The following is a 144,179-nucleotide window of genomic DNA, read 5'->3' on the forward strand; positions in this document are numbered from 1 at the left end:
AAAGGCCAAGAATATGCTGTAGATTATTTTTTTTACTAAGTCTCCGGTAAAAATGGCCTTGCTTGAATGACCCTTCATTAAAAATTAAATATTGAAATACATTTTGTGCCGTTCGGAAGCTCTGCTGTTCGTAGAAAACGATGGTTTTCTTTGAATGGATATTTGATGATGTCTTCTGTTTATATTATTAGTTTTTAATTTTAGCCAGTATTGTTCTCCAAAAAATTTTTTTTGAAAGCTCAAGTAATTTTGGCAGCAAGCAGAAAGCTTGCTTTCAGTGATGCATGGGCTTCTCGATGCTTTCATCAATTTCAATGGACGATCCAGCTCTCTTGAGATGACTTTGCAAGGTCATTGCATACAGATGACTCATCATTCTGCTGCTGGAAAATAACTTCGGGAATAAGCCATACGGAGATTTGAAAGAGCCTGGTTTCTCTTTATGACAGTTATGAAATCAGAAAAAAAATAATGTCTTGAATCCAAAGAAATGAGCCAGGCCATTAGAAAACCAACCTGCTTATCTTGATTAACTGTACAATCTTACCTCGACAGTATTTGGTACCTAAAAATAATAGACTTTTCCAAATTAATGTGAGAATGCCTGAAGGCACCGATGTCTCAGCTATTTGAATATTAGAAACCCTAATGAGGCAGATAGCAAGTTTAAATACAAACTTTTATAGCTATTGACTTTGGAAGCATGTGTTTAGTGTTCAAGACTAAAATTCCACTTCAGACATGGATGTTCATGGGTAACAGTTCATTTTTACTCATTACATGACTGAATAACTTGCTTTGTTATTTTGTTGGGGATATCTGTGTTAGAATCCATGCACATTAGATGTTCTTTTTTCCGTGAGCATCCCTGGGGCATTGAAAGGAATGGGATGCTTTACTATGACAACAAAGGAGGAGAGCCGCTGCTTCCCTTTTCCTCACATGATGCGCTTTTAAAACTGTTGCTTTTCTGGAACACTTTTCATCAAGAATTCAAATGGAACTTCAAATGCTTTCCCTTTGATCTTGGATGCACAGGTGGTAGGCTCAAACGCTGTTGTTAGGACAGTTTCTCCGTTTCCACTGAGCATTCCACAGCAGCATCGTGACTCACGTCCGTGGAAATTTCAGTCTTCACCTGTGTTACTCTATTTACACAAACTGAATAAGCCCAGTTAGTGCCAGTTCCATTCTAGATTTTGTTCTGAGCCACTGAACTGTGTGGCCTTCCTAAGCACCAGATTCATCTCTGAATTCTCAAGTTCTTATTAGACCACCAGGGAAGATCTTAAGTTATAACAGGCTACCTTCGGCTTCTAGGGAAAAAATGTTATTGTCACACTGTTTGAGTAGAAGACTTTCCCGAAGACATTTACAATGGTCTGGGAAACACATGATCATTGTAGAAGCTGCACCCATTACCATGGTGTGTCCTTGCCGTGTATATATTGAGTAATCCACTGTTTATTCATAATGCCTTAGTATAATTCCTCCAGATTAAACCTCTACAATAGCACTTACAAGGTTATTGGTATTAAAAGGCTTGCAATTCTTAGTCTTAGGGGTAAGAGAACTCAATCAGCTCTGGTTGGCTCACCAACCCCTGACATTTTACTTGGGATCTCACTTTAAATTACAAATGTTTCCGTGTTTGTTTATGTATGAAGAGCTTTAGTTCTAACCCTGTGGTGATCATACACCATCTGTTGTTTCTTGTAGAAAAATAATAGAGGCCTGACTATTAGAAGATTTCACTGAGGTGTGCAATCCAAGGAAAGATAAACTATGAAAAGTGTTCTTACCATGTGGTATGTCCAACAACCAAATGATTACCACTGACCATGATAACATTAGAGTACCAAGTTCTGTTGTTAAAAATCAGGGTTCTGGGCCAGGGAGACGGTTCAGTTGACAAAGGGGCTTGCTGCCAAGTTCAATGGCATGGGTTCAATCCCTGGCACCCACAGGGTAGAAGGAGAGAACTCCTCCCAGTTGCCCTTTGGCTTACTCACACTTAAATAATTGTAAATATGTTTTGTTTCATTAAAATCTTTTCTCTTTTTGGAGAACATCATACATGAGTAGTATATTTACATTATTTCTACCTGTCTCTGTTCCAGCTCCGACTCCTCACATGTCCCTATTCCCTATCAAATTCATGACATCTTCTTATTTAGTCATTATTGTTATATTGATTATATGTATTAAAATTTCATACATATGAAACTATATATATATATATATATATTTATACACTAAATATATGACTATATTCTACAGAGTCTATTTGGGGAGCTTCCTAACATGTTATCAAAATCCCAAGTGGTCAACCTTAGAACATGTACATACAAATAACACTAAATATAAAATTTTTTGATCATGGTTCTGATAATAAATAATCATTCATTCATATTTATTACTGACCAATTATATGCCAGGTACAAATTTCAGTTGAGATCTCATTAGTTTAAAGAAAATGAAAGTAAAATCAAACACAGTTGAGTCTCATTATTGAAAGTATTTATATTCTCTAGAGTTTCTGTGACTTCAGCATAACAAATAATAAATCATTGCTCTCTGGAGAAAGACATGGTAACATTCCTATAACCCTGTAGGCACAACATTTTCACCAAACTCCCTTTACATAGCCAAGTTTTATGAGTTTCTATTTTAACATGCTGCAGTTAACAAATACTATGTGCCATTAAAATTGAACTCGTGGCCAACAGTACATAATTTATACCAGAAGGAAATGCATATAACACAAGTATTTTCATCATAAGACTCACCATAGGCTTTTTGTTTCTAAAAACAAAAAGAGACACTGTATAGCACTTTTACACAATGCTGCATACATACTCAACAACAAAGCCATAGGCCCAAAGGATAGAATGTGAAGAGGTTGCACCAAATAAGTTGCAGAAGGTGCTTAGTAGAAGACAAAGACAAGATGGCAAAGTATCGCCTTGTTCAGTCTCAGTCAGAAACCTCAGCCAGGATTGTGTCCACCAGGTGATTCACTTTCCCCTGCTCTAAACCTGTGTGTTTCCAGAAATGTCCACTAACACAGCCTTATCACTGATCTTGAGATTGTAGTGATGTTTAGTCCATAGATGAATTCACAAATGAGGAATCCACAAATAATAAGGTTCAGCCATCATTAGAGTCAAGTTGAAAAAATAGATTTAAAGTACAAATTCAAACACAATTAGAAATGAAAGCAAAGCAAAATCTGATCTTGTTTTAAGGATCTTGTACTCTAGCCCTCAATGTAGGCAAGGAACATATGTACAGATACAAGATGCAAACAAAGGGTCTGGGAAACAAAATATGCAATTATTTGGAGCTTCAGCTCCTAAACAGGAGTAGAGAAGTCATCAACAATATAATGGCAAACCAGAAGGAACTCTGAAAATTCCTATCCTGTCCATGCTTCTCTTCCTTTGATACCTGGAGGAAGGATAGAAACGCCCCTTAGCTCATTTAGAAAGAAGGGACAATTGTACAGAAAACCCCAGTGAGCTAGCCTCTGCTCCCCCTGCCACTGTCTTCTGAAGCATTACTCTGCAGTTATATACATTCCCAGGGGCCCTTAACTCCACAGTTCCTTGTAAGAGCAGGGAGGCAGTGGAAGACTGTGCCATCCTGTTTGTATCCTGCCAATTGAGAGGTATGGAAATTCACGTGTAATATTGAGCATCTAAAAAATGTGTGAGACCCTGATCACAGAAGCTGGGTTGATGCATTTTAGACTTCGAAACATTTTTTTTCCTGGTAAAAACAGAGCACATTTGCTCAAGGTTATAGAAATAATTACTTGCAGGATCTAGATAAAAGGGACCTGCTTTAGATGACAAATTTGTTTGGAAGAGTATACACATTTAGATACTCCAAATTCAATAAAATTTTAATTTTGCTAAAGGTTGAATTGTTAAGGTATCTGTGTAGTATATTTAAATGTCAATTTACTAGATCCTGAAAATGAAACACATTTGTTAAAAGTCATCCATGGTTAATTTAAGGATGAGAAAGTCTAAATTTAAGCAAAGATCAATTTATTTATCTAATTTAAGTGCTATAGGCCAGAGAAGCTAGTCCTATGTCAAACTTTTGCAAAATCAGCCCTAAGCATGAATCAATACATACAGTTAGATAGTGAGCCATCTAGAAGTCTGTCTATAAAATACTCTATATTAGCTTTTATCTTTAACAGAAGATGTATTATCCATAAACTGACTATATATCAAAATTATTTCATCCAACAAATAAAGAGCTCAAAACCACATTTAAAGGTGGCAATAAATAAGTAACCTGCTGTAAGCATATAAGAGAACAAATTAGGAAAAGATGTCAGTTACCTAAAATGATTAACTGCTCTAATATAAAAGGAGTTTGTAAATAGAAAGAATAAAGCATCTAACTTCAGGGAAAAGTGGGTTAAGACTATGAAGAGAGAATTCATCAAGACAAAAGAAGGACAGAAGGCTACTAACTGTGTGGAAATGTGGACAGCCTTCCTAAAATACTCCACTGAGAAATCATGTTCAACCCCATGCACTGGGAGATCTTTCTATGCTGTCGTCATCTGAGCTGGTGTTCTCTGCCTCATGCCTGCATCACTCTGGTCTCCATTTCTGCTGCTCACGATCTTCTTCCCCTCTGTTTTTTTCTTCCATTATCACCAGCAATACTGGTGTAGGGACTGCCTCGTGTAGGAGCATGACCTCATTTTATATCTGCAAAGTATATCTGCAAAGATCCTGTTTCCAAACGGGGACCAAGGGTGGAATGGATCCTTTATGTGTGTGGATACAATTTGATAAGTTACAATTTATCAATACAATGAAAATCTACATAGTCACATAGGAATGATTAACAAATCTATACACTTACGTAAAAGAATCCCCATAGTATATTAATATAAAAAGCAACACAATGAAAAAACATATATAGGATGTCACCATTTAACTTGTCCCATATACATTTTATATTGAGTCCCAAAATATTTATAATAAAGAGAGTTACTTAATTATTGAAGGAATAATACAGAGATGACAAAATAGAAGCAAGCTTTCTATGAATATTAGGTGAGTTGTTCATTTGACTTGGGAATTATTTAAATGTTTATAATCAGAAAACCAAAAGGTAATTTAAAAAGTAAACTCTAAACATGAAAAGCAAAAATGTTAAGAATATGAATCCATGTATAGTTAGTGTAATAGTAAAGACCATTCCAATGTACTTATATGTAAATATGTATTTTTAACTATATCCACAAAATACCATAAGAAGGTTGACCCAATATCAATGAATCTTTCATTTTGATCCCTAAGTGTCATTCACACCAAAAAGAGTCAAGGATGTATTGGAAGATAGATAATATTAGTTCTGGTTTAAGAGTGTTGTAAAACAAATGATTAGAAATAAAGCTATCACTGACTAATATAATTACTTCCAAAAGATGTAAGAGCCAACTTTGGTGGGTCTTAACTGTTCCAAGCAGAGACAGTATTATAAACTACAAAGATAATCTTGAATCAAGCCACATCAAATACACTTCAATCTATAAATTCACAATTGTATTTGAAAGGAAAAGGAAATAAAAACATTGACTTCCACCAATTTCATTTTTTTAAATGGTGAGACAAATGAAATAAATATTTACATACAATTTATATCCAGAGGGGCTGAAATTGAATTGGGGAAATTTTTATTAATAATTCAAGATGAAATATAATTACTTTGTATCCCTTATTGAATTAAGGGACTTCAAAAATAATTGTCAGTGTCTGTTACTATTAAAATGGAAATACAAATAGCGTTATACAGCTGCTCATAGAAGTAACCATCACCATTCTAAACAACATTGTTTAAACAACATTAACGTGTAACTTGAATCAACTCAGCAATAACTCTTTCACAAGAGAAGGACATGCCAGATGCCATTAAGTGTCCACGATAATAAATCCATTCTGTCATGACTCCCTTCCTCCAGACCTTTACATTTTATTACTGTTTTCCAGAAGTGCTAACACCGAGGAACATTTTTTCTAAAAATTCGGAGATGATACATTGCTGACAGTACCATCCCCAAGAGTATTTCTTTTCCTGGACTAAGATCCTGGGGGTTGAATGGCAGAACCAGCAGGTCAGCTATTGGTGTAACTAATTTCCTCATGTGATTTAAATGTTAAGTAATTGTTTTTCACTTACACAAGCTTTGAACAGACTACTTTATAAAAGATTTACTTTTCTTTCTTTTTCAGTAGTGTGTGTGTATGTGCATGCACGCATGTGCATGTATGTGTGTGCACACACCACATGCATCTAAGTCATCCAGGAAGACAGAAAAAATGTGTCTAATCACAGGACTTGGCGTTACAGGGACTTCTGATCCACTTTGTAGGCTTGCCAGAAACAGAATTCAGGTCCTCTTGAAGAGCAGGAAAGCATTCATAACTGTTGAACCACCTCTTCAACACAAAATTAAGTTCGTTATGGTTAAAAATTTTTACATAATAGATTAACTAATTGATACTTTTTAGAAACTTGTCCCTTGTCAAATTATGTGAAACAAGTTTGCTCAAGAACTCATTGGAGAGTCCTGAAAGACTGCTCAGTAGTCAAAAGAGTTTGAATCGCCACAGTCCATGAACTGATGGTTGTAGTGAGTTCTGTGTAATTTCAACCTCAGATAGTAGATACATGATAAGTCCAGAGTAAACTGGCAATATTGACAAGCTGTATCAATGAGCTTTAGGCTTGATTGAGAGATCTTGCCTCAAAGAATAATGTGGAAGAGTGGTAGAAAAATGTTCTGTATGTACATGAATATGTGCATGTGTACCTACCCAAATCCATGCAAATACATTTATATACATGTATGCATACACATGGGATTAAAAAGAGATCATCAAAAGTAGATACACCCATATAAAGTAAAATGGTGATTAGAAGTGGCTGGTAAGGTATGTTCCCCCTAATAGCAACTTCTAGTAGAAACATCAGCTGCCTCTTCCTTTCAAAACTGCCTCCAGTCTCACATTATCTGTTTTATTTTATTGCTAAACATAGTAAGTGTGTTTCCACCCCCCTTTTTTATTCTCAAAATCCATTTACTGAATGTTTTGGGGTCTAACCTCCCATTTACTCAGAGCTCCCTTTAGTTGGTTCTCAGAGCAAGGACAATCCAAAGGTTATATGATCATAGCTTCATGTTGGGCAGGTCCATGACAACAGTCAACACCTGTCTTTGAGTTCCCAGTATTATCTGTTGTCAGGTATACCGGCATTTATTGAAAGTAAAGTGAGATAGTGATACCATATAGGCTCCTGCATCAGTGTGACTAATTATCTACTGGTGAGTAAAAGCAGGCAATATAATTTGTGGATTTTTCTCTGGGCAAATGGAGTCCCCATGGCTTAAGGAAGACTCAGCTTTAAATAAGAAAAGGGTGACTCACTCTGAAATGATCACAGCCACAAATCTAAGGATTGTCATGAGTGTCAGAAACACAAAGCAACTTTAACTAGACTCCTCGACATCTGAGAAGGGAAACAGAGATAGGCAGAAAGTATGAGTTTGCTAAAATGGGTATGTCCTCATCTACAAAACTCCAAACATGCTGAAGTTGTCCTGATTCCCAAATGGGTCCAGTACAACCACTCAGAATTGGTGAGTCTTTCTAAAATATATTCAAAGGAAAATACGGTAGAGAAACAAAGATAAGAATGCCACGGGAGGAACGCTCCCCTCCTCTGTTCTCACATCCAGGAATAGAACAGTAAATCCAAGATTGATGAACTGATGCTCTTTTGGGCATCAATATTCCAGGAAGAGAGAAGGAGGGAAGGGACCTAATGCAGGAAAACATGAGAGTTCAACCCCAAGAACCTGGAAAAGGCAAGAGAACAGATTCTGTTTGGAGATGCCAGAAAGAAACACAGCTCTCTGGATTCTTGATTTCAGTCCTCTGAGACCCGTGCCAGCCTTCCAGCAAGCAGGGCTTTTGGATGATAAATTAGTAGCTTCAGGTACTAAGTCTATTGCAGGTTATTATAGTGACCATAAGAAACCAGCACACACTGAAGAGAGTGCCCTTGGAGCTCTCTGCCTAATATTGGTCTCCTTTGACGTCCCCCTACATTTTGTACTCATTGGTCCTCAACTGCAGACAGGGTCAATTGGCTCTGTCGCTTCCCTGCTTCACATCCTCCAGAGCTTCAGAGCACATCCAGGAAAGAGAATGTTTATGAAAAATGTTTTATAGGAATAACAAAGCAAAAACGGTACATATTAATTGTGTAGCATGCTGTTCTAAAACGTGTTCATCTCGAGTCATGGTAAGCATCTCTGTCACTTTGAACACTCAGTACTTCTTAAAGGTTAAAATCCATTCAAGATCCTTTTTCTATTTTCTCTTTGAGACATGGAGTACACAGTCTCTCACTCTAATCAGCCCACTGACAGCACTCTGGCCCTCGTTCCTGTCTCACCATAACATAAAGTCAATTGCCTAGACTTCTTTCCCCATCCCTTCTCTCTCAACATCCTCCCTAACCTCTGGAGCATCATTCTTCTCCTCACTGCTGTGAGATCAACTTTTCTAGATTGAGTGTACGAGTGAGACCATGTAGTATTTGTATTTCTGTGTCTGACTTATTTTTCTCAACATAATAATCTCCAATTATCACAAATGACAAAAATCTAATTTTTCTTTCATTTTTTTTTAAAACAGGTTTTCATCATGTAGTTTTTGCTAGCCTTGAACTTCTACCAACATTCCTTCTTCTGCCTTCCAGGTATTGGGGTTCCAGACATGCACTACAAGGAAGGTTCATTCCTTTTCTAGCTCTGTACATGTACTGCATTTTCTTTATCCATTCAGCTATTGATGCATTGATGGACAGCAGATTTGTCTTATTTCTTGGCTATTGTAAAGCAAGATCATGGCTGAAGCACAGTGATCTCCCTTCCTTTGGATAAATAGTGGGATTGCTAGATCTTGTGGTAGTTCTGTTTTTACTTTTGGGGATAAATGTCTAATTGCTCTCCACAAGGGCTGTACTAACAAACAGTACAGCAGACAGTGGCCTTGGTTCCATTTTCTCCATATGTTCTTGAGTACTTTTTGATTTTTTTGATAAACAGCTGTTTATAATGGAATAATCTTATGCTTCCCTCATTATCAGAGTTAATTCGCTTTTTATGCACCTGTCAGACATTTCTTTATCTTCTTTTAAGAAATATTTATTTAGCGCTATTGGCCATTTTAAATCAAGTTAATCTTACTTCACTGATTTTTAAAAAAAATTCCTTTTGTAACTTAGCTCTCAGACCTCTTTCAAAAATACAGTCTGAAAATATTTTCTACTTTTCTGAGTTTATATCTTATCATTCCTATGCCAAATAAGCATTTTGGTTTAATGTAAATTCATTTGTCCTGTTTTGCTTTAGTCTTCCCTACTGAGGGGGTCTTGTCTCTCAAATAATTGCTGAGCCTAATGATCTGAAGAGCTTTCTCCTGGTATTTTCAGTGTTCAGGGTCATTACATTGAAGTCTTCACTCCGTTCTGAGGGAACTTTTTTATAAAGAAAGTCACATCTGGGGTCTGCTTGTTACTGCTTCGGTCGTCCTGCAATCTCACTTCAGGCTACCCATGTCCTTTCCTTGCTCCAAGTCAGAGAGGCCCAAACTTTCTTGATTAATACATTCCAAAGTACCTTAATGAATTTTTCATGGCATCCCTAGGCACAAGTAACTGCTTAATAGTCCCCTTTATTGCATTCATTTTTACAATTTGCTGGTTCTAAATATCTTAATGAATATTTATGTTCTTACTTAATAGCCAGTTGAGACATAACTCCTATAAACTGAAAGAAAAAATATTTAATTGTTTTCTTAAGTAGACACAATTTTAATGGAATATGTTTAGCTTTAGGATGCCCAACATACTTCTCAGGCTTTGAAATCAAATCAAACTCCCTCCCCTTCATTTTCTGTCCCAGTCTGACTGTCTAGTACACTTATATGTATCACATTAATACCTAAAAACCAGCCTACACGAGAATATAAGAGGAATGTGTGTACTGTATGCTTTATCTACTTTGAGGTGGTATCTGTGTGGCCCTAGAGGAGGGAGAACATGGTAGTCCTTCCTGCTGTGTCCCAAGGTACCCTGGGGCACTGTAGTGAGCCTACAGGGCAGTGCACAATATTCAAAGTTTTATGTGGAGAAAGATGCGATACTCTGGTGTGTCGCTTTGCTTAGTGATTTTCTTTGCCATGTTTGCTATTGCCCACCCTTACCTTGCCGACTTTCAGACATTTTTATACACTGATTCTATCACCTACGGTATCATTTTGACCAATTCCCAGGCTCAACCCCACTTTAAACCAATGCCTAGCCTTTCTTTAAATTAAATTAAATTAAATTAAAAGCCGTACCTTTTCGTCTGGGAAATTTCTCTTGACTTTCCCATTATCATGAGAATGTCTTCCTCTCAGAGAACTTAACACACGCTGTCATCCACTCTTTAACTTGCCTTCCTTCTTCATGAGCTGATCCTGGTAGCACAGACCTTGCAAACCCAGATATGTAGGGGATGGAGGCAGGAGGCTCACAAGTTCAGCACAGTGAATCACATCTCAAAATGAAAAGTAGAAAGAGGACTGCAGAGAGGGCTTGGGGGTTGAGGTCTTGCTTGGTCTGTGAGAGGCCCTAGATCAAATCCCCAATACTGCAAAACCATTCCAAAACAAAGCACTCATCTTAGTCACCTTGTGACCCCAGCATCTAAACGGTATATTTTGCTCACTGACATCGGCAAAGGTCTGGCATTTAAGGAAAACTGCTGCAGATTGTCCACGGGTTATAATAGGAGAAGGACTTGGGAACTCTTTGTTATACTGGTCTCTGATTGGGTTTCCCTAGAAGTGAAGTCTGTGACAAGGTTTGGGTGTGTGTAGTGCGTTGGTGTGGTGTGGAGAGGTGAGACAGAGAAGACAAGGGTGCTGATATAGGTCCTTTCTTCTCCAGGTTACTATTAAGGGCAAATGAGGGGAGCTTTGGAAGACTGAAAAAAGTAAGACTCAAGGTATAAGAGTGACCCAACTGTACTATTTGTCGGTCAGTTCCTAGGAGTCGCTAGTGGATTCTCTCATGGTGTAGTAACTCTCATGACTTTTCTACTACTCCTGAGATAAAGAGGGCTCTGGGGGAGACAGAGGCCTTTAGAAGCATTCCAGTCTTGCTTTTGAAAATCCTTGGGTAGGAGGGATGGGGGTGGGGAGTCCAGAGGCGCTCTAATGTGGGAGTCATCTGCTACAGGGGACAGTTTTGAGTGGAATGTATGAGAGTGGGGTTTATTAAATGACAAATGTACGTCAATGTTCTGTTCCTCCTGTCAAACATCTTTGCACAAATTTTCCTATCATTTAACAAACCTATTTTTATATACATCACCATTCTTGTTGTAAATGATCAGAATATGACAGTTTATGAGAAGGAAAATGATAGCTTGACTGGGCTTTATGTCCAAATATCTGTCATTCCACTCTACGTGGAAACTGCCAACCCATCCATGCAGAAGAAAAAACAAAAACAAAAACAAAAACCACAGAATACATAATAAAATTACAAAGGAATAGCAAAGACAGCGGTTTCCATTCATAAATACAGTGACTGAAACCACACGGTATTGTTAGACATGGCTTCAAACGCATGGAATGTTAAAGCCAAAGTCAGAGACATCTGGCAAACTAAGGCATTTCTAAAGGCTCTAAAAGAACCTCTGCTTTCATTTCTAGGTTGGCATCCGTCTGTGGTCAAGAGACATTCACAGTTCCATCTGTGCTAGCATCATTTTATTTTGTTTAGGTGATTAATCTGATAATCTGCGTGGTTTTATTTAAATTTGTTGTGTTAATATTGGAGACAATAATTTAGTTACACATATCAGTTTACTGATATATACCAAGTTTAAATCCTTGGTCTGTATGCCCTTGTTATTGGCAGCATTCTGCCCTGAGTTGCGGTTTACCTGTGGAAACAGGGAAAACATCGTACCAGCACCACAGGCATGTGAAAGGCTTAACTAGGGTAACACCTGTGGCACACTTGATGCCATCTGGTTAAAAGATAAGCAAGGTGTTTTAAATATTACACTCAGATGTTTTCAGTTGGCACTATCAGAAAGAATCTCATTCTTTCATTTTTAACTGTGATCAGAAAACTAGTATTTTCGATGAAAAGTCAGAGGAAAGGAATAAAATATGCATGGAGCTGACATCACTGGACAGGTAAACATATGAAATAACGTGTAAGGTATGTGGATCTCTGCTGGAACGAAGGAAGGACCCAGGTCAAATACCTCACAGTGTTATATGTAGCAAAGGAAAAACTCATGTAAAGCTGGAGACTTTGCCTATGTATGAAGTTGGGCACTCAGCTCAATGCTATACATCTTGTTTAGAGTTTCCCCTCCCTCGATTCCTTCCAGTTCCTCTCTATCTTCCCTCCTGTCGGAGACCAGCTTCAACAAATATACCACTTACCAGGATATGTGCATGAGGACTAGAAAAATAAATAAAGAGAATAAAGACACAAGTGAAAACAATAAAACAGAGAACACAGGAGAATACCAGGAGGAAGTTCCAGTGAATACTGAAATTCACAGGCATTTAATTTTCCCTACAGTTTTATACCCCAATACAAAAGGAGAGGAAGGCAACAAAAGCCTGCTTTAACATAATACAAAGGATAACTAGAAAAGTTACTTGTTTCAATACTTTGAGATATCAAGTCATTAGCATTCTGTTGTTTAGGCAGTGAACCCACCCTAGACCAAGTAACCTGAGGGCAGCCACTCCCTAGATCCAACCTCTTAATTCAAATGAAGGAACAGAAGTATGCTTGAATATCTTCAAGATATTCAACAGAACAGAAGTATGGGCCATCTTACTGTTAAAAAGATCAAGTAACTACACCCTAGGTCAGAATGTGAAGCCCACTTGTCAATAACTTTAAATAATCTAAAACTCTCTGACCTTCAGACAAGGTGAAAATAGGCTCACATTTTTGGACCTCCATGCACCCTCTCCCCTGGATTCACTCTCTTTCTGTCTAGTCATTAGAAAAGAACAGGCGTCTAAGAGATAATAGCTAAACAAGATGAAATAAATATAATAAGATAAAACAATAACAGTCACCCAACAAGAGGAAAAGAGTCCTAAGAGCAGACACAAGAGTCAGAGATCCACTTGTTCTCATAGTCAGGAGTCCCACAAAAATACTGCTAGTAATTATAATATATATATATATATATATGTGTGTGTGTGTGTGTGTGTGTGTGTGTGTGTGTGTGCGTGTACATATATGTAGATGTGGTGTAGACCCATGTAGACCGTTTGCTTAGTGTTTCAGGCTCTGTGAGCTTATACACACCTTGTTTAGTTCTCCTGGTGTCCTCCATCCCCTCTGGGTCTTACAATCTTTATGCATCCTCGTCCATGGGATTCCCCGAGTCCTGAAGTTGTGTACTTGATGTAGTACAAACACTTAATTATAACACCACAGATACAAACTTAGAAATTTTGGGTATAGGTTAAAAAGCCGTCTATGCTATTTTGGAGTGAACAGTTTCCTGACCAAAAAAAAAAAAAAACCAGCTTATGATGTTTTATCGGGCTGTCTGTGAATGAAAAGATGGTCATAGAAAGACATTTTATAGATATAATGGAGATGAAAATTTAGAAGTACCTTTAAAGATGATTCTTTTTGAAATATTTGCTTCTTAAAGTCACCTTGCACTTCAATATTCTATGACTATTAGCTGGGAAGAGTTTATTTAACAAACAAATCCCATGTCCTTTATCCTTGATCCCTACTTGTGACCCCTTCTGTGACTGCGTACAGTCCCTGTTACTTGAGCTGGAGCTATTGGTGTCATTTTGGTGTGTTTCTGTCACCCACACACCTTCTTGAGCTCTAAGCAGTATTGACCCTACTTCCACAATATCATTAAAATCAGCCATGCCTTTCAACTTTGCAGTCAAAGTCCTAGTTAAGCACGGTGTCACCTAGCCTTCTGAAGTGGCCTGGATATTGATGTTTATGGAGCCTTCTGTTCAGTGTTACTTGGTTAATACTTCATATACAAGCAGCACACACTGCATCCAGAGGACCTTGTTTTCAAGCAGTACACTGGCTCAGTTCTGAATGCTAGTTCTGTTGGTTTCAGTCTCTTTAGCAAGACTTGTTGGAGCACTAAAAACCTTTCCCAAACCTCTGCTCATTTTGGTCAAGGCTTTTTTCCTCCACCAAAGCAAGCAACACTCATCAACTGGAGTATATATTTTGTTTAAAGCATTTGATGTTGAAACTTGTTCTTAATATATGTCTAAATCACAACACCGATTAATTTGATCTGGCATTCATAATAAAACTATTTGACTTTGATTGTTTAATAGCTTAGCAGAGTTTGGATTACATAAATTAATGATAGATAGGTAGATAGATAGATAGATAGATAGATAGATAGATAGATAGGTAGATAGATAGATGGATAGATAGATAATGGATGATAGATAGAAAAATAATAATTAAAGAAGAAAAGACCAATAGCTTGAGAGTAGGAGGAGGACATGGGAGGAGTTAGAAAGATGGTAGCTCAAAGGACCGGAGGGAAGAAAGGAAGAGGAAAAAGTGATGCAATTCTATTAAATACATATTTTAAAAAGAAATATGTGTAGCCCAGGCTGGACTCAAACTTATGATCCTACTGCCTCTGCCTCCTTTAGCAAATCCTAGCAGCATGCGCCACCACAATCAGCATTCAGCCTAGATATAGGGGAAAGGGCCTTGTTCCTGCCTCAAGTGATGTGACAGACTTTGTTGACTCCCCATGCTCTCTGAGGAGTGGGTGGGGGTGGGATGGGGAGAAGGTGGAGGAGTGAGAGATGGAAGGGAAAGGGAACTGGGGTTGGTATGCAAAATAAGATTGTTTTAAAAATAAAGAAACATGAAGAAAAAAATACATGGTAGATATGGGATAGATTTTGTTGAATTTGGAGAAATGAAGAAATTAAGACTTGAAAGGTGACAATCATTTCTCCAACAGGTGAGAAGTGAATTTTGTTAAATTCATTAAAGGATTTCATTAAAATCCTTTACAGGAATTTTTCATTGTTGCCTTTTTCATGATTTGAAGTCCAAGTAACTACATAATGCCCCGGTGGAGTTAAGAACCAAATCTATAGATTCTTTTTAGTTCCTCCCCATACCCTACTCCAAGAAGAATCTTCCTTTTTATTCATAAGGGACATGACCCTAATTAGGCATAATTATATATGCATAATATATATTATATATAAAAACATTTTTACCTTGTTGTTTTTTCTATCTCATTAGCTGGCTTCCTAGCTGTACAGTTGCTGGGGAACCTCCTTCAGCCAATGGCCTTTGAGATGCTAGACCATCTTGGCATGGCCTTGAGTACCAAAAATGTGTGTGCTCACATACTCACTCTCTCTTTCTGCCCTCTTGCTTGACTGCTGGATTGGACTCCTGTTGACCGCTCCTGCAGAGGACTGTGATCTGTGAGTCCCCCCTTTAATAAAGAACCCTTCATTAGACCCAATTCTGAACTAGTATTAGACAGTTTCATTTCTGTTCTCGCACACGCAGACTTAAAATACCAATGTTGTTGGACTCTAACATTTGTTGCTGTGTCTTAGCAAATGTGAAGTAACTCAAGGGACAGAATTTCTTCCATGCAGAATTTCTTTCTTGAAAGCAATGGAACTGATAAGACCCCATTTCAGCCCAAGGTTGCTTAAGACTCTCAGTCCCCATTAAGCTGTTAATACTAACACCACTCATTTTTTCATTTCAGTACTCTCTAAGTGGTCGTAGAGGAAAGCAACAGAGACTTAAATTGACTGAGCATTAGAGGTTACTTGGTAATTTTCACTTAATATATTTCCTACTTTTAGCACAGTAACAATATATATTCTCATTGTCATTAAAAATACCATAAGCTCATTTGATTCCCAGAAAGGTATTGATGACACATTTGCTATTAATTGGTATAACTATCTTGTTTTCTTTCAGGTAATGGTGTGTTTGTTATTTAATCAAATAGGTCCCAAAATGTCTTTATCACAAATTTTCTAAAATGTGGTTGAGCGCTAGGCAGCAAGTGTTTCAAGCATATATTTGTAGATATCTTAATTATCAAGCGATTTTATAACCACTAATGAGTGGGAGATGTCTTCCCAGTTCTTTATCACACATTTCCAGTGTTTCTGAACTTCTTTTCTGAAGCTGTTTGCCTGTGGCTCTATGGTGACTCACCTCGGAGAAGAAATTTCTATTCTGTTTAGGTGAAAACATTTAGGATCCTTGATTTCCATTACAGAGAAAACAGCATCTTGCATCACCGTTGAAAACAGCTTGCCTCTTTATAATTAATGCTAAAACTCAAAATAGATGCCCTTCAGTCATTCTCCAGAGAACTTCAGTCAAAAACAGATTTCAGATTAATGGTATTCAGAAGGCATCATTAATTCAGCGTCTATGTCAGGTTCTCTTCTTGCAAGTCTAAGCAAGGAACACACTTGGACTGCTTTGCTTAATTGTCTTCCAGCCTGCTTCCAGAACTGATGTACTCACTCTCTCTGCCAAATGTTACTCTTGCTGTGTTGGGTACCACCACCATATTAGACAAGGAGAAATTCTTATCTCCTTCTGGGTGGTACCAACTTTTCCTGGTGCTACCCACTCTGTTGGTTACCACTGCAGATGGTACCATTGTAAAACATGATCTTCTGGAAGCATAAGACCACAAGGACATCCTGTTCTGTAGCATCTACTGGGTGCCAGATATCATCATAAAAAGAGTATCCTGATGGGTGTCTCTCACCCACGTGCTAGGCACACTCAGACGTTTTTCAGATCCAGCTAACTACTCCACATGGGCTCAGGCATGCCATGCCATTTAAACTGTAAACTGCATTAGCTTCTTCCCACTTAGAAAAAAGACAGCAATGTCACTGTATATACAAGGAGAAGGCCATAGTTCCATTAATAGGCATGTATGGCTACAGACAGTGAGCTCCGTGGGCATCAAAGTATATTCTACAGAAAGTAAAAGGAAAGGCAAATTAATATAAAATTATAATGCTAATGTCTAATTGAGTCATGAGGACATTAGTGACAAGGCAAACTTGTTCCAAAAGCATAAGAAACTGGAAGCTTACATGCATGAAATAAAACAAAAGAAAAAGAAGAATGGAGAAGAGAAAAATGGTACAAAAAGGAGGAAGTATTAAAATATTATGCCTCTGTTAAATGTTAACCTATTTAAGTATCCTACAGAGTAATTACATGCTAAACTTTTAGAATATCTCTTTTCCCTCCCCTTAACAACCTCTTCCATAATTAAACCTTTAGCTCCCAGTAATCCCTACCACGAATTTTTCATATTGCATCTGTTCTACTATCCCCTATAATTATATTTTACTTAAATTGCAAGATTATAGATTTCATTGTAACTTCTTCATGCCCACTTCATTTTGATTAATCCTCCCCTCAACCCTCATTTCCCCACTCTTATCACTCTCCTTCCTGCCATATCTATTTTCCTGACTTTCAAGTGTACTCCAGGTTTATACACGAAACAAAAGATTTGAAGCTAGGACCCACACACATGTGATAACATGACTTGTTTGTCTTCTAGTGCCCAGGTGATCTCATTCAGTACCACCCATTACCTTCAGATTTCATGATTTCAGCTCTCTTTCAAGTTGAGTAATATTCCATTTTGCATATGTAACTTATTTAGTTAGTTATCTATTCATCAATTGATGGATTTCTAGGTGGGTTTAATTCCCTAGTTTTTCTGAATAGACTAATACAGTTTTTTTTTATCTTACTTGAGTTATAAAGAAAGCATCTCTAAATTGATGATTAAGAACAATTAAAGGTAAATCAGAATATAGACAGTTAAAGTAATGTCAATAATATCTAAAGAAATACTCACAGTGAGTTTCCCTTCATTATTCAGTTGGTTTTGTATAGTTCCTGCACTGCTGGACTGTGGATCAAAGATCTGTTTGCACAGATTCATTTCCTTTGACAAAAATGATATAGTTTGTTAATGTGGTCAAAACACTGTCTACATGATTCTCAAGCTCTGATTCTTGTACCCACACAATATTACGGATGTATCAATAGGAATGACAGGCTGGGCACTTTCTATAAGACTTTGAAATTATCCTGCTTTGGTGAAGAAATAAAATCTAGCCAGATACACAGAGTAGAGCTTTAAGACAAGAAACAGTGAATGAGAAACCACCTGCCTCTGAAGCAGGAGAGCTGTAGTCAATTTATTAAGTAACTAATAAAAATGGAGGGGAGGAAGTATCCTAGGCTGCAGGCACAGCTGCCCACTAAGGCCTGACTGCTGTTTGCTCTAAGAACAAGAACAGGGTAAATGTCATTAAGAGAATTCAAAGCCCCTAGTGCATTTGGCAAGGTATACAACCTTTGAGACATTTATATTCATATTTTATTTCTTCACAGTCAACAGTGGAGGCTATGAATATAAAGTTATCATCTTGTTGAAATAGTTGGAAGACACTAAATCTTCCAAACTAATTTAGTATGTGCCATCTCTCTACTTGGAAGTGAAAGAAAGAAACCTTGATTCCTCCAGGAGCTACTGAGAAATCTAAAGACAATTTTAGTTTCAAAGAATATTTAAAATTTTTTGTTTTCCTGAATGTGGAGACAATCTTAGGAAGGTAAAATCAAAAGGAGTTGTGTGAGGGCATCTGATCACATGGTTACAATAGAAGGTTTATGGCTGATGACAACACAGGACTGCAGCTTAGCTACTCATTAAAATGACACTATATTTTTAAAAACAATTATTATCTATGTTATCGGTAAAGACTATGAAGCCAGCTATATTCAAGGTGGTCATGATGATAGATGTTTACAGGGACCACTGAGAGGAATTTTGCCCTTGGGAAAAAAATACTAGACTCTCTCTTAGATGTGTTGTGGTATATCCTAATTAACTTTGTTTGGGGATGAATGTCCTTTCTGTCCCCTTTGTAAGCAAAAATAAGCCACGTTAATTTGCATATACCCTTGAATATCTGTTTTAATATTCTTTAAAAAGTCCCATACATACCAAATGTAATATTGTCCACATCTATGTATATGTATACACCACTTCTTGTTTCATGATTTTATATGTGTTATTCAACATTTTAAGTTAAATATGAATTCTAATTATTGAGTCTAACTCACTGGTTGCATAATTAGAATGGAAATAATGACATTGTTATGAAAACATTAGTGTTGATACAAAACCACAAAAATAGAGAGAACACAAAATAAGCTTCCAAAATAGAAAATAATATAGAAAATGTATTTAGAATTATGCATTCTTTGGTCAGCCTCTGTAAAAATATGTTGCCCCAGCCAACCTTCTTTGTTGTAATTTCAAGTATTAGATAGTTTTAAGAAAAGTATTGCACTTTTAAGGGTAGGCTCTCCTTACCCCATTCTCAAGTGAGCTGATGTCTTGTGAGTTTTCCTGAGTGACCTTGTTAATAGATAATGAGTAAACAGAAGACACAAATCCCTGAGTCATAGGTAGAGAGAAGGTAATGGGAGGACACTGCACTTGACACAGTCCTGAGTTACTAGCAGCAAGCAACAGTGCCCACTCCCATTAGTACAAGCAACCCTTACACCCAAGACTCAGAGAACATCTTAGACGAGGAGACAGAAAGACTGTAAGAGTGAGAGGACCAGGATATCTGCTGCTAGATCCTATCTTCTAAGGAGAGAGCTAGGGCAGAAAACAGAGACAACTAAGGAGGAGGGGATAGGTCTAGGAGGAATTGTGGGAGGACTGAGCTGTGAATATGATCAAATACAATTATGAAACTCTCAAAGAGTTAACAAAAATACCTTATTAAAATAAAAGATGTTGAGTATTGATATTTCCTCTTGATAGATTTTTCCTGTGACTAATATGAAATGCCCTTCTTTGTCTCTTTTGATTGATTTTAGTTTGAAGTCTAGTTTATTATATATTAGGAGAGCTATACCAGCTTGTTTCTTAGGTCCATTTGACTTATGCTGGAGAGGATGTGGAGTACGGAGAACATGCCTCCATTGCTGGAAATCAGTATGGCGATCTCTCAGAAAATGAGAAAACAACCTACCTCAAGATCCAGCAATACCACTTTTTGGTATATACCCAAAAGATACTTAATTGTACCACAAGGAATTGTGTTCAAATATGTTCATAGCAGCATTGTTTGTCATAGCCAGAACCTGGAAACAATCTAAATGCCCCTCAACTGAAGAGTCGATGAAGAAGATATGGTACATTCATACAATGGAGTACTACACAGCAGGAAAAAATGGCATCTTGAAATTTGTGGGCAATTGAATGGATCCAGAAAACATCATATTGAGTGAGGTAACTCAGACCCAGAAAGACAAATATCACATGTACTCACTCATAAGTGACCTTTAGACATAAAGCAATGAAAAACCAGCCTACCATTTCACAATCCCAGAGAACCTAGAAAACAAAGAGAGACATACATTGATCTAATCTACATGGGGAGCAGAAAAAGGCAAGATCTCCTGAGTAAATTGGAAGCATGGGGATCATGGGAAGGATGGTAGAAGGAGAAGGGAAAGGAAGAGAGGGGAACAGGAAAAAATATATAGCTTAACAACAACTATTGAAAACAAAAAGAAAGTGAAAAAAATAAAAGAGTTCCTATGGTAGGTACTAGATAATTGGAAGCTGTTATCATTAACTGGAATGTTCTTAAAATTATGATGGTTTAGAGGACAATATCATAAGGCATACAAAAAGAAACAGATATATTTATAGAAAAGAATACACCAAAACCTCACAAACAACCCTCTTTGATCCGCAGATGGATGTAAAGAGAGCCCACTGGGCTGGCTTCTTCAAATGGTAATGCCGAGTGACATTTTCAGGCTAGTGGCCTCTCAAGTTCCCTGTGTAGCACTGGCAGTAATTGGGCTTTGACTTTAAAGAGAATCATAAAGAAGGAAGCAAACAACATCATTTATTATCTATTAGTGAGGAAGTAGACAGTACATTCAAGGAAGTGAGGGAGCTGCTCCTGGGGAAACAGAGAGCCATTCGTTTAGCACAGCTGTGGATAAAAGGAATCTCAGCAGCATCCGCCATCCCCTGTCAAAGACTGACTTTGACCACCACATACCCCCCCCAGCTTGCCAGGTCCACCTGGGAAGGTTTTTTATGCGAAGATACTCCAGATAAGACTATTTGTTTTTGTAAGGTGGTGGCCCCAAGAATCCCCATTGCCTCCAGAGAGCTGGTTACATCATGATTTATATTTTGATAAAACAAATGGTGATAGATGATGCTTGCTTAGCATGCAACACCTGACAAGCGTGATGTTCTAAAATTCTACTTGTTTTTGATTTTCATATCATCGGCTGCTGAATGTGTTTTATAGAGGACTTGGAAGTGCAGTTTTTTAATTAGCTAACACAACACCAGAGTGAGAACGCAGCCCCAGGCAGGTTTCACTCTGATTCATGCTCTTTGAGAGACAGTCTCTGTGCTTTTGTTAAACACACGGATACTAGCTCAGTCTTAACATCCTGCATTTTCAGACATTTTCATCAAGAAAAAGTAAGGTATAGGAGACAATGGTGAAGATAGTGGTGAGGGTGTAGGTGTATGTGGGGTGTGTATGTGTGTGTGTGTGTGTGTGTGTGTGTGTGTTCACAAAACACCATGATGCTAAGGTGAAGTGCTCTTACATGGGATAATGAGGATGCTGAATGTAATAATATATTCTTGAAAAATCAAGTAATGAAATGGAAAGAAAATCTAGTCTTTAGAGACACACAAAAGCTATGGTCTAAGTGCCAGTGTCTTCATAAATTCATGTTGAAATCTAATCTTCAGTGCGAGATAGCATTGAGATGGGGCTTTTAAAGAAACAATTAGGTCATGAGGGTGGAGCCCTCATGAAGAGATTGGAGTCCTGTGAAATTGATCTGAGGGTCTTGTTTACCCCTTTCCACCATGTAAGGATGTATGCAGCAATCCCTAAAGCAGAATATAATCCTCCATCGCATACGGAGTCTACCTTATCTTGAACTTTCCAGAATCCAGAGTGGTGAGTGATTCTCACCACTGCCATTTATAAATCATTCACCCTAGGGAGTTTTCTTACAGTAGCCAAAATAGATTGACACACAAGCTAAAGAAAAGTTCAAAGAAAATAGTACCTTGTCAAAGCAGGAAATTCATCTTGAGAATATATCACTATTTTGCAGGATCTGAACTCAGGGTATTTGTAATTATGACCTTTAGCAGATTGCAATGCCTTATGGGTATATTATATGAAAGGTTAATGCTATCAACAGCATAGCAAAAAACAAAACAAACAAGAACAAAAAGAAAAAGCAAAACAAACAAACAAAAAGAGCCCAGACAAACTGTATGTTTCCATGGACATATGTGTACCTCTTTCACACTTTGTAAAGAATGAGCTTAGAAGGGGACTAAATGGGACCATCTTATGTCTTGGCTTCAGTGGATTGTATGAGTTCGAAAGTCTATTAGTTCAAGAAGGTGAAGCTGTGATTTTGATCAGTGCAGAATATAGCAGCTATCATCTGGACACTTAGATTTTCTTTAATACTTAAATCTTTTTTTTCATGTGCAAGGTATAGCAGTTCATTGTTTAGCACATAGCTGTTCTTACCACATTATATGTGTTTTATTCCTGTTCTCATAGATACCTTGAATTATGTAAATTTCTTTAAGAAAATATTTACCAAAGGACCTGTCATGATTTTTTTTCCTTAATAATCTAATTGTCATAATTTGTGATTTACCAGGGACATCAGTGCCCTTGCTCTAAACTATGTGATATAATTTCTGAAAGCAATTTTCTTGCTCCTCCACCTTGGCCCTCTTTGTGCTGTCTTTTTTATCTCCTCTGTTGCTAGGGAAATGATTGGAGCCCTGGAACTGCTACGGATCTCACATAGCTGCTGCAAGACAAAAATGGGTGCATTGTTTGTCATACCTTAAAATGACAACAACCGCCAGCTCTGATTTCCAAATTTTATTACTTAAAATAAGTCAGAATCTTACTTTAACTTTCTTTTTCGTCAGAATGAAGGAGAGGGTGACGGAGGCATACTCAGCTGACAGCCTCCTTGGCAATATACTTCTCAATGACACATAGAAACTGCTGCTTCCAATGGCACAGCCCACACAAACCCACTGCATCTGAGTGTAATTTCTGTACTTTGCTATAAAACCACACTTTTCAAAGGTTAGAAACTTCTTGATGATGAAGGTTGTCATTTTAGAATCAAAAGCAGCCTTTCCACTATAAAATTTGGAAAATCTGTAAATAGAAAATAATTTCTATCTTTGGTACTGAATTGATGCCTTTTCTAGAGATGGGATAGGGCATGTGTAACCATTTAAGTTCTTCTGGGGAGAAAGCAATCTTATTTGTAACATGTGTTGATTTCCAGGGAGTCAACGTTGGCACCAAGGCTAATTTCCAACTGGCAGCACTGTGTCTCAGGCGAAGGACCTGGTAAGAGATGTGCAACTGAACTTGGCCTTCCACTAGGCAGGCAATGTAAAGAAAAAAAATCTCAAGACACGGGCAATAAAGTGGCATAGAGTAAAATAATCAGAGGAGGATCACGCGTTAGGCTTTACTGCCTTTGTTGTAACATAACTTATTTAATTATAGCTTTATATAATTCTAGCTTTGTAATTAAAGTGTTTAGACACTAAGTCACAGCATTTTTGAAAAGATTGCAATTGGGTCTCAGAAGTTGGTACAAGCCAGTTTCAGCATTTAGAGACCTTTCTGTCTCTTGCAGTGCTTGCTCCTTCCTACTCAACACTGGCTGAGGATAAAATAAGTAATTAAATGTACTGGTCGTGAGTAGCACATCTGAAACATTGTGCTTGCTAACTTTTATACTTCATAAAATATGTATCCGTTTCATACTATGGGTAGTGCAAAGGATTATGTTAAATATTAGATAATTTATACATAGTACCTCATCTCATGTTAATTTAAAAATGAGCATTAATATGCATTTTACTAAGAAACCTGTGGTTCATGCAGGGAGCAAAACCTACTCCCCCAAACCTTTATCTTATTGTATTAGTAAGGAAGTATCTTAGTTTGCTTTCTATTGCTCTGAGAAAGACAATGATCGAAAGCAACCTGAGGAACGCAAGGCAGGAACCTGGAGACAGGAACTGAAGCAGAAACCATAGAGGAGCGCTGCTTACTGGCTTGCTCCCCAGACTTTCCATGTTTGCTTTCTTACATATCCCAGGCCTGCCTGCTCAGGAGTGGCACCACACACAATGCCCTGAGGCCTCCCATAGTAATAATCAATAAAGAAAAGGCATCACAGGCTTGCAAATACGTCAGTCGTATAGAGTTATTTTCTCAATTGCAATGTCCTCTTTCCAGATGACTCTAGCTTTATGTCAAATTAACAAAAGCCACCCAATTAACTCCTTACCAACTTGACAAATATAGCCTTTCTATTTCTGTTTATCCCTCATATTTTATACTAATATCAATATCACAATATAAAACATACCAACTTTTAAAAGTCCCACAGATTTCAAAAATTCAAACGCTTTAAAATTTCGGTCTCTTTAAAATATCCATAGTCTATCTAAAATTCGAAGTCTTTGAAGGCTTCCACAATATTAAAAGAAAAGCAGAAACTGGCATGGCTATAATCAAATCAAAGTAAAATCAAACCCCAATAGTATAAATTAAATCCTAGAGTTCAATGTCCCACATCCGGCATTCACTCATAATCTTCTGGGCTCCAAAGGGCTTGGGCAGCTCCACAGTTCAGGTTCTGTCATTCACACGTATTTCATGTCCTACTTTCAGACAGGCTCCACGCCAAAGCTGCTGCTGTCCTGGTATCTTTACTCTGCTCCATAGGCTCTGTCTTCATCCAGGCACCCTTGTCTCTCTTCGGGGACTCAGGCATGGTGTGACATGGTGCCAAGCCTCAGACTCTCTCCATGGTGTCTTCAATTGTGGGGATTCCACTCAAAGTTAGGTTACACTGTTACCACTGATAAAAACAAACAAACAAACACAAGAAGTATTTCGGGAAGGGTTAACAGTTAAGTGTATTACACATTGATCTTTGACTATTTATCCTTAATCTAGATTTGTTGAGTTGCTTTTACAACTAGTTTTTGTAAATGATGAGCGCTAGAATCAAGGAATATAGAGAAATCTCTTTAAAGGAATATAGATTATAAATGTGAAAAACTGTCCATGTTTGAATTCTGCCTTCTGTCTACCACAATATACTCTCTGCCTCAACCTCAGCATGCTCCTTTTATTGAGGATAAAATAATTTGGTTTACTGAATGTCTTAGTCAGGGTTCTATTGCTGTGAAGAGACACCATGACTATGTCAACTCTTAGAAAGGAAAATATGTAACTGGCTTACAGCTCAGAGGTTTAATCCATTCTCATCATGGTAGAAAGCACCGCAGCATGCAAGCTGACATGTTGCTGGAGAGGTTGCTGAAAATGCTACATCTGGATCTACAGACAGCAAGAAGAGAGAGACACTGGACCTGGCTTAAGTTTTTGAAATATCAAAGGCCACTCCCAGTGATACATTTCCCCCAACAAGGCCACACCCACTCCAACAAGGCACCATCTCCTAATAGTCAATGAGCCTATGGTGGCCATTTTCATCCAAACCACCACACATCCAAGGTTTAAAACTATTTCTTTATTAAAATGAGTAAAAATGGAAAGGAATTGCTCCAGGTCTAAACAATAGTATCCCTAACCTTCAAATATCAGTGAACTGGTCTGAGCTGAGAGAGATCATGATTTTAGTGGTGTGAGTCTCCTAATACTGTATTCATAAAACTCCTTTTTCCACTTGCTAAAGTGGGTGCTGTATTTGAAAATATTAGCCTGTCTGAGCAGAAGAGAGGGTTGAGCCGAAATCTCCTTGGCTTCATCCATTCTTACTAAGGCAGGCCTCCTCCATATGCTAGGAAAAGAGCTCACCATAGCCCTATAGGTCACATAAGTATTTCAAAGGGCAAGAATATTCTTTAATATTCTTGGACAGATATTCTGTCCTGAAGTTATGGACAGTTGTGAGCTGACGTATGGGTGCTGGGAATTGAACTTGGGTCCTCTGGGAGAGCAGTCAGTGCTCTTAACCCCTGGGCCAAGAGCCTCACGTTTTATAAGCTCCCTGTGGATAAAGATGACTGAAGTAGGTAACTCACACTCAGTTCAAAGAACCTAAAATAATACATTTTTTCTGTATATGCTAGAAAGATAAGCAGAAATACAAGAAAAATATTTTAGAGATGGAGTGTATTAGTTACGTTACCACCTGCTCAGTGGTCATCTTTACCTTTCATGTTGTTTACAGGCAGCAGACAACTGCTGTTGGTTGTGTATCTAGCACCTTCACAGGAGACTAGAGCTTCCAGACAGAGAAACCTCCACCCTCGCACCTAATGAAGTCAGGATCTCCTGTTTTTGATTTGGCCAAACAGATGGATATGAAATAGCTTAGACTATTCCAGAATTCTGAGATTAAGATGATGAGAGAGAGAGTCCGGTGAGAGCCGATTTTCATGACCCTACATTGTCATTCTCCTGACAAGAGATACATCTAATACTTTCTCTGGGAGGGCACTAATCTAAACCTGTGTTGTCACTATTGCTTAATAACATCTCAAAAACTAATTTCCTAATTCCATCAACACCTTGTGGTGAGGACTTCACCATGAATTTGATGGTAGAGACACAAGCTTTTAGACCACAGTAGGTTACATATATGGATTGAGGTTACAGTTTTTAGGGTGTTGATTTCCAGTAAACACATCAAACTGTCATCTATTTTTCTTTCCTCTGAAAAGGGGCTTAACCCACAAAGGAACTAAGAAACACTCTGATACAAGTAGTACCAGATAAGGAACTATCAAATAAAAGAATGGAACAGGATGTATTGAAAAACATCACATTTCAAAGAGAACAATGAGATCCAGGGTGACCAGATCACTGCATCAGTTACGACAGGGCAAGCATGGAACTCAGGGGCACAATAGTGATCAGAACAACTTACTTACAGGTCTTCGCAGTGTAGTAGTTTAGCCGATGTTTCTAGACTAGAAGGGGTAAGGAGTCCACCATAGTCTACTTAATCTATATAAATCCAAATAATTAAATAAACATCTTAGATAAATTTAGATTTAAAAAATTTAGTAAAGCATGATATGAATAAGCAAGATGGGAAATCATGATGCTCCAGCCATTACTCATGTCTAAATCAGGGTACAGTCCAACGAGCAAGAGGTAGAATACACTAGAAAATGCTGCAATGATTCTCTAACTATGAACAAGTCATTTTTTTTTCTGGAATGAACTATAGGCATATGGAAAGGAGAAATACACATTGGATAAAAGGATCACAAAGTTATACACGTTGGATAAAAGGATCACAGAGTTTTGGGGTTATTAACATTGATTGGCTCTGAGTTAGCTCTTAGTTAAAAGATTAGTATGTTCTCTCTCTCTCTCTCTCTCTTTCTCTCTCTCTCTCTCTCTCCTCTCATCTCCCTACTCTCTCTCCCCCTCACCCTCCCTCTCTCTTAGTTTTCCAAGTCAGGGTTTCTCTGTGTAGCTTTGAAGTCTGTCCTGGCACTCACTTTGTAAACCAGATTGGCCTCGAACTCACAGAGATCCACCTGTCTCTGACTCCCAAGTGCTGGAATTAAAGGCATGTGCCACCACCGCCTGGCTATTAGTATGTTCTTTGTGTCCATTTAAATGGGAATGTGCAGAGAGTAAGTTGGAAATGGAACCTATGTTGTAATAAGTTCTGTAGACACCTGACCTAAACACACAGGGAAAGAAAGCAAAGGGACTGAGAATACGGCATGGCATCAATGTCTACAGTAGATACTGCCCAACTGTCAAAATACTTGCTCTTCTCACTTGGACCTTGGGCTAAGATATCATTCAGTAGACAAAAACACACAGCAGTACATTGAAATTGAGTGAAATGTTTCAATAAAGATTGGATGATTTCAAGCTGCTTAAGTGACTTAAACAATGGGCACAAAGAGTCACTTATCCTGCTGGTTGGAATTAACTGTTCCGACTATTACTGGAAAGCACAGCTGATTCTATACAAACTTCATTGGCTCCACAGAAGCATCCCTAGCTATTGTAATGCCCTGTGGTAAAAGGTGATGGAAGGCTGCAGCAATACGGGAGACCAACTTCACTGGTAAACCTGTTCAAATACTTGACTATGATTCTGCTAGGTGCACGGCAAGGATGTGAAAATCCTGCACAGATTAAGGAAATAGGATATATCTAAGCAGCAAGGAAACTTAAAAAAGCCTTGCAGAAATGAGTACAATAGTAATTAGCAATTATTTCCATGTGTGTGTATAGGTATGTCAATACAAATGTTTCTTCTTTCCCTTTATCCTTCTATGTCACATACATTGTGTGTTTAAAGTGAATAACTTTATAGTTTACACACGCATTATGGGATTTCAAAAGAAAATTATGATTGAAATTTGGAAGGGATGAATACTTGCTAGCAGTGACTGAAGAGGGTTAAGTTTGCCATGCCCCTTTTAATTGTGGCCTTCTTTTCCATGTAGTTGGCTGAGCACAGTAGATACAATAACACACTGGTGATCTTGATCGTTTAGAAATGTCAGTGTACAGATGGATAGCTCCTGTGAACTGGTACTAAGCAGACAATGAGTCCATCTTTTCAAGCATGCTCCTTTAATCCAGAGTGTGAAATGAAAACGTGTTTCTCAGCCTCTTGCAGCTCAGGCTAGAGTGTGACGTGGGTTTAGCTAGGCATTTGCACTCTCGGAATATTTAGAAATTTTACGCAGAGTGAGACAACACTTCTGAAGTTTCTACTGTGAGGCTGTGACATTTTTCTGTTCCAGAAAACGGTACTAGAATCCCCATCCCCAGGAAACTGGTGCTGTGAGCATCAGCGATGGAGGGGAGCACTCTTTGGCTCCCAGTGTGATTTTGAAGTTGCCTTGTGCCTCTCGAGTCAAGAGCTGATGACAGCCAACATGCTATTTCTTAGCTCAAGAACTGTGTGGCTGGCTTCCTACTCTCCCTCACTTTCATCCTTTGGAGATACTCAGGTTTCAGAAACCCCAGTATAGAGTTCATATCAATGCTTGTGGAAGCAACCAATTTCATATGTGGATTCTATTCCTTCCCTAAAATATGCCTCTAAATTTTAAATGGATTTGCAACTCATCCTTACATTGCTGAATTGATTTATGGACAGGCTTTGTTTTCAAGTTTTGGTTTTCTTTTCTTTTAATTATTTTCCTTTCTTTTTTTAAAATTTCATATATGAATACTATATTTATTTCAATCCCTTCACTCATTCTTCAAGCTTCCCCAAGCCATCCAACTCCATCTCACGTTCATGACATATATATATATATATATATATATATATATATACACGTATATATATGTATATATATATATAGAGAGAGAGAGATTCACTATACATCTGTGTAAGTATGTATGTATATATGTATATAAGTGTGTAATATATGTGTGTACATATGTATATATTGTATGTGTGTGTACATACGTATATGGTTGTGTGTGCCCACCAGTGTGTGTGTGTATGAACTGAACCCAAGTCCATTTAGTGCTCTTCATATGTACAAGCGCTTAGGTGTGACCACTTAGAATTAGACACCTGACAGGGGCTTAGCTCCAGGGAAAATTGACTCTCCACCTCTCAGCAATCATCTGCTGCCTGTAGCTTTTCATCCAGGGATGGGACCTTGTAAAATTTCGCCTATCCAAGCTGATCCCATTGACTGATGTGGTCGCTACATAAAAGTCTTGCTTATTTAGTAATATTGCTGTGGTTTTAGGAGTACAGCATCTCCGTCAGGTCTAGACCACACTATCTCATGCCTGGTCCCCTGCTTTTACAATCTTTCTGCCCCTATTTCATGATTTTCTCTGAGACTTGCATGTACAAGTTGTACTGTAGATAATCCAGTTGAAACTGGTCTCCCAAGGTGCCTTATTCTCCACCTTCTGAGCAGCTATGGACTTCCACAATTACCTCCCACCTACTGCAAACAATGCACTTCTTTGATGAAGGGTGAGAGCTATATGTTTATCCTTTTTAATGTGAACAATTGTCTATAGTTGATATAAACATCCTTGCCCAGAGGGAAGGGAGAAAGTCAACTCTTATTCTTATAACAGACACTCAATACAAGTTCTTTGCTTGAAAATTTCCTCCAATAGTGGTTAAATATATGACCCAGAAAGTAAAGCCATATAGTCCTTTCCACAAAAGAAATTTCTGTGGATCTAAAATGGAACAGCATCACAAATATTGAGAAATACATATCTTTCGGTGTGGTTTTCATCTTCACCAGCTGAAATTCAATCTGAGCCTGAGTCCACCATCCCTCTGAGAAAGATGTGCATCCACCCATGTGGGATGGAGGATAGTCTTGTGCTCTGATGTGTGGGCTGGCTGAGTCTCCCATTCCTTCTATGATCCTCGGGGTTTTCAGAGAGAACTCAGACTTCCTTGACTAACAGTGAGACTTGCAAAGAAGCTACCGTTTGGGTGCCAACTTTTAATACTGTCTTTCCATATGGTAAAATTTCACATGCTTAATGGCTTCCAAAGACTTCTCTCTCTCTCTCTCTCTCTCTCTCTCTCTCTCTCTCTCTCTCTCTCTATTCTTGAGTAGTTTCTCTCAGGGTAAGACAAATGGAAAAAAAATAAAGAAAATTTAATCTAAAATTACAACAATGAGCAGATGAGTGCAATTCAGTGTTAACTGTTTTTTTTTTTTTTTTTCTGGTGGCCCTGAGAGTATTTTCTGTGGAGGAAAGAACAGTCAGAGCTTTGATTTTGTTGAAAACACACTTACTCAACATATTGATAGCTTAGGTTTAGAAAATGTAGTTATCCCATAATCTATTCGCTTCAGCTTCCAAAGGCTGCCACTTTCCACGTAGCAAATGTCTAGGAAAGAGCTTTGTTGAAAAGGTTCCTATTGTAACCTTTAGTTCAAAAACATAAAGCTGCACTGTATGCTTCATTTTACTTTCAAGTCTGTCTCTTCTGAAACACAATATCCTATTATATTAAATTATACTTCAAAGTCTAATAATTCTGTGAGCATTGTAGAACACACAGTATTATGTGTTTCAAAACAATCCATAAAATAAACATTTCCAGTTATGATCACAAACCTTAATTAAGTATTGTGATTATGTATTTTAATTTGAATTTACAGGGTGCTTATTCTAATGAGCACCAATTCATTTAAAACTTTTGAAAAGTTGTGACACGCAAAACTTCAAATATTTTTCCATTTCTTTTCAGCATGGAAGCTTTTCCAGTGTGGTTCTCTGGAGCAATTTTCTGCTCACTCTCAAATCTTTGTGAAGTTGCAAGTTTATGCCATAGGAAATAATAACCATTTAGGTTGGTGGGGATGTCCTTACATCAACATTGTTTGTTTGTTTGTTTGAGGGTCTGGATAGAAGCAGGGAACAGTCACTGATCACAGAGGAAAGCCACGTTTTGTTAAGAGTTGTGCTTTTTATGCATAGAAAGCTGTTAAGAACCAGAATGCATCTCTGGTACTTGCTGAACAATTTGAGAGTGAGTCTCTGTAGTTTCTGTAACTTTAGGTGCTGTGGCTGGATTATCACACAGCCTTTGTCCTTTTGGTCAATTGAATTCACCATTCAAGAGTACTGCAGATGAAAATTCCCAATCTAGGCTTGCTACACAGATTTCTTCTCCTATGTTAAAACAACAGCATAAATAAATAAATAAACAAATACATCAAGATAACAGAGTCCTAATTCTGGCAAAATCAGTTTCCCAAGGGTGCTCTTCATGTGGGCAGCATTTGACAGTAAAATACAGACAGTCTGGTGTATTTCTGGCCTTCTAGTCCTTTGGACAAATCATTTTGGCCCTTACTGTTGTATGTGTGTTTATGAAAAGGAGGCATTATTTTTTGCCAATATTAGAACTAATGAAGAATGCCCAGAAAAAAAAATATCCCTATCAAAAGGATTCATCTAAGAAAAAGATTTCGTGAGTTATGTGAACAGGCCTCCAGAGCGGCTCAAGTGGGAGGGGCAGTGGAAAAGGGCCGAGTGACTGTCTCGATGCTTATCAATGAATGGACTTGAAAAGGTCCTTAACCATTCTTGGCTCTTCTTTTTTACTGTTCCTGCTCTGTGAGCAATTTAGGAGACTCCGAAGACAGAATTCACAGAAGTGGACCTGAGCCATGAGAAGTGTCAAAGGTACTCTCTCTCGACTCAAGCAAGGTGCCAAGGTCTGCTTTCTCATCTACGTACAGCTCCTAAGTTCCTACAGCGATGCCATCATGCCCGGAATGGCTCCAGAAAAAGGTTCTTAGGACTCTGTATGGTGTTGTCAAAGGTCCATCCCAGGGTAGCATATTTTATGTTCCAAAAGGCTGAGAGGAGGAAGCTTTAGTAAGTTATGCTTGTGTATGCCTTGGAATGGAAGAGAGAAGTGACTTCTCAGGTCTGCCCTACAGCTTGTCACCAAGAATTTCAGCTAACAGCTACCCCCAGTGTCTTTATTTCTGTTGGGTCTCTAGTCTGAATGCTTGCTCAAATCAAGGTTTCAGAGTTTTTCAAAAAAGAATTAAATGGGAAATGATACTATTAATTAAATGCTAATGCAAATCCATTAAGAAGCTTCACTCTAGGAGAATTTTAAGAAGAATGTTTAGGGCTAGCAGCCTGACTTGGTCCCCCAAACCTACAGGGTGAAAGGAGAAAACTAACTCCCCATATTGTCCTCTGGTCTTCACACACAAGCCAGGATATATGTGAGCATCACATACATAATCCTACATTAATTAAGAAATAAATTAATTAGTTAATTAAATAACACTGTCAATTCCAACATAAGAACATCCAAATATTAAAAGACAATGAACAAGAGAAATTAAAAAAATAAATAAATATGGGGAATTTTTAAAAACTTTGATAGGTGCACAAATCCACTTGTGTGACATGAAAAAAATCTACTAGGCCAGTGCTCAAAGAAAGATGACAGTACAGTGGTTTATGCAGAGCAAACCAATTCTTACTCCATATCACTGTGATGTCACAGTTCGGGCTGGGCTGAGTTTTGGTCATGGCATCGCTTGGATATTCACATTTCCTGAAGTGAAATGGCAGCGGTGAGAAACCCTATGGCCCAGCCCTAGCGTACGATAAAGAAATTTAGACTTTGGCTTTCTCTCCAATGCATGCACGGAGCAAGCCCCACACTCTGAGCAAGCCCCACACTCTGAATTGAAGCACCTTCAAAGCCAAAGGAGGACAGCCACAACATTTTTCTCATGGATATGAATGGCATTTTCATTTAAATTATAAGAAAAAAATGCCAAATCTTGAGTTAAAACTTTTCAGCGCTCAAATTAACAAGCTAACTCACTAGGCAACTCACGATTTTAAGATAAGAAAATTGCAAGCATCTGACAAAGCTTACAAGGCTCACATGGATGGTTTTGCAGGCGGGTGGCAGAGTCCCAAGGATCACAGTAAGCCATACACGTATAAAGAAGCTTCCAACAAGGTCTAAGGTAACGGAACGGAGAAGCTATCTGTTCATTTCAACATGATTTAGGATTTAAGGTACTTTTCTTTTCTACTTTAGGTCTTACCATTAACAAGGTACACATAGGAAATGAGGGGGTAGAAACAATAGAGGGACAAGACTGGAGCCCTTCTGAGTAAACACTGAGACACTACAGTTACTTAACTTAGACACAAAGCGACTGTCTTCATGTATTGGAGTGAAGATGGGTGACTAATGGGCTCCCGTTCTTCCGGGCCTGAGGAAGAGGAACCAGGGAAGAAAGAAGATTAGCTCTGAGAAAGAAATAGTCAGTCCATGAATGCTGTGATGTAGCAGGAAGATGTGGGCTGTCAGTACCAAGGAAGTGCACTTCAGGAAGGAAGCCTGCCTTCCTTCTGCAGGTTTATCATAGGAAGCCAGAGGTTTGTCTCGAGCTTGTTTCCCAGCTGCATCCATCCTTGGGAGACACTGTTCTCTCTCTCATGGGCAATGTTCCTTTCCAGATCCCCCTCCCCCCACTTCTTAAGACCTCCTTACAAAGCTACTTAGTGTCTCTGTAATTTGTGTAGCAGAGAATGATTAAAATTTCATTAGTCAATATCTGGTCTTAATCATCTCCGCTCTCTGAAATAGATGGCCAAATAAAAATAAGGACCAGGGATAAGTCAGAATCAAATTGCTCCCCTTGGAATGATAGTCAATAAAAGCAGCCATTCATCTGGAATACATAGAGTGAGCTTTTGATTTCCACTTTGAGAATTCAGTTGTTACTGGGAAACTATCTCATCTCCCGAACAAATCTTACGTGGGTAGATGATTTCAAAGGACATGGGATTCAAGGCAGGAAAAAATCAAAACAAAAACTAGTAGCAGCATAATTCTAACTGTCATCGTCAGGACAACACATTGGATTCTGGAACACAACATCATGTGACTGTGCCCCCTCTCACTCCTGTCACGGCAGCCTCCATGTTGACACTGGACAGATGGCCTTTGGAAGGTTGTTTTATCAGAAAACTTCCCCTTATGCCTCCAAAGAACATCAAGCCTTAAAGAAACAGAAAGAGTCACCAAGTTCTTGTACGCCAAGCCATTTATGCTGTGTTCAAAAGCTTGGCACCTACACCATTTTATTAACTAACCTAGAGCTGACTGTTGGTTAGCAACAGGTTTTGCTTGCTGTATTTGGTTTGGTTTAGTGTGGTTGGTAGTTGTGGTGGGGTTGTGATTAACTATGCAGAATATCAATCACTCTAAACATGCCACTGAGTCCTTGGATGGAAAATTATCTGGCTGACCAGAGAAAAACAATCTTAGAATCATTGTATCATTTTCTGCCTCCCCTCCTCCCTCCCTGAACTGATAATACAACTTTGGATCCAGATTTAGGAGGTGCCTGTTCTGAGCTAAAAAATAAAAGTTTCATGAAAAATAAAATAAAATAAAAGAGAAAGGCAGCTGCCCTTCTAAGGGCAAGGTGAGGCCTGACTCCATGCGGACAGCCACAAACATCGTGAGTCTGGAAATAGAGTTTGGCCTGACTTGGGACTTTGTTGTGCAGAATCTGAGGTCCTTAAGTATAATAGGAGCAGTGACATGGAGACAGGACAAAACTCAGAGCGGTGGAGATGACAGCCTTGACAGTAAGCCCTTGGCGTTTTGGAGTTCATGATGCACACTCTCAAGATCTTACGTTCAGAAAGACAGACAATTAATGTCTAAAAATTTCAAATCTATTCAAGATTTGAGAAAATTATATAATGAATGCCTTTGGACAAGTGATGAAGCTTCAAAGGCTCCCCATTCATTACCAGGCTTGCAGACATGATTTTAGTTTACAGACTCTCTCTGGCTTCTGAAGCAAACCAAACGAGTTCATAAAGCAGTATTTCAGCGTAGAGCTCCAAAACTAAGATTTTTAAACTAAAATAATATCAATAAGAAAGACAGCTTAGCAGTTAAGAGTGCTGACTGCTCTTGCCGAAGATCTAGGTTGGGTCCCTAGAACCCACATGACATCGCTCAAGGACCTATAATTCCAGTCCTAGGGGATTTAACCCCCTCTTCTGACCTCCCTGGACACCAGGCACACATGTGGTATGCATACATGTACATGCAGGTAAAACACTTAAATACACGAAAGAAGAATAAATAAATCTTTGAAAAATATGAACACCTAAAATCACATTTTAAAACATTGATTAAAGGAGAAATATTTGAGGTAAGAGAATTCGAGACTGCAGAAAATTCTCCAAAAAGACTGACCAAACTGACCATCGGTGTGACTTTTTGACCCTGTGGATGGAGTCTGGGAGTGAGCACCAGCGAGAAGACACAGATGTTTCTTTTAGGTACCTTGTTCTGAGGGTGTGTTAACAATAAGAGAAGGAGTTTATATTTACTCAATAAGATAACAGTTCTTGGCCTTTTATTTCAATACAAAGGAAAAGCGATTTCAGTTTTTGAGTTAGTAAGGCTCTTTTCGTATTGCTCTCATTAAGAGTATTTTGTTGTGTCCTTTGTAACGATAAAGGCTTCAGTGGGTCATCATGCTTCTTCGCATCAAACCAATCTTCTCTAATAAGGAAAGTGTAAGATTCTTAGAAGCATGGCCCCACAAGACCACTTGGCTATGCACATGTTACCGATTCTGTCCGTTTGGTAAGCCCACAGTTCTATCAGGGAGGATTAAATAAACATCAAACCCAAAAGAAACCACCCAGGTCTATTCATTTTTAGTTATGTGCTCAAGCAACATTAACGTACTTCCTTTCTAATCTGGGACTGAGCATTCATAATGAAAGTGCCTGTTAGTGAGTTAGAGAGAGAAGTCGGCAGAGTGTGGAGCCTCCGCTGCTCACAAGCTCCATGTGTCCTCCACTGTGAGACCTTTACAACCCTTTCAACCACCCAGGACGTGGATAGGAAAATGGGATTTATCTCATGAGTGAGAAAACTAAGGCTGCATCTATTTGTTAGTTGCCTCCAAACTCTACCAACAATGCCACATGAAATTGTCCCATCCCCAAGCTTTCCTTAAAGCTTGGAAGAGCTGTGGGAACAGGGAGAACCCAGGCTGAGGCAGTGGGACAATCTTAGACAAGATGGCCATAGCTCTGGCTCTGTTTTTGGAATCAGATGGAGCAAAGCTCAACAGATCGCTGTCTATAAAATCGCTGGTATGGGCCACCATCTACATCACACATTGCTTCTGACCCTGTTTGTCCTGCTCCTCAGTCATTTTTATGAGGTGTTCCTCCCCACACACACACATTTTGCACAACAGGCCTATGTTTTTTTTTTCTTGTAGACAGACTGATTTGTTGTTGTTGTTTTTTAAAAAAAGCTAGAAATTCTGTGTGATCCAACAAAAGGATTAACCTAAGTCAAACTATTCTGAACAATTGATTTTCTCATGCAATCCCATGTCTAATTCATAATGGAAGCAAACCAACTTCAAACCGGCATACTCATGGTTAACTTTCTTCCTTACCAGTTTTATTCCTCAAACAATTTAAAAAGTCGTATTGCACTTACTCACAGGGTAGTGGTTCTCACTCACCTGTGGCTTTGCTGACGTCCTATAGCATAATTCCAGCCAGAAATGACACATGGAATAACCCAGCAATACAGTATGTGTTTTAAACAACACACTAATCTGAGTACAGTAAAGCCTTATACCATCCCACTTGATCTTATTTACACTATAGATCTCCCCCTTATGCAGGGATCCAGTCGGTATATACTACCTCTCCATCACCCCTTTAATAGCCATCTCCGTTATGGCTGCTTTCATACTTCGGTCCATGTCTTTACTACACTTCCATGGTAACCGATTCCATCACCATCCCTGTGTCGTCCACTCCACTTCAACTCATCAGCTAAGTTCATACTGCTTTACCTCATCATCTGAGGTAGAGAGTCTGAGTACCATTGGATATTCTGATAGACAGTGGTCATATTAATGTAGCTTTAATGATACTCCATTGTTTCTATTGCTCCATCCTATTACTAGCTACTGTTAACCTCTTATTGAGTTTAATTTATAAATTCAACTGTATCTCTGATAAGCATGTGCAAAGAAAAGTATAAATGAACCTTGGCATTATGAATTTTAGGCACTAAATTCTCTAGACGTGAGTGTGACTGCTATATGCAAGAGAATATTGCCCATTTAACACCTTGTTACTAGATTTTACATTTGTTTCATTTTAAACTGAGTCAAGAACTCAGGTACTTCGTCAATTAATCTAACTCTTATGAAATGAAACAAAGACTTTTTCCAGAGTTCAACATTGACTGGTCTACGTTATGTGTCTGCTCCGTTCCCATGAAGATACTGTGGTGTAACAATAATAATTGAATTTTTAATATTGTGATTCCACTTTAATTCTTATAATTCCAGATGGGGTTAGGTTGGTATTGATTTACACAGCTCTTCAAACCTCTTTGTACTCTTCACTGTGGGGAAATAATGAAGAATTAGAAAACACCATTCTCAGGGAAAAGGGTTTTTGCTTCGTTTGTTTTAGGGATGCTACAGATCCTTAGATCTGTAGGGATAGAATGTACTTATATTTGAGTTGACGGATTTAACTAGAAGATTCTTTCCCTCAGTAAAATACTTGCCACTGAGGCCACAAGTCAAATACATCCATTCTGGGACAGCCTATAGAACTGGGCAGAGACCTATACCTAAGCTTAATTAATTTGCTGCTGGTGTTTCTTAAAGTATTGAAAAAATATTTCTGATATCATCAAACCCTAAACAATAAATTAGACAAGACCAACACGAATCCCATCCAACCTGCTTGCCTCAGGCAGTTCTCTTTATCACTAGAGCCTAAAAGAAGGGGGCCATCGGAAAGCTAAAAGACAGATAATGAAATAGCCGAAAAAAAATTTTAGGCCTGAGTCAAATAATAAATACAATCTTTAGTCACATGGACAAACAGACATTCAAAATGCTGAGAGAGGATAGTGAATCACTTGGTAAACATGTCTCTCCTCCTGAAAAGCCCTCTTGCTACGCCACAGCAGGACGTTTTGACTTAATAACGGAGCTCCGAGCATGCACAAGCTCGTCTTTTCCATGGTGAGCACTGTTGGGATAAAGCAGAAACAGTTCCTCGGGAGAGCTAAGATGTAATCAGAAAAGCATTTTCTATGGCTCATACTTCATGATCCTACTTAATGCGAAAAGACCAAAGCAAAGAATTTGCTAGAAAAACAGATTCCTCCTTAATCACTCCCGCCAATGATAGTCTCCATACCTGTGGCTGCGTCATTGTGTATACCATGTAACGTTTCTATTGGTGACATCTGAAAGCTGGAAGTTAGGTTAGTCTCATGACCATGCTCAGGAACACACTTAGTATTTTAACCAACATTTGGAGTGAAATTGTGTTTAAAGAAGACGCCATGAGCTGGACCAAATCATAACTTTCCATGCCTGAGTTTCATGTTTGTAGTTTTCATGGATGAAAGTTGTGCTTCATCTTAAGGTTTTCAGCCTCGATTGTGGCATCACTACATTAGGTCTAAGGAAGCATCCTAGCCCAGTGCAATAACCACCACAGGCTTCTTATATTTATCCTCCTTCTTTGAGACAGTTCTGTCCTTTGCACCAAGGAACCAGAAGCTGCACCATGTCATATTCTTAGCTTAATGATATTGTCAGAAGCCCAAGGGGAAGTGAGAAAACTGGGGCTAACACTGCAACTCTTCCTAATGGGAGGGGGGGAAACATTGATTACTCTCTAAATTTACATTTTAAAACTCCATTTGTGAAATAAAAACTTACTTATATTTCGTGTTGCAAAAGCCAAATGCAGACAGTCTACAGGCTCCTGCCATGAGCATGGCCCATTAAAGTTGCCCCATGTCAACCTTAGTGTCCCTGCCTCTTTTAGTCACCAGATGTAGGCTACCATTTGAGGTCTGTTTCTGAGGCAAGACAGGACTCTGCTGCTGAGCCGATTCAGGGAGCTCACAATAGCTTTCCATGGTCCTTTCCTTGATAAGGAGCAGGATAGAGCCACTCTGAGTCAGTCACAGCTCAGCCCAGCCCACCACAGATTCCTTTCACATACATTCAGGCAGCAGCCACTCCAGAATCCCAGGGACCTCCCTTCCTACAGCAGAAAAGAGGGGAGGGGTGAATTATAGCCGCTGCAGCTGCTCTTAGACTATAGCTGTTACTCATTGTTTCCTTTCCCACGACTGCATTTCAATAGCATGTCCTACATTCTCACCGCTGCTGTCTTTACTTCTGACTGTCCTGTGTGGTCTGTCCATTATGCTAGAAATGGACAAGAAAATGTTAAGAGAATACAAGTAGCTTACATGAGTACCGAGTATTTTCCTTGAGCCCGTGTGTGTGTGTGTGTGTGGGTATGTGTGTGTGTGTGTATGTAAGAGAGAGAATGTATGTGAGTGCTGTATATATATGTATTCATGTGTGTATGTTTATATATATGTAGGGCATGCACACATGTGTGCAGGTGCATACACAGGCATGTGTGAAGTCTAGAAGAGGACATTGAACATCCTTCTCTCCAGAAAAGCAAGCTCTTAAAACACACCTCTTTCTATGAAAACCAAACAAGCTATCTAAAGTAGAAGGAGCCTGAGACATTCCCACAAATCCAGACTCTCCTTTGTGAGAAATGGTTGAGTTCTGCATTTTCATCTCATAAATGATGCTGTTATTTACTGGTGGCGCCAGCTAGTCATCCTGTTTTCATGGCACTACGTGAGTCTCATGCCAGGCCTGCATCTCCACCTTGTCTACCACAGTTGTTTATGTTCCCATTGGACTAGCACAAATGCTTGCTTGACGCAAGCTGACTAGGATATAGTGTTTGCGTGGATATTGAACACCTATTCCTTAACCCTTCCAGTCAGTGGATTTTAAGATTTCCACACTTTGTGCCCACTCCCATATGTTCAAGATGATAGCTCTACTCTATATATTCCCTGTACTTTAAATAACTTTATAAACACACATATATGTATGTATACAGATGTATATTATATACATTATATATGTATATGTGTATATATACATTATATATATGGATCGATATGTATATACACACCACACACACACACACACACACACACACACACATATATATATATATATATATATATATATATATATATATATATATATATATTCATTCCAGGCCTTCTTCAGCTGGCCAGGCCATCTGCCATAGTCTATGAATTCACAAGAATACTAATTTCAGGCCATATCTCCTTCCCACAAAGCATACAATCTGTCCTTGGGGAAGAATATTTTCTCTTTCTTTCTTTCTTTCTTTCTTTCTTTCTTTCTTTCTTTCTTTCTTTCATTTTCTGCTACTGACTTTTGTGACTATCTCTCAGTGAAGCTGCAATCAATCCAGAGCTCACCCATCTATCTCTACACTGACTCACATCTGTCTTTCTTCATCAGTTTGGCCACTGAAATGGAACTATTTCCGGCTCACTGTTGTGGCACTGTCGATTGTTCCTGGGTCTGTTCCACCTTACCACTTGGTGGCCTGACAGAACCCCACTCATGATGAGCACTTCTTTACTATGGTCACTCAGAGTTCACGCTCAGTAGAGTTCTGACGCCTGTACAACCGGGCTACGTCAGAACCTATTTTCTAGAGGGGAACTCTACGAGCTGCCCTTGGATGGATGAAGAGACAGGCAATAAAGTGTTTGTAAAATAAAATAGTAGCACTGTATATAATCCGTGGCTCACCATGAGACACATGTTTTAGGCTGAGCCCTCCTGAGCAATGAGAAAGCCAGCTTGTTTGTATGGCATTAATTCCAGCTTGCCTTGAAGGCAACCAAGGGATATGGAGAAGGTTCCTATGCAGAGAAAGAGATTAGAGCCAGGTGAGTGCACACTGAATGAGCATGGTACCGATGCCATCTAGAATAGTTCCTCCTATACAACACCTTTGAGAGAGCTGGTGGGCTCTTCTTTCAAGAGGTAGTTGTTCTATTTCTTTGCGTTGTGACTCCTGTTATCATCCTTTACCTCACAGAGTGGCTGCCTTTCTTACTCTGAAGTTTATGTTTAGTTAAGAGATACTTTAAAGTGGGGTTTTTTTTTCATATTGGTTGCTGGGGACTCCTGGATATGAATCTCACACAGAATTTTCCTAACCCTACACAACACCCGCAAAATCCCAAGAAGAAATCTGCCCCTCCCCGCCAAGGAAAGCAATGCTACAGGTTTAGTAAAGAAAGTTCACTGCACATACAAGCAGGGCTAGAGAGAGACACAGCGTGATAAAAGTGTGAGCAGTCTGTCAGAGTGTTAACCTCACTGCTGAGGACGGAACGTGTGAATTCAGAACTCTCACAGTCCTATTGCGGGACACCAGAAGCCATAATGAGTTTTGACTAAGACAGCTCTGTTGCTCATAGTCACCATTCTAAGCAAATAGGTTCTTTCACCAGTAGAAAGAACTGCTTTATTAATTAAATGAGCCGACACTGATGGCTTAAAATATAAACCCATGACTCATTTCCAAAGAAAAGAACACTGACTCTTAGTGCAGGGTCATTAGCAAAAGACACTAGCAACTGTTCTTCTACTTTGCTTTCGAGCAGAATGGTGGCATTGGAGCCTCTGTAGGTTAAGCATGGTAGACGGTGGTGTTGGAGCCTCTGTAGGTTAAGCATAGTACACTAACTGTATGTTGTGTTATTCTGGCTTTTATGTTCAATCATCAGAAGTAGAGATGTTGGTTAACGTCTTTAAATTTCACATTTTTGATGCAGCGTCTTACTCCTGTTTGGTAACCTGAAACTTGATTTATACCCTGATGGAGGAGGGTTAACTGTCTGTGTTACTTTCATTGGTTAATAAAGAAACTGCCTTGGCTTTTTTGATAGGCCAGCCCTCAGGTGGGTGGAGTAGACAGAACAGAATTGTGGGAGAAAGAAAGCAGAGGCAAGCAGACGCCATGACTCTCCTCTCCGAGACAGTCGCAGGTTAGAATCCTCCTGGTAAGCCACCACCTTGTGGTGCTACACAGATTATTAGAAATGGGTTAGATCAATATGTAAGAGTTAGCAATAAGAGGCTACAGATAATGGGCCAAGCAGTGTTTAAAAGAATACAGTTTCTATATAATTATTTCGGGTAAAGCTAGCCGGGTGGTGGGAAGCAGCCCGCCGTTCCTTCCTTCTACAATACTCCAGGCAGCTTTTGAACTTGTGATCCTCTGCCTTTACAGCATACAAAACTCAGCACATAGAAGCTTATGACCAGTAAGGCAAAAATCATCCAATGCCAAGAATAATTCAGGCTTATCAAATGCTTCGAAAATCTCACTATCTTTGGAGCAAAGCTTAGCCAGCTCTTGTCTGAAAGTCTCCTTTCCGGGATGGGCAGGCCTGACTTCTAGCAGGAAGTCATGCAATGACAGACTGCATCTGCCTGTCCACAGGACAGGATCCATTCTGTATGAACTCTCACTGATGCGGGAGAATTCTCTGTATTCTGTCAATCATGTTTTAAATAAATGCTGATTGGCCAGGTAGGTGGTGTAGGTGGGAAAACCAGACAGGAAGTGGAAATGATGCAAGGAGAGCAGGAGAATTCTGGGGAAGAGGAAGTTGATTCCTCGCACTCCTGCCCAGATCACCGAAGCAGCAGGATGTGAGCTGCCCCACTGAAAAAGGTACTGAGCCACATGGCTAACATAGATCAAAAAAATGGGTTAATCAAGATGAGAGAGTTAGCTAATAAGTAGCCTGACCTAATGAGCCAATCAGTTTTATAACTTACAGAAATCTCTGTATGGTTGATTTTCTCTGGGGCCTGCCAGCTTGGGGGTGGGGCAGGACAGAAAACCCCAACAAACAAGCATTCATGTTACATCTCACAAATTCAGTGCTTTCAAATTAAGAAGTATTTATTTCATTATGCATGCCAGGCATGGCAGTATTGTCAGAAACCACTCCTCAGATGATTCCCAGGGTATTCTTTTATATTTAACAAGTTCTTAAAGTAAACAGGGAAAATATACTAGAGCAACAAAAGGAAGAAGTAATGTAATTATTAGACGAAAGTATGTGTGTGTGTGTATGTATGTATGTATGTGTGTGTGTATGTACATGTGTATGCTTGACATTGAATGCACATGCTATGCAAGTGTTCTCCCACTGAAATACACCCTTAGCCTAGTGACAAATTTAGACACAATGCATATTTTCCATTTTCCCCATCAATAAAAGAAATGTCAATTATTATAGAAGATAATATATAAAGTTGTATATACTTAAAGGTATCCTTGTGTACAAAAATGTTTCACACAAAAAATTGACAAACTAAAATCATTTATTCTGCCACGTAGTATATTAGTATGCTCTGCAATCATATCAAATCACTACAATGTCATGGTAGAAAACAGTATGAATTACAATTTTAAAGGTCAGAGATGGATTTCACTGTGCGAAAACTAAGATTTTAGTAGAAATATTTTTTTTCCTTTCTTTTTTTTATTTTCTGGAGATTATAGGGCAAGTTCCTTTGCCTTGTCTTTTCCAGCTCCCAGTTGTGACTATGATTCTTAGTTGTTGATCCTTTCTCCCTTCTTCAAAGACAACAGCATAGCATCTTTTGTTTTTTCTGTCTAGCCTCCCTTCTTCAAAGACAACAGCATAGCATCTTCTATTCTTCCTGTCTAGCCTCCCCAACTCCCATTTTATAATGACTCCTATGGTTAGTGTGGATGCCCACATAAAATTCCTGATAAGTGTCTTATTTCAAAATAATTAATTTAGCTATACCTGAAAAGTCCTGGTTGCATTAAATAGAACTCATCCAAGAGCTAGAGTGTGGCCAATTCTCGGGATTATTCTGTATGCCACACAGATGTTATAAAGAAAGGGGAAATAATTTACTATGCTTTTACTTACATTTATTTAGTTATTGTGTGTATGTGTATGTGTGTTCAAGGACCAGCAAGCACATGGAAGTCAAAATGACTCTCTCAACCTAGCTCTTCAGACTTGGTAGAAAGTGTTTTTACCCACTGACCCAGCTCACAGGCCTCAAGTCAATATTTATTTACTTTTTAAAGATTTATTTCACTTTAATTACATGTGCAGATGAGTGCAGGTGCCTGCCGAGGTCAGAGGTGTTGGGTCCCCTGGAGCTGAAGTCACCGGCACTTGTCAGCTGCCTGATACGGCCACTGGGAAGAGAACTTGGATCCTCTGCAAAAGCATATCAGACAACAATTAGTCCTACCTTTGTGTGGCCCCCCATAATCTCACAGGCAGTGGCACTATTAGGGGGTGCGGTTTGGTTAGAGTGGGTGTGGCCTTGTGAGAAGACCTGTGTCACAGAGGGAGTGAGTTTTTAGGATTCCCATGCTCAGAACAGCACCCAGCGTCTCAGTCGACTTCCTGTTCCTGCAATGTGTAGGACTCTCAGCTGCAGCTAGAGAACCCGTGTCTGACTGCCTGCTGCCATGCTCCCTACATGATGATGATGTGCTGAACCTCTGAACTGTAAACAAGCCACTCCAATACAGTGTTTTCCTTATCAGAGTTGCTGTTGTCATGGTATCTCTTCAGAGCAATAGAAACCGTAACTAAGACACCTTGTGAATGAAGGAAGCAAAATATTGGTAACGATGATAATTAGATCAGAGTGTCTAATAGATCACAAGTATTTTTGGTCTTTTTTTAATCCTTATAAAACCCACATGAAGTCATCATCTCCTCTCACAGGTGAGACTTAATCTCAGAGGCATTAGCAAAATGAAAGATTTAGAAATTTTTTTGTCTAGAACAGTAGACTAAACTGGAACAGGAATTTAATGCTTCTCTTTTCAAGCCCAATCCTAGCTTCTTTCTATCACTTACTACGTATTTGTATGCAGTCTGCTAAACCAACAACAGCAAAGAAACAAATATAACTTGACTTTCTTGGAAGAGAAAGGTTCCTCAGAGATTATCACCAGCATTTACTGGGGAAACCATGCCTGGGCTATTCTCTGAGGCAAGGTACCATTATCATTATCAAATTCTCCCTAGTAATCTCCCAGGTGTGTGGAGAGAGAGAGTAGAAGAGAAGCTATGTTAGACACAGAGGAGATAATGGGCTGCTCTTTGTGGCTCTGAAATGTAGACCATGTCTACAATATGAAATGGGCTACCCGGTAGTTACAGAAGAGAGGTATTTCCATGTATTCTTTGAGACAGATTTAACTTTTGGATCTCAGAGCTTGAATTATTCTCGACTTACCATGCAATTAATGTTTGACCCTTTACACATTCTAGTTATTGAAGTAAAGCACTATAGTGATAGTTAAGTCACCACTTTTTTGAAGACATAATTCTGAACAAGCCGCCTCTCTATTTAAATTATTTTGATGGGTTTTTGATATTTTAGTTATGCTGGGAATAAAGTTAACCGATAATTTTCTGTGTCGCCTAGAAGGTGCACAAGTAAATAAGAATTCCCCATCGATCTCTTCTCACACTCCATCGACCCTTATTCTGTTTCTCTACTCACTCTTGCTCCCACCCACCCCAGGTACAACATATAAGCTGCTTCTGCAACTCTCTATGATCTTCTTCTAGTGTGTACCCTGCTAATATATTCAGAGCCATCACATTTCAGCCCAAACATCACTTCATTTCTGGTTGTCAGTGCCTGGGATACCATGCCTTCCCCCTTTTGTTTATTATCAATTACATTTAAACATTCCACTCAAAAACCATGTCTAGGAAGAAGTCTCCCTTGACCACCACCCGTAAGGTTGGTTACACCTCCATGTCCTGTCCCTTCTAGCACATCTTGCTTGACCATAATAGTACATATTGCAATTCCCCCGAATTAAAGACTTTCCGGTTTTCCTTTGAACATCTCATTCCCTTCGAATGATCACTCAGAAAATGGAGCTCTGTTCAGGTGTTTGACCCCCACCGTCATTTGATGATTGTTGAGGAGGCGCTTGTAAAGCACTTACTATAATTCCTACCACAGTAAGTAACCAACCATTAGGTGGATCATCCTATAAAAGAAGCAAAATCAGTGGAAGTCATCACATAGTGATCTCTCAATTATTCATTCTGAACAATAATCTTCAAGCATCTACTCTGAACAAAGCCTCATGTTAAGAATGGCATTAGTTGAATCAAAAAAAAGAAAGAAAGTAAGAAAAAAAGTATCTCCACCTCTGAAGAGCTATCAGGAATGAGAAGATGGGTGTTGCAGAGATGGCTTAGTGCCTAAGAACACTTGATGCTCTTGCGGAGGAGCTGGGTTCAGTTTCCAGGACCCACAAGTTGACTAACAGCCAGCTGTAACTCCAGTTCCAGTGAAAGTAATGCCCTCTTCTGTACATACAGACACACACACACACACACGCACACACATGCATGCACACAAGCACACACAAAAGGCAAAACACTCATATGTATAAAATAAAAATAAATAAATCTTTAAAAAATAATAGAATAATGAGGGGGAAAATGAAAGCTTTAATTTTAGGTAAAGTTGGTAAGGAATAATCTCTTGCCCATTACAGAGAAGTTATATTTATATAAGTATAAAGACTGAGATGGAGAAAGGGCTTAAGAGTGTGTGTGTGTGTGTGTGTGTGTGTGTGTGTAAAGAAATAAATCATGCATATGGAAAGGGCATTTTGGGAAAAGAATATGCCAAGTGCAGTGAAATATACATCTTATACTGCAAGTTAAACTATATTGACCTATTAGATTATATTTCCAAATAAAATATGCAAAATGTTTTGCTTAGAATGGGTTTGCCAAGCAGACAAAGCTTAAATATGTAAAAATGCTTATATTCTAAGCATCTGCATGCATTATTTTGAGATGGATATGTGTCTTAGTTGGGGTTTTCTATTGCTGTGAAGAGGCACCATGTCCACGAGAACTGTTATAAATAAGACATTTAACTGGGGTGACTTGCTTACAGTTTCAGAGGTTCAATCCACTGTCATTGTGACAGGAAGCAGGGTGACATACAGACAGGTGGTACTGAGCAGCTCAGAGTCCTACACCTTACAGGCAACAGGAAGCTGACCTACTGCCACACTGAATGAATCCTATGAATAGAGACCTCAAAGCCCACCCTCACAGTGGCACAAGTCCTCCAACAAGGCCACACCTCCTAATAGTTCCACTTCCTTTGGGGGCCGCTTTCTTTCAAACCACCACAATGGATGTATAACATTTCATCATTAACTAATAGAACCTTGAATACTTCTTGCAGTTAGAAAACAAAAAGCCACGGAACATATCCCCTGTCACCTTAAATAGTTTTGGGTTTTGTGGTAGCTATTCCACTTTCCTCTTGGGGTTCCGGATGACTGTGTTCCTGCCCCTTGCGTATTAATGGGCTGTTACTATCTCTGATGGGAAAATGTGGAGGAAGAAAAGTAACCTCAGTTCCCCTGGTTCCAGGTCTTGGGGTACCACCAGCCTCCCCTTGTGCTCACTGTAATATGTGCTCTGGATGAACATTGGATACCATGTGAGATGTCAAGCTACTGAGCCTCTCAAGTTGTATGATGCTAAAATATGGTACTTTGAAAGACCATCTGGAGAAGAAAAGGCCACCAACAGGATACTCCAGTCATTATACAATGAGCTCCAGAATAAAACACAGACATGCAGAAAATACAGATTTTCAGAAACACAGACAGAAGCCTTCTCCTACTTACAGAGCCAGCCAGCAGAGGCACAGCTACCTGGACAGGGTGAGGTGCCTCTGTGGTGGCAAGTTATGTCTTCTGGAGCTGGAAATTATGAACATAATTCAGAGAGTGTTGCTTCACATTACTAAATTTGGGGGTGATTTGTAGGTAGTTGCAGGTAACCAGCAAAGTCATTTTTCCAAGAGTTAAGTGTGAGACTGTTTTTAAAAGACGTTTTCAATTTTACCGCAATACTGAAAACACTACAATTACTTCTCAGAGAATCCATATCCAAAGCTGTCATTTTGGAAGACAACTTACTGGCTCCCAAAATTTTCCATCTTACAAACACTTTTGACACTCCCTTCTCAAAACTATTTTGTGAGCCTAGAAACAGAAAGAGGAAGAAGAGAGGTAGGAGGGAGGGAGGAGAGAGGATGGGAGGAAAGCAAAAAGGAAAAAGGAAAAGTTATGCTTGGTATTCCATAATCGTGTCTGCACTCAAATTTGATTAATGCAATTATTTCCATAATGTCTAGACTGAGCTGTACATAGCTTTTTCCCCAAAACAAATCATAACAAAGGTGCGTCGTGAAAATATTAAAGGGGAAGGTGGCAGGCGCTCTGTAGGAAATTCGTCAGGAAGAGGTGGGGAAACCTTTGACTCATTTTCTTGATGCTCGGTTTTCCCCAAGGTGTCTGCTCTAAAGGACACAGAACTGATATGGAATCAGTTGATCCTGGGAGTGTAAAAAAAGCAATCCTATCATAAAGGGCAACGCCAGAAGACAGAGCATAACCACCACACAAATTGTCTGCTGCGCTTGTTCGGTCTGCAATGTCACCAAGGACGAACTTCGCCGTGTAGTTAACCCACCTGCATATTCGTCTTCAATCTGTTTGCTATTTGTGCAGATTAGTTCCTAAGAGTGACGCTTCTTAGAAACACCCTGCCCTTTATTAGCTCAACAGGAACTTACTAATATCTCCGAAACTTGAGGTTAGGATTTTTGTTTTATTTGTAGAAAATTGTAAATATAATGCTCACTGGACAAAGGCAGTTTGTACACAGTGGGTTCTGAATCACATACAATTTCTCAGCCCTAATAGCAGACATTGAAGTATGTTCACTTTGTGCATTTGTTTTGCTTCTATTCGTAAAAAAGAGTTACAAATACTTCCTAAATAGCTCTCTCTCCTAGGAAGACAGATACAAGATGAAATCCCATGTAAGCTTCAAGATTCTGATTCAAACTTTACAAAGTGTTTCAGATAAAGAGCAAGAAATCCAATTCTCATGTATGTTTGCTGCCTCCCCCAAAGTTAAAGGAAACTCCATTTATTAATATTTGCTGCCTTCACAGCGGAAACAAGCAGAGGCCTGACATGAACACAGTGCTGTTGCTGTGATGAATTAAGCAATAATGTTCAGACAACAAGGGAATGGAGTTAAGATAAAGGAGAGCCATGGCTTGGCATTATGGAAATGGGCTTTGGGTAATTTTCTTTACATACTGAATTACCAATCATACCCCAAGCAAAACTAAATAAAGCACTGTGTGATATTTCTGATGCCACCTTTTGTTAGGTGATAAACCAGCCTTCCCTACCGTTATCTAGTTCCATTGTGCCCACTTGAAACTGAAACTTGGATGCTAGTTCCTCTGAAATTTTCAGGGTCAAGTAAGTGATTTAGATGTTTATACACCCAACAATAGCCACAAAAAAATCTTGCATGTTCTCTTATATCATAGAATCCCCTAAAGAGTCATAGAAAAAAACCTAAGATTAAAAAAATAATAATTAGCTGAGTGTGTTGGTGAATTTTCTTTAAGCCTAGTGCTCTGTGAGTTAGTTCAAAGCAAGCCTGATCTAGGTAGTAAGTTCCAGGACAGCCAGGGTCATGTCAAGAGATCCTTTCTCAAAAAATGAAAAACTAAAACCAAAAATTAAAAATAATAATTAAAAATATTAGCACAAGGTGATTGCGACCCACAGAGCTTGGGAAGAGTCTCCGTGTCTAGTCAACGGCTTCTGGATCTTCTGTTATAATGCCAGAACTTGATGCCTCTCTAACAGAAGCTTTTCACACTGGGGTACCAGCTATAATTGATCACGAGGGAACTGTCCAAATGACAGACCATCCTGAGTCACTAATGTCATACCTCTTTTCTGAAAAAAAAAAAAAATCTGAGAACAGTGACTTCTTCCAGAACACAGATTTTTGACAATAACCTTTGTTATTTTGCTCATAGCTCCGAGTGTTTCTCCTTGTACATAGGTAGAGTAACTAGCAATGCAAATGGGCCCTTTATTGTGCCTCCTTGTGTGCTTGATAAGATGCAGACACCCTGTGCATGCTGCTTCTTAAAAACATCTGCTGAGGTTCTAACAGACACTTAGTAGCAGCTGTAATGAGACAGCATACTTCCTATCAAATGGGGGAGTGGCCTTCAGTCATTATCATTGTAAACATCATATCAGCAAACCTAATTAAAGAAGAAAAAAAGAATAAACATGAATTTGTGCTGGGTTCTTACAGGGAATTCTTAGAGAGAGGGAGTGAAAGACCATCACAGATTCTCATGTTATAATCCTTGACTGCTTCTTGCTCTTGAACTGTCTCACTATCTTTGTGATGAACATTTTTACTTTTGATTCAATCACATACTTTTGCCTCCAGATTTGAATGTCGCGGCTTACACAGTAGAAGGTTTAGTTCTGAAAACCAGGCTTCGGCAATCCTGAGCATCCTTCCCACGTGGCATCTATTAGCTGTGTAAAGTACTAGCCGCAGACTGTGAGGCATGCCTGCCCTGCAGTCAGGGCCAGATGTTCACCTCAACTGTGCCCCGATGTTCTCCCTATGGAGCTCCTGGAACTATCTGGACCAATGTCTCTCGTGTTTTCAAATCCTTTTGAAGTAGAAAACAATTAACTTCCTTGTTCTTGTATCCTCATGATTTCTTACATAACTGCAAAAGATCACAAACGTAGACAATTTATAAACTTAACAAAAAATTAAAAATAGTTAGAACTAATCAAGGCAGAAAGAAAACAAAATAAAATAAAGGCACTTATGATTGCATTAAAAAACAAACCAACATCCTGATTTTTACCTTTGTTAGCACGGAAGGCAGTGAAATTTAAAATATTCCCTTGGAAAGCAATTTGGTATGAGAAGAAAACGTGCTCATTTATTTACTCATCCAAAGATTTTAAGACTGCTGCTATTGAACAATTACAACGTGGGAAATACTGTTCTAACCATGGAAGTGTTGGACTGGGAGAGCGAGATAAATTACACATAGCAGGCAGTCTGTATCAACATTTGATGTGGTGGGAATTGAAAATGGATGTTCAGAAGAGCTGAGGGTTAAGCCAGGTCCTCTGCTCTTCCTGCCTTCATCTTTTAGGCACCCTTTCCTTCATTAAGCTTTTATCAAACATTTTCTGTGTGTCAGTAACTGCTATAGGGATGGGAGATGTGGCAGTTAATGCAGTGGCAAAGGTCTCTGCTCTGACGGGAGTTACATTCTGATCTGAGACAGACAAGAAACAAGATAAATAGTCAGTGCAGGAAGTTGCTGGTATTAAATAGCATTTCTCTGCTAGCTAAGGATGTTGAACATTTCCTTAAGTGTCTTTCCCTCATTTTAGATTCCTCAGTTGAGAGTTCTCTGTTGGGGTATGTACTCCATTTTTTATTGGATTATTTGTTCTTTTGATGACCAATTTCTTACGTTTTTTGTATATTTTTGAGATCAGTCCTCTGTCTGATGTGGGATTGGTGAAGACCTTTTCTCTTTCTGTAGGCTGCCGTTTTATCTTGTTGACCATGTCCTTTGCTTTATAGAAGCTTCTCTGTTTCAGGGGGTCCCATTTATTAATTTTTTCTCTCAGTGTATGTGCTACTGGGCTTATATTTAGGAAGTGGTCTCCTGTGCCAATGTGTTCAAGTGTACTTCCCACTTTCTCTTCTACGAGGTTCAGTTGGTTGACATTATGTTGCAGTCTTTGATCCATTTGGACTTGAGTTTTGTGCATGATGATAGATAAAGATTTATTTTCATTCTTCTACATGTTGATATCCAGTTATATCAGCACCATTTTTTGAATATGCTTTCTTTTTGCCATTTGATATTTTTTTTTTGCTTCTTTGTAAAAAAAAAATCAGGTGTTTGTAGATGTGTGGATTGATATCTGGGTCTTCAATTTGATTCCATTGGTCCTCCCGGCTGTTCTTACGCCAATACCAGGCTGTTTTCAGTACTGTTGCTCTGTTGTAGAGTTTGAAGACAGGGATTGTGATGCCTCCAGAAGTTCCTTTATTGTACAGGATTGTTTTGACTCTCCTGTGTTTTCTGTTTTTCCATATGAGGTTGAATACTGTTTTGTCAAGGTCTGTGAAGAATTTTGCTGGGATTTTTTTGGGCTTTGCATTGATAGAAATTCAAACTCTTGACACCCGCCAAGGACCAGGAATATGGGCAGCCATTCCACAAACAGCACACTCAGACTTGCTGCAGCAGCTGTTTTCGGGGCAGATGATTCCATGGGGATGAAACAAAGAGTTGCTCAGAAAGAGAGGAATAGATGTTTGCCTGTCTAGGCATTGAAAAAGCACGCATGAGAAGACAGCCAGAAGAGCAGAAATTGGTGTCATCTCCTCCTTTACACATATGTGGGCAGCAAAACACACATGGGATCACATGTTGATTCCAACAGGCTTGCTCCCTTGTGTTGTCTAGTTTGTTCTGGATTTAACAAGAGAGTTGAATACCAGGGAGGCAGGTGTCAACTTTTGTTGCCTTGCTAACCAGGAGTTGCCCAGATGAGGTAGACAACATCATATGAAAAGACCATGAGGTAGCATGACCCTTCTACACCATTCAAGAAAGCCAGTATGTGAAAAGTACATCACACATTACATGACTATATTGGTGGTGAATAGAGGGAGGATTTGTAGCGAGTTGTTTACTTCCTGTTGTTCCCATTCTCTCAGCTGTTGATTAACTTTCTACTCATCACAAAGACTGGCCTCACTTCACTTACTCATTCTATGTGTATGCACTGAGCACTTACTAATGCCAATGATGCACTACACAGCAGGATTAAAGTTCCCATTTTCCTTCTCATTAATTTACCTTTTCTCTTTCTCTCAAATGTGGTTCACTGTAGGTTGCCCTCCCAGATCTTCAATCTCTCCTAACTTATACTTCAACCTAAAGTCAAGTCATATTTCTTAAACACTGGTTCTAAGATTATTTCTAATCCTCAAAAATATTAATATTTTCCTGTTTCAGATCAGATACTAGCACTGAAAGCCCATAGCACACACAAAAGCCTGTGCACACACACGTACATGCACACACACACACACACACACACACACACACACACACACTTCCATAATGAGCGTGATAATTCCTATCATCTTGTCTGGTCTCATCTGGTTGTATTTTTTTGGTGAGACACTCATTTCCTATTTTGTTGTCTTTGAATGACCTTCTCTTTTCAGCTATCTAAAATCTGCAGGATACAGGTCCTCTTATCTAAGGGTAGAAACCTTTTAACAATATATATATATATATATATATATATATATATATATATTTGCATCATTTCCTTCCCTTTCCTCCATCTCATCCTTCCATGTACTTCCTTCTTTTCTTCCTCTCAAATTCATGACCTCTTTTTCCTATATTGTTATTATTACATAGATGTATACATATACATGTATAGATGTTACATATATGTGCATGTATGTATATATATATATCTGTATATATTACAAATAGCAAAGTCAATATATAGAGACTGTCCTCATAGAATGGAAGGATACACTTTTTCTCAATTTACCCAGGACCAAATCTTTGAGCTTTATAAAAGATATGAACTCAAAATACATGTATCCATAGACACCTGCTGATTTCTCTTAGTCATGCCTATATGTAAATGATTTCAGGGTTGACCACCTGGGACTGAATAACCAACCAGGAGACTCAACCCTGGAAATGACTAATTCTCCCTCCCTCAGCAGTTCTTCAATGTTTGTAGTTCTGTGACTAATGATTGGGCCCCATGAGATTTCTCCCTTACACAGACATTTCTCCTTTCTGTTTTCCTTTGCTTTATCTCATATTTCTACCAATTTATCTCGACTTTTACTTTCCATCTCTCATATCTACAGAGCAGTCTTTACTACACACAGGCAGAGCAAGTACTATAAGTGGAGGGAGTGATGGGGTCTTACCTGTCTATTTTTACATCTTTTCTCTACTTTTTATTTTAAACTTAAGATCGTGTTTATCCCATTCTGGCCTAGAGCTACATCTTCCAGGATGACCTTATGACTCTAAATTCCTGATCCTCCCTCCTTTGCCTGCCAATTACAAGGATTATAGGCTTGTGTCTTTACTCTTGTTTCTATATTGATGAAAACTGAATCCAGAATTATTTTTATGATAGGTAAGCCTTCTACAATCTACACGCCCAACCCATGGAGTCATGTCAATGGTCTTTAAGATCACCCACATCAAAACATTCTTTCCACCTGCTTACTGAACCCTAACATTTTGCAATTAACAAACTCCTCTGCCTGCTCAACATGTGATTTGTCTTCAGTTAAATATGCTGGCATTTTTGGTAAAAAAGAATGCGTTGCAATCTTAACAGCTGTGTACTCATTAGCATGAAGTTTTCTGCATGTCTTCTGAAAACAAACTTCCAGGAGCATCAAGCACAAGAAGACACTGGAGAGCCATTTTACAAATAGCAATGTCAAGGTAGCGAGAGAGGGTCCTCACAGACAGGAAGAATACACTGCCTCTCAATTTATCCAGGACCAACTCTTTCATCTTTACGAAGGGTGAGAAATCCAATGCCTCTATTCTCATGCTTGCACCAACCAAGCTTACAAGTAGGATCCAGATTCTTTGTACATCATCTGCCAAAGGCCATCAGGACGAGGCAATGAGGACAATCTCTTAGAATGAGACAGGAGACAGAAGCGACTGATGAACCTAAGTTGCAATGACAGCAATGCCCTGGAACTATAGCTCTTGTGGAGTGGCTGGCTCACTCCTTCTTGAGTCAAAGCTTGTGCAGTTTAATAACGACTCTGGTCTGCAAGCCCTCAGACTAGTTATTTATTCATAACCTTGTAAAGGTCTCGGATTCCTGATTTGAAAGTACAAAAAGCGAGCAGCAATTTGCACATGGCAGGTGTCTGGACTGATGCTCCCCTTTATCTGCATAAACCAGATGCTCACTGGCTTTAACCAAGCTGAACAGAATGCATATTATTCTTTCTCGAGCTGGCAGCACACTCCTACGGCAACCCTCATTTGTGTAGAAGGCTCTGTAGTTTTTATCGGTTATAGGGAAATTATTATATATAAAACACTTTTCTTAATAGCATGTTTCTGTCTACAAACGCTTGCCTGCTAAAAAGGCCTCCGACTTTTCTTTTCATGACTAATATACGCCCCAAGAGGGCAGATTTGGAATACAGACACTAAAGCCAGATTCCAGATTGATCCACCATATCTAAGCAGCATCTTTTGGGGCTATTGGAACTGATTGCTTGGGGAAAAGAACCGTCATGCATACTCTAGACCAGGCAGGGTGCTAAAGGCTTGGACCTCATCCTTTTATTTGGGCAACTTGATTGGGTCATGAAAATACCTAACTGATTTGATCTTGAAATTCAATTTTTTTTCTAATTAAACCAAATAGACTCTGTTTTGACCTTGATTTAAATACCAGAACAGGCTGCTTTTACAATGCAAACAGAAACCACATTTAGCTTCTCATGGCTGGCTGACTGTGATGGGAGTGCTCTCGCATTCTCATGAGCAGGATCAGTTCCTACAGTGCAGGGATCTCTGTGTAGAACAAGGGATTAATTCTGCAGTGACTAATTCTGACTGTCAACTTGATTGGATTGATAATTCTGGAAGTATATTTTTGACTCTGTCTGTGAGGGTGTTTTTAGAGAGGACTGAGGAGGGGTCAGAAGGGCTAGTGTGGATGACACCATCCCATGAGCTGGAGTTCCAGTCTGAAAAAATAAGGGAAAAGGAGAAAACCAGCCAAGGTTTGACATTTTACTTTTTCTGCTTCCTAATCCCTCTGCCACTGTGGACAGACGCTGGTCCTACCCCCATGCCTTACCCACTAGAATGCACTGAATCACCTGTACCGTGAATCTCAGTAAGTTTGTGATTTGTAGGTACTGGAGATGCTGATAGATTATGGACCAGCAGTAGCAAGCAGGGCTGGAAAAACAGGTTTGGAAGCTGAAATGAGGCAAGGGTGTGAGCATCCTTGCAGTTGTACAGCTACTCCAAATGTCTTGAAAAAGTCCTCTATCTGGATAGCTAGAAGATGGACTAGCCAGGGTCTGGACAGGGTACTCAGACTGTTAAAATACGACAGGATGGCCCAAGAACAACTTACAAGACTATTCAGAACAGAAGCCAACATGTAGAGGTGTGAGTCAGGCAGGAGGAGGAACTGTGGATACCTGGGAGTCAGGAAGCCCTCAGCCTGAAGGGAAAGGCCAGAGTGGAAACAAAAGAGAAGACACAGGAACTCCGAAACAGTGATACCTACACCAGGCTGTAATTTGTGAGTGTTGCAAATGAACTTGCATGCCTGTTTAGAGATCAATAAATCAGGCTGTGGGATGGATGGATGGCATAAGCTCCTCACTGCTTACAGATCTTGGGATGGATCTTGAACATGATGTCCTAGGCTCTCTGAATAATGTGAAGGACATTTTCAAGCAGGGTGTTTCTTCATATTAAATACCATTTGCTGTCACTGGGTCCTCCTGGTGACATAGAGTGGCATTCTAAACATACATTACAGGGGTGTTCATGTATTGACACCCTGCCCTGCACATCTGGTAAACAGTTAGTTGTAGTCTAGATTATAATCTTAAGTTAGTGCTTGAATTTACGCAGCTACAGACCCAGCCTTCTCAAACTTTATCATGCGCACAAATCACCTGCAGCTCTAGTTTTAAGTGCTGCTTCTAATTCAATAGGTGTGAATGAACCTGAAAATATGAATTTTCAAACACTCAACTGATGCCAGACAGCATCACTGTTAAAGCACCAAGGCCCTACCTTAATGACAGAAGTGTTATTTCTGTTTTCTGTTGCTAGTTGATATACACAGCAGACCACACAATAATGAAATATACACAACTAGCCTCTGAGAGAACACAGATCCTTGTCTTGTTAGTGGTTTCTAAGCCTAAGTATATGTTTTCATTAAGCAAAATCTTCATGTAAGACTTTACACATGTTATAAGTATTATACAGATTCTGCTCTAAGGAAATAGCAATGGTATGTTCATGTACAGAGAGACACAGACTTACTAAGAGGAACTGGTTCACAAAACTTTGAGTGTTAAGTCCCACGGATTGCTCTCCGAGAGCTGAAGAGGAAAAAAGATGGAAGTGTAGATCTAGTTCAGGGGCAAAGACTGACATCTAAGGAGCCTCAACAATGTAAATCCTCCTCCAGTGCCCAGAGAAGATATCTTACTCAGGCTCTCGGGGCGAGAGTGGATCCCTTTCTCGGCCATTTTGTTCTACTTAGATTCTCAATAGTTTAGACGATAGCTATGCACTGCAATGGCAAATCTACTTCATTGGACTCACAAGTTGAAATAATGTCAGCAGAGACTGTTCGTTTGTTTCCCTGCCGCCCAGGCCCGAATAATCACACGGAAACTATATTAATTAGATCATTCTTTGGCCAATAGTTTAGGTGTATTCCTAGCTAGCTCTGATATCTTAATTTGATCCATTTCTATTCATCTCTGTATCACCACGAGGCTATGGCCTACCAATAAGGTTCCAGCGTCTGTCTCCTTTGGCAGCTACATGGCGTCTTTCTGTCTCTGCCTACTCTCTCTATACATATATCTCTTCCAGCCTGGCTATATTCTGCCCTGCCATAGGCCCAAACAGTTTCTTTATTAACCAATGGTAATAAAACGTATTCATAGCATACAAAGGGGAACCCCACATCAAAGTGACACTGTTGTCTGGACTCTAGAGTCATTCTCACAGATTTGCTCATGAAAACCATTAAGCCAAACATCTGGATATCCAGTGGCTCTGTCAAGTTGATGCATACAATTAACTATTACATTAATAGACAAATGATAGACAGACATACACACAGAGAGGTAGAGATAGAAATTGATACACATGGCTTAAAAGCTTGTAAATATTTTGAAGTTCTGCAGACAAAGTCTGCAGAATAGCAAAACTCTAAACCTGTGAGCATGCTAAGAGTGTGGATTTGGGAATTAGCCTGACTCTCCCGCTGTAAGCACTTAAACTGTCTAAGCCTTGGAGTGAGAACAAAATGTAAATCATCATACTACTTCCAAGGAATGGCACAAAATGAAGGGAAGAGGAGATCGTTTTTTAAAGTAATAGCAATGTATGCAGAATGTGGTGTTATTTCAGTATCCATTAAATTATAATACATCAATGAATTTATAAAAATAATTAGACTTTGCACATTTACCATTCAAATAGAGTGATATCACACATTATCTTTAGACAACCTAAAATTCAACAAAGAAATTTGGATCTACATTTGACATATTATGAGATAAGAAAAGAAACAAGTCAAAAGAGATTTAGCGACGAGACCAAACATTAAGTGAAATCTTTAGATTGATTGTGGGTTACAGATTGAACTCAACATGATATAGCTTATGTTGGTAGAAATCCAAAACGCTACATGAACCAACATTTAGGGTGTAATAACTCAGGTTCTGCTGAACGTGCTGATGTCTAATTTTGACCGCTACAATAATAGTAGTATACTATAATATACGATAGTTTGACTAACTATCTATCTTTGGGTGGAGGGACTATAAAACTTTCCCTTCTTGGGAGTCAATAGATATATACTATGTCCCACTAGGAAGGAGTAAGATTTTTCTTTTAAATGAATGAACACTTGTGCTGCTAACAATCATAGACAGAATTTAGAAGTAAGCAAAGACAGGATACTATAGAGCCAGGCCACAATATAAGGTAAAGACAAACAATTCTTTCTATGGCCGAGAGTTATTCATGTTTGGTCTCTCAGGTCTAGAAGGCCTCTGATATGTCAGGGTTTTGAATAAACCACCCATACAGCACACAGATATGGGGCTGTTGTAAGAGAGGGACCCCGCCGAGAAAGGAACTGTGGGAACTGTTTGGTGATTGTGAGACAATCCTGGTATTGGAACTGAACATTTGCTATCTCTATCCACCACTTTGTGTGTTAATAAAGACACATAAACCTCCTGATCTCTGTCTTACTTGAGACCTGAGAAGACGCTCTAATTGCCAACCTTGGGACATGAGAGGGAGGAGTCATGGTGGCACCTGTAAAGAGTTATGGCTGCACCGCCAACACCTAGGAAACATGAAAGAAGGACTGACTCTCCATGGGCATCAGGAATTAATGAAGGAAGCATAATGAATAGGAAATCAAATCATGATGCTGTACCACACACAGAAATGTGGTCAGACGGAGGGAAGTAAATCCATATTCAGAACCATGCCAACTTGCCAAAAAATACACTGCTGGTGGACAGTCCTCTACTCACACAAACACATAAAAACTAACTTGAAGCCATTCACTGTATTTTTGAAAAATCTCTCTGAAAGTTAAACAATTTCTGTTGTATTCTATCCTTAGCGTAACTCGGAATTTTGGTGACTCCAAGACCATTGTCTCATTTCGTTTATATGTTTGTTTTTAAAAGCAAATCACAATTAAGGTTGACAAAGTTGCTCTTGATTCAGGAGAAAGAAAGAAGAAAGGATTTCCATTCAGTTATCTGGACAAAAGCCAGTTTCTATTGCTGACAAATTAGTTTGGAGACATTGCATGGCTCTCAAAGAATATTAAGAAATACTTGCCAGCATTTAGTTACTTCTCTTGAGCTGACCACTCATCATCTATGTTTCCTCCTCAGTCTTTCAAACCCTTCATATAGTGAAGATAATGATCCTGCTCTTCTTACCTCAGAATTACAATGAACCCATTGGCATGGGTTAGTGAGAATTAAAAGAAAAAATCTCCTTGGGAAAACCCAAACACTTGCAGGATCACAGTTTAGTTGTAGGTAGATAGATGCAGTTCTAGTCTCCACACAGTATTAACCAAGCATTCCCCCAGGACAGAGGTACCTTCCTGCTAGCACACATTGACCATAGATTCACATAGTATATGAATTTAGGACAAAATGAGGATGCTTGTCAAATGTAAGATGTATTCACATGTGAGGGAATGTGTGCACACTGATATAATAAAATGTAACCATGTAGGAAATGACATTTAGGAATATCCCATGGCATGCAAATTTCTCATAAAGTTTAAGTCAACAGACACATACTGTAAGTGCATGTACTAAGTAACTGGTAACCACAACTGTGCTCAAGTTTGGAACTCACAGTTAAGGGCCAGGACATCTGAAATCTCTTTTAAAGCATTTAAGCAGAGCAGGCGGTGATGGCATGCCTTTAATCCCAGCACTTGGGGAGGCAGAGTTCCAGGACAGCCAGGACTGTAACACTTGGAAAGCTTGTCTCAAAAAACCAAGGAGAAAAACAAAACAAAACAAACAAACAAACAAACAAAAATGCTTAAACAGAGCACTTCCTCTAGGGCAGCGGTTCTCAACCTTCCTAATGCTGTGGCCCTTTAATACAGTTTCTCATATTGTGGTGACCCCCCCCCAACCATGAAATTATTTTCATTACTACTTCATAATGGTAATTTTTGTTTTGTTTTGTTTTTCAAGACAGGGTTTCTCTTTCTAACAGCCTTGACTGTCCTAGAACTTGCTCTGTTGACCAGGTTGGCCTTGAACTCACAGAGATCCTCCTGAGTGCTTGGATAAAAGGTGTGTGCTACTATCACCCAGTCCATAACTGTAGTTTTGCTGCTGTTATGACCATAGTGTAATGTTTTTGTGTGTGAATAGAAGTTTGCCAGAGGGGTCATGACCCACAGATTAAGAACCACTGCTCCAGAGGCAGAGATGGGTCTAAGATTCCTAGTCTTCAAAGATCCTCAAGTTTTCTTTGGTGCAAACCCATAAGAACTCCACCGTCTTAGAGAATTCGGGTGTTTTTAAAACTTTATTAATCGCCCCATCCTTTTCCTTTAGGCATGAACTAGCTAGACCTATCCAATTAAAAGAAAAGCATACGACATGAAGAATCCTTTTTAAAAAATGAAGATGAAATATTCTTTTTAAAAAAATCAGCTAAGAGAGTGTTAATAATCTGATGGCTCATAAAACATGTCAGACCTCACAATACATGGCACAGATCTCTGTTTAGATCTACCAGCTGAGCCACTGATGTGGAAATGCTAACTCTTACCTGGTGACAAAAGTCTACCTAGGTGCAATGGAAATCCCCAGCAGCAGCTTCAGCATCAAAGGAGGCTGTCACAAACCATGCAAAGGCAAGTGAGCAGTAATTGTCCTGCTTTCTTATGAATCCGGTATTATCCTATGTAAGCACTAACTCAAATCAAGTCGTTTGTCAGGGAACGATCAATCAGCTCCGTCTGAAAACTGCTTTTCCCACAGTCCACGTGTTTTCAGCAGAGCCAGCTGCATCCTTCTGTTCCTCCTGTGGCCTTGTGTTCAGAAGCTGGAGGCAGAGATGACACTCAGCATCTTTTAAGCACGTTTTCTACCTGGCAGGTAAAGCCGTGAACTTTTTAGTAAAATAAAGATGATTTGTTTCAATTTATAATGGAGAAGTCAGAAAAATTTCCCCCTAGATGTGGGATATGAGCACTCCACTTTTACAAATATCTAAATCTCGTCTATCTCAGAAAAGTGAAAAGACAAAAATATATTAGATGGATTTTTGAATTAACAAATTTCAGTCTCTAAACTCATTAAACAGTCATTGTACTTTACTTTAAGCTGTTTACACATTAATGATTTAAAAGACACCTAGCTGGATTCTTATGTTTATTTCATGCTAAAATATTTTAGAAAAGTATCACCCATACATGGACATGACACAGAGACCTTTTTTTTCACACAAGGCATTTACAAAGTAACAATAGATTTCAGCAAGATTAGAAGAATGAAATCATCGTTGCCAAGAAAATTCAAGACAGCGCACTGCCATTCACTTCAACAGCATCACGTAAGAGAGTGAACAGATATGGAGAAGGGAGCCTTGATGGAAGCCAAAACCAGCCAGAAGCTCAGAAAACAAACCTAAGACAGGGCATGGGATGGGGGATGAAACCCTAAACTGAATAACATCAGAACTGATCTCTGAGTGGTGGGTAGGATTTTTTGCAATAAAGCTTTGCCTGCTAAAATTAAGGACCATTCAAAAATGCCTTTATCTCACCACATATTAGCGACACGAAACTGCCATCGCTATGCAGCTGGGTAATTGGAACTGACACATTTTAAAAGTGCTTATCAGAGGGGAAAAAAGTTTTCAGTCTCCACTCATTGTGTAAATGGCCGACAGGTATGAACATCCAAGTGAGGGCTCAGAGGAGGAGAAAATGGAAGTTATCTATCGTGACTTTACATTGTGAGCTGTTGAGAATGAATGCATCATCTATGACTTTAATAAAGAACAGACAGGAAGACAGGAAATGGCATAGTGGAAGCAGAAAGCGTATTTGATCGACTGGGCACAATTTGATACAAGAATTTATCAATTTTTTATGAAAAATTTATATTTGTCATATTTAACTTTAAGTATATGAGAAGAGAAAACAAACAATAAAAGCAAATAAGTATCTTCATGAATAGTCTTTCTTGAAATCTAGGTTCATTATTTCATTAATTTATTCAAAGAATGTTTTCAGAACTTCAAGCAACAACTTGATAAGAATGACAGTTTTATATTACCAACCGAGATATATTATTGCTTTTAAGAAACTGGAGACAAGACTCTCATTGAGTAGACTCACTTCTATAAAGAGGATTCTAGGGGCACAGAAAAACATATTTAGAATATTTTAATCAGATGTATTTCTTACTGATATGTCATAATGCTTGTATATGTAGTACGTTTTTCAAAGTTACATATGTTAATATTAAAAATGGAGGGTCTATCATCCATTTTCAAATTGCAGCAGAATATCATTAAAAGTTCCCTTATGACTTAAAACTTACTCTTAAACAATAGGGCACATTTTAGCTGATAAATGCTGTATAATTCACAAACAGAAAATTATTACATCTGCATTTCAGAGCATCCTAGACCTCATGGTCACAGAACATCTCTCCTGCTCTCTCTCACTGTCCTCTCCCCGACTCTGTGGAGGAAGTGAAAGCAAATCGACTTCTCAGTAGCTCATAAAGAATGCAAGAGTTCTAGAGATGCCAGAAGTTACTGGAACCATGCCCCTGCTCCTGGTACAGTTTCATCTGACAGCATCAATTGAAGAGATTCAGGAACACCCCAAAGGAGTAGTCATTCACAAGTTCAGGTTTTCCTAGCTCAGTGACAGACAGGACAGAGATGTTTATAAAGTATAGATGTTATTTATATTTATACCCCTAAAATTAAAATGTTATTCTCTGTTTTTACTATCAAGAACTTTACAATATAATAAAATGCTTCTGGTACCAAGTGTTCATACTGCTATGTGCTTGGAAATTTTCCATAATAAACTATTAGGAAGGAAAGAAAATATGGCCTGAAAAACAGTCCTTATCTGGATGGTACAAGATCTCCTCAGCGGTTTGTTAGCCTCAAGGATTGTGAAAGCACAGGGCTTTCCATCACTCTTTGGCGCTGTCAATTAGCCTGACAGAGTCACGTGGATGCTGGGAAAAGATGCAAGATTCCTGACTCAGAGACTAAAACTTGACTACTCAGAACTCCATCAATAGCCAAGAGATCATCAGTACACATACCAACGCTCCCTGCTGGGCTCTCGTAGGGCCAGAGGGCCAGATGGCTCTTGCACAAGCTAGGGTTATGCAATAGGAAAGGAAGGCCATATACAGGAAGGCCATGTCTACCTGATATTGACCTCAGAGACAGCAGGCTCATTGTAAGGGACAGTAAACAAACCTATGTTTTGCTCCAGAAGTAGGAAACAGTCTGTCTTCCAAGTCTTAGGGCTGGACAGATTGGAACAAAGGGATCTGATGCCTTCCCTCGAGAAGTAAATTGTCTCAACACATAAAACAAACAAACAAACAAAAACTAGAGAAAGTTGCCGTTTAACTGACGTAATAAAAATAGCTACCTTGTAATGTTAGGAAATATGCATATTTTACCAAGTGGTAAACATTGATTTCACCATTAAATTGGCACAAAAATATCCTGTAAAATTTACCCCTCTTTATTTTACAAATAAGGAAAATGAAGCCATCAAATCAGAAGTCATAAAACTGAAAGGCATAATTTTACTAAATAATGGAGCCAGAATTTGAATATAGACCTTGTGCTTTTAATCACGGTCCTTTACTACCACATTTTAATTATATGTTGTATGCTTGTATCCCTAGACATACATCATCCCTTTGCAATGAACTGTTCCTAAACCTGCCTTTCCTGCTAGGCCAGATTCTTCACAGTTGGTAGCAATGTCTTTCTTGTCTTGTTTTGTTTTGATTTGATTCTCAAAGTCTAACAGTACCTGGCTAGTAGATAACAGATAATCAAATGATGTTAGTTGGGATAATTTTTATTTAATAAATAATAATTTAATAAATAATCATAATTTAAAAAATTGTTCAGTAAATGACCTCTAGAACAATCAAATGTTACTTCCTGGATTTTTCCCCCAGTGGCCTATTCTAGGAATAAAATCTATTTTCAGATGGATTTTTATGCAGTACTACTAAATTGAACCAAACATTTTATTGTTATATTTTTGTGAAGTTGAAGTTCAAGTGTTTGTGGTGTATTCAAAATAGGTCATTAAAAACGAGATTTATCTAGAAATATTTTTTTCAAAATTTCAAAAGTGTTTAATATGTACACTTATTAATGCTTCAGGCCTGAATAATAACAGAATAAGGGAATACCAGGGAGGAAAGATTCTCAGGGGTCGTGTCATTCACTGAAGCAAAGTGGTGTATCAAAGGAAGTGTCTAAGGAAGCCCAGCATACAAAGAAGATAAATGTGGAGTTAAATTTGAAGTTGAAAGATAGAAATACTCCTGGCTTAGTGTTCTTCCGTGTCTCCACGACTAAATACCCTGACAAAAGGCAATGTAGGAAGAGAGCCGATTATAGCTCACAACTCCAGACTACAGCCCATAACTGTGGCAAAGTCACAGCATCAGGACCATGAAACTGTGAGTCACATCATATCCACAATCAAGAGCAGAAGAAAATGGATGCATGCATGCCTACTACTCAGTTTCCTTCCACTTGTACAGTCAGGACCTCCTGCTAGGGAGAAGTGTCATCCACAGTGGGCTGGGTCTTTCCATAGCATTTGTTGAAATCAAGACAATACCCTAACCTGATATAGACAAGCCATCACAGAGACACTCTTCCCAAGTGAGTCTAGCTTCTATGAAGTTAACAACTAAAATTAAGCATTGCACCAATTAAAATTTTCTTTGCTCTCTATCTTTCTTACTGGCCTTTGACATTTCCCTATGAGAACAGCTTGAAATCAGCAAATTTTGTTTATTCTTCTCATTTTGAGGTGAATTACTTGAAATTTGCCAAGCTCTTTAGTCTCCCTAACAGCCCAAAGCTCATTCTAACTCACTAATATGTTAGAAGGGTTTTTTGTTTTGTTTTGTTTTTTTTCACTAACAAATTAAATTTTGGAGCATGAGTTAAGAGATTTCAGTTCTTGATCATCATGGTCCATTGTTATAGGCATGTGGTATGGACGAATGTCATAGTCGTGACAGTGTAGCTGAGCAAAGTTACTGACATTATGGCAACCAGTGAGGGGAGAGAGGGAAAAAGAGAAGTCCATGATAAAATATAGCCTCAAGGACATGACTTCCTTCAACTACAAATCCTATCTGGAAGTATCTATCATTTCTAGATGGCACCATCAAGTTATGAATCTATTGTTATACTATTCAGTTGATGATGTCAAAGCCATTATAATCTAGTCATCTCTTAAAGGCTGCATCCAACAGCAGGGACTAAGCCTTCCACTAGGGGAGATCATACTTTATGAGAAAATTGCAACAGCCACTAATTTTTATAGAAATATGTCATTATTATTATCACAGTTTTATCCATATAAAATTATCCTAAAGGAAGAGGATTAAACCAAAGTCACAAATGCTGACCTCCTGAAAACAGGGTGGTGATAACTCAACCTTTGAAGTCTACTTGTCAAGAGGCCTACAGCCAATCATCCTCCCCCAAGGACAGTATTGCCTCTGTTTCTAGATCTCGCAGCTCGGAGATTAACATTTTCATGTTCAGGACAGGAAACAGTCTGCTCTCCTTCCCCCTTAGGGAAACTGGAAATTTGGTGGCTTAGAGCAAAACTATGAGCTACACTTTGATAATACTTACGTTGTTAACTTTGGAGGGGAAATTCCTGACATAGACAACTTCAAAGTAAAGGTTTTTTAATAATGTAAATAAGAAAACAGGGCTTTCCAGTACCCCTCCACCTCTGGATTCTGAAGCCTGCTCACACAAGACTGAAATAGCATTAATCTTTCTGTAAAAAACAAATCCCTTGATCCATTATCATCAGTCCCAGAGGCCACATGCAAACCGTTTATTTTCATTTGGTTTCCTTTCAGCCAACTGCCTCCCTCAGCTCTGCAAACCACGAGAAAGCTCTAACTGGTCTAAAGTCGCCCATGAGACGAGGAAAGCTGTGATTTTCTCTAATCAGACAGAGGTGGGAACCAGATGTCAATGCAATGTTTTAATTGAATGAAACTAGTAATGAAGCAAGAAAAATCTCAAATCATGCTTTCCTTATATCTTTCTAACTTATTTATGACTTTTTAAAGAATAACATGGAAGTGTCTTGTGCTGTTTGTCACATTCTGCCAAAACTGACTGCTACACACATGGTCAAGAATCATTGCCCAGAAGACCAGCTCCAATTCTCACAGACTCCAAAAACCAAGCAAAGGCCCAGCACATCTAAAATCCCTTGGAGAGGTAAAGTTAGCTTTGATTGCTACGTGTGCGTGGAAACAGCACTACTGTGTTCTTGCTCCAGCAGAGCGAGCATCCTGTGCTTCTGAACATCTGAACATACCCTGCACAACGCTTATTTTATGTGAAATTTCCTCAGGTTTCAAAAAAAAAAGTAGAATCATTTTTCATTTTGTCATATGAGTTGAAAAGAATCAAAAAAAATTTCATAAGACCTAGAGGACCCACACACTCCAAAAGATACCCATTAGTATTATTTGACTGTCAAAACAATGACATCAGGTGATTTGAAGGCAAATGGATAGAACTAGAAAAGAAAATCGTACTGAGTGAGGTAACCCAGACTCAGAAAGACAAACGTGATATATATGTGCTCACTCATAAGTGGATCTTAACTGTAAAGAATAACCATGTTACAATCCACAGATCCAGAAAGATTAGGTAAGAAGGAAGGCCCAAGGGAGAATGCATGGATCTACCTGGGAAGGGGACTTAGAGGAGATCTTCTGGATAGACTAGAGGTGGGCGGGTGGATATGGGAACCTGGGGGATGGGCAGAGGGGGAGAGTGCTGAGAAAGATGATTGGAAAAGGGGCTTTATGGGGCCTGGGAAAAGCCTGATGCAAAGTAAACTCCCAGGAGTCTACAAGGATGGTTCAAGACTCCTGACAGCAGTGGATACACAACCTGAACAAGCCGTCCCCTGTGATTGGATTGGTGACTATCCTGGTTGTTGTCAAAGAGTCTTTATCCAGTGACTGATTGAAGCAGATTTAGAGACCCAAGGCCAAACATTGGGCAGACATCGGGAGGTCCTGCTGAGGAGAGGGAGGAGGGACTTTAGGATCCAAGGGAGTCAGGGACATCATAGGAACACCCACAGAAAAGGCTTGCCTGACTCATGGAAACCCAGGCTGAACCAGTAAGGAAGCCTGCATGAGATTGACCTAAGCCCTCTGTATATATGAGACAATTGTGTAGCTTGGTCTATTTGTGGGACTCCTGGCAATGGGAGCAGGGGCTGTCCCTGGTGCTTTGGCTGGCTCTTGGGAACCTATTGCTCATGCTGTATTGCCTTGCCCAGACTAAATATAGGAGGAGGTGCTTGGTCTTACTGCAGCTTGATGAGCCCTGCTTTTCTAATGCCTCGGGGAAGCCTGTCTCTTTCAAGCAAATATGGAGGGGGTGGGCTTAGGGAGTGCAGACCGAAGGAGAGAAAGAAAGGAAGGCTTCACTTACAATATAAATAAATAAATTAATTAATTTAAAAGAAAAGAAACACCCATTGCTTTGGACAGTCAATATAACTAGATCCCATCACCATGACTGTCAGGACAACACGACCAATTGGTCTTCGCTTGTTTCTCTACTGTCAACCCTCAGGGAGTTTATTCTTAATTGATTTAATTGATAAACTTCACTAAGCCTCAATTATTTGTCAGATATTGTGGACATTCTGGGATATAATGAGGAACATGTAAAATATCAAACCGTCTTACAGAACCTGGTGGGTTAAAAGGAAAAAAAAATGCAGGGAAATACAACATATTGTGAGCTACTGAGAATGGAGAATACAGAGACCACTTCCAGAAGGGGATTCCTGACTTAGACCTGGGAAGATTCCACAGAGAAAAGCATGCCAAAATTGATCCAGAAATACCTGGTCATCTGGCTCTGTACATATTTCTCCAGCTGCCAGGAGTGTCTTTTTGCCACGCTTCATTTAGCCTGTTGTTAGCACTGGTCGGGTTTCAGTTCAAACGTCACTTTCTTGGGAACACATCCCTTTTGTCTCCCTTACTTTCTGAACACTCATGATATTTCTCATAACTATCTGGTGCCTTCCTGTCTCTAATGCCTGTCTCCAGATCACTAATGGTATAGACCGGGTCTGTCTTGCTATAATGTATTGAGATTTGAGGTGGAGCAGATAAAAGGATGGAAGGATCCTGAGTTAGGACAATTGCGGATACTGGCAAGGAAGTGGGAAAACTGATGAAACAGATCTGGGTGCTAATATTTATGTTACTACTAGCCGAAGGCAAATACCACTGGGCACTTTTTATAAGCAAGGTAAACTAGAGCAGAGAATTTACAGTAGGGTAAAAACGAAGTATTAAGAGGTTCACTGATGTTGAGGACCTTGTGGGAAGAAGATAACAATAAGATGCCCAAGTGGAAGGGCATCGTGAGGTGTTAAGTAAAGCAGCTGGAGTAATAACAAAATGTAAGCGTGGCATTGGGATGTAATCGCTCCGTGGAGAGGAAGAAAAGCTGAGAGTGTGGACTAGAAAGAGACCAAGAAGTAGAGAGATTGGCTATTGAGTTATCCATGAAAAAAAAAATGCACATTTGAAAGAACAAAGCTACAAGCTCTGACAGAGGAAAGAGCCCAAGATGGTACAGCCATGGATCATGTGAACGTCATTGAGCATGGGGTCACCGTAGAAATAAACAGGGACTTGAAAGCAATGCTCCGTTATCAGATCACACCAAAACTACCACAGCTCTGAAAAACTGATGTTCAGGTCTTACTGTCCAGGATCTGTGATGACTTCCCTATTTTGAATGACTTGGCAGATTTAATTAAGTCAAGGATCAAAGCTCACAACTGAAAGAAAACACGTTGAAGGACTTCTTTTTTCCTTTTGGTTTTATCTTACTTACTTTGACAATGCTGGGGATTAATCCCAGCACATTGTCATGCTAGCCAAGTGCTCTATTACGGAGCTGTGGTTGTTAAACTTGACTTTGAGACAGGGTCTGTTTAAGTTAGCCAGGTTGACCTCAAAGTTGTAGTCCTGGTGCCTCGGCCTCCTCAGTAGCTACACACGTGCCTATGCTACCCACTAGAGAAAGTTTTGTGTGTGTATCCTAGAAGATAAATCAAGAGTGTTAAGACCATCACAACCCTTGTTAGAAGACAGTGTTCCCTGTTCAGAACCTAGAAGTGTCAAAGCACAAACAAGAACTTCTCTGTTACCTCAAAGGCCAGAATCATCATGAGTTGTCAATGAGAGAAAAAGCATGAGCTATTGACTCGTTGGCTTTCTTTAGCATATCCTATGCATGGGATAGGAGAAGCTGAAAAAGAAACAACCATTTGCTTTACTTATGACTCTTTCAGTTCCAAGATGCGGCATCACAGTGTCTCCACAAAGTGATCTACTATAGCTGATCTGTGGAAGATGCATTCTGGTTGTAGATACATAGAAGTAGAAAACAGAACAGAGAAGAGACAAGCTAAATAGAATCTCTAATCTCTCTCTGATTTTATGTCTGTCAGTCATTCAGCCTTCATTGTCACAGATCACATAGGGATTCCTATGCCCCAGAATTGCTTCAGAACTGATTCAATCCCATTTTAAGTTTTTAGCTCATAACAATCACAATAGATAAATGAAGGACTGGTTAAAATTTCTCAGTGGAGAATGGTCGATAAGCGTTTCATTATCATTGTCGATTTAGACTTTTAATTTTTTGTTTTGTTTTTAGACAGGGTCTCACCGTAAAGCCCAGGCTAGCCCTAACTTTGCAATTACCTTGCCTCCTGTTCTGTTGTTCTGAGGTTACTGTGGTGTGCCACCACACCTGACTACTCATTATTCCTGTAATGTGAAGACACTGGAAAATAATCAGCAGTATGATTTGAAATGAGGTTCTGTTCATCAAAAAATATTATAATCCCAAGGAGCTTCTAAACCACTATACACTAGATCTCTTGTATCACAGCAAACAAATTCTCATTACGAATAAATACTCCAAAGTCTTATTACATCAATTATTCACATATTAAAGCAGATTTTCATCAGTCAGGTGTTGAAAAAGATCTGCACAGACTTGCTTTCGTTCATATTAATCTTTTACTTGTATGATTGTGCCAGTCAGTGTCTCTTGACACTATAATAGACACTAAATTCTATAGCATTTGGTTTTTATTCAATTTGCTAACAGAATTCCCATTTGCATAAAGAGATCTCTGTGGGCTGGTGACAGACAATTTGCTTCAACATCTTACATGTGTTTAACAGTGAATCCAATCATTAGTTGGTTTAACTATGCCACCCAAATCTAAGATGCTTGGGCATGCTTTAAAGAAAAAGTAATCCTACTGACTGAACACATTCTGAGTTAGACTTTCTCGAGAGGAAATGAGTACGTGACTCACTTCAAAAATAGAGATCACAATGGGGTGGCCTTTAAGAGAGCAGAACCTTGTCCTCATATAATAGTCTAAAAGGTCAAAGCTATTAATAATTTTTTCTTTGTGACTTAAGCTAAGTATGTTTGGAAGGGCACCACAAGCACACATCACACCACTCAAGCAGACTCTGGGTCTCAGGTGCTTTGGAGCGCCAAGGTTTTCCTGACCTGTTGTGTTTCACAAACACAAACTAGTCATTCAGAGGATGTGCCAGAATGCCTTCCATCCCAACTCTCCGTTTCTGTATTCTTTACCAGACCAAAAGCATGCAGGAGAAAGAAGCAGGGAGGACCTAAATTGCTTTCATGTTTCTCTGTACTCACGCAGAGTGGGCAGTGTGACTTACGATTTGGTTAAATGAAGTCCACCCACAGTGAGACACGACAAAGAGCCACAGAGACGTGACATGTTAGAAGGTCAGACCTCAATAGCCAAAAACAAGTAAGTCGGTGCAGAAATAATTTGGCTCAGCAGCTTTGATCTTTTTCTCAACACAGATTGGCATTGGGTCAAGTTTTCTTGAGAGAAATTTCTTACCACGTGTTAACATGTCATCAAATAGCCTATATATATTAAAATATGGCTGAGTTGGAAATGCATTTTGTTGAAACATCTTGCCTTGTATTTCTTATTTACTACTATATAGTCTCCATATAAGTTTATCACAATGGCATGTTTCAATGAACATAATTGTTAAATAGTCACCAAGTTAAATTAAAATTTGATATATGAAAAAATTTTAATCAATGATATCAAACTTTCCTTAAATAGTGTTTCAAATTATTCTGATGAAAGCCTTTGATTTATATCTTTTCCATTATTTTCATTCACACTCAGGTTTGAATAGGGGAAAATGACACAGAAAGTTCCGTTTTGGTGAATAACTATAGATTATACATTCTCTCAAAATCCTTTTGATCCTGCATTTAATATATTTAAAATAAAGCCATTGTCTCTATCTCTAATTACTGTGGATGATTTTAGTGAAGAACTCAACTAATAAAATTATTGCCACAGATGTTTTATGAACAGCACTTTGCTATCCATAAAATACAGCATTTACACAGATTGTTAATTAAGGAAGGTTATTGTCTATGAGAGTATATACCCATTCAATCATTTTGACAAAAACATGATAGATTGTCAATAACTTTGATAAATTTTATACATATATACACATCTTGCACGCATACAATTACCATTTAAGTATTGTTCTGTGCCAACAGGTTAAATCTTAAGTGCCCAGTTGAACGCAGCATTTCCTAACTTCCTAAACAAATATGATAGTGGTAATTCCCAAGAAGATCTTAGACAATGTTGTTACCACAAACATTTATTATGCTAGAAATCCAGCTAGACTCATGAACATCATTCTCTCATTACCATCTTACATTATTTTTCTTGAAGAATATGAAATGAGTATTCTATTCATTCCATATGGTGATCTACTGCTTGTTGTGGGACTTTGTTCACTTTTAAAATTTTGTGTTGATATAAAAATAAAAGAACTAATATATAATGACGAAGCCAATGGAATTTTAAAATTAATTTTGTAAGACAATGTGAAAGTGCTTTTATTAAGTGTGCCTGTTCTTTCAAGCAATGGTCTCTTTCTCTATGAAGAAGACAATTGCAGTTAAACAGACGAGCATAAAGAAAGACTGAGTTCCTCTGTGGTTTCCAGAGGAACAAGAAAAGAAATGATAGGGTAACAGCTCCTGGGGGGCTGTACAGGAGACTGACAGACACCCTCAGTCCCTAGAATGTTTCGGCCCTGGTTATTCTTTCCTCAGCAATGGCAGTTTAATTGCAACCAAGACAAGTGGGAGAAATGCCAGGAAGAAATTCAGATACTGGCCATCTGATTGCTCATAATTGCTAAAATATGCCAGAGAGTGCATAAAAGATGTAATTATGATCCTCTTTTATTGCTTCTCTAATATCTGAGCATTGTATTTTCCATGTTGACAAGGTGAGATCTGAGCTGGAAGACATTCAAAATCGATTCTTGCAAAGCTTGAAGAATCTGTGTAAAATCAGAATGGGTGTGCACAGCACATCCACTAAGAAGAGTATTAATCTTTCTAGCTCTTAGGATAAAGACAAATCACAGAATCCAAGTGCTGGAACTATGTACCCTGAAAGCCATCACCTAACTCAACAGAGAGTATTTGGTTGAGTAAGTAGGGTCAATGACACCAATGACCCACATTTGACTGAGAGCCAAAGGTGACTTCATGCCTACAGGTCCCTCCCAAGCCACTCTGATCCAGCCTTTTAATTATGGTAATAATGTTACTTATAATTTGTTACCGCCAAATGACCAGAGGCGTGGGCGTGGTTCAGAGAAACCCTAAAATAGGACAAAGGACAATAGAAATGTTATCCAGTAGAAGACGTCAAGTAGGCACTATGACAACAGCGCAATGTAAGAGGATGGGGCAATTATTCCCAATAAAATATGTTAAAGCTGGAGATATGCCCAGTAACAAAAGCCAAACAGACATGTAGTTTGAGCTTTGTAAATCTCTTCATAGCAAGAGATTTACACTGACTCCTAACCAAATGACAGCGTTATTTAAAGTACTTGGAATTTGATTTATTGATACACTATTTGGCCTGCAATCAGACTAGCTACAGTTTAAACATTAGACAAAAAGCTATCCAGTGCCAGTGAACTTGTAAATGTCATGTGCTGGAGCACACAAAAGCATGAGTACGGCACAACAACGCAAGAGACACCCACAGTCAGCACAGCTGACACTGTAGAGTCTAACTACGTACCAGACACTGAAGTACCCGGCACGTATCATCTCAATTCCTTTAACTCTGATATAATGAGATCCACACTGCTGTCTCCCCTGGTCTGCTGCTATGTTTATGTATGTGAATACACATGTGTATGTAAAGCTAAGATATTATATAGCTTGACCGTAACTAGTTTCCACCAAAGCCTGAAATCAAAATAAAATCTCAGCTCCTTTGGTTAGCTATCACCTATGCAAATTCTGGTACAAATAAAAGCAGTGACAACATTCCAGTTGATTGATGGCCTTCATATGAATAGCTGTGCTCCGCTGTTTTGTACTCAATATGGGAAGTACCCTATACAATGGGAATATTTGTGTGGTTTTGCCACCCTTTATACCCACTATGCAGCTAAGAGAAAGGACTGAAGCCCTACAGTAACAAATGCACAGAATTACAGCTGAAACAGACATGAAGAGATGGTAGGAATTTTGAGGCTTGGGAGGAAGAGAGAGAGAGAAAGAGAAAGAGAGAGAGAGAGAGAGAGAGAGAGAGAGAGAGAGAGAGAGAGAGAGAGATTGCAAGATCTCCAGTGGAAGTAAAATTTTAAGAAGCTGATAGAGTTCTTCTAGAACAGTTTTCCTCTCATTTTGACTCTCACTTGTCATCCAATCAAAATTTCTGCTTCTGCATAAGGCTCAAGTATCTATACCTCGATCCTGAAATTCTAATTCCTACCATCATTTGTCACAGAGCTATTCCGGCAAGTCAATGGAAACATTATGGGGCCTGGAAAGACGACTCAACAGTGCAGACCGCTGGCTGCTCTTCCAGAGGACTTAGGCTCCATCCCCTGCACCCACACAATAGCCCACCGCCCATTGTAACTCCAATTCCAGGGGATCCAGTGCCTTCTTCTGGCCTCCAAGGGCACAATGCACAGGTAAAACACCCATATACATAAAATAAAAGTAAAAATCTTAGAAAAAGAAAGAGAGAAAATATAATGACTTTTGTCAATATGCTGATCTCTCTGTCCCTTTTACCTCCCATCATTTAGAAGTGACTTCCAGGGTAGCTAAGTGAATGTCACAGACTACTCCATAGCATCATGCAACCCAGACTCTACTCTTCATTCCACAATGGACTTGAGCATGGTTTGTCTGGGTTGTTTGTGATGGGCTTTATCTCTACTGCAAAGGAAAGAGCCATCCGTTCCCGCACACTCCCTTTCTTTCTGCTTTAAAGGACCAGTAAAATCCCCGAGTAATAGAATATTAAATGACTTTTGTGACCTCTACACCACCTCTGCTACCTAATTCCCATCTGAAATTGGTTTTATGCATACAGATAGAACACAACACCATTATAATAATAGCTGATATGCATTTTATAGCTAAAAGTCCAGGCAAAGGCCACTGAAGAGTCTCAGACCTCTTATTAAATTGGTCATGAGTGACATCAAATATTTGGACTTTTTGGGTAGAGGGAGAACAAATGGGCCTAGAATTTTCAAATATTCATTAGCTAGCTGGCTACTCAGAGTCAAAGAGAAAAATCTCCCCACATATCTACTCCTAAAGAAAAAAAAATTCTGCACTTTAGTTAATCCATAGAATTTGTTATGTAACTGTGAAAAATCAATCTGTATATATACATATTTGCATTTAGGAGTCTATGCTAAACAACTGATTCGAACTTCATAGACAAGCAGATGGTTTTGCAAATTTGACAAGGTCAAGGAGTTCCTGGGTGTGCTGTAGTGCCAGTGAGATTTCTTCAATCAAGATGCCACCTGTGATTATCCAGGGACGTGCTGTGCCGTGGGTGTAGGGAGGACAGGACAAAGCTGTCCTGGCATGCAGACTCAGCAGTAATGTGTGTTGGTTGGTCTTCTATCATTAGTGGAGCCTGGCGTTCCAGTGGCTTGGCTGGATCCTGGCCCATACTTTGGAAATCCTTGGGACCAGCCTTGCCCAGGTGATGCTTCTAGGCAATCCTTCAGGCTTGAACATCATGACAAAACTGACCATGACTTCCAATACCAATTCAAGCATGATCCTGTACTTGAAGAGCTCTCCTGAAAATGTGAAAACCTTAGTAAAGAATAAAAAGGGCAATCCTGGAAGGAATGAGCTTCCAGAAGAGGAAATGGAAATAAAGATTTGGGAAGAAGAGTGTGTCAATATAATAGGAAAATAATCATCACACTTAACAGCCTTCTGCTACGACAATGAATACAGGAGCTAAATCAAGTCAGAGAGAAGGAGGTGACTTAGCTCCCAGTCTTAGTTATTTCAGGCCATGAACAATTTACCACATTGTAATGGACTTCAACTGCTGAAACTGGGAAAATTGAGGTCCCATGATTCCCTTTGACAACAAGCTGCAAATGACCTGAGTTCGGCTAGTTCTCATCTTTAGTTTTCACCCCCTCCCCGGAGTGACACATTGGAGATCAAAGCTTCCACGTGTGGCTTTAGGGACCTCTCCAGCACAAACGTCAGCAGCGAGAAGACGGAGTAGAGGTGGCTGCGGTCCTTAGAGAACCCCTTATGAAAAATACATTTCTCGTCTTGAATCTGGACTAGGCCGGTAAACAACTTACCTCACCATGCAAAGAACCCCTCTTTGGGCAGACGGAAAATCTAAATGGTAGAAGAGGTATCAGTATTGAGATTCCTGCCAGTCCTCAGACACAGGCGCTACAGATTCACCTACTGTCCTACATGTGTGCATGAGCATCACCTAACAAGATTAGCAGAGCAGTGGATATAAAAGACAATTGTAGAAATAATATTTAATAATGTTCATTTTGAAAAAAAATGATTGTTTAAAGATGATTGCTTCATAATGATTTTTATAAAGTATCTGGGAACTGAAGAAGCAACCTTAGTGACATCTCCCAAAGAAACCTTTTTTTTTTTTTTTTGGTATGAACATGCTGCTGCTTGTTCTGTTAGGTTGACCCAAGATGATAAATGTCAAGACCGAAAAGTAAGTTCTAGGCCCAATAATTCCTTAGACTTAAAAAGAACTTAGAATGACAGCAATCAGTGAAAACAGAGGCCATGAGTTCGACAGAGAGCAGGGAGACATGTATAGGAGGGCTTGGAGGGAGAAAAGGGAAAGGGGAAATGATGTAATTATATTATAATCTAAAAAAAGGAAATACTCTAAAAATTAATTACTAGAAAAAAAAAGAACTTAGTACTGGAGAGAGGGCTCTGGGGTGAAGAAAGCTTGCTGGGCAGTCGTGAAGCCTGGAGCTCAGCCCATAGCTTCCGGGTAAAACACCCAGCACTAGCCAAGGGCCTGTAACTACAATTTTGAGGAATTCAATGCCCTGCTCCGGCCTACGCCTATGCACAAGCATGTACACACACATATATATACACATACATAAACAAACATATTAAACTAAGAACTTTCGTGTTAACAAAATGTCCTCTAGTTATGGATTTGCGGAAGGACAATTTTATGTTAAAATTTGAAGAAGTAAAGGAGTTCTCGTTATGGGTTTTAATCTACTCAACATCTTAGGAAGAAAACAGCTATAATATGTCGGCTGTGTCTCAAGAGCTGCACTGCCCTGAAGCCACACAACCTTTGCTTCCAAAATATACTCTATGGCCTCTGGTAGGTAGAAGGTGAGCCGCCGCCATCTGCTTTTCCCTGGAGAGGAAACGCCCCTTAGACACAGATGTTTTTCTTCTAGAGTGGTCTCAAGTCAGCCGGTGTGCTGGGAGGCGCAGGCTTCCCTCAGGCTCCTGAGCACACTCAAGACTTCTGCGTTCCAGCTCCACTTCTGTCAGGCTAGATGTCCGATTTTCTCAGCTTTGTAGTTGAAGAATTTCTAAATAAACAACTTGATGTTCCTGATGGAGACTGAGTCTGCGGCTCATGTCTGTTTGTTGTATGTATAATTTGTTTAAAAAAAAAAAAGAACTTTAAGGTTGGACTCCCTTTATATACACTGAAAGAACTTAGGCATTGACAATATATGTCAAAATTTAAGAATGAACTTAAATATTAAGCACTTCTGATATTTATAGTAGTGTATATTCACAAGATTTCCCTTGTACACGTTATTTCACCATATAATATATATTAACATAAGGTCAAAATGCCGCATTGATTACGCTGAACCTGAGTAGAATTGACGTTACTCTGTCCACTGGCTTATGTCCCGCCTGGCCTCTCTGTGCTCTCCTAGCTGGTTTTGAACACAGCATCCAGTTGTCTCAAGCCTGACACACAGAGCCCTAAACACTGGGACACCGCCGCCTTACCATACAATGTTCCCCAGCCATTATCCACACAGGCTCTTCTTCGAGATGCAGCCCTTCCCAGAGGGTTGTGCCCTCCCCTCCCCGCGACACGAGAAGACATCAGCGTTTTCTGTCCTCTCAAGGGCTGCTCCGCTTACTCCACTTTCATACCCGAAGAGTTGGAAACTCAGAAAAGTGTATTCCCTTTCCAAAGTCACGAAGTTTAGAAATGACAGACCCGAGATTTGAGTCGTTTCTGCTGGGCATGCGCTGTCTGCTTCCTTTGCGTTCTCTGATAGCAATGGTCTTGAAGTTGGAGGATATACACAAAGACAGATATACCCAGGGGTCAAAAGTGTAGCACAACCATTTCTCATAGTTCAGGTACCTTGGCATCTAAAATTAACAGACCGTAGGTCTGGAAGGTAGTGTGCCGCCCAGACTCCACATACATGACCCAAGACTTGAATTGTCTGTCACCCCAGCATTGGGCGATCTCCACCGTCTGTACCTACACTGTAGGGCTCACAAAGGCTCAATTGTTAAACCTGGTCAAGGCTTTCTAACACAAGTAATTAGTCAATGCCTTTGTCTAAAGAAAATCATAACATACTGCTATAAGGAACGCCTCACCCTTCCTACTACATTCTGCACTCTGCATCTTTCCTGAGTTCATTAAAAGATGGGTGTAAAGGTTAAAAAACAAATTTAAAGCTTGATTCCAAGACTCATCGAAAGTCAAAGGTTAACTATGCCATACTTTCTTCCGTTCTCATGTGACTACCAGCTCTGCTCCCTCTTTAAATGCTGTATGAAATGTCTTTCCACGGAAGGATGGGGGGTGCACTCTTGTGTATGCTTCTCAAGAAGGCTTAATGGCAGTATTTTTAGTAGCAGCCACAAACCCTGGACCAAAGCCCAAAAGATGAAAATGTTTAAGAAGCATTGCTTTAGCTGTATGTTCTATTCCAAACAGAAGGCTCACTTGTCTGGCTTACGGGTGAGGCTCTGTATTGAGTTCCCATCCCAGGGCGTGTTGCCAAAGAGTAGGATTTGGGACTCATAAATCAAGTGGAGCTAACCTATTTAAACTGAAACTCTATCTTTTGGGGCTGAGGGGTTTTTCAATGGGCTAATCCAGCATTGCAATTTTCATAAATACCAGTGGTTTTATTTCAATGTATAGATCATGATTTGAGTTTGAAGTAGTGTCAAGTTATATGGAAATGAAACTGGATATTAAAAGTTGAAATAGAGCAATTTTTAGCCGCATGTCTTAACGAGTTCTTGGAGGAAAGGGTATTTGGCATAGAGTTGGATCTTTGGCGTACCCTACCAAATTATCCCGCAAATAGCATGTATAGAGCCTAGCCTAAAACGTGGACTATAAACAAAGTTATGAAATTGCTCATCTGTATACTTGTACTCAAACAGACATTTTGAATGACAACGCTCGTAAATTCTATCTTGCAACTAAGGTCAGTGTAAACTGAAGAGGGACAGGGTATAGTATCCTAGAGCAGCAACAACGGGGACAAGACCACATTTTTGCATAAAATATCTGCTGCTTATTCCTATCCTAAAACGTATCATAAAGCTGTTCCAATGACAAGATGCTGCTTGGTTTATAGAGAAATAGTATAGCCACAGGGATTGAGATGGAGCCAAGGTGTATCAAGGCTCTGCGATTCGTCAGAGTCTGTTTTGTTTTAGAATAAAGGAATGTAACTTCACATCCCAGTTCTAGCCTAGAGCGACCTAAACCTCAGAACTTATTCTTAAAGCTACTTTCCCTCTTAGGTCTGTAAAATCAGCATAAGAAATCATGGTGTTCTGGGAAGAAAACAATTAAAGAAAATATTAAAGGCTGAATTTTTTTTTTTTTTACTATTTTGTTTTAATCTTATAGCACGAGGCAACGCAAAGAAATAGGAGATTGATAGGCAATGTTTAGGCCAGAGAAGTGCGAGTACTTTGTCCCAGTCTTGAGAAAAATCATTGTTAATTGGAGAGACTGGACAGGAGCCTATAAATTTAACTTTAGATGTACAACTCACATATCCAAGCTCCTCCCTCTTACTGTCCTTACAGGTTCCTATAGTTACCTGGACTCTGGAAAATCTCCTATCTACTTCCTCTGTATTCAAGCATTCCTCGCAGAGTGGTTGGTCTCACCAAAACAGAAGTAGTTTCATTGGGCTTCCTGCCAAACACCTGAGCAGGTGCAGTTTCCTTCTCTAATGGGAGAACTCCAGGAGGCCTAATGAAGTGCAGTCCTGGGCCTGGAGGAGAACTGGGTTATCTACGGCTTTCGTCCCTTTTCTTAGGGGTTACCTCTGAGCACACTGACAGGCCTCATCTCAGTTTCAGGGCCCAAATAAAATATCTAAATTTGTTTAGCTATCTAAACCATGCTGACAGCAATTTTAGTAAAAGATGCAATTAAAATACACTGCAAATGTAAAAGGAGATGTTGGAGGAAGGGTGGCTTGTTCTTCCCTGCCACCTGGCTAGCTTAGACCTGAAATTATCACACAAAAAATGTATTATTTAAATCACTGCTTCGCCCATTAGCTCTAGCTTTTTATTGGTTAACTCTTACATATTAATTTAACTCATCTCCATTCATCTGTGTATCGCTATGTGGCAATGGCTTACTGGCAAAGTTTTGGCATATCTGACTCTGGCAGTGGCTCCATGATGTCTCTCTGACTCCTCGCTTCTTTCTCCCAGCATTCATTTTTGTCTTCCCTGCCTACCTAAGCTCTGCCCAAAGCAGAGGTCCAAAAGGTCCAAAGCAGATTCTTTATTCATTAATGGTAGTCAAGCATACTGAGGGAAATCCCCCATCAATGAGACACATTTTAAAAAGTGTATTGTCCTGATAAAACAGGAGGATTTTTAAAATAATTTTTGAGATTATAATATAATTATATTATTTCTCTCTTCTTTCCTACCTCCAAAACGTCCCATTGTACTCATTCAAATTCACGGCTTCTTTTGTTTAATTGTTCTTACGCATGTGTGTATGTGTGTATGTATATGTATTTTTATATGTGCATATGTATAAGAACAATTAATGTGTATGTGCATATATTATATGTGTTACTAAAATAAATATAACCTGCTCATTCCATATAATGTTATTTGTACAATTCTGTTTTCAGGATTGAACATTTAGTATTGGATAACTAATTGTTGTGCTTTTCCCTGAGGAAGCCTGTTTTTTTGATCTCTGATTTCCTTGGTTTCCTGTAGTTGTCTAGGGCTAAAGTCTCCTAAGCATCCCTCCTTTCACGTTAGTGGTCTACCGGTGTTTTCCTTTTTGGGAGTCATATTTAGGCAGTTGTGTTGGTGAGACTTTATGGGCATAGGTTCTGACAGTTCCAGGAGACACAGCCTCACAGGAAACTCCCTGGCCCTCTAGGACCCTCTAGGAGGTTCTTAACCTTCTTAATGCTGAGACCCTTTAGTACAGATCCTCATGCCATAGTTACGATGTTTCAGTTTTACCAACCATAAAATTATTTCGCTGCTACGTCCTAACTATAATTTTGCTGCGGTGGTGAATATTGATGTAAATATGTGGCATGCGACCCCTGTGAAAGGGTCATCGACCCCTAAAGGGGTCACAACCCCCAGTCAGAGAACCACTGCTCTAGACCTTAGAGGTTTTCCACTCTCGCTTTTGCAACCATCCCTGAGCCTGAGGTCCCTGAGTAGAGCCGTAAATATAGCAGGTGGGACTGGGTGCTTCAACTTCATTCTGCTCAGTTATAACCATTTTCTGTAATAGCCTCTGTCTAAACGATGCAGTTTTTTATGTTGATAGATTGATGTGAAGGGTTAGCTCTTTCCTTTCTATAAGTTGCATGTCCCATGCTTCTCAGAACTCATAGTGAACTGATATTAATTTTCGCAATGCAAGCAGAGTGCTAGATTTCATATCCTGCGTCTACTACATCAACATGAAACTTTAGGGAGAGAATTTATCTTTTCCAAATATGTTTTATTAACTATTAACTATAAAATCTGAGACTATCAAAGGTATTAAATGAAATGTTGTGTATTGGATAGTTAATATAGTTATTATACTCTATCAGGCAATATAGTAATTACTTGATAATTCCTTTATAATGCAGTGAATCATTAGAACAATAGCTAACAAAGCATGTCTCAGTGACAGGAAATTGTTCTTACTTCTCTAGGCACTAGTCACGTGGCACAGTGGCACAGACCAAACTGTGGAGTTCTGTGTCACCTTGCCCTGACTACGGTAACAGAATGATGGATCACGCGTGTGTGGCTTACACGCAGTTCCTATCAATCAAAAGAAGGCCCAGCAAGTTCAACATCAAGGTGCATCCGGTTCTTTCTCTGATGGTAGGCATCCTGCTACCTACATACTGCTGTGCCTGGCTGTTCTAATATGGGAGAGAGTCAGATGGAGGAAACAGAGCTGTTGTCTCCCTTCTTTTTCTAAGGACACTGATTTAATCTTGAAGGTTACATATCCTCCTTAACTGAATCTGAACCTAGTTAACCTCCCAGTAGCTGCCCAATTACCCTCTAAATACCATCACCTTGCAAATAGAAGTTCAAAGTATGACACGCAAGACTGTAAGAATGTGCAAACATTCATAACCTAACACACAAGCTTAAAAGTACACTTATCTTATTTTTTTTTTCCAGCAAGAGTTAAATGGTTGCTATCCAGCCATCAAGGAAATGTAGATTAAAACGACTTCGAGATTCTATCCTTTGAGATTGCATCTACTATGGCTGCTCAAGTTTGTATCCACTATATAGAGGCTCCTCAAGATAATGAGAATAGAAACACCGTATGCCCCAGCTGCATAATTTCCGAATTTATGCCGACAGGATGCTGAGACACTACGCATATACAGAAATACTTGCACAGCTCCTCGCAAGTCAACCAGGAACCGGTCGAGGTGTTCATCACCACCCAACATCTTAAAGATGTGTTACACATACCCAGTGAAATGTTATTCAGCCATAAAGAAACATAGAAATCGTAACACTCACAGGAAAATGGACGCAACTAGAAATCACTGCCACCTGAGATATGTGAAGTTCAGAAAGAAAAGAAATCACTTCCTCTCTCGCCTGCTGTAAAATTGAAAAACGACGTACTTGTCACAGGCGTGTGCTTCCATTATGTAGTCCAGTGTGACTTTCTGTCTCTCCTGCTTGTTTTGGTGAGTTTTCTCTGCAGTGGCGGGAGTGAGAAAGGGGGGACCGGGACACAATGGAGCGGCACTGTGTGAAAGGGGGTGCTTCTATCAAATGGTGTAACTGGAATCTTCTCTACTTGTTCAGACATTGACAGAAACTATCTTAAGAAACAGGGATCCAGTTAGGATAATAAAAAGACTCTCTTCATATCTTTTGACAAAAATTTAAATTTTCATCATAAGTTTAATTTTATTGCAGCAAACTAGCTAATTAGGAAATAAAATTATTTAAAGATTTTAGTTTTAGTGTCATATAAAAACACGTGCAACTCCCAAAGACTAAATACTATTTAGGTGCATTTTATTTTAAAAAATATAGTACTTTTATAAAGAAGTGCATACACAGTTACATTTACCTTCTTCATAACCAAAAGTCAAACCTGCATTTGCTATTAATATTAATGAACAGAATCTGACCTCACTAATTATACCTGATCCTTGCTTTCTTTCCTAGCTGCGCAATCTTGCAAATATGTTCCAATGAGAAGGCATCATTAAGGATAGGGCTTTTCCCAAGTGGATCCTCTCTTTCTCGTTTACAGACAAGACAGTAAAAGTAACTGGAATTTACCTGGGCCCAGATCTATATGAAAGGTGTGGCCGAATTCTTCCTCTCTTTGCCACTGCATACTTAGGGAAAACTTAATTCTCAGATCATGACATTATATAGAAGCTTCCTGGGTACCTTTTCTGGCATACTGTTGGGTCAGTACAGTGATTAAGCATGTTAGGTCGGCATTTGTACCAGGTTTGCCATCGTCGCTGCATTCTGTCCTGAAGGATGGGCTAGCATGCACCCTTCTGAGAAAAACAGGCTCTCAGATGTAAGCATGAACATGTATTCCCTGCCCTCACGACTGGATCCATTCTGACTTTTTTCCTTTGAATATAGAGTTGGATCATTCATTTGCCTGAGTTTTTATTGAAAAAAAAAGGAATGGAAAAGGATGATGAGCAGGTCTTTGACTCATTTCTTTTTTATTTTTAAGGAAAAATGAATTCTTTTGGTCACACTACTCTAGTGCCACTAGTCCCTTTCTACAGAGAGACGGGTCCCTGTGTTTAGGCCACGCACTGGGTCCTCTGGCTCCTAAGATGTTACTACTACATACGCCTGCAAAAATAACACCTGTCACTCCCTTCTGCATTAAGTAGGGATTAGCATTGCTCACTGTCCGATTTGAAATGGTAGCTACTAGGCTGGGGGTGCAGTCAGTTGGTAGATACTAGCCTGGCACGCATGGGTTTCAATCTTTAGAACCACATGACCAGGCACTGCTTTCAGGAACTTGGAAAGTGGAAGTAGAAAGGTCATAGTTCAAGGTAATCTTTAGCTGAAAAGTTAGAGGCCCGCACGGGAATATGTCTTTCTCTAAAATAGAAGAGAATAGAAAGAATAGCATAGAATGGAATATCCACTGCTTCTACTCTTGAGTCTTCTCACCTCTGGCCTCATTATTTCTTCATATCACTTAGCAACTTAATTTTTTTGTTTCCTGTCACCTCTCCCCTTTCACTAGAACACAAGCCAACCAGATACCTACATTCATTCCCTGATGAACATAAAAACCTAGGGCAAACATTGACACATATGGAATACCTGAAAGGCATTTGCTAAGTGAATAACAGAGAAAATGCATGAATAAACAAACGCGTTTATAGGCTTGGAAACAGAAAACAGCAAACAAACAAACAAAAATCACTCTGACGTGCGTTTTTATGAACCTGAAAATGTGCTAAGTCACTTCATTCTTGCTCCCATATAATTATTCACAATCCTCTAACAGCAGAGAGTACAGTAAGATGCTTCAGAGGAGCCATTGGAAGATCCCTGTTTACTGCTTCTCAGTGAGTACAGTCCAGCGAATATGCGAGTTTGGGTTCCAGAACAAAATTCCATCTCAGTCACTCACATCTTCTCAGTGTAAAGGTTGCCTATCTTTTCAAAGGCCCCATCTCATCTTCCAAAATGGATTTTAATACTGGTCACTGTCTAAACCACCGAGTGTATGGTACATGGTAAACATGTGAGAGATGTTATCTGTAATAATATTTTTATCTGCGAAGTTAATGCACTCCAATATGCTCTATGTACATTTTTGAAAAGTGATATAATGCTCAAAAATTCTTGTGCTGTTATTTCAATCAGAAAGAATGAAAGAACATTAAACTACAAAAAGAAAGCCCAACTTTTTCTATTATAACAAATCTATATATAAGCAATGAATGAAGAGCTGAAATTTTCCATGTTCCAATTTTTTGCAGAGGACAAAGAATTCGTATGGTACTCTTGATAAACTCCTTGTGATGGAACAGTGCCGGCATTCTAAAGACTGCATCTTTGTTCTTGGAAGCATTATTGAGAAACTACAGGAAGACTAAAGCTAAGACAGTTTCAAAATGTAGAGCCAAATGAATATTGAGTGGGGACATATCTACTGAATGGAAAACCTTAAAAAGCTGTATTTCTGCACAGTAATCTAGGTAGCTGTTAGTGAGACCAGCCAGCTCCCCTTGCAGGGCAGATGGACTTGTTCCAGTACTGACAAGGAACACTGCTGAGGACAGCTTCATCTGACAGTTATTTCTGGGATTCTCTTGGCAGAGGAAAATTACCTTCTCCAAACTCAGTGACTCCCCCGTGACCTACACCCAACATTAGCTCTCTGTGGTGTTTAATGTCCCAACCATCCTGTTTTAACCTCAGGTTAGCTCCAAACTGTCACTCACCTTCCAGCTGCACAGGGAGCAAGGGTATCCATGGCAACCAGCACAAGCCCTCTTCCCCTTGGATGCCCAGATCTCTTCTTTTTCCTTTCTTGAGGTTGACCCCAGCAGCATGTCACAGCAAGCTTCATGCACAGTGAATTCCATCTCAGAGGTGGCTTCTAAAAATTTTCAACAAAATTCTTTACCATTTAAACTGCAAAGATAACTCAAAAAAAAAAATAATCCAAATGCCTTGAGTTCAGAGTGTCAAGTATTAATCTTAATATCCAATTGAAATTAATTTTAATAAGGTTATGGGGCAACAGATTTATCTCCATCTACTTGCCTTATTCCTTTAACTTGGAGAGGCTGGAGAATATCTAGAAGGAAAACATTTTAATTTCCATGTCCTAAGAAAGCAACATGGGAAATGAAGAGGAGGTTTAGCAGTCAAAAGTACATACTGCTCTTGCAGAGGACCTAATTAGATTCCCAGTCAGGGAGATCACAAATGCCCTTAACTGCAGCTCCAGGGGAATCCAATGCCTCTGACAGGCACCTGTTCTAACATTCATGTACCCATACATAGACACACAGACATGCACATACTTTTAAAAAATATATTAATTGTTTTAAAGAAAGCAATGTACCTGACAATATTACTAGTCACTCGATTGCTTGTTTTTTAGAAGCGTATTAAATAACATTTACTGCCCATCTTCTTCGATGACAGTGACAGGTCTCTCTGCTGCATCTATGCCCCAACATGAAAATACATCACAGATCCCACCACTGCCATTCTCATTAGAGAAGTGTTTTTCCTGCAATGTGCTATAGTGAGTGCCTAAGGCATTACAACTTAAAGTTATAAAACAGCAGGCAGAAGTATCTTTTGCTACCCTCTAACCCATTTTTGAACACAGAAGAAATGCAATGAGCAGTATCCTTCCGTATTTATGAAATTCCCACAAATAAGTGAGATAAGCTTTCAAATGATGGATGGTGGGGTGGGACATAAAATTGCTAGTCCTAAAATTTAGTTTTTTAAATTAGAAAATTCTACCTTAAAATCTGTTCATTATGCATTTTTGTGATACTGTCTTCATCTCACCATAAAATAGACGGTAGCTATCAATTAAGCCAATACATATCCACTCTTAAAATACAGAAGAACAATATCCTATCTATAACTTGCTGTTTTACAACCAAATCACTTTCTGTATAGATTGTTTCTAATTTCTTAGAATAAATTCTCTACTTAATCTACCAAATGAAATTGGTTGAGAGTGAACCCTAACAATATATTTTAGACTCTATTGTCTTTAAAGAAATAATCAAATCTCTAGGATGAGGTCCGTATCAAAGAAAAGGTGATTTTATATCAAATTGTCTTTAATATCAAAATCTAGCATATTTTCACAAGAACTCAGCTTTGTAGTTTCCTAGGAAATCAGTATATGCCTAATGCGTAACCTGGGTGCAACAGGACTAAGGGTCAACTTATACTTGCCATCTGTTTCTCTGATAAGTCAACAGCATTCAGATAGGGATACTCAAAAAACGTAATTGAATTCTCAACATGGAGACGGCCTAGCCAGTTGCTTTTTGTGGAGAAAATTACATGAACCAGAATATTAAAAAAACTACTGCTTTGGGGGCTGGTTTTGTTTTTGTTTTATATTCAACTTTTTGAATGTTTAATCTCTTTGTCATTATTTCAATTTTATGAGGATATTTTCATTTTATAAAATGACATGCCAGGATATTGAGGGAATTAAATGACACAAGGGGAATAATTTATTTTACCTAACACAGTCCCTTTCCTCACGAGATTCTCAGTGAATGATTTTTACCCACAGAAGATGTTAAGAAGGCCGGAGGGAACTAATAAAACGGGCATACAGCTGTTCAGCTGCAGAATCAAGGCCAGCTCTCCCCCACACTGGATAGAGCTTTGGGTATTTAAGTGAACAGTCCTCTTCAAGACTGGTTGACAAGGAACAGTACCTTGTGCTAGGGGCCAGGGTCTCCTGCAGCTTGGTTCAGCAACACACATTTGTATCTTCTTGTTCATCCCACGCCAAGTGTTGGGCATGTTCTACCTACCTGCTCTCAACCAAATGTGGCCAGTGAGGCTAGCTTGTAGCATTGCTCTGCCTGTAATACTTGACTGATGACCAAGCATGATCTTTGTGTCAAGTGGCAGTAGATAAAATACCCATCATACTTCAGCTTGTAGGCTGGCCCCAGGTTCTGGAGGTGGCCTGCCTGTCAGGGCACAATGACTTCCATTTAGCCTCTCTGCATCCTCCTGGAATTCCTACTCATCCTCCTCAAGTGACACAAATGCCAAGGTCGGGAGCCTTTTCCAAACTCTGCGTCAGGACCAGCTGTAAGAACTCTATCCCTGAGCTCATACCGTACTGTAAATGTTTCTATTATTTGGCGACTCTAAGACACTTTCTTTTTAAGATTTTTTTTATTATTTTTAATTGTGCACACATCTGTGTGGACCTATGGAGGCATGTATACCCACAGAGGCCATAGGCACTGGATCCTTCTGGAACTGGAACTACAGGTAGTTATAAAATGCCCACATGGTTACTTGTAACTGAGCTCAAATCCTTTGAGAGAAAGCTACAGGCTCTTATGCACTCACTGGGCCATTTCCCCAGCACCGGTCTAGTGAAGTCTTCTAATTGCTTAGTTTTTAGTTATTTGCTTACATCAAACCCTTTAAAGGTTGTTTCAAATCTATTTTCCTTACCAAGTTAGACACACACACACACACACACACACACACACACACACACACACGCATGCACGCACGCACACACGTCTGCTGCAGACATCCTAACAGTCATTTGTTCTTAGGGACCGTGTGTCAGGAACTCTGAATCAAGTCTTTGTGCCTGCCCATTTATGTTTTCTTTGCCAATTACAGTGACTGGCACATTGATTCACTTGTAATGACTGGATAAATGAGTGGCAATAACTCCACAAATGGTGTTATTTTCCCCTAAGAAATATGTACAAATAGTCCAGAATTGTTTCAGAGCAAAATTAGATAGGAGAGAGTCTTGAGAAATTTCTATGAACTCCTGACTGGTGATAAATTCCAAAACAGGCTCATTGGCCTCCTCCTGTCCTGACCCTCTTTCCAAAGCTGCTGTAGTAGAGACGGTGAAAAGTGGGCACAATTAGTGACACCCACACTCTGAAACACAAGCTGTGGTAATTTTTCACAGGGGCGCAGGTTAAGTGAGAGAAGATTGTTTCTACTTTCGGGCCTTGTATGTCTCATAGAATATTCAAAGGCAAATGGAGATGAATACATTTTGACTTTTCGGGAAAATGGTGAAACATTATTTCTTAGTTTCTCTTCCCAGATGTGTCCCGCCCTGTTACTGTTGATGGCGCACAACTACATGCCTCACATTGGCTGTGGGTGTTAAGAGGAGGGCTACCCAAGGGGTTGCAGGGTCACCTGGTACATGGTGGGAATCAGAGAACACTTGTTTAGCCCATAGTAATACTGAGGAGCTCCTGGTCTGTGTGCAAACAACTCACTCTCCCTACTTCCCACCTGATCAGGGGGACTTTCTGTGGATCTCAGCAGGACAGGAGAACCCCTAAGAAAAAGGTCCTTTCATGCAGGGCAGTGGTGGCACATGCCTTTATTATCTTAGCCCTCAGGAGGCAGAGGCAGACAGACCTCTGGAAGTTCAAGGCCAGACTGGTCTACAAGAGCTAGTTCCAGGACAGACTCCAAAGCTACAGCAGAGAAACTGTCTCAAGAAACAAAACAAAACAAAACAAAAAAAGAGAGAGAGAAGAAAAGAAAAAGTCCCTTTCTGCTTTTTTTCTTCTTTGTGTAATGTAGAAGGAGACCACTTGCTTGTTTCCCACCCATCCAGACCTCAATAATCACACAGAAACTATACTAATTGCAACACTGTTCTACCAATGAATCTAGTGTATTCCTAGCTAGCTCTTCCATCTTTAATGAACCCATTTCTATTGATCTATGTATCTCCACAGGCTGTAGCCTACTGGTAAGGTTCCTAAGGTTCCAGCATGTGCTGCTCCTTTTTCTTCGTCAGCTACGTGCCTTCTTTCTGACTCTGTCTACTTTCTTTTTATGTCTCTGTTCGGGTTTCCCTTCTGGAGTTATTATTCCCTGCCATAGGTCAACGCAGCTTTGTTCATCAACCAATAAAGCAACACATCTATTGAAGGACATCTCACATCAGTGTAACATTGCTTTGAGACTCAGAAATTCTTTTGTCTTCATGACACACCTGCTGGAGTAAGCTTCAATGCCTTTCAGTGGAAGAGAGAGAAAGATAGACAGAGAGAGAGAGAGAGAGAGAGAGAGAGAGAGAGAGAGAGAGAGAGAGAGATTTACATTACAGTTATTTCCCTTTGATGGTAAACTCCTTCCTCCAGAGTGAAGTTGGCAAACTTTTATCCTCTGCTGCTAGAGAACCTCCCTGGAGTGGGAAAGGCTTCCCAGCCTTCCTGCGAGCAGACAGAGGTCTCTAGTGGAAAAGCAGAGCAATCACAGGTTTTATCGGATGTGGACACTGGGGAGGCCACGCCATTATACATGGTCGTAAATAGCCCACAACAGACTTGCAGATAGACAAATTTGTACATTTGCTCAAATTCTGTTAGCCACATGACCCTGATTTGGAGGACTCTTGGGAATTTGGAGAGCTAATTGAGGTTTGAAGGAGCTTGAAAAATGAAAAGAAAAAAAAATATGTTGATTCTGGTCTTGCCATTGCCTCCTCTTATCTGCTCCAAACCTGTTTCTGGCTGGAAAGGTTAGAATTTCAAGGAGATCTGAGTATCAATAATGTAAGGCAGCCCTCCACAACTGGGAGTGCTACACAGTGATGGAAATTGCTGTGAGCTTGTTGGGAGCAGGAGGTTTGTGACTATCTCAGCTCCATGACAACACAGGGAGCAGTCAAGTGTGCAGACTCTCCTTCCAGACAACGCAGATCTTGATGCCGGTTGGCTTTCCTTTTCATCTTCTCATATAAGGAAAGAGCACATAATTTGAGCCCATCTAGAACAGAGAAAGCATTATTGCCTTTTCTTTGGTTGTAGGACCAACACTTTGATTTCAGGGAGGAATAGTTCTAATACATAGTCAGTGGCAGCCTTTAAACCCTAGCTTGCCATTTGGGAAGCAAGTCTGTTCTAATGAATAATTTAAGAATCTTTCTGTTTTCTATCCTTTAAGACAGAATGCAATTTTCTGAAGAAGAAAAACGTTGGAAGCAGTTGCCCCTATCAGCAAAGTAGCAGTTGGGGAATTTAGCTAATTAGGAAAATGGGGTGGGTAGCCTTACTAGCTACCACTGCATCCTTTAAATCCCAGACTTGTTCCTGGAAGATGCCCCCACATCAGAGCTGTGGCAGATTTCTGATAAGACCGACATTGGGTTTGGACATCCTTGTTGGTAAAACTGAAATGCATGGCAATGATAATCACCAAGACATCCTATTTTAAGACCTCATTTAGGAAATCAAACAGTCCCTGAAAATAAGAAGCGTGATTAAAATGAAGGAATTTTCATAAATAGCACCAGTGATGGTCCCTGTGCTGTTTCTATGCTTGGGAATATGAAGACTCTCTCAGACTCTGCCGCTGGCTCTGCAATACTGTGCAGCTCTGTGTTTGCTTGGTTGATGCTCCCTGTGGTAACATGGGTTCCTCATGGCAGCAAGAGAAGCCTTTTCACTTCTGTGTCTTAAGTGTCTGGTGCAGCGCGATTCTCAGCAAACATTTGGAATTATAACCATCATAAATACCTGAGTGTAATCCAGTAGCATGTTTTCATAAACAATTCTATCCATCTTATTAGGTAGTCTCCAAACGAACCTTCCCGAATTTTCATATGACGTTTGGAGTCAATCATACATTGGCAGACCATGAAACCAAAGGGGAATAAGTCAAAATACGTAATGAGGTGAGAAGATAATTACAAAAAGTCCCAGGAAGGCCCACCCCCTTCTGATGGGTGAAAAGTTGAGTTCATTCTATTCCTCAACAACTCTCTACCACATCCATTGTAAAGATGAGGAAAGGTTAAGATTTTAAGAAGCAATGGAGGGGGCAGCTAATTTATGTAGCTCAGGCAGCAAAGAGGTGGCCTTGATCTGATGGAATGTATTCTTACAAGGAAGAATAGTTCAGAATGAAAGAGTGGAGTATGGCTGAATGGAATAAGGAGGGTAGAGATCGACTAAAAATGGAAACAAAGAGAAGCATGGTATGCGATGTGTCGTAGGTAGCATTACCTTGTTTTCAGTGTGGGAGTTGGTCCTCCCTAGAATGTGGCAGGAAGCTATGTCCTCACTTAGGGTATCAACAGTTGAAGCTTCCACCCAATCTCAGTCACTATCAGCTGTAGTTTCGAAATGAATAAAAATGTGTTCCAACACTAGTACAAACGTGTATCTTAGTGAAGATACTTCCATAGGTGACTCGAGACCAGGCCACTTGGTGCTCAGACTCCACAGCTCTCTAGAAGCAGAAAGTGGTGCTTTCCAGCATCAAAACCCTTTCTGGTTTAGCTCCCAGCTGCATCGCTGTTCCCTTACTAGTCTCCTCCACTGCGGGCTTCATATCATGAGCTTTGCCACGGTTTGCAGACCTTTCTCCATGCCGCATATATCTTCATGAATACAGCTACCGGATAAGTCCTCATCCTACCCATGACTTCCACATCCCACTGAGAAGCTCACCTGCACCTCCTGCCTCTTCCACCACCTTCCATTTCATAGTCTTCCGTGTTGTTTATTGTTCTCTCTCTAGCTCTTATCACTTCCCAGCAAGGGGTTCATTTTTGATCACTCTCTCCTTGATCACTCCTCTTTACAGGAAAATCAACCCTCCAAGGGACTTTCTACTTGTTTCGAATGGTTCTTAGCATCCAGTGAACTTTCAGAAACTTTGGTTGAGTAGTTGAAGAAGCAGAGGAGTCTGTCATTTATTTCTGAAGTGGAGAGAAGCTGACGCAGCTTCCGCTTCCATCGCTGTGCCTCCGGAGGTCATTGTAACAGGCCAGAAAAACGTCCCAGGATCTGACTATTGAGTTTTGGAGACCATAATAGACCTTCAGAGTTCGGAAGAGGTAGGAGCATGAGGGGTATGCTCATTGCAGAAACTTTCCTGGGAAATTCAATTCCTCTACCCTCAGAGGAGAGGAATTTAATTGCTCATTCTGCTGGAGCTCACACTCCCAGACTCCATATTTGTCTCCAGAAAGCTATGTTGGTTCTGAGCAATGCCTACCTGCACTCAGGAGTGATACCATGGAGCATGTGGGCAGAGGTAGACTGTGTTTCTTGTACCTCAGGCTCCTCAGAGCAAGAGCCTGGTGAGGAGGCCCCAGGCATAAGGCAACTCCCCTGGCAAGAACATTGAGAGAGGCTGCACCAGAGCTGCTGGGGCTGATGAAAGCTCTGTGCTCCACCCTCTTTCCAGATAACTCAGAGAAGCATAAACCCGCACGGACCTGTGAAATCACCCTTCCACCCACCCAGATGCATAGCCAGCTCGACTCTTTGCGGGGCTTCTGACAGGTGACATAAACCCATATAGCAAAATGTTGAAAAGAAGCAGTAACCATTGGCCATTTTTATTTATTTATTTATTTATTGATTGATTGATTTTTGGTTTGGTTTTTCAGGACAGAGTTTCACTGTATAGCCTTTGCTGTCCTGGAACCAGCTCTGTGGACCAGGCCTTAACCCTCACTTTTCTCTAAGCACCCAACTCAGAGGCTGAATATAAAGACGATTAGACAGTCACTCACACAGTTACCAGAAAAGAAATGTGTGATTGGTTCACAGTGTGGAAAGACAACCAGAGCCAGAATGCTAAGAACGGCGTTGTCAAGGCTCCCAGAAGAAATGACTTATGTACTGAGGCTTACAAGGTGACTCAGGCCTCGAACCCAGGAAGAGGTGTGGGGAAAATAGTCTAGGTAAGGGAATGATAGATTACAAGCTCCAGACATTCTCAGGAATTCCCAAATGGTAAGAACGTATTAAAAAATAGTAATGTTTGGTCACAATACTAAGTAGAGGATCCCTTGCCACTGGCAGGGCTGCCACTCACAGTCTCCAAAGCATTCTTTGTTCTCACGAGTCTAACCATCCTTGAGGCTCTTCGCAAAAAGGGTTTAATGAAGTTTTCAAAGATTGCCTTTACGACATTAGGTTTCTCTTTTGAGAAATAAAAACAAAGACAGCAAAGAAAAGAGAGAATTCCCAAAAGAAATCAGTAACACAACTGTCATTAGAAGTTAAGCTTCAAATGACTTCTTCTTGCAAAGCCATTGTGTGCCACTCTGTTAGGAAAACTTTGAAATCCCTAAGTGATCTGTGCAACTGTGTCAGTGAGAAAAAAACAATCAAAGCAGGCACACATAGCAAGAGAAAAAAAAAAGTCTTTAAATCTAGGCTCTTATTTCTGGTGGTTTGGTATCTGAAATCATAAAGCATCATGGCTCCTACTAAAGAAGGATTTCCAAGGAAGTTTTACACCATCAGGGCTCAGAGGGACATAAACGGCTATCTGGGTCATTCGTCCATCAGACGCTACCCAAGATAAACAGGATGATGCCCTATTTTCAAACACTTTCATACAGAGATTTAGCGATCTTCAAGGAGGCAGTCTGTTAGCAACCTTCTCTGTGAATAACGAGGGCATTTGTATCGAGTTCAAGCCATTTAAATTGCAGCCTAAGGCCTCTTCCGCTTAGCCGGGCAAAGAGATCAGCAACAAATAAAAAGTGCATATTCCGCGAGTGACAAGAGTGGGATTGGGCCTTAAATCCAGTCCCGGCAGCTTCATTCAGAGGGCCGCTGATGAACGAGCTTATGTCTTTTGGACCTTCAGTTCCTAGCTGACAGAAGAACACAGGACGAGGGAGGAAGGACTTGCCAGGCAGCCCTTTGCTTGAAAATTATATGCACTAAAAGTGGGAGTGGAAATTACAGCCAGTCTCTCTTAGGTTCCTAAAGAAGACAGTACTGTCTGATGGCCTTAGCAGAAGAAATAGGAGGAAGTCTCAATGATGAGGCAGGGTATCTGTGCTGCTTTGGATGGGCAAGTATGAATTCACTCATATGTTTGAATTTGCTTGCTTTCATGTCTGTCTGCATGTTTAGCCTGTTAGCGCTGCCTTGAGAAATGTTAAATGGAGCAGCTTGTAGCAAGAGTTCCTTATTACTAATGGTTCTGAAGCCGAGAAGTTTAAGATTAATGTGCCTGGAGATCTAGTGTCTGATGAGAGTCTACTTTCTGCTTCATAGATGGATGCTGTTTTCCCAAGTCAACACATGGCAGGAAGAATGAGAAATTTCTCTGGGGTACCTTTTAGGAGGGCATTCAAACCATTTATGAGAGCTCCATTCTTGTGACCTAATCACCTCCCAAGGGCCCATTAGGAAGTAAGACTCAGTATACAATTTTCTTTCTTCCTTCCTTTCTTTCTTTCTTTCTTTCTTTCTTTCTTTCTTTCTTTCTTTCTTTCTTTACTTATTTATTTATTTTTTGATGCTGGGAATTGACCCTAAGGATTCGAACATGTTGAGCAAACTCTCTACCACTAATATATACATATTTTTTCAGCCCTTAGTATCTAAATTTTGAGGAGACAGATATTCAAGACATACATCTCTATGTGGGTTAATTCTGTGAATACACATTTACATAGTATTGAACCATATAACATGGCTCTAAATAAATGCAGCCTGCTGCTGAAATGATGCCAATATAAAATGTAAGTTATTTCATGAAGGACTATATGAATATGATAATGAGCACCTACCATGTGCAGGAAAGGCCAAGTGTTGGCCAGTCCCTGACGTTAAGGAGACATAGGTCGGGTGAGGACACAGCGGAGTAAACAGATAATTACTATGCTACAAGCCCAAGAGCCACCTGTCTATACAGAGCAGTGTAAAGCACAAAGCAGGAAATGAGCAGAAGTGCCTGGGAGGATGGAGGAAGCTGCACAAAAGAAATACTGTTCACCGTGTCTTTCACAAAGCATGGAAGAGAACACAGCTGACAAATACATGGAGTCCTACACACACCGAATGCTTATATATGTCTACTCCTATATATAGGAACTGTATATTCCAATGCATATATGATATAGTTGATACTACATATATTGAATATATATAACACATATGTAACCACCATATAGGAAAAATACAGGAGAATATAACTATATACATATACATGTTTAGTACTTGATATATGTGTGTGTGTATGTATATTATCTTCTCACTATACTACAATCATGTATGTGTGAATCTGCATGTGTTTATATAACTATAAACACACATAACTGGCACCAATTTCACATATATATTATGTATCTCATTCTATCTTGGCATATATATATTTATTCATTTATACATACATAGGTATTATATGTATATGGTAATATAGAGAGAGGGGAGGGAACAGAGGGGAGGAGGAAAGAAATAAGATAATCTAGTAATATATAGAAAATTCGACATTAATATTATATATTATATAGAAAAATGATTTATATAGAGAATTTATTTATATATACATAGAAATTTCATATTTATTTATATATACATAGAAATGTTATAAGACATTTACGATCAAGTGACTTACCTATGCACACATGCATATTCAATTATTTTCTCGAAGCCAATCTATCTCCATTCCAATTATGAATTTGTCTAACATGATGCACTTCAAAGCTCTTAATTACCCCTTATTTTTACTCCTACACACCGAGGAGACAAATAAGACATGACTAGGGTCCGTAATAACAGATAGTAACAGAAATGTTATGTGCAGACATTATTGGCAAGAAATAAAGCTACCGTGTCTCCATATGAGTTACCAACTAACCTTGTTTGTTTTGAAAGCAGACAAAACGCTAGTGGAAATTCTGTTGAGAACTCCAAATGAATTCTTTGTCATTTCTCTAATTACCTAAGCTGATTCACAATGTGAGAAGAAACGTGTTCTTCCTTTTAATCCACCTGGAACCAAATTGAACTTTGAAGATCTGAGGAACCTGCCAAGCTGGCAGAGAGCAACAGCGAGGTTAAAGAAGAAAATTGCCTGACTGCAGGACGCGAGTGTGTAAAGGACCAGACACCCCCTGGCTAAGAGCAAGGGGTCTTGTGTGCTCTATCATTCAGAACACTGGCAAAATCAGGGCCTTGGTGGGAGGCAGATAGCAAGTCTGCGCTGTCTCCGGAGTGGGGAGGTTGGGACATTTTGCGCCACACGCCTCAGTCATTCTAATGCACCGCTTGCCCTGGAAAACTTCGTGTCACTCACAGCTGGACAGAGAAGCTATGCTAGGCTCTAAACTGGAACAGTAGGCGACTTCATAACAGTTTGCATCTCGGGTTTCCTGGGAAGACTGCCATCCCTGCGAAGCAAGCAGGACACAGCGGAGCAAAAGTCTTGCTAACTTCAGACAGTTGTGCTTAAATCTTAGGTCCTACAAGAAAAGTCAGTTTGATGCTTAGTTAGGTGGCTACCGTGAAGGCTTCACGGAAGATGGGAAATGGAAATCCCTCTGAAGGAACTCTGAGGCTAAAATCAATAGCACGGACAAAGATTTTTCCATCCTACACTTGCAAGGTACTTGTGAGAATTTTGAGTGGCATTTTATAGCAAAGGATGTTTACAGAATCCCATGGGAGCTACAATGGTGCCGAAGTTATCCAGCACACCAGGCAGCAGTGGAGCGAATGATAGTAGTATATAACAGTTGAACACCGAGCCCGGGGACTTTAAGAGCCTGTACACGGCCCAGCATGATGGTGGCGGTACAAGCCGCAGCGTAAGGTAGACATGTACTTTCATTTCCAGCTCTGCCCTTGCTCGGCCGTGAGAACTTGGACAAGTTACACCACGTCTCTGAACCTCAGTTTCCTCATCTGTCAATAGGAGGTAATTATATTTGCTTCACAGGGAAGCTGGGAGACTGTGGGAACTAATTAACGCCATTCTGCTTCCAACTGGCTTTTGTTCTTTCAGCTGGTTTCAGCGGGATATGCACTGAGAGCCCCTGCGGGCTTCCTGCTTCTCCCAGGGAAGAAGGGAAACCATCTTCCTGCTTCCTAGGTGAAAGAACTCTCCAGCCACTCTGAACTAAAAAAAATATTCCAGTTACTTTGTGGGACTGGGAATGGTGATATATAGGGTCTCACTATGTAGCTCTGGCTGTCCTAGAACTCACAGAGAGTCATCTCTCTTTGCCTCCCAAGTGCTGGAATTAAAGGCGTCCACCACCTGGCTCTAGTTACTTTGAGAAATTAAAACAGTCCAGTCTGGCTTTAAAGAGAGAGGTCAGAAAGTACAGCTACTTGGGTACTGGAGAGGGGACTAAACCCGCCACCACCCTTGTTTCTGCCCTGTGAGAGAGAGCTTTTTCTTTCCTCCAGGATTTATGTCTTGGGGACTGCTCTTTGTGGGACATCAGAACTTCTGTGGCTGCAGAGCTCACACTAAAGTGAGCCAGTGATGAGGACTGGTTTGCATTTGACAGCTGTCTGCCAGATGCTTCTCATGGGCCACTTAACTCTAGGTATATAGAGTAATCCCTCACATCTACTAAAGTGTGTGCTTGACTCAGAGGGCTTCTTTATATGTAGTCTGTGTCAGTTTATTTTGTATTGCTGTGAAAACAAAAACCAAAAACATAATAATAATAGTAAAACCTCGAAGGTGAAATGGTACAACTTAGCTCTTGGTTCCAGAGGGACTGGGTCTGCCATGGCGGAGAGGGCATGGTACAGTTCAGGGAGGCAAGAGAGTTCAGCAGAAGCTACTCGTATCATGGCACACCAGGAAGAGCTTAGGCTAAAACCAGACCCATCTTTACCAGCTGTGCCCCACTGGGTACCACCAGTGGAAAATCAGCGTTCAAAGCAAGAGCCTGTGGGAGTCATCCCCAAGTTGAGCCATAACAAGCCCACACTGAGCCATGTAGGCAAGCCCCTCCACCGCCCTACAGGCAGCAGAGCATTACCTTCCTACAGAGTCCCCTTTAACCCGTCACCTTTCTTCGGGCTTCATCATATTCCGATTGCCTCTCATCCTCCTCAAGCAGCTTGGACTATGAGTCTCTATTAGAACCCTACTCTCCGTGTTCTAGACTAAAGTCTGGTATGACACGTGGATTTTTCTCTCATCACCTCTCAGATCAACCTGATCTTTCCTTTCATAGTTAATATTGACTGATTTGAATGGCAGGAGGTGGAAGATGTTTTTAGGCGAGGGAGGGATCTGTGACAAAATTTGAAGCCAGACCTGTCCTTATGCTGAAAGGATAGGCGTGTAGTCAAACAGTTTCAAATGATTTTTTTTTAAAAAAAAATTCTCGTTTGTGGGTGGATATAAGGGATGTTTAAGGCTTTCAATGAGAATAACAGCATATTCATGTTTAGAATGCTTTCATTTTTGAGCATTTTGGAATCAATGTGAGAATATACTGAGCTAGATAGAGAAAAATGCAAGAATTCAGAATCTTTCAAATAGTGAACTTCAGAGGGTATCCACCACGGAGCCAACATGTTAGTACACCAGTCAAGATGATCCTGCGAGCTCCAGATTGTGTGTGCATTGGGACATCAATGTTCTGAGTCTTCCACCTACCACCATTCTGCTCTACTGTGTAATCCTGAAGTCCTGGCTGATGAGATCCAATGGGAATTTTCTGTCCCCTGAGTTAAATTCAGACTGCATGGATTTTCCTGCAAGGTTAGGGCAAGGGAAAAAGATTTCCTGACTCCTACAAAATTTGTTCTCCTTAGACAAAAGGCATCCATTGTCTTTTCTCTCTCTCTCCCAACCAACAGCTTTTTACATCTAGATGAAAATGTGGTTTTTATGAATCATACCCCCTTACCCCATTTTTAAGCGAAAGGCTATTTGCATTTCTCTCAGCCCCATCTGGAATGGTTTCTTTTATTTTACATCAACTTTAACTTTAGTCTTATTATTTTCACAAACCTTTTTTTTTAAAACTTCTTTGAACATGCATTAAATGCTTTAGGGCCTTAGCCAAATGCCACTCCCTGGGGACCTTCAAAAGAGAAGTCGGGCTTACTGAGAACAAGTTTCCATTGTAATACATAAAAGCAGCAAACAGTTTTTCTAGAAGAAGAGAATGGGTTTTCTATGCCAATTACTGTATCCTGCATTTTCCTGTAATTACTTTGCCATCCTCTCCTGCCTCCATCACAATGAATGGATTTAGCTCCTTTCACAAATATCAGAGAATTCAGAAAAGCATCTTTTAAAAAAAACCACTTTGTCTTTTTACACACTCAGTCCCCACTTTCCACTTTTATTCTGATTTTTCGTCAATAAATTCAGGGAATAACTCAAATAGTAATACTAACTTTAATAGCCAATATTAAGACTAACCCTAATAATTAGCATTTTCTCAATGCCTTCCACATGTCAGGTGTCGTATTTGGGGTATTCCTACAATACCTTCATTGATGTACATGACAAATGGGATATTGAGATGCACTTGCCAGCTGAAACTTGATAAAAACAGACACGAGATTTTATGATATATTCAATGTCTTACAGCTAGTAAGAAACAGATCTGGATTCAGTTTTGCTCTGAACTGCAATGATTAACTAGCCAGCTGCTTTGTCTCCTGCTCTGTGACAGATCACGAAGAGATCTTGCCTACAGCACTGATTAGAGTCATCTAACCCACCACTAGGTTGATACATCTTGCTTCCTACAAACATTTTATAACATGGTTCCCTAGATTGGGCAAAAAAAAATGTTTCAGAAACTCATTTATAAAAAGAAAAATGTTGCAACTGAATGGGAAAGTCATTTTAGGTAGAACCTTTAAAATTTCCCAAATTAGCACCATGTCACACGTCCTTTGGGGCTTGTCTACCAACTAAGAAAGGACTGTGGTCTACCCAAGTCTGTGAACTGTATGATTGCCATCTCTTGGAGCTACTTTCCAGGACTCAGATTATCAGTGGCAGAGAAACACTTTCTAATTCATCCTATTCTTCATAGCAAATTACATCCACATTGTAGGCTCAGTTTTTCTAGCGGTAAAATTTTACTTGAGCTTCTAAAACCTTCTGTTTCAGCATCCCAGGGGGCAGAGCCATAGATGAGAGCCACAGGTCATCCATCAGCACCAGGTTAGTGCTGACTGACCACATCTGCCCTCAGATTGTATTTTTGCCACACTAGAACTAATGCGACATGAACTGTATTGAGGTTGAAGCTCATATACACCAAGATCTATCCAACCATTCAAACTCAACGGGTGGATTGGAAAAGCCGGAAAACCTTCCAAGGTCAAGAAAATGAAGAAGCTGAGAAAAGAGAGAAACTTTGTCCTCTAAGTACCGCAGCGTCAACTTGACTACTGGGAGTCCCTGATTGGCTGTTTGCACTGTCTATCACTGGAATTGTAGAGCTCTCATTAGCCGGGACACCACCTTGGATTAGGCCTTAAAAACTAAGGGCCCGTCCTGACACTTACTCACCCTGGGTCCTTGTGCGACTCACATAACCTCGTTGAACCTCAGTTTCTTCACCTGCAAAATGGCAATAATGATAGGTATGGTAAAGAAGTGTTGTGAAGTTTAATTAGCCTTCCTAAAGTACTTTGAGATGATCAGATGAAAGGTACACTTAAGATTTATAGCATTAATTATTATTTTTATTGCATATAATCATTTAAGAATACTAGAGGCTGTTGTGTGCCATTTCTCATACAATACACACATACATACATATACTTAAGGGTATACAAGCCTCTTTCTAAAGATCACACTCTTACATTCAACATAATCAACTCAAGCATAAACCATTCCCAAAGAAACAAACTTGGGAATACATGCAAAATAGGAAAAAATATCACCCAATAGCGAAAGGCAATACAAGTAAGTATTACCTTAACCAGTTAGACACACCTAACTGTTGAAGTAAACACAGCAGTTGAGGGGATAATTGAAGAGAAGAAGATACAGCTTGATTGCAAAACAATATAATGGTGTTGCTATTTGAAGTGTGCTTTTCTTCTGAGAGACTCAGAGCAAATTACCAATATTATCTCATTAATTTTCATAACATCCTCCCAAGGAAGAAAGCAAATAGGATTCCACTTTAAAGACAGGTAAATACAGACTTAGTGACTAAGCAGTTTGCCAAGATCCCAGCGTCCACTGATAATAACAAAGTATAGTTTGCCTTTTTCCTGCCGGAGGTCAGAAAATTTGCCAGAGGTGGGACCACCATGGGAATCCAAGGACTTTGCCTCTAAATACTGGATGATACTCCCTGTCTTCAAACAAAGAGATTTAGAATGAGGATAAAGGCATCTCACAGAGTCCTCTTCAACATTACATCAGTGCTCAGCAACCATCATCAGGGTTGAGTAGGGCTCTCCTCCTGTGGCAGTGCACCGGAAGGCATACTTCTACTTCAGCATGTAGTTGATTTGGCTTCGCTTTCCATCGGTGATTATGCAGAGTTAGAAATCCTCATGAAGTAGTTGCATGTTTAAGGAGCATTCCATGCTGCTGGGAAAAAGTAGACTACTGTAGAGGGTATTAAGAACATGTCAGTGTAGCGTTTATTACATAGCAGAGAATTAAAATTAATTTTATCCTAGACTAACTCTCAAGAATTAGTACATGTATTCATTGCAGATAAATCAAACTTCAGAATTCTTTCTTTTTGGCTTTATAAACATCTTTAGTATAAGTCTCAGGATAGAGATTATTGGATAAAGCCTGTTGGTTTTAAGGTTTAAAATTAGAGTTAAGGTTTCTTACAATATAGAAAAGCGCCAAACTACCAAAAGAGACCCAAAATCCTCCTGTTAAATTTTATTTAATTTTTGACAGGTAACAATAGTAGAAGACTTTTATGTGATTAAGACCCATCAGGAACTGAAGAAGTTGATAAAGTCTATTAATAAGTCATGTACAGATGCATTTAGTCACTTGCTAGCTGATACAAATGATAACTCTAAGATCTCCTCCTGTTGTTTAAGATTAAGAGGGCACTTATTAGGAAGTTAATCTATAAATGAATCTGTGTTGCATGGTAATTTCTTAAACCGGGAGCATGTTCTAAACGTCTGAATTAATTTTCCACTTACTTTTTTATAGCCTGTAGATCCAAAATGGTGGTTGGTTGTCTTTCATCTAGATCAGCCAAACAGATCACTTCTACGCAGCTGCTGACTGTAACTCACTCTGCCTAGGTTCATAGGATGGTGATTAATCAGTGAGCAAGTCTCTACCTTGTGTGATTTATCACATGATCTCCAACTTTGAGACCCCAATCAATTCCTGGGGCCAACAACTTGTAAAAACTTCTCTTCAAATACCTTCATCTTCCATATTAGCAACGCCCACACTAGTCTGGAATAATTGGTCTTCTAATGCCCGGACACATCCTTAAGAAGATGAATGATGATAAAAACCCGAGTTAGTATGTCAATAGTTCGACATCCTTATAGATGAGAAGAAACCATCATACGTGGGTTTTTCCCTGTCCAGAAATGGTATTGCATAATAGGTTTTCAAAATGTATTTCTGTGGGCACATTTTCTTGGCCATCAACTTAAATTATAGTTAAGTGAAAAGTAGAATGTTCTAATTGGTATTACTTGGCTTCAATAGCATCTACCCTTGAGCAGGACTTCCTCTTCGTTCATAATTCTTCCTGCAGGTGGGGTGCTGGTAATGACCCTGCTTGTCTATGCAGAGGAGGGAACAACACTGGTAGAGAGAAACAATTTACTCAGCAAGTTTAATTGAGTTGGCAAGTCTGCTAGTTCAGAGCAACCTTTAAAAGGCAGAATTCAATGCACGTTATGATCACAGGAAACACCAAAGTGCCATTCTAGATAGACTCTGCGTGGGCTTCAGTTTAAGCATAAAAACAATTCCATCCTTCAGGTATTATTAAAGGTTTCTCTGAAATGTAATGCTCTGTTGTATTGTCTGGCCTTGAAAGGTTATTTGAATTTCATCTAGAAATGAACTTCAGGTGCCCTACCATAACTGTAAAGGTCCTCATCCAAGATTCTAAAAAGTGTTCAACCCACAGAATACAGAATACAGCATGGGCTGCTTCCGGAGCCATAAAGAAGATATTTAAAAGTGGTTAACGGAGACTCCTCTAGTTGGAATTAATGAGAATGCAGCATGAGATTTGGGGCTAGAATTGCTGTCTGTTTGGTTAAGAAACAAAGGCAAGATTACAGAATGGTTGAAGAGCTGTGCACACAAGGAAACAGGTTGGAAACAACATTTAACATTCCAAAACGGTTCTCTTCAGTTGCTGGATGTGCGTAGGTTGATACCCCCAGTGCACTTCCCTCTTTTGGAATGCTCGCCACTGCTTCCTGCTGCAACCTTGACATCACACTCAATTCTATGCCAATTCAGTGACTTAAAAAGTCAGGCAGAGGGGTCCTAGGATGCTCCCCTCTCATTTCTCTAGTTCTGCTTTGGCTTAGTTGGTGTCCAGTGACTGAATCATGTAGTTACCCCCAAGGAAAGGAAACACGGGCTAGGGCTACTTTTAAATTCTGTGGACAGATCCTATAAGGTCCATTATTTATTTTAATAAACCAGAGTTGTGTTTTTTACTAATATTTCTTTTAATGGTAATTTAAGTTAGATGGACTCTAAATTTCAATGAGTATATGTTTTACAGAAAGCTGCAATTAATTGGGTAGAGAAATCATTGGATTTCATACCCTGTCCTGCTTATCTTCCCTACCTCCCCTCCTCCACTCCTGTTTCACCCGATGGAAATATTTGTTTTAAGCTCTTTCTCTCTCTCTCTCTCTCTCTCTCTCTCTCTCTCTCTCTCTCTCTCTCTCTCCCCACACTGGCTTTAACTTTTATGTTCCTTTCACAATGGGAGATTGAAAGTAAACCGTGACCATCCTACCATTTAAACTTCAATTAGATGCCCTAATCAATAAGATTTCCTGTGAAGGTCGTTTGGAGGCATCAAGTTAACTCAGTTCTAGCTTCTTCCACTCTAAGCAATGCAAAGGCTTATTTGGAGGCCTGTTGCCTGCATGAGTCAGTGATTTAGTGTTATGTGGGTGGGGGAATTGTACTTCAAGATTTCTTGGCTTAGATATTAAATCATGATCAGACATACTCTGGGTGACATTTTTCTCTTCTTTATTCCCACATAAAACTCCCACTGAAGTGACAGAAAAGACTCATGCGTGGAGGAGACTCATTTGGCATTTGTGTAGGTTCTTTAACCAGCAAAAAGCGACACATTTTGTCTGTTCACACCGGATCAGTGTCTATCGTCGACCCTTCTGGAAACAAAAACTCACAGCTAAGAGACTAGAGAGGTGAGTATCACACATGTTCTATAACATGGGCACACATCCTCTATTACAAGAATGTGGTTTTTCTAGAATCTAATAGCACACATCTATTCATGCACACCGAGCTCAATATGGCCTCCCACGCAGCCTGCAGACTCAGAGGTAGGAGCTGAAGTCAGTCTGATCGGTTGACAAGTGTGACTCAATACTGAAATTTAATTGCGCTTGCTGTTTGCCAGTAACTGTGAGCAGGGACTTATGAAGGCCTGGTCATGCTGGTTCGCCCGCATTTTTTAGCTGGGAAAGTAGCTGTGTGGCCTGCAGACGCTGTGCTCCGGGTGAAGAAGTGTATCATCACTGGCGTTTTGGATAAGCCTTTGGCATTTCATTGCTCGGGAACAGCACGCGAGAGCATGACACTGTGTGTGAAGACATGGGGCCAGATGATGAAATGCTGGCCCTCCTCCAATATTTCAAGAGGTTTACACCCAGTATCGGCTAGCAGGGCATTGGTTCACACTTACGATGGCAGTCTCAGTTTAGGAAAGGATGGGAAAAGTCTGGGAAGGTACCTCCTTTTAGTAATCCATGCATACACATTTTCAAATAGAAAACTTGATCCTTAGGCCCCTTAATGCTTCTTTCAGAAATGCAAATGATGAGATGGATCAATGAACTCAAGATTAGTGACTTGAGTCAGGTTTGGCATCCGAGTTTTAAATCATGGGAAATTTTTTTTAGGATCAGTGTACCAAAGTATTTTTGGATTAAGCTTTTGATGCTTTATGGAATTAACATTTTAAAGCAAACACTATCCACTAAGCCACCAAGTCATCTCCAAATATCATGTCAGTCTTTCTGGCAGCCTTTGCTCTCTCCCATACTGCACCCAAGACGCCGGGATGGGAAAGGTTGGGTATGTATTTTAATGTGTTATATTTTCTCCACTCCTGTGAATTAACTACTGAAAGGGGTCAAAGGTAGAAGCCCAAGCTAGTTGATAGGCTGAATAATGGAAAACAAAGAGTTGTTCCTCAGAAGGCAGTAGCTTCCAGTAGAGGAGAGGGGAGTATCTCTAATGTTCCACAAAGATCTCGATTAATAGGATCTCTGCTGCATTAACCAATAAGCTTAACGACATATAAATATGAGTGAGTCAGCCTTCTCACCACCGTGAGAAAATTCCTGACAGAAAAATATCAAGAGATGATGAGGAGCCCAGCCCAACGGCTCTGTCTACATTCCAGCTCCTGCACCTGCAGCTCATGGACCATCCCAGAAGAGGGCTGGACAGACCGAAGGGACCAAAATAAGAGAAAGTCTGCTGTGACACAGTCTCCCTGTTCTGATGGCATAAACAAGACCACAACACTGGCAGTATCAACGGGCCTTTTAACATGGAAAGGGCAAGTTTTCGCAGGGTCCCACCTGCAGAAGCTACAGGTAACGGCCTGGCTGAAGGAGGTTGTTTAATGCAGAGTGGAAATTCCTGAAACCTACGCACACAAACAACAAAAATTGACTCAGCATGTTGTGTTTATATATATGTGTGTGTGTGCCTGCACACACACACACACACACACACACACACACACACACTCACACACACACCCCAATGAAAACAAGGCTGCTGACTTGAAAGGGAAACACGGGTTGAATTTAACGGAGAGTAGCTGCATAGAGGAAATACAGGGCAAATGTGACGTAATTCTATTTCAGTTAAGAATATATTTTTTAAATGCCTTAGAAACCAAACATAAACCTTGCTCCCAGTTTCAGAGGCAGGGGTAGTGGTGGAGGGTAACAGTTCATGGTAGCCAGGAAGCAGGCAGTGAATGAACGCCTGTGGTAATGGGCTTTTGTTGTTGTTCCTTGCAGTTCATTTAGGCCTGTAGCATATATGATTGTGCCACCTGTATTGAGGGTGGGTTCTCCTCCTCACTGCCCTGCTTAGATATTTATCTCTGGAAAGAACCTTACAAACACTCAGAGCTGTACTTGCCTAATCTCATAGGAATTTCTCACTGCAATCAATTTGACAACTAAAATATAATAATAGTGTCCACTTACCGCCATCTGAGAGCATGGAAACCTTGGGAAAACAGCTTAATGTCTTTGGGTTTTAGTTTCCCCATTAATGAGGACTTACCTTACCTGTTCTCAAGGACCCCTCCCTCAAGTATATCTAGATTCTACGTTGCAACCATCAAACTGGCATTTGTACATTGCCTTTGCTTCCTAGTTTCCTGAAAATATTAAGGGATCCCGGTCTCTTTTCTTTCTCCTTTGATTATGTACCTCGGACAAAACCACATTGTAGACAAAAGATGCTGCAGGTTAACCTTTATATTATACTGCCTTCAACAAACAAAAGATACATTTATCCAGCTCACAATACCCAGTTCTGCTGTGACTTTTAGAATCACCATGGACTCTTCCTGTTCTTCCAGGCATACGTAGAAATCATATATTGTATTCTGGGTGTGTGCTGGTGGTTATGAAGGGGGCTGAGAGACCATTTTCCATCCTCAGCTGTTCAGAAATGGCATGATAGACTTGTTAGACTGTAGGGTTATTAATGGAAAGAATGGTTTTACAGTACAGAAAAAGGAAATAAAATCTCTCTCATCTCAGCTTCAATCACAAATAAGTCATAACCATTATGGTGGTTTGAGGAAAATGGCACTGTTAGGATGTGTGGCTTTGTTGGATTGGGTGTGACCTTGCTGGAAGTGTGTCACTGTAAAGGGGGGCTTTGCGGTCTCTTTTCTCAAGCTTCAGTCAGTTGTGACAATCAGTCGACTTTCTGATGCCTTCTGGTCAAGACGTGACCAGCACCATGCCTGCCTGCACACTGCCATGCTCCCCATCATGGTGATAATGGACAAAACCTCTGAAACTGTAAAATGTTATATCAATTAAATGTTTTTGTATAAGAGATGCTGTGGTCATGGTGACTCTTTACAATAATAAAAACTCTAATTAAGACAACCATATAGCTTCATTTTCAAAGAAGCCCTTTTCTTAAACCTTATGCAAAGTTCATTAGTCTCATAACAATGACCATATAGATCCCCAAAGTCCTGAAAGACAACCTCACATCTTAGGGACTGTATTTGTTCTTTACTGCTGTGGTAAACCCTGTGAGCAAATGCAACTTTGGAAGCAAAGGTTTTATTTGGTTTGTATGTTCAGTTTTATCAACTCCTCTAACGCTCATTTGGTATTCAGTAAGGATAAGCAGGGAAGGAGAAGCAAGGAGGAAAAAGAAGAAGATAGAGAGATTAAGGAAGACATGAATTCAATACCTGAATCTACATTTTAAAAAATAGTAGCAGTCTGGAGGTGGTGCACACACCTTTAATCCCAGCACTTGGGAGGAAGATGCAGGTGAATCTCTGTGAGTTCGAGGCCAGCTTGGTCTACAGAGCAAGTTCCAGAATAGGCTCCAGGGCTAAAGAGAAACCTTGTCTCAAGAAAACAAAAACAAACAAGAAGAAAGAAAGAAAGAAAGAGAGAGAGAGAGAGGGAGGGAGGGAGGGAAGGAAAGGAAGGAAGGAAGGAAAGAAGGAAGGAAGGAAGGAAGAAGGAAAGAAAGAAAGAAAGAAAGAAAGAAAGGAAGGAAGAAAGAAAGAAAGAAAGAGAGAGAGAGAGGGAGGGAGGGAGGGAGGGAGGGAAGGAAGGAAAGGAAGGAAGGAAGGAAAGAAGGAAGGAAGGAAGAAGGAAAGAAAGAAAGGAAGGAAGGAAGGAAGAAAGAAAGAAAGAAAGAAAGGAAAAAAGAAAGGAAAAAAGAAAGGAAGACAGAAGAGCAGGAGAGACTGGAGATGCAGCTATGTGGGTAAGAAAATTTCCTCTTGTTGAAGACCTGTGACCAGTTCCTAGCACCCAAATCGGGTGACTCAAAACTGCCTGTAACTCCAGGTTCAGAGGACCCAATGCCTTCTCCTAGACTTTGACTATGCCTGCATACATATCATACACATAGATATACTCAGGCGCGTACACACACATGCACAGGAATCTTAAAAAATAAATAAAAAGCTGGAGAAGTGGAGACACATATATTTCTGAGGCCCACCAGGCAGTCAGCTGAATCTAACCAGTGACCTCCAAAGGAGACACCCTGTCTTCAAATAAAAGGTAGACACCTCCTGAGTCAGACACAGAGATGGAGCTTTGACCTCCACATGCACATATGCATCAGCATCACACATACACACATATGCATCTACTACACACACACACACTCACACACACACGCACACACACACACACGCACGCACGCACGCATGCACGCACGCACGCATGCACGCACAAAAGGAGGAGGAGAAAGAAGGAGGAGAAGGAACAGCACTAACAAGGAAAAAAAACTGCTTCAAAAATAAATAAATTCACATCTGTCCCATCCAAATATTTACCAGACAGAAATGACTCCACATTCGAGCTTCCGAATCTTGGAGGGGCTTTGCAAATGCTGGGCCCCACCTGCAAACTCTCATTTAACTAGCGAAGAGAGCATCCTAGACAGAAAATGTTTAACACTCAAGAATTCAGTGCTTTTCCACCTTGAAAAAGCCAGACTTTCTTGTTAAGGTGTAGATTCTAACACAGCAGCTCGGGTGAAACGCAAGTGCCCCAGCTCTAAGAAGCTTCTGGGTGTGGCAGATGCCTGTTGATTCCTGAACACTTGAGTAGAAGGATGGAAACTAATCCCCAACACCGAGAAGCAATTCTCACTGTATTTGCTAAGTTCCTTTTTCCACCTGCATGTGGTTAGCTCATAACAACAAAAGGCAAAAGCCAGCTGAGAGCTCCTTCCCATTCCCCAAGGTAGTTTTACAAGCTAATTTCACAGAGTTAGCAGGTTGCAATGTTTAGACTTATCCCATCCATAATTACTGTTATCTACCCTACCCCACCCCCATCCCTTGCAAGCTGAGAACCATCCCAACTCCTCCCCAAACCATTAGACTGATAGTATCCTTAGCATTAAACTCTCTGTGGCTTCTACAACATGAAAACCAAACAGTAATAAATTGCAAAGGTATATGTGGGAAAGGTAAAGGCATATATGACATCACTCCTGCCATTTTTTTTAAGCTGTGGAAAGGTAACTATGCATGAAAAACAGGACCTATAATGCAGAACATCAATGGTCACAAGCAATAACTGGCACTGAGAAAATACATTGTAGAAAAGAGCTGGGCACCGTCTCTGTATGCCAGGTAATTAGCGATTGGGTGGTCAGAATTATAGGGGAATCCCACAGAGAAGTTGATACAATTCAAAGCTAATGGGAAGTCAAGTGGACAAGTAGAAGGACATCAGAACCATCGCAGAGAGGGTAAAATTGCCACTTAATAAGGCAGAGATGCTAGAATTAAGGTAGGCACCAATGAGAGTAAAGAGAAACCATTTCAGTTTGCTAAATATTAACCCTGTGAAGCATGGATATTTTAGAACTGGTACTTAAATCATGTCATGTTGAAGGATAACTGAATACGTTGATACTCAAAGCTTTCTTCTCTCTCTCTCTCTCTTTCTTTCTCTCTCTCTCTCTCTGTCTGTCTCGAGAGAGAGACCGAGGCAAATAGACAGATAGATAGCAAGACAGACAGATACATATAAATAGATTTAAATAGATTATATATTTTTATGTAATAATAGGAATACTTAAATAGCACTTCTTATATTCACTACTGTACACATATTATACGGGAAAATTCATTTTAGCCTCATAAGTACATAGAATAGGTATGAATCTTATCAATAGATATGTATATAAAATCAGGGAGTTTGCATATTTGTTCATCTTTGCAATCTCTAGTGTCAAAACACTGACTAAAACTCTTGCTTCTTTTGGTGAGAAATGGTGGCAGAGAGAACATAAAATCATATAGCTAAGAATAGCCTGAAGTAGGGCTCAGGTGCCAATGGGGCTCCTTGGTACCCAAGGCTTGCGCATCACCCTACAAGCTCTCCAGAATTTAAGAGCAGAGTCGTGGATTCTATCATGTTTACCATGATAAATCAAATTATTGCCTCTATGTATGTCTTAGTCTGCTTTAGGATATTATCACAGATATCAGAGACTAAGTAAGCTTCACAAACAAAAATTGATTAGTTTATAGTTCTGAAGCCTAGGATGTGCAAAACCAAATGGCTAGCCTCCAGCCAAGACCTCTGTGCTATTATCAGATCATGGTGTGCAGGGCAAGAGAGCAAAAAATGGAATTTATGAGCTGAACACTTTTGATGATGTCTACTAATCCATGCAAGAAGTTTCCTGTGCATTTTATGAAGAATACATTGAAACCTGAACCATAATTCTGAGAATTTGTTCTAGAGAAATACAACAGAAACCAACTCCCTTTGTTCCCATCGGTTGTTTCTCACAGCTGTGCGAGGCAAGTGATGTATTTTCCTGGAGGCCAGGAAGATTGACGGAAGGACTGGTTGGAGCCAGACTGCATGATTCCAGTTCTGTTCATTTTTCCATCCTAAACTTGAAATTTAAGATTTGAGTGTTAACTAACAAAGAGATGCACAGCTGGCAATATGCAGAAATTGGGAGGCTCTAAAGTACCCATTCCTAAATGGAAATGTCTTCATCAAATCCCTATCCTTCTTCGAGACTCAGGGATCTTTGCCAAGAAGTGGGCAGAAAGATTTTAAAGACACAGTGGGCAACTCCACAGAAACAAAGTCTTTCGGACACAATCGGACTGATATGAACTCACAGAGACCATGACAGCGAGCTCAGGACCTGCACAGGTTCAAACCAAAAATCCCAACGCTGAGAAGCACAAGTGGGCACCAATTCTCACTCCTAACCAAGAAGCTATTTTCCGTTGACACCTTCTGGGAAAGAGAAAATCAGCTTTCTCCTATTGAGTATCACAGGATATATCAACCACACTCCAGGGCAGACGTGGAGTAGTTAGCCAACAGAAAATGGATCATGGTCTTTCTCTCGCTCTGTGTGTGTGTGTGTATGCATGTGCACGGACGTGTTTGCACACGCGCACACACACGCATGCTTTTTATTTTGTTTTACTATTTTTGTTTTACTTTGTTTTTATTTTTGTTTTTTATTTTGTTTTGTTTTGTTTTAATTTGCAAGAGAGAGAATGAAGTAGAGTGTGGAGGGAGGAGGAGGATCTAGGAGGAACAGGGGAAAGGAAAGAATATGACCAAACATATTATATAAAAAAGCTTTAAATAAAAATTTTAAAAAACAAGATCTAAATCTCTCTCACTGTCTTGAGCTCCTTATTAATTAATTGATCATGCAATTAAAATTTTTGTAATATACCTTTCTATTCACCATTCATTGTGTGCTTACTGTGTACCTGAAATTACTCTTAAGATTTAACGAAGACTGTCTCTTATCTCTGTCCAGGCTCGGACAGACAAAATATAAACAGTTAGTAAACCCTAGAGAGCTAGAATACGTTAGTAAAGAGAAATAAAAAATTATTTTTAATAGAAAACATTTATTCATTTTTTTATGCACGTGAGTATTTTGTTTGCATACCTGTATGAAGAGAGTGCTGGATCCCTTGGAACTAGGCTCACAGATAGTTGTGAACAGTTATGTGGGTCCTGGAAACAGAAATTTGGTCTTCTGTCAGGATAGCAAGTACTTTTTACCTTCAACCCCCTGACAGCAAGAATTCTTGCTGCAGGGCCTAGGATGAGTATAATAAAGAGGGTCCCTACATGGCATATATAGCAATGCCTTCATGGTGGTGAGGTAAGGGAGCCACATGGCTGCTTTCTTTCCTATGTCCCTCTCTGTTTCCACAGTTTGGGTTCCCCAAAGCTGTTTGGAATCCTTCTTTTTCATTCCTTTTTGTCTCTGCCATGTGACAACATCCCATCTACTCCCTTTCTTCAGCCTAGGGAAGCTGCGTCTTCTCAATGGATTCAAGTTATACTTGCTTACTCCTGTTGCCCTGGGTCTAAGCAGGGTAACATTTGGAAACTATTGTTTTCTTTTTATGATATTTCATGTTTGTCCCCTCCTATCACAGTAAAGTTTCGGTCAATGAGACTGTCATAAAATCCTGTTGTCCTCTATGGCTAGCTGTTCACTACTCCAGAGTCTTTGGGTGGGGGGGGGGGGGTTGTAGCACAAATTCTAATTGGTATTTAATAAAAACTTGGAGCCAGTTGTCAGGGGGTGAAAGGTGAAGGGTCAGAAAAACAGAGCGACCAGTCACCAGAGAACTCTTACCTCTACCAATGCTTAGACTGCATCTGTCCTCAGACTGCATCCTCAGACTGCCTCAGCCTGCACTACTCCCCAGACTTCATTGAGCTCCTGTCTCCGCCTGCTTTATATTTCTCTCTCCACCCAGTCATATCACTCCTGTCTCCACCTCCCTAGTGCTGGGACTAAAGTCTGTGATCTCAAGTGTTGGGATCACCTTTGTGTGAGCTTTGTTTCTCTTTTAGACTGGACCAACTACATGCAGCCCAAGGTGGCCTTAAACTAACAAAGATCTGTCTGTCCCTGTTCCCCGAGTCCTAAGATTAAAGGTATGTGCTACCGCTGCCTGGCCTCTAGTGACTTAGCTGTACACTTTGATCTTTAGGCAGGCTTTATTTGTTAAAACACAAACAAAATATCAGAGGCTCAATTGTTTTCCAAATTCTGAACGCACATCTGAAACAGTGCTCCAGGACTGGAGAGGTAGAACAGATACACAGTAATGATAACAAGAATCTCTGTGTGTATGATAAACCCAGAAACCTAGAAGAGTAATTTAAACACTTATAGGCAGCAGGGAAACACTGGTAACTAGGAAACACTTGTTACTAGTGAACACAGGGTAATAAACAGAAAAAACTCCTGGCATTCACATAGGCTTCCACGTGGCTTGTCATTTTTTTTTTATCTTTATTATAATGTTATCAAGTGAGGTCATTTGTTGACATTATATGGAAGGTGAAACTCATCTGGGAAGATAGTGACTTATCTTTCTCTATAATTTATGACCAAGAAAGGTCTCAGGATCTCTTGAGTCTTGCTCCTTGACTTATACTATGTGATAAGTGATAATAAGCTTTGACCAATTGATTTATTTAACATATGTGACACATGAAATGCATCAATCTGATTGGTTGTTAGATGCATATGAGTCAATGAGAAAGTTAATTGCTCTCAAGAAATTCAGAGGGCAATGAAAGCCAAAGCCATTGTGATCAGCCTTACCATACTGAACTATTAAAGACACAGGGACTAAGGCTATCATTTACTAGCCGGGGTTTATTGGGCAGTGAGGATGAGAAAAGGAAGCTGGGAGGCCATGCTTGAAGCACATGCCCTAGTCAACTAATGACAGAATTAAGATCAGAGAAAGGATCAATGAGACAGGAATGGTAGAATAAGCAAAGAGACAGAGCTGTACAAAAAGATGCCATCGTCCTTTGGAAATGTGCTTCCTAAGAGTTAACACAGCTGGTTCCCTGGCAGGATTAGCTCTGGTGCCCAGATTATTCTTCATTGAAAGTCAGGTTGCCCCACTGGCTTGGAGCTGTACCTCTTGGCTATCAACACCTTCCAGGACCCTCTTAACCTGTACAAGGCTCTACGGGGAAAACCACATCCAAAGACCAAGCAACATGGGAGTACAAAGACCTGGATCATGATCCCGTCTGGGAAACTTCTGAAAGATTCAGACTTTCAGGAGTCTCTGTGTTCTTGGTTGAACCTGTTTCAAGTCAATTTTTGACACCAATTGTGTGAACCCCCTCTCTCTTCCACAAACAGCAGCCCACAAAGCCTGTTTTATCAAGTAGAGGGCAAACTCTAATCCATGGCATCGTCTTCCTGTTAAACCCAGGTAGATGGAGCTCTCCAAAAGGGTATGAAATCAGGTGGGATTTGGAACTGGGAAAGTGGCTGCTTCACTGGGACAGGGTCAGCCCGGGCACAGAAGGAAAGCCTCACTTGTCACCGGAGAGATGGGATGGTGACATTGTTGATGGGATGCGTTAGCTCGTGCTGTGTGCAGATGCTTTAAAAAATAAGCCGGACATGGAAGCTGCAAAACAATAAAAGGGTCACAGTCATTTTCTAACTTTGTTTTTCTAAAAGAAAGATGAGAAAGCTGACAGGAATTTTCAGAGCATTGAGGGCAAGTAGATGAGCGAAAGGGTAGGCTATTTTCGGGTACCACACAGAAAGTCCCATTTTCTCTAGTACGAGAGCATAAAACTCTGACTACCAGAACTAAAATTTAATGATCAAGGTATCCAAGCTCTGCAGAAGGCTAAATATCTAATCAAGAGAGAATGCCTAAGGCAAGATTAGGGCCCTGGCTAGAAAATAATAAGACCTGGACAATCCATTAGGTATCTGAGTTGAAGCTAGCTCACAGAAGTCTTGAATTCCAAGAGTCCCTACCATCCTACAGGGCTGCAGAAGTGCCCCAGCCTCACCGAAGGCTGACAACCCTCCACTCTCAAAGGAAGAGAACTCAGAACCGTCCCCTGGCAAGAAATGAGTGTCTTCCTCAGGATGTGTCCCTACTTCCCCTTGTGGTTGCTGGGCAGGCAACTAAGGCTAGGTTCCAGTGTAATAAAGCCAAGGGTCTACTAGATTCTCTAAGAAAGGAAGAAAGAGAGCACACCCTATACGAGCTGGAAACACGAACAACGACACACCAGTAGGATGGAAGAAATGAGCTCTAGATTGCACACTGAGGAGCTTTGATGAAGGAAACTAAGTATAACCTGGAGTTTGATACGAGAATTTATCATTTTGAGAGCTCTTACTCAGTATACAGGATCTAGAGTACTGGTAAGGACCCTAAGAGATCACACAAACTCACTTTTCCACACACGTTTATCATGCTTATTTAGAGAGAGAAGTGATTCAAAGTCAGACAGTGTATGCAGGCTCATCAGTAGTCGCTGGCTGTGTTAGCAGTCCGATTGACAGTCTAAAGAAAGAGAAGTCGGAAGATCATGGATGCCAGGGTCAAGGAATTATATAGACATATGAATAGATTCTAATCATAAAAGCATTTATATCACACAATGAGCCCAACAGTAGGATCCAACAGAGAAAGGGTACTGAAAAGTCTGGTAGCCAGAAAGAGTCAGCCAGGTCTACTTTGTCATTATCTACTTGTGACAGGGCAAGATGGTGCAGAAGTTCCTCTGTCTTGCTGAAACCATCTCAAGTTTAACTAGGATTTGATCACTTGGGCGAAGAAACTCATGGAAAATTATCAAATTCTATTCTATTCTAGGTCAAGATACCTCAGCAAACCGACCTTAGCTCCTGTTAAACTACTTGTTTCCAACTGACGAGTAAAGACACCAGAATGTGGTTTTTGCCTTCAAAACCCCTGTGCTCTGGACACCCAGGGCTAGGTCTGGGTCCCTGAATACCTGAGCGTAGTCCCAGCCAGCAGGAATAAAGGCTTCCAGGTGATTATAAGCTCTGTCTGAGCAGTCGTGGCAGGTAGGTTCTCCCTCACACACCTAAAAGCTGACGTAACGGTCACATGGACAAGGTGGTTAATTTGGCGAGAATGAAAGCTATAAATATGTCAAAGCAACAACGGGCTCTTACTTATCAATTGCTTGTTGGTGTTACTGAATATCCAACCTGACAGGAACATTCATATTAGGGTACCATTCCCTGAAGAGACCACTTGACTTGCCTTTCTTATGAAAAAGGGTTTAGCTGGCACACAGTCTAATGGCTTATGGAGTGTTTGATATAATGGCGTAAGGTCTTACATAATGATCCTTCAGAACTCACTAGTGAGCACAGCAGATATGCGCTCCCACCATAATGACGGGATCCCACCATAATGATGGGCATGTTTACATCTTCTTGTCACACAGAAACTAGTTCCCTAATGGGACACTGAATTTGCTTTTTGAAAGCACAATTGAAATCCTGGCACGGGGACAATTCCTAAAGCCAGAATGGAATGCCAACTTCTGGGACCAGTATATAGCACAATATGGTGCTATACCTCACTTCCTTCGAAACGGCATGAATAGAAGAATTAAGGGGTAGACGCATGGGGTCCTACTTTGTATATCTCCCAGCGACCTGCTCGAATAATTTGTACTTCCCTTCAGTACAAACACAGATGTCATATGTGTTATGATCCTGGCTCTAACAGCAGAGCACGTCTGCCAATATATACCCTAACAATATCATTTTGTGACAAAGAACCAGAGGGCAAGGAAAAGAGCTCTTGTTTGGACATGGTAGTTAATCAGCAGGTATCAGGCCACTGTTATATAATAAGTCAGTGAAGAGTAAGTCTAGCACCAGCTAGCCCACTTCTGGGTGTTGTTGTGACCGTTCAGAATTGCAAATAGAAAAGAAAAAAATGCAGTACTTCTGATGTGATAAAAACAGCAATAATCAGAAATTAAGATTATCCGTGGCTGAGAATCTGGCTCATACCATGAGGAAGTAACTGACCTTCAGAGAAGACAGGTGAACATGAGAAAAACCTAGAATTTATAAGGGAGGGAGAGAGTGAGGATATATAGTAATTCCTGGGAGTCAAATTCACAGCTTACTCCACTGACTTCTGGTTCTTTGTCTGCCTTAAGAAGAGAAGTCCATGCTGGGCAGTTGTGGTACAAAACCTTTAATCCCAGCACTCAGGAGGCAGAAGCAGGTGGATCTCTGAGTTCTAGGCCAACCTAGTCTACTGAGTGAACTCCAGAGAAACCGTGTCTTGAAAGATGGGAGGGGGCATTCAGAAGAGTCTTCAAGAGATACTTTGAATATAAAAATGGGCAATTTTGAATGGAGCAGGGTTCAGCTGTGTCACATCCAGATTGCCTTTCCGTGAACGGTTCTTCGTGCTCTTCAGAAGCTATCAGAACTTGCCAGCTGTCAGTCCCTTCTCAGGGTGCTTAAACTAAAGAGAGCCCTGCTGCCAAAGTGATGTGCACACTTGGATGCCCATAGCCAGGGACTGGCAGATGCAGGACTGTAAAAGCCAAATCCTCTTAATCCCACTCAGGATAACTCTGAGTGTCCACTTCAGGTCCAGTAGTCTCTGTAAAACGGGCCAGGACTCTGTGTCTCAGTCCATTGCTTTTGCCTTTTATTTTCTTTGTCTACTCGAGAGGTTTTGTTGCCCCCAAGAAGTCCATTCAATAAGCAGCCTGTAGACCAAACTCCTCAGAGCTTCTCAGTGTCACTCAATCTGCAAATGACAAGAATGTCTCCAGAGAGAATGACAAATTCAAAGTCACTTAGATTTGAAAAAAAAAAAATTAGATTAGAGAGAAAACCGAAGCTTTTGATTTTTAAAAGCAATATGGTAACAAAGCGTTCGGGGGCCAAAGGTCAAGTCAAACTGAAGTTGCTCAAGCTTTGCGTCCTTCTTTACTAGAAATCTTGTCCAAGAATTTGCCAGGGAGGAGACCCTGGAGTCAATTCACAGCTGGGTTTACTATTTAGCATGGCAAACACACAGCTATGTCCCTTCTTCGCTGTGATAGCTCCCAGAGGCAGTGCTGACACCAGGAGGTCCCAAAAGAGGCCGGCAAATTACAAGATTACAAGTAAGGCTTCAGAAGAAATGGTACAGCCAACGGTTCCTTAATAAGGATTGCAAGTAGACACACTGTCGTCCCAAATCTCCATAATCTTGGCAAACAGACGGGATTCTGGGGACTGAAGGAAAGCTTCAAGTGTTTATAGACTTTCAACAGGGGAAGACGTTACAGATTCTAGGAAGGGTGGGACAGCCAGGACCTGGCTGCTGCGCTGTGATGATTGCCCTTCACATGTTGGAAATTCACCTTTAAACCTTGTTTGAGTCTCCGAGCACAATAGGCAATTCATTCGTTTCCTCCCACAGGACCTGGCGCATGTGGCTATCTCCTGAGGAAGGCAATCATCACCTCAGGGTGGTCTGCCTGAGCATCCTTCCAGCCCTGACTTAAAGGAAGCTGGATCCTTGTGACTGCCTCAGGAGGAGAAGCAGAAGATTGGGAAGCACGATTTTGTCGTGATACACTTCTCCGTTTGACCTATGCAGCTTCAAATCCCACAAAATGCTTTCTTCAATTATTTCATTTTCATTGGGTTCTTTCCATCCCAGCTTCTCAGCGGGAAGAATTTCTATTAATTTGTTTTGACTTTTTCTTAAGCTCTTTTTTCAAGGCCGAAATTGCCTTCCTTTTTTGTGCCCGATAATACAGCGAGCCACTCAGATTCTAGAAAAAACACAGTTTAGAATCACTGGGTCGCATCTTTAGAAGCTAGAATAGAACCAGAAACGGAGATTGAAAAAAATAGCCCAGGGCATTTTCTCTGAAGCAGTGGTCCCATTTTGGTATATCTGCTCTCCAGAACTCTGCTGCCTCTCAGCGAACACTCCATATCCACTCAGACTGACCTCCTCAGGCGCCGAAGTCACAAACACTCCCTTTTGATACTGTTACAGCCCTTACCTTGGGGTGCCCATGCATAACTGTATTTTTGCATTCTCAAAGACAAGAGCCACATCTTCTACATCTTGAGCACCTGTATAGAGTGCCTTGTATAAACTAAATGTTGTGTATTATTGAAATAAATCAAAATAATAGTGTTCTAAGAATAGTTCTTTTAAACGACAGAAGAGGAAGAAAACGTACTATTTTTCAAGGTGAGACGAGCTACTTTTCAAAATTCCTATTTACTAGGTGTATACAATTGGCCTTTTGGTTGTTTTCTACATGTGTTTTCAATATAAGGATAACATGAAAGATGAAGGTGGTGATGTCTGCGAGGCACAGGATCCCCATAAAAAGCTTCTACGGTCTTTTCCACCATGATTCTTAGCCATTAAAGAGCAAACAAACAACAACAATGACAAAAACGTGTCTCCTGAAGAATATTCCCACCCACAGAAGGAACCAGAAAGCTTAAAGTACGAGGGAGTTGCTATCTTGGCCATGAATCAAACTGGGATGTACTGCACAATGCGTTTGGGAAATGTAAAGCAGATAAGCCAGGAGATTAGCAGAAAAGAAATCTCCTCCAGCTGTGTGGGTGGGGCGCACAGTAATGAGGAGAGAGCATCCCAGGGAAGGGAAGAAGTGTTCAGAGCAAGGAAGCAGTCTGGTTATGAAATGTCACAGTCGTGGTCATGAAGAAACACGCCGAAGGCGAGCCAAGAACAATTCCGAGGAAGTCGAGGTGTGGGTGAAAGCAGCCAGGTTGGGGAAGAAAAAAAGAACACCAAAGCTGTGAAGGACGAGGGAGAGGTGGAGAGAAGACTGGCAGATAAACATGAGTGAGGGCCAGGGAATGAGCACTGTCTTAGAAGACAAAGGCCGCTGCTGTTTGCCGGTCCACCTGCCGAGTTCAGTTCAACTTGTCAGGGGAAAACCGCTCTCTGCACTCATCAACTGCAGCCAGCCCTTGCCAAGTTCCAGGAAAGGACAAGGAGATGCCATTCAGAGGTCATGGAAAAGAATGCCGAGATATAGAGATGCTATTGGCTATTTTTCTAAAAAAAAAGAAAATATGAGGTGTGCTAATTGGGCTCAGTGGGGTATTAAAGAAAAAAAAAACAGAATCCATAAAGTTGGAAGGGAGACAAGGGGGTGTTGTGGGGGATGGTTGAAAGGAAGGACGGGAGGGATGGCCATGAGCCAAGTACATGGTGTACGTGTATAAATTTTCAAAGAATAAGTAGAAAATATACTTTTAAGTGAACACTTAAAATGCCAAATGGTAAAGATGAGAAGTAAGTACTTAAATCAGAATCAAATCCCTTTGGCAGAAGAGACACAACACCTACGTAGTTGATATATTCCAGAAACCTCATCCATTCCTGTATGTGTGCTCTCCAAACACCATGGAGCTGCTCTTTGCCACTTCCTCTCACTGCAGTTCCTGTTTCCTCTTCCTAATTAGCTGCCAGGACTGCAAATGAGATTCAAAAAACAAGGGTCTTCTGACTTCTCACAGCCCAGCCGACCACTGTTCTCTAGGGCATTGGAGATTGCAAAGCCTGGCAAACGGCCGGCTAAGAACAGGAAGCGTGCACAGCCTTAAACCCTCAAGGGCTCAAACAAAATTCCCATTTTAAACTGCTAGGCTCTATAAAGAGGAAATAATTTTCCATTGCCTGAGAGTGCACTGCAATAAATTGGCGATTATAGAGAGGAACAGAATTAATGACTTTCAGCTCTAGATTCTGCATTCTTCCTTGGCAACCCCCGGGCCTTGGCCTAATATGAACCTCTCTCGTGGAAAAGAAACTAATGTACAGAACGTTTGGTAGACTTGGTATTAAATCCAATAAACAGATAGATTAGCGCTAGAGGTCGAGGGGCAGCAACATATGTGTGTTTTCTTCCCCTCAAAGTGGTAATTTTATTGTAATTTTTTATTTTTGCTCATGAGTTTGCTCCTCATCTATCTGGAATAAAGCATCTGAATAGGTGAAGTGATCCATAGACTTACGTGCAGGTGTTCGGTGTGTGCCTAGGTTGGACATTCCTGGATTAAATGCTTAGGGTAATTTGTATGAAGCTAGAAAAAAATGTCCCAGGTCTGGCGCTCAAATGGTCCTAGTTATGTGCCTTCAGAATGTGAGCCACACCACACATCAAAGAAACTATCTCATGTGACCCCCTACCTTCTCGATTTCAACTTCATAGACTTTTTTGTAATCACTGTTGTTGTTGTGTATATGCCCATAAGTGTGTGTGTATATATACATATGTGTGTATATATGTATACATATGTACACATATTTTTACATACACACAACTTGCTCATTTCATATAATGTTACTTATATGGACAGGATTTCAGGATTGACCATTTGGTATTTTATGTGCTCTTTCCCCTCTTCTTTTAATTCTTTCTTTTTTTAGTCTAATTATTGTTCAGAATCTTTGGATCTAATTTCAGTTATTAATGCAAAACAAAACCAAGAAATGTGCACAATTTTATGTCAGTTTATTTTCTTTTAAATTTTATTTTCTTTCTTTTAAAGAAATAAAAAGGAAACAGAAGCAAAAATGAAAACCCCACCCTTGAATTAAAAGTAAACAATGCTTTAAGGTTAGATGATTTCACACACATGAAAGGACGCCAGGAAGAAACTCAGGCGATGAATAACATTTTCCCTCTTGTACAAGATAGCTCAGGTTTCTCTGTTATTGTCAATTAGAATTCTCTATTGGGCAATCCCAGATTCAAGATAGATAGATAGATAGATAGATAGATAGATAGATAGATAGATAGAGATATCCAACAACCCTTTGCTAAAAAGATAAAAGGAAAATGTTTTTTCAGATAAACCAATAAAGTTGATTTTGATTTGGTTATGACAGTTACATTTGAACAATTAATAAATAATCCAAAAAGTAAAAACTTAGTTTAGTGAATGGATAAACTGAGTAGAGAGTAATGAATTAAACTGCTGTGAGCAGGGGATTAAGGGTAAAGGCTGACTTGAGCAGTGGCTCGCTCTTGACCTCACTCTCTAGCAAAAGGAAGAGAAGTTTGTCCCTTGTAGGGGGAACATTAAACCTCCAGAGCCTATCATTACTGGCTAAAGTAAGTACTAAAAGAGGAAATACGTTTAATATACAAAGCTTCACCTTTTAATATATAGTTAAAGCTTGATAGTCTAGTAAATCTGAATATCATTTGGTTAATTCCTTTATCAAGATGTTCAGATAAAATCAGAAATGGTGGCACTTCATAATAATTTATATAGATAGATAAGTGGGTAAGTATATAGAAAAATATTAATAGATACATACATACATATATATATATACGAATGTATAGATTATGGTTTGGTACTAATCCAAAAAGACTAAATGAACTAAGGCTATCACATGAGTAACAATGAAGTCAGTGTATAGCAATACAAATGGTCCACCCACTCGTTTGATAAATAACACAGTGTTGCGAAACACTCTCAATCTTCTATAAGAGGTTAAAGATTTACCTACCAAGAAAAAAAATAACACATAGCTTTCAAGACTGAAATTAGTGCATCCTTTTTAAATTGATATTCCAGGACTAAATTTAAAGCCGTTTAAATGTGCTCAGAATGAGAGACCTGGACGAGAGATGTGGTCTGTTCCATGGACCAACTTTAAGGAACAGCTGGGATGAATACTACAAAGCATATGATCAGGAGACCTAGTGAGTTGTGACTCCACGCCCCAACACACACCTGAGAAGATAAGGAAAAGTCCAGAAAGCAACGCTTTTGTTGAGCGCAAAAATTCTCCTGGCAGAAGGCCCAAGAACTCTTCCAATTGGGTCTTTAAAAAAAACTCCCTGCATCAAAAGTCGCAATGGGAATTGTGTAGAGAACTGTCATCAAGCAGAGAGAAATCGCCATACAAGGTTTGATGATGGTGTAGTTAAAGACGGAAGGAGCAGAGAGCAACAGCTTGCTGTGAGGGGAGAAGTCCACAAAGAGCTTCAACCAGAAGAGCTGCTTACACGAAGTGGCCTTACCATCCATCCTTCCTCTATGCCGTTCAGGTCTACTGCAGTCAAGGGCGCTGAGAGAAAGCCATGTGGGATCACAGCCCTTAATCACAACACAAATGATAGCATTCCCTGCACCTTCCTCAGATGAAAGGCTTTGTGTTTTCACAAAGCACTTCACAACCATTATCTTTTTAATTCTTACAACATCCGAGGTATGGAGGAGGTCAGTATTACCTTGTTTTACAAGTGCTAAAGTTGAGGTTTGGTAAAGCTTGACTTGCTCGCAAGTCAACAAAGGAACTACAATCTACTGATACTCAGGAAATGTCTTGGAGAAGATATTATCCTCAGTGAAATGCTGAGTGTTAAAATTCTGTTTCTAACACATAGTAATGATATAAACAGGAAAAAGAAAAATAAAATTATAATATCAAATAAAGATATTAAGCAAGATGATACAATCCTTCACAAACTCTGAAATACATTGAGAAAAAATAAATTAGTATCCTCTCCTCAAGGCTGCATAGAATAATAAGAAGGGACAAAAGTCAAATTTCTGTAAGGTGGAAATTATTTTTTTTATTTTTTTTTATAATTTATTTATTTATTAAAATTTTCCACCTCTTCCCTGCCTCACTTTTCCCTCCCTCTTTCCACCTCCCCCTTGCTCTCTAGTCTTAAGAGCAGTCACGGTTCCCTGACCCGTGGGAAGTCTAAGGTCCTCCCCACTCCATTCAGGTCTATAAAGGTGAGCATCCAAACAAACCAGGCTCCCACAAAGTCAGTCCATGCAGTAGAATAAAAACCCAGTGCCATTGTCCTTGGCTTTTCAGTCAGCCTTCATTGCCAGCCACATTCAGAGTGTCCAGTTTGATCACATGCTTCATCACTCCCAGTCCAGCAGGCCTTGGTGAGCTCTCATTAGATCAGTCCCCTTGTATCAGTGGGTGAACGCACCCCTCGTGATCCTGACTTTCTTGCTCATGTTCTCCCTTCTTCTGCTCCTCATTTGGACCTAGGGAGCTAAGTCCAGTGCTCCAATGTGGGTCTCTGTCTCTATCTCCATCCATCGCCAGATGAAGGTTCTATGGTGATATACAAAATATTCATCAGTATGGCTATGGGACAAGGCCAGTTCAGGCACCCTCTCCTCTGCTGCCCAGGGAACAATCCGGGGACCTCTCCTTGGACCTGGGAACCCCTCAAGAATCAAGTCTCTTGCAAACCCTAAAATGGCTCCCTTAGTTGAGATATTTACTTCCCTGCTCCCATATCCATCCTTCCTCCATCCCACCCATCCCATTCCTCCAAGCTTTCCCGAATCCTCCCCTTCTCCCTTCTCTCTACCCATCTCCCCTTACATCCACCCCCACCGCCCCCCCCCCCTGTGCACCCAAGTTTGCCTGGCAATCTTGTCTACTTCCAATATCCAGGAGGATAACTATATGATTTTCTTCAGGTTCACCTTCTTATTTAGTTTCTCTAGGATCACGAATTATAGGCTCAAAGACCTTTAATTATGGCTAGAATCCACTTACGAGTGAGTACATACCGTATTTCTCTTTTTGTGTCTGGGTTACCTCACTCAGTAAAGAGAGGTAGAAATTATTTTAAATACTATTTTAGGGGTCTGAAGAGATGGTTCAGCATGTGTTAGGCACAGGCTCCACAACTGAGCTATCCCTTCAGACCCAGGCCTAAATGTTTAAACAACAACAAAGTTTACAACTCAGTAGATAAAGCAGTTGTCTATCAGTTTTAGATCAAGTGCCCACACTTTCTGGCTGCAGAAACAAAACAAAACACAACACTATGTAACTGTGAATGGATGGGCAAATGAGTAGCTGACTAATTCACTAGATAATAAATACATCAAATATTTTTTTCAGAAATAAAGGAAACATTGAATTAATCTTCTTTATAAGATTTACCGATTTCCTCATTAAATAATATCTAAATCACTTCTCTTTGTCCAAAAGAACCGGAAGCACTACTGGAAGAAAATGCGAACAATAATGGTGATTTTCATGGTGGAGAAGCCGAGTTTCTACATATGGCCTTGGACTTCCTCAGCTCCTAATGCCTTACACAGCTCGCCTCACACAAGGCGTGCATTGCACGCATCTGCAGCTCCACCTGAGCAAGCTGAAGCCTCTTCTCCTTCCCATCAGTGTGTGCATACTGCACCTGCCTTTTGAACACCAGGTTCTAGAGACCAGGCTTCAGAGAGACACAGAGATCCTGGGCACTCTTCACTAACTGCTGAGTCAGAGGTCAGAGGCAAAGGACAGAGGAGAGGAGTCTCATTACAGCGTCTATGCATCAGAGCCGGGAATTAGGTGAGACTATCGACTGGGATAGCTAGTGAGATATCAACTTTTTCGGTCTGTTGTAGTATAGCTGTCACTTTGGGAGAATGTCCAAGTTTGGAGACGAGTGACCAAGTATATAAAAGGAAAGACAATGCAATACCTGGGAGTAACAGAACACTATTTTTAAAAGACATGCAGCTTTACTATATAGTAGTTTTACGATTTTTTTTCCATCTTCTCTTTTTTGTTCAGACCCAGAAAACGGATAAAAGCAAACCTCATGATGTTTTGTTCTTGCACAGTACAAGAAGGAGAATGGCATTCTGGATCTGAGCATAGGTACCATAGAAAGGGGTGTGCTGTACAGAGGTATAAGGCATGCAAGATTCTTGAAGCCCCGTGCTTTGACATTATGAGTTGGAGACAGGTACAGCATATATCAATGTCAAGCACACCATGTTGAATAACTTATTCATTTTTTTCAAGTCCATCTTTTATCCTGAGCCAGGCGGTTTATGTTTTTACCATTTTCTACATAATAACTAGGTATTTTATAATTATATGAATATTTGTTTACATGATTTCCTTGAGCGTACGTTCAGTTCATGCATCTTATTTTATATACTGAGGTTTATAGGAGATACACTGGAGGCGATGCTTTGATTCTCCGCCCACATCCCACAAAGGTAAGAATGAAGGCTTTATTCTCCCCGCTTTGAGAGGGCTATGGGAAACGGTTCTCACTGCCGATCCTGTTTAGAATTCTCTGACCTGAATAAAGATATCTCAGGTCCAACGGTCCTGCCACTTACTGATTTTCTACATCAACACCAAGAGTGCCCTTTCTCTAACTCAGCACAAATCAAACAGGCTATCGATCACAACTGCATGTTCTAGGGGCTCCTGTGGATCGTCTCTTGATGTCACAGTCTAGCTCAACGATTTTTCTTCCAAACTATGGTCAGCTCTTCTGTGGGGATTATTGCCTAGAATATTCCCTTACAAATACTGGCAAGTCTATTTCCTTTTCAGAATCTACTTCCTGTGGATATTTCCTACTACATGACCATCATATTAACTAATGTCTCCTGCTGAAAACTCACAATAAGATAAAAAGTATATTAGCCCAAAGTCTGGACAGATTAAGGCTTACTTAGTTATATATAGAATTTGAGAGACATAAGGTTGATGATTTATAATTCAATAGGAAATAAACTCTCAAAGTTAACTCTGAATTTCTAGAAACCTAGATATTAAGATATTAGGATGATTTGGCTTAGAAATATATCAAGTATGCTCAAGTATTTTATTTTACATGTATATGTGTATGTATGTGTATATGTGTGTATGTATTGTATATATAGATGTATGTATGCTTATGTATAAGCATGTATTTGAATATCTGCAATGTGCTGTGCATGTGTCTGTATATATGTATATGCATGTATGTATGTGTGTGATGTGTATGTGTATATAATGTATTTGTGTATACATTATATTTGTGTGTATTTATATGTTTGTGTATGTGTGTATCATGAACCACATTGCCCTCATGATTGATTTTTACCGCGTCTGCACGGGCTGGAACCATGAGTCTGCACGGGTCTCTGGGGAGGGTGTTCAGGTTGAATGAATCCACAGAGCACGAGGTTGAGGTGGAACAGCTCCTTTATTGTTCCGCTGGGGCTAGCTTTTATACCACAGCACCAAATGAGGAGTGGGCTGCAAAGGGGCTGTCACCTGACTCCGGTAGGGACTGTCACCTGACCCCAGCAGGGATCAAGGAATGATCACTTACACTCAAACTTCCTTACCCAATTCCAGGAGCAGAGGGAAGTTATGTTTTCTTTGCAGATAAGCATCTCAAATGGGGGCAGGGAAAAGTAACTCGGGGCAGCAATTCCCACAGATTTTTCATTCAGTTTATGTAGCTACTGTCATTGATTGCCCGCCATAACTGGATGGTAAGATCCTATTACTAAAGACAGCACACAGCTTAGTTGCAAACTCATGACAGTTGGGGACCGCTGCAGGAGAGGAAGTCCTTGTCTTCAGTAACATGTCCACTAGTAAGTTATTTATGCTCAAGTGAATAGCTTCTGACTTATTCCCACAAAAGTAACCCTAATACATCCAGTGACCCACAAACCAAAACCACGGCAATAAAATATATAAGCAGGATGGAGATGGGTATTTAAGAGGAACATTTGTGGTGGTGGGTGAATAAGAAGGGACAGAGGGAAGACACTGAGCATCTAGTCCCTGTTGTGGGACAGTTGTACACTGTGTAAAGATATATTTCTGTGATTGGTATAATAAAGAGCTAAAGAGCCAATGGTTAGGCAGAAAAGAATAGACAGAACTTCTGGGGGAAGAGAGTAAAAGGAGGAAGAATCTGGGTGGGTAGATTTGCCAGCAGACTCAGAGCAAGTTTTGTGTTCCATACTGAGGAGAGGTAACTAAGTCATGTGGCAGAATGTAGATTAAAAATATGGCTTAACTAAGTTATAAGAGCTGGTTGGAAAAAAGTATAAGCTAAGACCAAGCTTTCAGAATTAATAAGAAGACTCCATGTTGTTATTTGGGAATTGACAAAACAAAGATAGTCTGACGAGAAATCTTTCTGCAAGTTCCTATTAAAAGTGAGCCTTCCATAGTCATTCATTCTGCCAGTGATCTTTTAAACAGTGGGTTAATTTTAGGGAACAGTAGTCTGAACTACCACTTTGGTGTTGGAGGAAGAAGGTCGCTTGTTCATCCCAGCCGCCTAGCTAACTGAGTCCTGAAATAACCACACAGAAACTGTATTAATTAAATTACTGCTTGGTCCATTAGCTCTAGCCTCTTATTGGCTAACTCTCACATCTTAATTTAACCCATTTCTATTAATCTGTATATCGCCGAGAAAGATTCAGCATGTCTGACTCTGGTAGCTCCATGGAGGCTCTTCAACTCTGCTTTCTTCCTCCCATAATTCAGTTCTGTCTTCTATGCCTACTTTAGTCCTGCCCTATCAACTAGGCCAAGGTAGTTTCTTTATTCATTAACCAACAAAGCAACATATAGACAGAAGGACTTCCTACACCACTTTGAAAACTGAATTCTATTCTCAATCAAATGTAGAACCCATATTCAGACTTAACCAAGATGATAGATTTTACCAAGAACCACTCAGATCTCCCTGACTTGTACTACACTTGGTTGGCAGCCCTCCAAAATCCAAACATTTCTCTTAGCAAGTAGAATTGTCTAATCTCTTGTTCTTCTAGAGTATCTAGGAGCCACTTGAAGACAGATATTTGGCTGTTATATCTTTGGAATCTATCATAACACTCTGGGCCATCGACCCATCTTCCTTTCTCACAAAGTGACAAAGTTAGCTGACTCTGTGTCTTATATAGGGCTCACAATGAGCCATACAATCAGTTGTGAAAAACAAACCATTATTTTCATAGTTTTGAAGTCCTGAGGATTGAGTCTAAGGCCGTGTACATTCTAAGCAAGCAAGCAAACAAGCAAGCAAGCAGGCAAGCAAGCAGGCAAGCAAGCAAGCACTTTGCTTTCTGAACTGAACCTCTAGCCCTGAATTGTGGGTGAAGAAGCTAGAGAGGAAGGTAGGAACTGAACAAACTGATCAAAGAACTTGTCTTCTGTGGTAAAATTCTTGGACTTGATGCATAGTGACAGGAAGTCATGTTTTGTTTAAAGGAGAGCCAAATATATATGTGTTTTAGCATCATTGTTCTAGCTAAATTTTAAGAGAAGAAAGGGGAGGAGGCTGTGACTGTTGCGGCAGGAAAAAGGGTTGTGAGGACTCTGTGAAAGTCCAAGAGGTGGAAGGAGAAGCTAGAGGCTCAGCTGCAACAATGGCCCTATGTGTCTGGAAGGAGAACTAGCTTCCACGGACTGTGTTTAAAGAGCCTCTGGGTTAGCTGGCTTCTGGTTAGCTTTGACTATTAATATTTACTGTCGGGAGACTGAAAAACAGACAGAAAAGCACTGTGCATTTCTCTCTCTAGGCCTCAGAAGACACCTACAGCAGCAGCTGTATTTCCTCCTTGGCTTTAGCTGCCTCTGTGCGTGCACAGTCCTGGCTTCTGTCCAGGGATCCCACCCCTGGCTATGGAAACACCACTTCCTCTCTTTGTCCCTGCAGCCCAGCGCTGATTATAGCTTCCTGCTGTAGCTAACGTGAGTGGCCTCATCTTCTGTTTGGCATCTCACCTTTTTCTCCACCCGAACAAGCTGAGCACTCTGTAGAACAAGCTTTCTCTCGCCTAAGATAGATTTTAAAAGGTATTCTTTCATTGAATGGTCCCTAACTGATACAAGAAGAGACACATCTCAGAAATACTTAGAAACCAGAATTTTGAGAACTTTCTTAATAACCTTTATGGCATACCTTCAGGTTGGCCTCCCTTGTCTCTACCAGTTGTTTGCCGTGTTGACTCCCATCTCCTGACTATACCCTCAAGACCTTCTTCCATGGGAAGCTTGTTGTGTTACTACAGAAATAAAAGATGAAAGGCAATAGGATGCTGGCAGAAGAGGCCGCCGACAAGTCTCTAGAGGGCTTTCATGCCATCGGAGTCATTCATGTTCTGGACCTCCCAGGCCTCAGACTTCCAGAACGAGAAACCGGTCACACAAGGCCAGATCTAAGTGGCTCAGACATCAGGACTTGATTAGGATCATGACACGTGGTAACTTGACAGAACAAAGTTTTAAGACACCATTTTGGTATTACAGGATCAAGACAAAGGAAGGCCAGTTGTGAGTGACAAAGGAGATAAATGGTCAGCACATGACTGTGGGCTACGGCGACCCGCGGAGCGCAACAACAGGACGGAGCATGCTCAGTGAGCCTGACCACAGAAGAGGGTTAGAAACAAATAGGAATGGGATGCTGAAGGTGTGGCCATGCTGTTGGAGCTCCAGAGCAAGAGACTGCAGAAGGGTAGTCACCTCTCTATGGAGAAGAGAAGCACTGTGGCCTCTGAGCTGCTAATGGGTGTTATCAGGACCTTACTCTGTCACAGAAAAGCCTCCATGACGGTATAGACTGCAACGGTTCTCAACCTGCAGGTCACGACCCTTGGGGCTACATATAAATACTTCCACTACGATTCATAACAGCGATAAATTTACAGTTACGAAGTAGCAACAGAATAATTTTATGGTGAAGGGGTCACCACAACACGAGGAAGTGTATTAAAGAGTCATAGGGAGTTTCAGGAAGGTTGAGAACCACTGCTCTGGAGGATGGGATGTCTTTGTTTCCCTCCTTCATTTCCTCAGCTGTTAACATTTTACTGCAGTGTAACTGTCTGGCATCTCCCCCACCCCCCAAGCCAGGATACCACCAAAGGGTTAAAAGGCTCAGGTAGGCTGAGAAAGTCCAGCCTGGAAACCTGACTGATAGAGCACCTGTGGCTGCTGAGCTCCAGGAAGCCTCTGATAAGAGGAAAGCAGACCAGCCTCCTTTGGTGTTTGCTTACCACTTGAAACTGGCTCCCTCCCTCCCCAAAGTTCCCTCCCCAAACCCTTAAAAACCCCAAGCCCACCGAGCTAATATGCACGGGGTCTACACTCTCTTTCTCTCTGGAGACCTCTCCTTTTCAACTGTTCAGATTAAAGCACAGTTCTGCTCCTCTAGTGGTCAATTCCACATTGCCTTCATAAATCCCAATCTGACCACCACCACCTTAACATTTAGGAACGTTTTATTTTTCTTCTCAACCTATGCTAACTGTTAAGGAGCAATTTTTGTTCTCGTGTATCTTATTAAAAGAGTACCCAGATAAGGTTCCAAAATTATGACTATCATCCCAAACTTCAGTGACATTCCTCAAAGAAGGCCGGGGCTGACCTCTCTTAGCCGTGAATTTCTCAGGGTGTGACCAGGCAAAGGAACCAAGCATTGAAAGTCACAGGACTGAAATCTCAGCCTGTGATTTTCATCTGTGCAGCTTGGAAAAATGCTTAATGTCTAATCCCTCTCGGCTTTAGTGCTCTCATCTCTAAAATAAAAGATGATCAATTGCAAATAGTGTTTTTGCTTTGCATTTCCTACGTTTTAAAGATGCTAAATTATGTTTTAATGTGCTTATTGATCATTTGTGTTGATGTGAGAAAAGAGGAATCTTTATTCCCTGCTGTTATGCAAATAGGTATAGTAACTTAAACAGAAGCAAGCACAGTCTGAAAGTAGAAGTGGCCTATGGCCCAGCTATACCTTCCCTAGGTACATAATGGAGGGACTCTGAGTCCAGCCCACAGAGGTGCTCACTGTTCACCTCTACCCTGTCACTACTCACCTAAGGAAAGGGGCCAATCCAGATGTGTATCTGCAGATGCATGGGTTTTGAATTTGCAAAAGAGCCAGAAGGGGTAAATGGGAGGACTTGGTGGTGGGGACCAGTGAAGGAAATAATATAATTATAATCTCAGAATAATACTACACAATGGCATTTCACTCAGTCATAAAGAAACATAAAAGAAGGTAATTGCAGGAAAATTGATGGAACTGGGAATTATTATGCTAAGTGAAGCATCTCAGACTCAGAAAGACATAAGCACATGTTAGATTTTCATTTTTATATGTGTTAGTTTTGGGGAGGGGGGAGTACAGACTGTAAAACTAAAAGCGACAATAAGTTCGAAAGTAGTTACTGAGGGTGGAAAATAGAAGACATTCAACATAAAGAGAAGCTATTGGAGTGGAAGGAACCATCAGACGGGGAACAAAGAGAGAAGTGGGAGAAAAAAAACTAGAGAAAGAGGAGTGAAGTTAAAACTCAAGCAGAAACAAAACACTTCATTACATTTATTTGACAAATTAAAAGTTGTATATACCAATGGTATGCAACATGATGTTTTGAAACATGTAATGCTAAGCTAATTAACATGTATGCTACCTTACATACTTGGCACCTCTTTAGCGGTAAGGGCATATAAAATTTACTCTCCAAGCAACATTGAAAAATGTGATCAGTTGTCCTTAACTGCTGTCACTATGCCATATGGCAGAACTCTTAAATGCATTCCATTTTATTTACTTTTGTTTCCCAGGCCCTTGTCCAGTGACACTGCCCACAGCGCATACTCTCACTGAGTGGTGGTCTATGCCTGTAATCACAGTTGGGAGGCTGAGGCAAGAGGATCTCAAGTTCTAAGACAGCCCAGGATAAATACTAAGACAATATTGTTTTAAAAAACCATATTCGTGAACAAAATCAATTCTTGTTCTGGAGCTGCATGATACTGAAAAGGAATATATTTACCTAAAGTTAGTAAGTAGCAAACTTTTAGTGGAAAGACATTGTCCTTTCAAGCTCTGGTAGGAAGCAGCCACCGAGGGAATTCTCTATACAATTCCCAGCTACACCTTTCTCGTAAACTGGAATTAATGATGCACATGGCATAGGCAAATGTTATATTCAAATGGCACCGGTGTTCAAGTTTCTAGCCAAATACCCCGAGAGACTGAGTGTGCTCTTTGTATGAATGTTCTCTTGGGTTCGGTGAATTCTAGGCACAGATGTCTGTAAAGTCACCTCTTTTCTGTCATAAAAGCAACTTAAAATGTGCTCCGCTCTTATCCAGTCCTCCAGTCAAGGAAGTTGTCAAACACACCTTTTTTTCTCCTTTCCTGTAAGCTGCCTTAGCCTTTGAAATATTGCGCAGCAGTTGTCCCCGCTGGGTGGAGGTGGAGCCGGCAGCTGCAGCCGGGGCTGGGCAGTCAGCCCTTTGGTATGCTGGCTTCCTTTCACTGTCCTACTGGGGAGGATCCCACCCATCCTTCACATTCCTCCGGAGCAAGTTGTGTCAAAGAAGGGCGCAAGAGGAAGCGATTCGCATCCTCCGGGGTGTAATCAGAAGGGAGCGTTTTAATTAGCTTCTCAGGATGTTCTTGGTTTCTGCACAGAGCAGCGCTTCCCTCCGCTGGCAGTAGAACACCCCTTGCATTCTTTAGGAAGCACAAAATTTTGCTCTCCCAGACACCAAAATTCCGTTTGTTCACATGTAATGAGGAGCCGCAGTGCCTCTCTCTTTTCTACTTCTTTCCACAGCCGCAAATTTGCATTGATTTGTGTAACTCCTTGATTGAAGACTCTATGTGCTGCAGATTCTGTGAAGGCAGTAATAAGTCTAATTTTACTCTCCAGTGTATCACAAGTACCAGGCAATGTGGTTGCCACTTGCTAGGTCCTCACTAAATGGGTACAAAACAAAATAATGAACACACATTGAAAATGTTCTTCATGGCAAACCATTAAGACAAGAAATACAGCATCTGAATCATATGTAGTTTGGGGGTACTGTGTTTGTGTGGAGCTCCTAGAAGGGGGACTGATAATAATGTCCTATTTTCTTTGTACCAGATACTATTCTAATAGCTACAATGTATGCTGGAGCTCTTAACTAAAGGAAAACTCACACAGCACAGGGAGCTAGTCTGTCATTGTCTTCTCTTAGCAGATTGGAATCTGAAACACCAAGAGCTTTCCATGGTCTTGATAGGGTCTATGTTTCCAACTTTCATGATTTAGAGACTTGGGGAGAGCAATTAGCTCTTCTGGGGACCCCAGAAGGGATTGATGGGGTACCCTTCTTTTGGGAGAGCCTGGATGTCATGAGACTGAATGAGTTTTTAGGACAGACATTTCTGGAAAGTACAATCATCTTTGTCTGTTCTAATGTCCCTCTCACCACGAAAGCGCCTTTATCACTGGTGAGCCCTGCCATGTTTTAACACACTTGTGAGGTCCTTGCCTGAAACTCGAACTTTCTCCCTCCAAGACTGTAAGTTGGTAAATCTCTCTTCTTTCTAAGTTGCTACTCTTCAACCTTTTGTTGTTGTTGCCAAAAGCATGAACTAGATGAGGAGAGAGAGACAGAGGGGTTTGGTGATGGTTCTACCAGAGATAGCAGCAGAACTGTGATTGAAGCAGCCAGCTCTGGAGATGCCTTGAGCCACCATGATGCCTTCCTGCCACCTGCAGTGCTGGATGCATAACTTTTGGGCCCACACTGTATAACTGCCATGGGCAATAGCATCTTCACTGGCCAAGGCAATGACCAAGAGCAAGTCTGAACAAACGTGAATGAATTCATAAACTGCCTCAGGTATTACTAGGTCCTTGTTTATAAACTTCCCCTTTAGATTTAACAAGGCCAACTACTGTACCATCGCTAGCAAAAGTAAAATAAGTAAAAGTTTTCCCCTAAATGTCTTTGATGGGACATGTAATCATAAATGTGTATTCAGTTAATTTCTCTCATTTTTTTTGAAAGTGTCATCTTACAGACAGGTACCTGTGAAAACATAAACTAGCCAGTACCATTTCAAAGCCTTCCTGGAATTCCACCAAGTCTCCAGTAGGGAGAAGAATAAAAAAATTAACACCTACAAAAATGTGATTTATGTGAGAAGCAATGTTCCAACGGCACTGGAAGACATTTACTAGAATTCCAGATGGCCTTTCAGACCCAAATGGGCAGAAAAATCTTTCTTCCTGTTTTGAATTCCCAGTGCACACCGGGCCACGTTTCTTGTTCGTCAGTTAGTGTAGTCTATGACTTTGTCTGGACACATGTGTTATCTCCCTACAAAAACTGCAAGCTCGTTAAAACAGGAACTGGTCTTGCAGTAAAAAGGGTGTGCACTGGAAAGGAACAAACAGGGAACATTGGTGTGGAAGTGCCATGAACTCTTTGTAGAATTTGGGGTAATTTGTGCAACTTTTTCCATACCCCGAGCTTCTCTTTTTAAAGTGACTGATAGCAGGGCATGGCATTATCAGCCAGAGTTCTTTTAGGACTTTAGAATTTTGATCCAGCCTAGAAGACAGAAATGTATAGGCTCTCCTCTAGAAGTACGTTAAAATTTCTGTGGCTAAATAAAAGTTCCCTAAGTTCGTAATGGCTCAAAAAACAAAGTCCATCGATAAGACAGAAACTGCACAGATGTGTGCACAACTGGAAAACAGTGGGCAGATCTGTCGTGACTGAGTTGGCAATTGTGAAGTTCTATAGCCTAGGCTGTGAGGCCACGAGGAAGGCGTCGGGGTGGAGGAGAGAGAAGGGACTTTGAAAGTGAGGTATGAGAAGAAAGACCAGGGTGGTGATTGAAAGGCTGTGGAAGGTCCTGCTCCTGTACTGAGGAGATCCATCCAGAGGGAACCTCTGTCCAACAATGGATGGAGATAGAGACATCAGGGTACTGGACTGAGTTCCCAAGGTCCAGCTGAAAGGCAGAAGGAGGGAGAAGATGAGCAAGGAAGTCAGGACTGCAAGGAGTTTGTCCAAGACAGTGTGCCTGATCTAATGGGAGCTCACCAAGGCCAGCTGGACTGGGACTGAATGAGACTGTGATCAAACCAGACTCTCTGAATGTGGCTGACAGTGGGGGCTGACTGAGAAGCCAATGATAATGGCACTGGGATTTGATTCTATTGCATGTACTGACCTTTTGGGATCCTACTCTGTTTGGATGCTCACCTTCCTAGGCCTGGATGGAGGAGGGAGTGCCTTGGACTTCCCACACTGCCCTCTCTTAGGACTGGAGGGGGAAGGGAGAGCGGGAAGGAAATGGGGAGGAAGGGAGGAGGTGGAAATTTTGAATGGTATTATTTATAAAACAATAAAAGAGACTTTAAGGTTATAGCTTCTGATATTACTAAAAGATACAACCTCATAGTTTAATTGAAAGAAAAGTAGATGGAGAATCTTCATTTTGATTTAGACCCTAATTTGTAACAATACCCTGAGAAGGGCTTCAAACTAATATAGGTAGTCTTCTTAGTTCCTTGTAGCTCTAATACCACATTCATATGATTGGTCACTTTCATATTTCTTTCTTTCAGGGCACTAGTATAGTTTTGATTTGTATCTTCAGAATTTATAGCAGGCTATTGCATGTCTGATTATTGCATCCTGATTTATTTACCGTTTTGTGCTTTTCTGTAGACTTTAGTGGGATAATTATATTTTTAAGTCACTTTTAAAAAAAGAAAGGAAGTTTGTAGAAAGAGTGGTGAAGCCGTTGAATCCATTCCTCCCCTGACACAGCCAGGTGTCTACTCCCTTACCTGTGAATAATGCTGACCCGCACATAACTATGTGTTGACTGAGCACCGGGTTAGCCTACACAGTGTTAAGTTTCATTGTATTAAAAAACAGGGAAAACAGCCAGATGTGGTGGTGTACATCTTTAATCGGGAAACAGAGGTAGGAGGATCTCTACAACTGTGAGAACAGCCTGTTCTACACAGTGGCATAGTTGACCCAGGGCTGGTCAGCCTTGTCTCAGAACAAAGCAAAAATACCCCAAATAAGCAAACAAAAATAGCCATTGGTTTCTGTTTTAAGAAGGATAGGAAGTTTATAAAGTCAACAAACTAATAAATAGCTAAGAAGGATATTATGTAAAAACTGGAAGAAAATACCTGGGAAAATGACTGAAATGGCTAAAAAAAAGTGTAAGTGGTCTCCTTTGGTAAAAGAATTGAAGAGAGTTTTGAGAAACAGGGAATTATTTTTAAAAATATTATATTAAATATTTGGCATGTACATTTTAATCAGCAAAGCCCAGTTTTTATGAGGAGCGCTAGGCTACAGTCAGCAAGCACCCGTGGCTCCCTTTAATCCCTGTTCATTTCTGTTTGGTTTTCCACCTATTTGCGGCTTTCACAGCTACTGACCTCTATGTTCTCATTAAATGTTTTCTAAATGACACACGAATGAGTCATGAGGCTCACACATTGAATCACTAGCAAAATCTTCAGAAGCATCAAAAAGAGATCAATTTGTTGCCTTATAATTTATAAGAAATGGAAAGAATGAACTGCCATCCATTAACAGTGCTTTGAAGAGTTCATGGTCTATCTTGGTCTGTCTTAGGTATCTTTTTATTGAGATAGTCAAGCAGAGTAAAGCTGCTGTCTGTGGGAAATCAGGTACCTGCTCCAATATTATAGCTTATGAAATGTGAAACTTATGTCCAACTTGAAAAACTCCCTTAAAATGCTATTAGCCACCTGTACATGACCAGCCAATGGAATGAATAGCATCAACTCTCAGACTAGTCTTTGAGGTCACCATCACACAGGATCACATTGCCTTGCTCCACAGCCATGGTGCTGATTCATCATTCCTATTGATCAAGTAGCATGATCCATGTCTTGCTGATTCTTGGGGAGTGTGATATACTTGAACACATACACTTAGAATTCCCTCAGTAGAAACTAGCAACTATCCTCTTTAAGAGAAATGACCACCTTTTAGTATTGTTAGTATTCTGTCCTTGGGGGTTCTTCCTCCTGGGTTCTCCATCCTGCCCCTCTCTCCTCCAACATGCTTTCATCAAGATCAAAGGGATTAGATGAGGGTAGAGAGAGATATACAAGGATTCTTTCTCCTCCCACACTGGCTTCCCATCTGCTCTGCCATTACAAGATCCCCCACTTGCTACCACCACAATTTCTTCAGTGATGCACAAATCAAACCTCAAGGAGAAGAACAGGGATGACACCATGGGTCTTTATCTCTCTTGATTGTTGAAATGTATGGAGGGGAAACAACATGAACAGACCAATAAGTAGATCTGTTTCTGAAAGCAATGCCTTTGAACAATTCGGAGAGAATGGCCCTTGCAGAATTCTTTTCATATTCTATCTTCAATAACAACCATGAAGGACACACTCTCTCTCCTACAATCACACACTGTGCAGCAAAGCTGGTGACTTGTGATGAATAACCTTCTCTGAAACATAAAACCCAGTCAAACAATAAAGGTTCATAGGAAAGACAAGCCAAATCAACAGATGCCTGGCACCAGGCTCTAAATGCCAACAAATGGAGGCTCCAGTGGAATGCATGAGGGAGGGAATTCCAGACACACCGAGTCAGCCACACAGCAATCTTACCCTGGCAGAGAGCATGGAGAGATACTCAGCTGGAAAGTCCCAGGTGAAGAGTTCAAATGTAGCCAAACCCATTTTATTTTTTTAAAACCATCACTGATACAAGGTTTTAAAGCATAGAATAACTGTCTAAATGCTAAGCTGTATGATTTCACACGAAGTAAATATCAAAGGATTGTAAGACTGGTGGCTGCCTCACAGAAAGGTAGAATAATTTGATGGAGTCAGTTCTGTCTTTACATTGTATGGGTCCTGGGGTGTCCAACTCAGGTTGTCAGGTTTGCAGCAAGTATCTTTACTTGCTAAGCCATCTCACTGGTCCAATAATTGTAATATTGAAAAAAATGTCAGCCTATATGTACAATGAATATGAATTAGCTTTAACCAATTTTGCTTTGAAAAAATGCTCAAGTTCTTTCTAGGAGATAGGTGAAAAAACAATGTTCTACAATGTTTGAAATGAATTGTAGTACATACACATTTATTATTAAGCAGTTACCAAAAATTATAACACTATAAACTTTATATGTAAATATCAAAAGAGTAAAGAGTATAAAAGAATTAGTTGGAGATGTGGGGTGCTTAACCAACATATATAGAAAGCTCCTTCTAAGTCCATGCAAAGGTATTTTAGAGGCAAGATTTAGCTAAATTCAGTCAAATAAGTCAATTGCCTGAAAAAAGAGGCCTTGGGAAGACTGCTGAAGAATACAGACTAAGTAACCTCTTCCCCTTGGATGTCTTATTTCTTTAAGGACACAAATAATGCTTTAATATTTCAAATAAATTTAATGTTTCACCTTAGTAAATAAAATATTTTTTATTTTGATATTGTGTCTCCCTGTGTAGCCAGGCTGGCCTGGAACCCGTGATCCTCCTGTCTCAGCCTCCTGAGTACAGTATTAGAGGTTTGTACAACACCTGAGGAGAATATCTATTTCCAATGCTTTACAACTCTAAAATTCACCTGTAACACAATTTTCATTCAACAGTTAATTCTTCGGTAGGGCCCTTAGTTAGATATTATTTAAGACTGGGCTGAAGAATGTGTTCCTCAAAAAGTCACTCACCAGGAACATGGAAATGAGGCTTTATCTTAAAAATGAAAAGAATGAAGATGGATATTGAATTAAAGCCCCACCTTAAATCAGTCTCAAGGAGGAAATGCATAGTTTCGGTCAGTTGTTTTGGGCTTATGATGGCATGAGCATGGTGCATCATGGGAGAGACGCACTGCAGAGATGGCCTGTTTGTCTCATGGCAACAGGGAAACAAATGAGCAGGAAGAGTCTGGAGTGCCCGCTACTCTCTTCAACCACACACATAAGAAATTAAATGCAGCCAGAAGTGGTGTCACACACTTTTAATTCCAGCACTTGGGAGGCAGAGACAGGCAGGTCTTTGTGAGTTCAAGAACAGCCTGGTCTACAGAGCAAATTCCAGGACAGTCAGGACTACAGAGAAATACTGTCCCGAAAAATAAATAAATAAATAAATAAACAAACAAATAAATAGATAAATAAAAATTTAAACATCTTCCATTAAACCTGGCCCCTGAAAAATTCCACCAGTTCCCTACAGCTCCGCAGGCTGGCAACCAAATGCTAACAGACAAACTTTGGGAGCATTTCAAATCTCAGCTGTAGAACAAAGAGGGGAACAAGCCATGAGGCTGAAGGCTGAGATGAATGCATGAATCAAGGGCTACTAGCGTCCTCCAGAGCTAGACAAAGGCAGGGAACACATATTCCCTCCGATACCTCAGAATGAATTAACCCCAGTCATGCAGCAATTTTTTTTCTTACAACCTGCAGAACTGGGAGAGAATCGCTTTTTGTTGTTTTGATTCACCTAGCCTGCAATAATTTGTTTACGACGCTCTTAGGAAACTAATATGGCATGAAATTTGTATTCCAGTGAAGGCACCAACCACTGCATAGGACAGATTGAAACTAATCCTAACACACGTCCACACCACACAGACACTTCTCCCAGTGCTAATGCTGACTTATTTCAAAGCAAAACACAGGCAACACAACAAAATACTCCCAGCATCTCCTCACATGGGGCCATAAACACTATCCCTTTCGCTGGTCTGCCAAGGAACCAGGCACACAGACGACACACACAAAAGACACACATACACTGCCTTTGTGCTCGAGCCTGCAAGCCTATCTAGACTGCAAGCAATGGGAATCAAGACTGCATTCTCCATCTTCTTTCCCAGGGTTTGGGGATCTTTACAGGTGATAGTTCATTCCTAGGCATAGATTGTCATTGGTAAGGATAATCTACTTCTGCCTAAAAGGACATCAAATCCTGTACAGAAATCTACCACTGCTTTTGACTAATCTTTTCAATTTTTGCGATAAAATGGTAAGTACTTAAAAAACTCCTCTGTGATACATTTTTTCTATAAGTAATTAAAAAAAAAACAAAGAAAATTAAAGACCAACATTTTGTGAATAGGAAAAAGGAACACAGTTTATCGTAATTTGTCCCAATTATTCTGTTTCTCAGCACATTTTACTGGTTCCTGTTTTCCCCATGTCTGTTGAATCTTTCATTTTAATCATTCCTATGTAAGTTCTACCTCTGAACTACATGATCACAGGTTCTGCATGTGGTGTGGGTGACACTGGTGGCAATGGGCTAGCCACAGGCTTGCAGAGCGCTCACTTAGAATGCATGAGTGGAATCTCAGGTGTGGGGCCTAATGCTACAGCAGACATGTTGCGTCTGCTGGTGGTAAAGGTCTTGAGTTTGCTGTCAAGTCTCAATTTTCTCTTAGCATAGATCTCAAATTGTACTGGGATTCATGATGCAAAAAGGCTATAGTGAGAGGCACAAAAACCTGTCCTTCTCCAGGTTGGCCTATGAACTCCGGAGTGCTGTGGATTTTGATTGAAAATGCCCCGACCCAAGTTGTAGCCCTTCATAGAGAATCTTGAACCATTTTCCATAGGCTCCTTGCCCTACAGCAGCACAGTGGTGGAAAGAGCTGAGGACAAGCTGAGATCTGCTCAAATACAGGGAAAGAAAGAAATCTGTAATTTTAAACCCAAGCCAAATTAGATTGAATCTATTACAAACATGACTCTCTGTGGTACAAATCCATGCTGAAAGCACCATCCCGCCTCGGCCAAAAGTGCGTGGCCTGAGGCTTATGTCAGTCTTCATTTTTCCTGTTCTGTATTGTCTTAGGAAATATTTAAAGTTCTTCAGTTTCAATTTCTCACTGAAAAAAAATGATGTTGTTAATTTAATTATTGTTTATGTGCATTGAAAATCAAATATGATAATATATATAAAACACTCTGACAAAACCTAACTCACATTTGGCACGCAGCAATATTCTACTCCCTCTCTAATCCTACACAGAAAATACATAAAATATTAAGTGTGCCTTCTCTCTTCTCCTCTCCTCTCCTCTCCTCTCCTCTCCTCTCCTCTCCTCTCCTCTCCTCTCCTCTCCTCTCCTCTCCTCTCCTCTCTTCTCTTCTCTTCTCTTCTCTTCTCTCTTCCCTTCCTTTCTCTTCCCTTCCCTTCCCTTCTGTCAGAGAAATATAACTCTCAACATCTGTGGTCATAACCATCTGAGCGTACACAATTTCATCTGATTTCAGAGGCTATGTGGTCTTAAGCCTGGTTAGTAGTCAGATAGGAAGAAAATTATAATTCTTCACTAAAAAGTTTTCTGGTCCCAACTCTGTTTTTTTTTTTTTTTTTTTCTATCTTCCTCCATTCAGTGAACTTATCCTACACTGTGTCTCCTGATCTATCCCGTAATTGTAATAGAGATTTCAGGTCTTCTATGCTGAGAACTGCATAATGCTCAGCTGCCATTGTAACTCTCTAGAACAGGTAATATTGCCTGTCTTTATACCGCATGGCCTGCCTGACTTCCTTAGCATATACTGCACCAAGGGTGTATCACAGAAGTGCGTGTCACTTGCCAACTCATGAGCACACTTAAGGACAGGCTAGGTACAGTCCGCAGTTAATGCTAAGTAAATATTACCTAATGTTTACTACAGATAGTGAGTTCTCTGGTAATTAGTTCATTGATGATGGCTAAATATCTGTGTCTGTATGGACTATCCTATGGACTGACTTTGTTTCTCTTCAGTACAGAGTCTTTATAAGGTAGTGGGTTAAGCCAGAAGCCAGCCATGTTTTCATCTGTAAAACCAGTTGGCAAGAGCAAGGGTATAGCTATTGCTTATCAAAACACAAGGCCCTGAGTAGT

The sequence above is a fragment of the Myodes glareolus genome, chromosome 15 (genome assembly GCF_982192425.1).
Source record: "Myodes glareolus chromosome 15, mMyoGla1.1, whole genome shotgun sequence".
Taxonomy (NCBI): domain Eukaryota; kingdom Metazoa; phylum Chordata; class Mammalia; order Rodentia; family Cricetidae; genus Myodes; species Myodes glareolus.